Below are 144,179 nucleotides of genomic sequence, written 5' to 3' on the forward strand. Positions count from 1 at the left end.
GTCAAGTCCATTTTTACTAGCTTTACATTTTCATTTTTTCAGCCTCACCCTAATCTTAAGTATTCGTAACTGTTCATTAAATTTGATTTGTGTGGATTGTGAAATAAATTGGTTCTATGGTTTTGTTTTCTATTCACCTTAAGAGTAAAAAATCTACAATATATTCTTGTGTAAATGTATACTTACAATAAAAAACTTCAGCTTCACCTCTGCTATCCTAAAATCAGCATATTTAAATACACAAGGCCCTTAATCTTCTTCCAAAAAGACTCAAACATTTAGTCAGCAAAACCCAACAGAGAACTACCTTCACTCAAACTAAAGATTGAAGTTATAAAAAGAAGAATCAGACAGCTGTTACTTCTTACACCATGAAATTGTACTCTATATAGTGCCAGACGAAAAGAAATTTGCCTGGACAGCAAAATCGAGGCAGCAAACTGTCATGTGTAATTTCTGATAACCCCATCTATGAAGATTTAAGAGGAAGAGAAAGTGTAAAAGTACTAAGTAGGCAACATGTGTTGAGCATCTTCATCTGTCCCCAAAACCTTGATTTATTCATCTATTAGTTTTATGAACAGGGACAAACTCTTCCACTTTTCAATTGATACCTATAATTTATCTTACCCTATTTTTCTTTTCCTGTTCCAGGAAACAACACGTTGCACATGTACCATTCTCAAATGACACTACAGAACAATTTCATTTCAGAAACAACCTCAATCATACACCTCAATTATACCTCAATCAAATATCACTTTCTCCCATTAGTATCTCAGTCCACTTGAATCACAATGTGCATTCTTGTGTTTCAGCCACTGGGACTGATTTCCAGCTGCAATTCCAAAAGAGCTTTAAATTAACACTGTCTGTGGCAAGCTGTAATGGACTGGTGCTTCATTCAGGGTGTATTCCTGCCTCGTATCCGGTGTTCCCGGAATAGGCTCTGGATTCACCATGACCCTGACCAGGATACAGCGATTACTGTAGATGAATGAATGAATATCTGTAGCAGGGACACAAAATGCTTTTGATCCTGTGCAAAATGTCAGGCGAACACCTGCTCCTCCAATCACTTGTAAACTCTTTTTTTCCTCCCTCCTACACATTTTCATTGATTTAAGGGGGAGAAAAGGGAAATCCGGTGAGACTGATTAAAATAAATGCCAGTGTTAAAAATGATCACAGAAAGGATGTCACTGTACTATCTTAGCAATTTGTTACTGGACCCCACTGCACTGATGGGTAAAAAAAAAAAAAGAAAAGAAAGAAAAAAGGGAGAGAGGTGCTGATAGAATTTAGAGAGAATGAAAAGACAGGGAGAAAAAAAAAGCATCCTGTGTCTCTTGCTCTTCTGTGTTTCTTTTTTTCCCTTTGGAGATTTAGTCGATGTTCTTGTGAAACCTCCAGCACTCTGTGTCCATGATGAAAGAGAGAACGGTAAGGCTTTTAGCATAGGCTGTGTGTGTATGTGTGTGTGTGTCTGTGTGTGCAAGTAAGTCCGATACTTCATGCCCATCGTTTCTCTTTCTCTCTGTGCCTGCACCCCCCTCGCACACATACAGTGTTAATCTAGGCTTTGAGGCTTCAGTGAGAAGATAAGTAGAGGCTCAGTGCCTGCTGTGATGCAGTAACCTCTCTCTCTCTCTGTCTGTCTTGCTCTCTCTCTCTGTCTCTCTTGCTCTCTCTCTCTCTCTCTCTCTCTCTGCATTTCCCTCTCCATTCTGTTTCTCTCTCTCCCCACTCCTATGCAGCAGGACAGTGACATAAACATGGCTCAGTGCTGATTAATGAGAAAAAGCTCCACAACCCAGAGAAGGAAAAACTGCAGCCCAGACTCACATTCACCATGAGGCTTAAAATATCTCCACAGCACCACTGATAATATAGTCTTTCCCACTGACATAACATACATTTTACATTCTACTCATTTCCTGACATCATACAGTAGTACTATATATGAGCCACAGTACAGAAGCACATCTTCCATGCAAAAAATGTGCATTCTGATTTACTTAGGATCTATGGAGTCTGAAATAGGATCTGTTGTCCTTTCTGAAAGTTTCTCTGAATGAATACGCAATCTGGGGGTCTTTGTGCATAAATCCACCGTGGTGGTTATGCAAATAGATTCATTTTGCAGCCACATTGTGAAAGTGACTCTGAGAACAATAATTACATGTGCAAATGAATACACCATTTGAAGACAAAAATAAAACAACTGTTTTAAGAACAGATTCTCAGTTATATTCTCAGTTATGTCAGAGTATCCAAAAACAATGTGAAGTTTTCATGAAAACTTAAATGATCTAATATTATTAAATTAAATTAGCTATTATTAAAATTAGTAAATTTGGTCTCATATTATATAGTATATTTGCTGTACAATGCCAATAGCAATGCTACATGGGAATTTGTTGCAATATAATAGCATTAAAAAAAATGTACCTCCTGTACACTTACACATGCCTGTAATCTTTTATTTAGCACTTACTGTATATTGTATTTGCATTTATATAGGTTTTTTTCTTCAATGTGTTACAGGTATCATATGTGTGGCAGGTTTCAGCGTTACTCTTTAACATCCAAACTGCAAATTCACACATGCAAATTCCTGATTTAAAGTATCATTCCATCCCCTTATTCTGCATGTGATGTCCATTCATCTATCCTGCCATCTTCTATACCACTTATGCTACACAGGGTCGCAGGGGAGCTTGAAGCCTATCCCAGGGGACTCGGGGGACAAGGCGGGGGACACCATGGAAACACACACACACACACACACACACACACACACACACACACACACACACACACACACACACACTATGGACAATTTGGAAATGGCAATCAGCCTACAACGCATGTCTTTGGATTGGGGAGGAAACTTGAATATGCATATGATGTCTTTTACCCAATTATTCCCACAGCATGCCCACTAATTGTATGTCAGTTTGCACATGGAAATTAGCCTAAACATAACAATTTGGTCTCATTTTCCCAAAAACATATCTGGTAGCAATCGGGATTCAGCAGCACAACAATCAATACTAATAACAACAGCAGCATTACAGGTTATAGCATTATGGATCTGGCTTTTTCAAAAGAGATCATGTAAATGTAACACAAGTAACTGAGCAACTCTGTGCAACAGTTAATATTGTATGTTCACAATATTGTGATGCAGTGAGGAAAAAACAGGCATTTACAATGTTGATGAAAAACCGAGTAAAAAGTAAAAGTAAAGACTGCTGTATCAACACTTCCTAACTGGGTCTTTAAATAAACCTTTCCGTCAAACCCTGCAATAATATGCACCTGAAACTGCATACAACTGGTTTGTGTATTATCATAAAAATATTCCAATTTAAACAGAATATGTATTTCACTGAGTAGCTTCTTTACTTTTTCTATAAATAAAAAAGTAATATGGAGCCATTATAATGTGGAGAAAGATTGTGTATTTTATGAGGGTGCATACAGTTGCAATCAAAATTATTCAACCCCCATTGCAAATCAGGTTTATTGTCAAAATGTACAGACTTTCAGTTGTTTGCAGTAAACAAATCAAACAAAAGCAATTGAAATAGTTCAACACAACGAACGCTTCAAGTGGTTTCCCAAAATTCAACTGAAAATGCATCTTATGACTACTCCAGTTTAAAAATTAAAGCAAGAATATTACTGAACTGGAGACCATGCTTCAAAGGTTTCCTCCAGGTACTCCGGTTTCCTTCACTATTCCAAATACATGTGTTGTAGGCAGACTGGCATTTCCAAATTGTCCATAGTGTGTAATTTTTGTGATGGGCTGGCACCCCTTCCAGGGTGTCCTCCTCCCTGTGCCCCAAGTTCCCTGGTATAGGCTCCATGCAACCCTGCGTAAGATAAGTGTTATGGAAAACGGATGGATGGATATTTATATAAGTATCTAATCATTTATTTATTGCCTGCTTCATGTTCTCTGTGCCCAGGTGATTTTGTAATTTCTGTGCTTACTTGGCAAAGGATTGTTTACCCCTTTTTTGGTCACAGTATTTCTAACCAATAAATTGAAGGACTACACACCCCTCAGCCAAAGTGTTTTTGCTTTTGGGTTCATTTCATTACAGTTGCATCTCAAAAAACTTGAATATTGTGGAGACATTAATTTTTTTCTGTAATTTAAATAAAAAGTGGAACTTTCATATTCTACATTCATTACACAAAGTTGTCATGAACTTACTTAATGGAGTTAAGGACGGATGCAAATGCAGATAAGAGTTTTTATTAAAAGGAGATATGGGCAGACAAATCCAAAACAGTAATCCAAAGCGTGGTCTAATAACATGCAAAAGGTCAGGTGATCTACAAACAGGAATAAATAGGACGAGGAAACGAGAAACAAGGTCAGAGCCGAGAGCCGAGAGCTTGTTAATGAGGTAAACTCAATGCTGCACAAAGTGTACAGAGACACGAGGGGTTTAAATGACCAACATAATCATGGGTAAACACGGACAGCTGAAAACAATATTGACACACCGCCGGAAAACAACCAATGACTAAACGGGGCGGAGACAGAACATAATCATAACAACAGCACATGTCCAAAGTACACAAAGTCACTGTCATTGAAAACCGAAAATCATGCGTTCGCTAAGCGCTCACGCATCTGGCTCGTGCATGCGCATGCGCTTCGGTTTTCTGTGCACACTGCAATGTTGCAGCGCTGGCTCAAGGGGAAATCATGACAAAAGTGAAATATTTTGGTTGTCAAAAGTGAAGAATTTTTTGGTTTTAATCTTGATGATTACAGCACATGGAAATAAAAAAAATCCAGTATCTCAAAATATTATAATAAAGAATTTATAATACAGAAATGTCAACTTTATAAAAAAATATGTTAATTTATGCACTCAATACTTGGTCAGGGCTTTAATCCTTTTGCATGATTTACTGCATCAATGCGGCGAGGCATGGAGGCAATCAGCCTGTGACACTGCTGAGGTGTTATGGAAGCCCAGGTTGCTTTGATAGCGGCCTTCAGCTCATCTGTATTGTTGGTTCTGGTGTCTCTCATAGATTCTCTATGGGGTTCAGGTCTGGCAAGTTGGCTGGCCAATGAAACACAGTAATACCATTGTCAGCAAACCAGTTACTAGTAGTTTTGGCACTGTGGGCAGGTGCCAAGTCCTGCTGGAAATCAGCATCATCATAAAGCTTGTCAGCAGGTGGAAGCATGAATTGCTCTAAAATCTCCTGGTAGATGCTGCATTGACTCTCGACTTGAGAAAACACAGTGGACCAATACCAGCAGATGACATGGCACACCAAAACATCACTGACTGTGGAAATGTCACACTGGACTTCAAACAACTTGGATTCTGTGCCTCTCCACTCTTCTTCCAGACTCTGGGACCTTGATTTCCAAATGAAACACAAAATTTACTTTCATCTTCCCCATGATTGTGGTTGTGTGTACTGAACCAGACTGAGAGATAGAAGGCTAAGGAAACTTTTGCAGGTGTTTTGATTTAATTAGCCGATTAGAGCTCTTCTCGGGTCGACATTTTTGTATTATAAATATTGTGAGATACTGGATTTTTGATTTCCATGAGCTGTAAGCTGTAATCATCAAAATGACAACAAAAAAGGCTTGAAATAATTCACTTTATGTGTAATGAATCTAGAACATACGAAAGTTCCACTTTTGAATTAAATTATGGGAAACAAATGAAATTTTCCACGATATTCAAATTTTTTGAGATGCAGCTGCATGTGCAATGTGAAACCAAACCAAAACAAACAGCCAATGAAGAAAAGTATACATTTCACTTGAATTCAAACTTGGTAAATTTGACTAAAGGTGTGAAGGTGCCCCTGGATTCAGGAGAACGGTGATGGTTTTGTTTGTTCAGTCTTGTGCAGAAGCAAGTAGAAAAAGTCTCATAGAACACAGTGACCATGAACTCCAGAAAAAGGTGTGATTGGGAGTAATACATGCCAGTTCGTCATGTCTGTCTGGTTATTGGAAGACAGTGACAGACTTCCTCCTGTTTTGGGGGCGCACATTCAGCATTGAATTTATTTGTGATGTCACACTCCACAGTAGTGGTTAATGGCTCATGTGAAAGTAGACACTTGAGGCTTTAAGTATTTGCAGTTTTTCAAGCATTTATTTTTTACCTAGCCTACTAGGTTTAAATTTTATAATTTAGTTGTGGCAGTTGTATACAGTATTTAACTCGAAAAAAGCTATAGTTGTGCTGTCCATTTGATCTCTGTAACAATGTTATTGTGGAGAGGTATGAATTGTTTACCTAGCAGGGGGCTCACACTTCTCCCCTTTGCTACCACCCTGCTCCCCAGCAGCTAAACACAGAGTCATGATACTCTACACACTGAAACCCAAGAGTGCCCTGACTAATATTATAACAGACTTGTAGCGATAAAATAATTCATTTGTTTATACTGATTGAAAATGTCGGATAAGTTGATTTCCATTCTGCTGGTGGAATGTAACATCAGTGTACTGCCTGAAAGGGTTAAAACATGTTTTACTTTCCACCAACCAGGTACAATGATGTCCATATGGCAGTTTGTGTCACAATCTGAAAACTGGCCTTAGTCCTATTTCTGACTAAAACAAAGATACATAATGTATTACAGCTCATTCTGTATACTGCTCCTTCATAATAATTGACTTGACAGACATGTATGAATGGTGTGGATAGTGTTAGGACATTGTAGAATGTTATTCAGCTGTCCAAGCTTGCTGAAGAGAGGTGCTGTTCTTTCCAGGGCATCTGCAGAGAAAAGGGCTTTAAAACATAAAAATACACTACATCAACGGTTGTGCAATTTCAGCACTACAAGAAACACTGACATCAAATGTGTTAATATTTTGTGGAAAATATTGTAGTTTATGGCCTTAGTCCTGACTTGAAAGAAAAAAGAAAAACATAATAAGAATGAGATTTACGACATGACTCACCAAGACATCAGGTTGTAAGCAATTTATATTTCCTCTGCATTCAGATGTTAACCAGCAAGCACACACACACAGCTTTTGCTTCCTGTTGGATAACAACTAATTTCAGCTTCTACTCAAGTGCTATCTTTTAAAATAACAAATCAAAACAACAACAAAAAATGCTTTCATTGTGATGCTTAATGACTATGGAAGCTAGTAAGCAATCAAGTAATTAAGCAAGTAAATAAGTAAATAAAAATCCCCACAAAATTGGTTATCCAAATATCAATTTTCACTCTTTTATTACTTAGCAAGAAAGAAATGCTCTGTCAATTATCCTGTTAACCTACTTTCAAGGGGATTTTTAATGGGAAATGCCCACTGACAATAGACCTCACTTCAATTGTTCAGACTTTCAGTGCACAGATTAACCATTCATTTTTAAACTGTAAATGTTCATATTTAAACTTTAAACAACAAACTTTAATATTTTTTTGTTCAGCTTTTCCAAATATTCAGATTTTAAATTTCTTATACGATCAAATTTGTTCAGTTAAAATTCCTAATTTCTTACATAATAAGTTTTCTTCCCTAGTACAAAGACATGCGTTGTACAGTAGGCTGACTGGCATCTCTAAATTGTCCACAGTGTGTGAATGTGTGTGTGATTGTGCCCTGTGAAGAGTTGGCACCCCGTCCAGCGTGTCCCCTGCCTTGTGCCCAGAGTCCTCTGAGATAGGTTCCAGGCTCCCCACAACCCTGTGTAGCATAAGTGTTACAGAAAATCGATGGATGGATGGATGATTATTGCTACCACTGAACTATATTGTTTTGTCAGCTTGACCATTAGCTATTGACTGAACTATACATAGCTATATATATATATTTGAGATGCACACATGTATCGGCTGATAATCGGTATCAGCCGATAAAGGCAATTTTTCCCGCTATTGGCCATGAGGCAATAATATAAAAAAATCAGATGCAGGGCCAATTATATCCTGTCAATAAAAAGAAGGTGGGAAAACATATCAATTTCGTACTGTGTGTAAAGATGATGTCTCTTGTGTGGAATGATGCAAAAACTGCAGTGTGTAAATTCTGAAAGCTCTGCACTGCTAAAATTTTACACCGAACGCTGCAGTAGTGAAGCGGGAGTTTTGCCGTCGAGTCTAATTTTCTTTTTTTTTTCCCTGCGCTGCCCGCTTGCCCTTGCGCTGAATTAAAGGGCCAGTACACCGTTGAAAGATTTAAATGAAGATGAGTTGACACAAAGTAGTATATATTGCACAGAAAAATATATTTGTAGAGTAGTGTATTTCATATCCAGTTAATGTTAATATATAAAAAAGTTTATATTATATATTACCAGTTTGATGTCAATAATGAAGTAGAAATGTGTTTGTTTGTGGTGAGTGAATATGAGACTAACAGGAGGTTTTTTTTTAGAATTCAGTCAATGTTAATACGAATTAATAACATTCAATGTTAAAGTTAAGAAATCTTACTTTAATCTTCAGAATTTAGTTCATGTGTTAATTTTAATTTGAGTAATGTGTTTTCTGTTTATGAGACCAGTTACTGTGAAACAACTTGTTGAAATGGAGAGAATAAAGTTTTTATTTGCATTTCTTTCAGAACTGTGGAATTAATTATTATTAATTTAAAAGAAGTCATAAAAGGCAGGGCTATTGGTATCGGTTATCGGTATCGGCCGATATCACTCTGAATAATCGGCTATCGGTATTGGCTGAGAAATTTAGTATGGGTGCATCTCTAATATATATATATATATATATATATATATATATATATATATATATATATATATATATATATATATAATTAATGAGGCTGTAAGTAAAATTTCATTGTCAGGTATATGTGAACAAATTCAACTAATCATTCATGAACAAAAGAAAATAATTCACAACTGATCAGTCTCACATTAATATCATTATCTTGAATTTGAGTTGATTTTCTGTTCATGTATGTTGTTTTAAATAGGGTCCCACGGGTCCTTTCGTGAGAAGTGCAAAGAGTAAAACCTTATTCACTGTACACTGGCACTGTGGTGTTAACATTGATCAATACAGAACATGAATCATTGCAGTCTCTGAATGTGAGAGGCCATGGGATTGTTGTGCAATGAAAAGCAGGTCGTCCATTTTGCCTTTCAAAGCAGTTACTAATTTTGTTCTCAGAGCATTTAAAGGTTAAATGAAGGATTAGAACATTGTGAACACATGTAGTTCAGCAGATAAAAAAGCAGAACAGTAGTCAATGTGCTTTTGCAATATAATATCTTTATGAAGCAATTTGACCCATTCAGACCCCTCCATTAGTCATGTTGTCATAATTAAACACTCTGAATGACACATTAAGTCTGGACTGTACAGTACAAAGGATTTGGATCTCACATACCTTGTAACAGTATCGCAGAAAATCAGTCATAAAAAATAATTTTAAAAGAGTGAGAAAACTATACAAACCCAAATGCTGTTGAAACAACATTGTATATAAAAAAACAAAAACAAACAACAACCACAAAAAGACCCATGTTTAAGTGGACATTCCAATTGCTAATTGCTACACTTGGTCAACATTTCAATGATTAGTATAAATTTATGAGAACTGTGTAAGACACTGTAAGTGTGATTCTGTGGCCTCTTTAGCTTAATTTTATTTCTAGAAGAAAATGTCTCTGAAGTCCCTGTATCATTACACTAGACTATAATATCTTTGATTTCCTGGTCAAAGGTCAATCCCATGCAGTGAGAGGTTTAGTAAGAAGGATAGGTAAGAAGATCACTGTTAACAAATTAACAAGCACACAATCAGATTAATATGAGATTCTGCCGAAACAGCAAACATAGTGACACTGCACAAAGTGGTAGATTCAAATGGAAGACATCATGTTCTGAGGGCAGATGAAGCCAATTGTGCCGTATTACTCATGCTCTGCTTATCACTTATTCATTAGTAGTACTCAAAAGAAAAAGAAAAATGAATAAAGTGTGTACCATTCACTTCATTTACAGGGATGACACACAGCTATGACTACACCACTCATCTGCACCAACCTCAGTGACTGTATGGGAGTGCTTGGGTGACACACTGTGCAGAAAGCTAGGCTAAGTAAAGCCTGCAACAGGGGCTGACCTGCTTTCCTGCATAAAGACTGCCATCAGATTAGCTCAGTTCTACAGGAGACAACCAGACACTTGGATGTCAGTGATGCTGTCTTTCAAGTCAGACCTTTCAGAGTGCCTGAAGTTAGGTTGCGAGAGCGAGAGAGAGACAGAGAGAGAGACAGAAAGAGAGAGACAGCGAGAGAGAGAGAGAGAGAGAGAGAGAGATCATACCCACGTCAGTGTGTGTGCATACAAGTTCTTGCTTTAATGCTGGGATTCTTAGCCAACAGTCCAGTGACATCTATTTGTACTTAGTAATGTATGTGAAGTATATCAGAAAAAGAGATGAAGAAGAAAGAGAGAGAGAGAATGAGAGCGAGAGATGGTGATGGTATCAATGTGTAAATCTAATATCTCTCTCTCTCACTTTCTCTCTCCATATATATATATATATATATATATATATATATATATATATATATATATATATATATATATATATATATACACGTGTGTGTGTGTGTGTGTGTGTGTGTGTGTGTGTGTGTGTGTGTCAGGAAGTAGATAAAATCTGCCCCCCAGCAACAGGCATACTGCCACTGCCAAAGGCATACTGAATACTCACTCATGAAAATTCATGCACATATGCACACACACACACACACACACACACACACACACACACACACATACACACACAATCTACATGTATGAAATAATTCAAATCACCAAAACTTGCTCAAGGTCATAGCTGAAAATAAGTAAAAACTGTGCAAGAGCTTCATTCTCACTGAGGCTGAGTCTCAGCATGCTGCACACAAGACAACTCAGCCCTGATCACTGAGCTCAGCATGAGGTGAATGATAGTAAACTCGGCTACACACAGCAGAGAGGTGCACACACACACACACACACACTCACACACACACACACTCAAATATGTGGCGTTCTGTGATATGTCCATAAACAGGACTCTGTATTACAAATAATACAGTGTTTGTTGGTTTCATCAATGTACACAGACCCACATAAACAACACCATACTTATCCTGACAAGGTTCACATGATATTCCCAGGTAAATATTGACCACCATGATCATTTCTACATATTGACCTTTCTACACATCGGTAGTTATTTACTAAAGATAAGGTAAGTGTAAATATGTGCAAACTTGACGACAACATACAAACTGATCTACTAGGGTTTATGTAGAACCCTAGATAATAATCAGTAATCATTCCAGCAAACCCAGGGGAAATACTGCATCAGCAGCTGTCAGCAATCCTAGTGCAATGGCAAGTGCAATAATGTTCACCACATGTTGGGGTACACAGAGTAGTTAGCAGTCTCAATGATGTTCAAAAAGGATCTATGTTCAGGAATATGGAAATAGGCACTGCTCAAACCACCAATGTGAACCAGTCATATGGTTGCATGGCATGAATAATATGGCAGTACAGTCCCCTCCGAAATTATTGGAACAGCAAGGCCAATTCATTTCTTTTTGCTGAAGAAATTTGGGTTCGAGATCAAAGGATGAATATGAGAAGAGTGTTTAAAATTTCAGCTTTTATTTCCGGGTGTTTATGTGTAGATGTGTTAAACAACATCAATCATAGCAAATTTTGTATCAGACCACCTAATTTGTAGGCAAGCAAAAATATTGGAACATGTGACTGACAGGTGTTTTGACAACTGTTAGGTTGATTGTTTAAACAATAAATAGCTCTGAACATCTACTCTTGGTTTTAGTCTGTAGTTTCACATGTGTAGACTGCATTTGTTGTTAAAAAGGATAAGCCAACATGGAGATCAGAGAGCTGTCTATGGGAGAAAAGCAAGCTATTTTGAAGGTGGGAAAAGAGGGAAATCAATCCGCATTGCACAAACATTGGGCATAGCCAATACAACAATTTGGAATGTCCTGAGAAAGAAAGAATCCACTGGTGTACTGAGCAACAGACGGGTCGGCCAAGGAAAACAACAACAGCTGATGACAGAAACATGGTGAGAGATATGAAAAAAAATGGGGGGAAAAAAAACAGCCTGTGACATCAACAACAACCTCCACAGGGCAGGGGTGAAGGTATCACAATCCAGCATTTGAAGAAGACTTAGACAGCAGAAATATAAAAGCCATACCACAAGATGCAAATGCCCATCAGCAGTACGAATCAGAAATCCAGATTGGAGTTTGCAACGAAATACAGAGATGAGCCACAAAAGTTGTGGAAAGGCCAAAATGTGGAGAAAGAAAGTATCTGCTCATGATGCAAAACATACAAGCTCATCTGTGAAACATGGTGTAGGTAGTGTAATGGCTTGGGCTTGCATGGTTGCATCTGAAACAGGCTCACTAATCTGTATTGATGTTGTAACTCATGATAGTAGCAGCAGAATTAATTCAGAAGTTAACAGGAACATTTTGTCGGCCAATTTACAGAGAAATACATCCAAATTAATCAGGAGGAACTTCATCATGGAGCAAGACAATGATCCAAAACACACTGACAACACAACAAGGGACTTTATCAGGAGGAAAAACTGGAAGGTTTCAGACTGGCCAAGTCAATCACCAGACCTTAACCCAATTCAGCAGCATTTCACCTCCTGAAGAGGAGACTGAAGGGAGAAACCCTCCAAAACAAATAACAAGTGAAACAGGCTGCAGTAAAAGCCTGGAAAAGCATCAGAAAATAAGAAACCAAAAATTTGGTCATGCCAGTGAATTCCAGGCTTGGTGCAGTTATGGGAAGCAGGGGATATGCAACCAAATATTAAGTACTATTTACTTTAATTTACTTCTAGACTTATCTGTTCTATACTTTTGCTCATATAAAAATCGGGAGGTCTGATACAAATGGTTCTATGTTTTATTCCTCATATCTATCGTTTGAGCTCAAACCCAAATGTCTTTGTTGTATAGCACAAACAAATGAATTGGCCTTGCCATTCTCATAGTCTTGGAGGGGACTGTATAGAAGGGGAGGGGTTTTAAGTCTTCCCATTTGGATGGAAACCACCATGCTTCTTATGATTGAGAAAGTATACTGAATAGAACACATTATTGTAAATATGGAGTCTACTTTTCTGATAGTGCCTCTGTGTATGGAGCAAACTTGTTAGGTCTCAGTGACTGTACATGGCTGCCCCACTAGCTCTTCATTAGCTCTGCTAGGCTATTTAGTGGCATATGAGTGCTGCCTAGGGCCAGTCTCATGGGGTGAATGGGGTATTACTCGGGAGATTGCTAGGAGCCTGAGGGCATAACTTTCCATGTTCATCCATGGGCTCATGTGATGCTGATATGGATTTTGTTGCCACTGGAACATGGAATGGACCTTGTTATGACCTAAAGGTGATGCGAGGCTGATTCATTTAGCCATGATGGTTTTGTGTATCTAAAACTTTTCCATGGCCTATGACAGCAGGAACAAAGAACATCCTTGGCACACAGTGCAGAATTTACAGGATTGATTTAAGCATGTCTGGGAAAAAATTAACTGCTCCCTTGCAGAGAGATCAACATCTGCAGATTGGAATATTTACTCAATGCTAGCAATAAATGATCTAACACACTTCTGAAGCAAAATTCTAAGTTCTCACCAGGATATGCATCTGAATTCAGTGCTCAGGCTTAGCACATCTGGGAATAGAGCTTTATCTGGTAAAATCTCCAGTGATGCAATACTGGTGAATTAATGGTAGGCATGTCGCCAAGGCTGACCTGCTCATGTTCATACTAGCTACTTAAATTAACTTAAATTTCTATTGAAGCTCTCAATAAAATCCTTGCACTGTGGCTAGTGAATTCCATAACGACTGATGTTGTGTGAGAAAGTGCAGTCAGTGCCACGAATTGCATGTCACTATACAATCCCAATCCGGACTCACCCATCAAAAAGATGAGGGGAGATCAGAGGGAATCCAACTCCAGCCCCAGTATGCCAACATTGTAGTCTCAGGGAATGTACCCAGTATAGCAAGGGAGCCCCTCTTAAACTGTGGCATGTATGCAAAGGTCCCATTTGGTTACTGGATGGAGGGTGATGTGAATGCTTGGAGGAGTTGGTGCCAAGGTTCTGAAGGCACTACTAAGCGACAACACAGAGTAGTAATAGCTAACTCGCAAACAACATAGTGAGTGAAACTAACAAGACTAGCAATGCTAAAGAGGTAAACCAAATCAGCACTGGGGGTGATTTAGCATCTAGCAAAGGGAGCTAGAATGTAAGAAAAAATGCATTCACCACTGCAGAGGAGATGATAGTTTATCTCCATCTTTGAAAATAGGATATATGCAGCTCCAACTATAATTAAGTAGTTATGTAGATAGCTCCATATGGTGTATATGCGGTCTGATGTGTATGAGGTGAGAAGAAGAAAGGGATAGATGGCTGTATGGTAGCAGTATTTATTGCAAAAACTGTGTCATATGTCACTTCAGGACTTTGTTGGAAGGTCTCAGCATATGTGCACAAGAAGGTATCTAGATAATTCCCACCACCCCTACCTTTCACATGAGGAAAATTGCATGTGTTGTCCATTTTGCATTTTTGCTTATTGAATGTGTAATTTGAGGTGTTTCTAATTAAATGTGCAAAATACAGGGTGGTGGCAATGCAATTCAGTTCATTTTGCACCCACAATGTGATTTACCAAGCCTGAAAGTCACTTTGGAAATAGCAGTAGCATGCACAAATTATTATGTCCAGAGACCACTTATTAAATTTGCAGAAGCTTGTTGTTTGAAGACAGAATTACACCATTTACCATATACCATTTAGTCTGAATAATGGGAAAGTTTATCTAAATTATTCATACTGTATTTTGAACAGTTTTTCATTTTTTGTCAGCATTATAGTAAAGTTTCAAGTTTCACTTTACTCTCTGAGATCCGAAATAGCTATGGCTACCGGGAACCTTTAGCACACACAAAAATCTCATTTATATATTGCTTCCTCTCACTTTTTTGCATGTGATTAATTCACTCAATTATTCTTTGTAAATCACCCGCAACATGTCCACTATTTGCATGCATGATTTATTCCCATGTACAGGCAAATTATTAACGTTATTTTGGATCATAGTAAATCATATAATAATGACATACATAAATCTAATAGCAATGTTTTAAATGCATGACCTAGTGGTTCTCAACTCCAGTCCTAGAAAACCACTGTTCTGAAGGGTTTCAAGTTTTTTCCACACCTAACACATCTGGTCTAACTCACAGGCTAATTATCAAGCTTTTCCTAAATGAGATCAGGATAATTGGGAGCAGAAAAAGACCTTAAAACTGTGCGTTGCAGTGGGTCCTAAATCATATAGGGCACTTGGGAAGGGCATTTCCCATTGTGAGCAATAGGAATAATTACTGCTTGTTCATTTTACTATGTTACATACATTACTATCATGCAACTGTTCAGTACAGCAACAGTACACTGAGTAAAGTACAGCCCAGACTCTTGCTTCATGGTCCTCACTTGCACTCCTTCAATCACACTGTTAATTCATTAATACATTACATTTTGATTAGAATCAAATTGATCATCACCTTTAATAATCAGTCAACAGGAGCAAGAACACAGTAGCTACTGGTCTCTGTTTTTTGCTAAGTGAGAGAACTGACAGGTATAAGCAGTGTGATAAACCATTAATTGAAAAAGTGAAATACATGTAAATGTAGTAAATGTACTAGTATTAGAACTAAAATAAAATTTTAATTGTAAATGTAAAAGAAAATCCCAAACATTTAGAGTGAAGTGTTAAAGGAATCAGATGGAGAAAAAAAAAAAGTTTTCAAATACCCACAGATGGATGGCTGGATCGATGGATGAGAGTTTGGATGTATTGTCATGAAAGAAAACTGAAAAGAAAATAATAGGAAATAGTTACTTCAGGCAGTATTACAAAAGCATATTAAAGCAGTATTAAATAAAACAAAAATGCTCACAAATACCAAGGGATCAATGTAAGATATAGCTGGATGGATGAATGGATGGATGAATGTATAGAAAGATGAGGATATTAGACTTGGTTCTTGTCTTTTCTTAGTTCACAGGCACTAATGTTTTCACAGTCATATAGGAGGAATAAAATTCAAAAATGTTTCCAGTATCTAGAATTGCTACAAAGCTAAAACATTTAAAACTATTTCTCTAACACTTCCTCCAAGAATACCAAATATAATTATATATATATATATATATATATATATATATATATATATATATATATATATATATATATATATATATATATATATATATATCAGTATATGTATGTATATATTTATGTATATATTTATTTGTACATATATATCATATATATAAATGATAGGATTCAAATAAGACCTCCAATGAGAAATGAGAAAAGTTCATTCACAGCATTACATTATACATTCTGATTTAAAATGAAAACAAACAAACAAACAAACAAACAAAAACCAGTATATATATATTGATATATTTTTCTCAGCAAAATTAAGCTACATGGAAAAATTCAGTTCTGTACATGCAGTCAAAGAGTACTGTGTTAGTGCCTTTCAAGGGTCAGTGAAAGATCAAGTGAACATACACCCAACTGGACCCATTCAACTGTCCCTCAGCCCTTGTCCCACTCCCCAATGTAACCAAACTTTCCACTAACATTCCAGACTTTCCCAAACATCATCAGAATGCTGACTAAGTTGGGCTGAGCAGCTGTTTTAACAATTCAGTTACACAAATCACACTTGATTACCTGAGCATATTCATCCCCAAACTTATGTGATTGTGTGTACCCTTTCATAAATGGGCAAAGTAATCAATCATATTGCAAATATTAGCAAATTTGTTGCCAAAAAAAAAAGTCCTCATTAAATCAATATGTTGTACAGAAAGTCATCACAGATCCTATTAAAAAAGGCGGAATCTCAGGTAAAGGGTGTTTTAATCTAGAACATGTGCAAGTACTTCACATCCTGATGAGTTTGATTTTTGAAGATATCTGCATCCAAAATGCTACAAGTCTAAAGGTATCTCTATATTTTGCTACATTATGTTAAAGCTACATTCAACTACAAAAAGGGCAAATGAGTTGTGCCTGATGTCAAATAAATTTTAATAACATTTTCATGTTGTAGGCTAATCTAGAAGAGCTAAAGCCCTGATATGTGCTCAGTTTGTATGTGTTGGCACCTGTGTTCATTCTTATGAATAATGATGGTATTATTGATTTGCCCTTGATGTATTAAATGATGCATTTACTGGCATGAGCCAAAGCTTTTGTGCTTTCTAAAATTATTTCTCTTTGCTCTGGTAATAGTGTCTGCCAAATAATTATCAAAATGTGGTGGAGAGAGCTGGAAACACACTCAATACCTTATATCTGCAAAATTAGTTAACTATTGAACAAATAATGAAATTACAATTAAGTTTAAAAGACATGATTCACTATTAAGTAATATTAACTAATTTTAATATTATGTAGCCATCTAGTGCCAATTATAAATATTGCAACCCTCATTTTGGTTAAGACAGTTACGTATTGCTTGTGTTAAATACTCTAAGCCAACAAGAGAGATCAAATATCATGGGTCCACTCTAATAATCTGAATTCTCTGTGTTATTTGGCATCCAACACTAAAGTTCTACTATTTAACTTCAGACACAGCTAGCTTACACTACTTTTACTAACACAGTGAGCGCAATAGATAGAATAAAAAAGGAGTAGTGGGAACCTGGAGTAAGAAAAGATATTCATACAGAAAAACTGCTACATGTGTTCTGTTTTTGTCCTTAGTTGTTTTTCTGTTAAAATACATCGCAGACTATAGTAACATCCCTGTTTGACACCACAGCATCAGAGTTCTGACAATCGCCAATTTCTGCTAATGGGATCTGATTGGCTGATGCTTTTGCATTAAAACAAAGGAAATGTAAGCACTAGAGATTCTTGACTCTTAACAAATTAGGACAAAGTTCAGACATCACTGTCCAATGTGGCCTTGAGGGTTGGACACAAACAGAAATATTGTCACTGCATCACTGTGTCAAAACCCAGCAAAAAAGAGGCAAAGTCATTTGTCAGCAAGTGAACTGATGTTGGCCACAACCAGCGTGCAGAAAAAGCAAACTAAAAATCTAAAAAGCAACCTTAGTTTAATGGATTCCATAGTCCATAGAATTCCCATTGAAGCAAAAAAAAAAAAAAGTCTTCCTTGAATGACTGTGTGTGTGTGTGTGTGTGTGTGTGTGTGTGTGTGTGTAAACATGACATCATTACTCACAGATTCTGGATCCATTGTTCTCATTGGAGGACAGGACTACAGACGACATTGTAATGCTCAGTTCCGAGCGGAAGTGGAGCACAGCTGGGGTTTCCGTAGTTAGGGAGACAGCCTCTGTAGACTCATCTCCTGTTGTGATATCACCACCACTGTCCCAGCCTCTGGCACCATCATGGCAGTCGTGGTCACTACCTCGATCCTGGTGCAGCGCGTGTATGTGCGTCACAGTCCATTTGTATTTCACCATAGAGCTCACACACACGTGCAGCAACGAAGCCCCGTGTCATACTTCGCTTTCAAGGCTGGAAAAGTGGGCTGAGCCACGCCGTGAGCACAGGCTTTTCGCTTTAAGTGGCAGGTGGGGTGAGTAAAAGCGCCGGGGCTGGGGCACAGAGCGCAGTCTCTGATACTGAAGTTTAGCACTAGCACTAGCCCCTTTGGTGGTACCAGGTGATAATACCGGTGGTGGAGACATGGATGCAGAAGAAGGCGGTTGTGGGATGGGCACAGGGAGGGAGGAGGGTGCAGAGCTTGCAGGGAGTGAGGGCAGTAAAGATTGGGTAGGGGAGGATGTTGGCTCTGAATGTTGGGCTTGCTGGGTGCTGAGGTTGGACTGACTGCCAGATTTGACACCATCGGGTTTTGGGGGAAGTTTGGGTCGTGGGCCTGTGTTTAGACTGTGACAGTGGGGCAGCAGCTCCTCCTGACTGTGGGAGGTAGCACTGCCCCGTTTGGACCGATATGGCACTCTGCTGTGGCTAATCTGTGTGTATGAGCATGATCCCATATCCTGCCCCCTCTCTCGAGCCCTCTTTGCTTTGCTCTTTGACCTATTGTGACCACGTTTCTCACTCTTCATGGGCAGCTTATCAACTGACCAGTATCGTCGAGGGGGTGGTAGTGATGCTGGAGGAGGTGGCCATTGTGAGCCAAGACCCCCACTTCCACCCCCAGAGCCCCAGCCAACTCCTGAACCTGAGCCCCAAAAATCTCCACTCCACCCTTCAGTTCGACCTAATATTGAATCATCTCTGCTGTTGATGCTTCCCCCTTTCTCTCGGGCAGGGTAGGTGCCAAAAAACCAACCCCCACCTCCAATCCCACTCACTCCTTCTGCCCCATTGCCCTCCCAGTACCTTTCAAACTGGCCAAACTCCCCTGAGGAGCCATCATCCGAATAACTCTCATCTGCTCTAATTTGATCCCTCTCAGACTCAGACACAGCCCCTCTCCCCCCTGCCCTTCTCACCCTTCCATCCACTCTTACCCTCTCTTGTGCCCTTTCCTGTTCCTCTACTTCATCATCATCATCTTCATCCTCAGAGTCCCACTCATGAAAGGACAGGCCTTCTCTCGTGTGTGCCCGGCCCCTCTCATAGTGTAGGAGCAATGGTCGACGCTCACCTCCCCTTCCTGCCACCTCTCGATCTGCTCCACTGCTCCTCCTTCGCTTGGTTGATGGAAGAAGAGTATGTAATGAGGAGGGAGGTGAGCCTACTGATGCTTCTGTAGCCCCTCCACTGACCCAAAATTTGACGGAAGCAGGAAGTTTGTTGAGATTTGGGTATCTCTTGCTGGATGGTCTGTGGCGTGCATGGCTACTCTTTGGCCGTCTTTCTCTACTCTGGCCTCCTCCACTCTCCTCATCTTGTTCGTCTCCCACATCCTCCCCCCCATCTCTCCTCTCTCGCTCTCTCTCTCCTTCCCAACCTAGGAGACTTCCCTTTTCTCCAAATGTGCTCTGGTACTGGTTGGAGAAGGAGGCATACTCTCCCTCTCTCTCTCCATCACCCTCTCCCTCTCTCTCTACCTCTACATCACCTTCATCTGGCTCTGAATGCTTGCCAGTGGATACCTTCCTCTTCTTCTTTGCCTTCATCACCTTTTTCTTTTTCTTCTTCACCTTCCGCCGCTTGCGCTCCCTTTCCCTTTCACGTTCCTCTCTCTTTTTCCTCTTCTTGTTTTTTTTCTTTTTCTTTTTCTCTTTCTCCCTCTCTTTCCTGTGTCTTTTCTCTCTTTTCCGTTCAGTGTCACCAGATCCTCCCCCGTTCCGCTCTCTCTCTCTTTCCCCCCATCCTGCCCACCACTCCTGGAGCTGAGCGAGCTGGCTGCCACCTCTCTCTCTCAATCTATTGCCCTCTCTTTCTCGTTCACGCTCTCCAAATGAACCACGGGGCTTGCGTGGGGGAACAGGGGGTGGTGGTGGAACATGTGTAAGGGATCTGGGGGACAGGATGGATCGCTCCCTGTTGTTGTGACGGTTGTGTCCCTGAAGAAGACTGGACTCCTCTGTCAGCTCATCCAAGTCTTCTTCTTCCTCTTCCTCCCTATCCCTGGTGCTGTGTGAGGTAGTGCTGGAGGTGGTTGAGGGAGAGGTGGATCGAGAAGAAGAGGCAGAGGATGTGGTAGAGGAACTAGTGCTAGAGGTGGAGGATGAGGTGGAGGTGTAAGGCAGAGAGAGAGAGGGCGATGGTGGTGTGTAAGTTGGGGACAGTGGTACAGGTACTGGAATGGGAAGAGGGGGAGATGGTCTAGGCCTGCGACCCATATCCCTTCCACCTCCTCGCCGGCCTAGCGGAAGAATGTTCTCATACAGTGGGCCACCTGGCTCTTTTGATTTTTTGGGCCTCCGCTTCCTCCAAAGGGATGAGGGAAGAGGAGGAGAGGGGTGCTGCAGTGGGGGGTTAGGTGGCAGTGGGGCTGGAGTCTGACTTTTGGGTGGCAGCCTAGGAGTGCCCAAAGACTTCACCCCCTTCCCCTGACCCCCTCCACCAGTACACACTCCCACCTTCTTCCCCACCCCATGGTCCATGCCTTTCTCCTGGTAGAAAGCCAGGCTAGCTGGTGGGGGTTGTTGATGGTTCCTAGGAGCTGATTTTGGAGTCTGAGTGCCTGCTTGTTGGTCCATACATGGCCCCAAGCCTTCAGGGTCAATTGGGCCATAGTATCGCTTATATCCATCCAAAGTGCTTCCAGCAGGTCCACTGCCTGCCCATGTAGGAACTATCTTTTGTGGGAATGTCCCAATGTCAGATAGGCCCCCTCTGAGATTCATGGGTGTGGTGGCACTGGCAGATTTGGGCAGTCTCCAGCGGTCAACTACAGCCAGTCTGCGGTCAGGTCGGGGCAAAAACGTGGAGCATGGGAGAGGGGCACCCAGAAGTGGTGTGGTAGAGGGCCCCAAAGATCCCCCAGAATGTACCACAGCAGGAGGGGACCCAGGACGTGGGGTTTTGTAGGACTGTGGAGGCTGAGATGGGTGCTGTTGTTGCTGCTGCTGTTGCTGTGGCAACATGGCAATGGCTTGGTTGGTGACACCTGCAGTGACAACATGGGATGAGGGAGGGGCTGACACCACAGAGGGATGATGGTGGGGTGGAATGGTGACTTTGGGTCCACCTTGGGCAGTTTCATCCTCAAAACTGCAACAGCTATACATTCCCTGAGAGAGAAAGAGAGAGCAAAATAAAATAGGATTTTGGCAACAGAGGTGTAATTTTGTTAGACGTCCCAGAAATAAGATTGCTATGTTCTGATATGATTTTCTAGCAGGCTCAGCTATTCTGGATGTATTTGGGGATTTGATTTAGTTAAGAGACTAAGCCTGAAGTTAAAGTATTACACCCCACCCTTATAGGTTACAGCATCACTCCTATTCTAGCATGCAATATCTCATATACTGTACAGCAAAAGACACCATATGTGCCATAGTGAGTCATTCTCCATCCACTTTTCTCTGATATTTTGTCCAATATAATCTTTTCCATTCTGCCTTTTCTGTTTGCTTGCATTTGTCTGCCCCTCTTACCCTGCTGAAGGCAAGTAGAAAGTCTAGTTTGCCTGCTTGGCCCATTCCACTCATACAATGGCGGAGCCTCCAATAGACAAGGTGCTCCCAGGCAAACACCAGTAGACTCAGGCCCATGGCCACCAGCAACATGTAAAAGACCCCAGCCATATTGTCAATGTCCAGCTTGGAGCTCATCACTTCAATCTTATCATTGTGGCAAATCCCTGAAAGCCAGAGACGCTCCAGCATCTCAATTTCATCTGAGAAGAGAAGAGAAGGATTACTCACTGTTTCTACACTATAATGATATATATAGGATGTACATTTGAAAAAAAAAAAAATTAATTAATAAGACAAGAATATAGTTCAGTTCTTCACTTGCTAAACTGCATACTAAAATCTAATTATAGCATTCATTATGTACACTTTCATGTGTACTATCTCAGTATCTGAGCAAGAGTTTTATTCATCTCAGAGTGTCCCTGAGAGTGAATAGTCTGGTTAAGGTCGTCACAGAGCAGAGGTCAGTGATTATTACAGGAGAAAAGAGAAAATGGGGGACAGTGAGAGAGGGAGAGAGAGAGACAGAGAGTGAGTGAGTGAGAGACAGAGAGAGAGAGAGAGAGAGAGGGGGGGGGGGGGGGGGGCAGGCAGGCAAGGTCAGGGTCTACACCATAACCCCTTGGGTGCCTTTCTCTATTGCAAGGTAAATGTGAAGGTGGGGAGGAAAATAAGAATGAGGGATAATTTGTTTGATTGAATACTTCATTGTGTTAGAGGAAATGGGTAGAAGAAGAAAGGATGAAATGGAAAAAGAGATAAAGTAGTTGATAGGATTGTGACATAATGACAAACAGCAGGAGCACATTTTCAGTTCAGAGAGGAGTACACAAAAAAGTGATGAGGATACAACAAGGGAGGGAGAGCGTGAAAACAACAGAAACATACAAATATATGTGGTTGACAGTGTGAAATAGTAAAAACCTACTGGAATGAAATGAGTCAGAAAATCAACGAATGGGGTAAAACAGATAGGGAAGAGGAACTGAATGGTGAGATCATAATCATTTAATTGTGGTAGATGTTGGTCATTCTGATTGTCTAGAGGACTAGAAACACCAGAGAATTTCAGAACTTTTAGCTTCTATATAAAGCCACTCAGAGAAAAATTGTACTTCTACAATTATTCGAAAGAAAAATATCCTTTTTTCTTATACTGTGAATGTATGGGTAATGCTTCAGAGGCACCTCAAACTGTTAAAAGAAGAGAATGGTGGCATCACTGTGACAGAAAACATGTGCACCCACATTTATGATTGGAAAGATGTAGGTTTATTGCAAGTGATTCATAATGCAGAGCTCAAAAAGATCAGAAAGTAAGCTTTTTAATCACAGATTTAACTGAATTGAATTCTCCAGTGACATTTTAAGAAAGATTGCAATGTCCGACTGAGGGCCCAAAAATAATAAGTAATTGACTATTCTCTTCTTAGTAATAACGTAATATTTTTGCTGGTTAAAATGTTTAAAAAATATATAACTCAATATATATAAACTCTGAAAGCTCATCTCTCCCAGGTTAATGGTGTGATATTCTTGCACTACTTCAATAATGTACAGGAATAGCTATTTTAAACTGTACATGTCAAACTCGATGCCAACTGCACTGACGGGGATGGCTCCACCACCAAGTCTACTCATTCTTATTATTAATTTGTATGCCAGAACTACCCTTAAAAATATTAACTTGATCCTATTTGGATCAATTCCAAAATCTAATCAGTTTGTCTGATGGTTACAATGATAATTCCATATAAATCCTACAAACATTCAACCACTCCTTCTTGAGACAGCACGCTCCAGTGGGAATTTCGGACAGACAGACAGACAACCCAAAAACAACCTCCCCAATTCAGTGGCAGAGGGATAACTGGATAGATCTGATAGTGGTTTTTAGATGAATTTAATATTACTTAAATTTTGGTATTAATATTGCATTTGTGGCTAGAAAAAGCGTTCCTATCATTCGGAGATCACAAGTTCAATTACTGCAAGCAATAGATATGCAACCAAATAAATATTAAGTTTTAATTGCTCACCTAAACATTTTGGTCACCTAAAAATGGGGTGGTCTTCCACCAAAAGTGTCATGTTCTAAGTTGTTTAACACATCTAGATGGAAATATCAGGAAATGAAAGCTGAAATTCTGTAACTCACAACAACCTATCATTTCAAACTCAAATGTCTTCACGATATAGCAAAAACAAAAGAATTGGCCTTGCCATTATAATACCTCCGAGGGACTGTAAATATGGACAGTATGGCACAAGTTTTTTTTTTAGCCATAAAGCAGAATAGGATCACTTTGATTTCATAAAATACAAATCAAGTGGACCACAAAATGAATCACAAACAAACTATACTCAGACCTCTAGATCTCCAGAGGTAATCTGCTGGACATTTACGTGTGCCTTGGCATTACACAGGTTGTTTGGCAGCATGGGCAAAGGCTGGCAAGAGACAGGAATGGTTAAGTGGGCATATTTTTACAGACACACTTTAACACCCTGTAACCTGGGCCAACAGCCAGACATGGCACCATCTGTGTGACCTACAGCCCAATCCCACTCTTAACCACCATCAGTCTAAAGCCAGCCACAAACCTGGGTCAGACCTAAGAGAATTTCACCAAAAATATCCACCAGTTTATTACTACAATAAACACAAAGCATTTTCTTTTATTTTAATAGGACTTGGCTATATTAGAATTGTTATATGAAAACATCACCCTGGTATTTAATAATATGTAATACTGGTAATGTTTCATCGAGTGGCTTTAGATGAAATGTACTTCTAAAACAAATATAATTGAGAGTTATAAATACAAATATATAAATTTTGGTAGCCTCATGCCGTTAAGTAAGTGTGTGTGTGTGTGTGTGTGTGTGTGTGTGTGTGTGTGTGTGTGTGTGTGTGTGTTTGTGAGTGTGTGTGTGTGTGTGTGTGTGTGTGTGTGTGTGTGTGTGTGTGTGTGTGTGTGTGTGCGTGTGTGGAAAAAAAATATACTGTACAAACATTGAATGAAACTATTTGAACACTTGTTTTTTTCCTATCAAATAAAACAGCACAACAAATAAAAACTGCAAATGAAGAAGTATAGTACTGATGGCAGTAAGCCCTCTGTGATGAAACTCTAACAGGAGGTAACGAGTGAGACATTACTGTCAGAGAGGTACTTGTAGAAGGAAGGAGTGAATGATTAGAGGCACAAGTAGAGAAGAGAGGGATTATAGTCAGCAGGTTAGGGAGGGTAGATAGAATTGAAGAGAAATACATAGAAGCACCACCTGTGAAATGCTCTTAAAATGCAGCAAAAATAAAAATCCTAATCAGCCTACAAAGCAAGTCATTAGTGTCAACAACCAATAAACCTACCATGCTCTTTAATGTTTCAAAAGTGAAGTGGTTACAGATTTACAGAAAATAATACCAGAGAAAACAAACACATCCATTTACCAAGAAAAATACAAATGGCACAATTCATTTTGCATATAGAACTGTCATGCCAGGGTTAGCTGTTTAATTGTGGCATTAGCTGATGGGACCTGGCATAATGCTCTCACAGCAGGGACTTGGCAAACACACACACACACGTGCACTGAATACTTGTGAGGATTAAAAATAGTAATCAAATAAACCATCAACCTATGAGCATGAGTAGACATATGTATGACAATGTATTATTGTTTGGACAAGTGTGTGTGAATTTATGCAATGAACTAATCCTTTAGAGTGTAAATGAGTAGACTTTGGGTATCAGGCACACAAAATGGAGTCACAGGACTACCTCAATTATTAAAAAAGTAAAAGAAAAAGAAGTGTTTCAGGGCTATACTGGACAGCGGGATGCCATGGCAATGTTCACGTTTCTTTACATTTTTTATGTTTGTATTTGTTGGGTTTATGTTTATAAACTGCTTGCTATAGCCTTGCTATTTTTTGTGTTTTTCTGTGAGGGGCTCTGTTGTGTCTAACACAGAAAATAAAGTATTTTTTATAACAGAAATTAAAAGCTGATTTAATGTTAATTTAGGCATGTAAAAATAACTGGGGATAATGATTGTTTTTTGTTGTATAAAATCTTATTGGGTCACCTCTGTCCCCTTTATTGATTGGTGGGATGTGCCCTAGTTAAATAGTAATGTCTGTCATGATTTCCTGGGTTCTTCTAAAATGGATGCTTTACAGTTTTGACTGCACTCATTTGGTATAAGTCTTTTTCATGTGGTTATTCGGGTAGAAATAAAGAAGGTATTAAAAGAACTGTTCATTGTATTTTGTCTGATTGACTGGATACATGAAGGTCTCTTTACCTAAAAAAATCCACACCAATACACCAATTTCAAAGTCCTTCATTTTATATGCACACATACTCACACAAATACACACATATATTCCTTTATTACTGTAATGCTTCATTTCCAAGCATTCCTATGTAAAAAACAATCCGTCATCAAATCCAACATACATCCAGCACTTTAACCATTAGACCGCTTTAACCCCCTTTAATCATTTTAACCTGGGTGCAACCACAAGGTCAGGTTCTTACCATCGCCCACCAGCTGTAGCAGTGCCAGGTCCAGTGGTCGTTTCCAGCGAGAGTTCTTAATGAGGGCAATGCCATAGCCCGTGGTGGCAAACACTTTACCAGAGCCTATAGTCATCACTTTACAGCCCTCGTCCTTACGAGCCATGTAGTTCAGCACTGCGGCATCATAGATAAATGCATCCAGCTTACTGCAGGGGGAAGGGGAGGAGAGGGAGATATAGACAGAGAGAAAAAGAGAAATGCTGAGAAGGCAGGATGAGAATGTCTAGTGGCAAATACAAAAATTGTAAAGAAAAGACTGACATTGGAAAAACCACACTGCATGATTAACAATTCACAATACTTAAACTATTTATATTAAACTATGACAAAATTCCACAAATGTGTAGAGCAGGGTCTGAAATAGGAACTTTAAATACATAATTGAGTGGAATGTGCAAATATTTTTTCGCAAAAATAAATACCTATATACCTTTGGAATACCATTAGTGGATTTTCAAAAGATGAACTGTAATCTTAAATCTACGGTGATACACTCCAACACAGTTTTTGGCTGTTGCACTAAGGTGGAAAACACATGGATAAGATCACACAGCACTGAACAAATGGAGCAAGTAAGCTAAATAACCAGTTTTGTTTAGTTTTTTTGCGTTAGCCATTTGATCATTGACTGTATTCACTTGTCGGTCGTATTATTTATGGCGTTACTCTCAGGATTCTTTTAGCCAAATTCTTGGCACTAAATCATACAAAGACGTCCACTTCATGCACCTAAGTAGTTTAGAAGGTTCCTTAATTATTCAGCACTGGTCACCTTCTAAAATCTTCAGCATGATTAATGGAGTAGATTTCATAATGTGCTTGGATGTGGTTTGTTCTCTCTCACTTCTTCTGCAGTGACAAAATATAAGTTTGAACATTTATGTGCTTTTTGTTCATGATAAGTCAAAGAGGTAAAGTCAAATGTCCAATATACAGTAATTCAACTACAGTCTTAGGTGACAGGGATTTATCATCAATATTGTGTCTATGTCATCTATTTCTCTTTTCTGTGTCCTTTGAGGGGTCTTTTCGGCGTGTTTTTAAGAAGTTTTTAATAGTAATATGAAAAACATGAGTCAGGATTTTAGGCCACTGTTTTGCAAACTGACATCACACACCATATGGCCAACATGGTCAGTTGTCAACAATTATCCAACAGGTAATTCATTGCTGCCTCAAAGCTCCAGGAAACACATCCAGATCTGATGTGGTGCAATATCCTCCTACAATCAATATCATTATTTAACATTAAAAAACAACATAGCCTTGTCTGAATCAGAGTACATGTATTGATCAGTGGTGGTTTTAGTTCCTAGAAATAGGCCTGCCTAGAGCACATACACACACAAAGATACACTGCATGCACCCTCGACAACAGCTAAACTATATCATGGGTGGTGGTTCAGAGCAACTGGCGGTTACAAGCATTCATGGTCTACATTCAGTAAAAGGAATAAATCTACTGACACAATGACTCAGTGTAACTAGAAGCAATCTAGAGGGCAGTGTATGTCTTAATAACCTCCATGGTGACTTAATCACAAAAAGGGCACAGTGATCTTTACTACTGCACTGATCTTCAGCAGTTTGTATATGATATTCTCTGCTTTTTTCTTTTAAATTATCCACTTTTGTGCTTGTATTGTACCTTTTTTACTTTAACTGAAAGAGTGGTAGGTACACTGACATTCAACCATCCATCCATACTCTTATCCTTTTCAGGGTCACGGGGAACCTGGAGCCTATCCCAGGGAGCATCGGGCACAAGGCTGGGTACGCCCTGGACAGGGTGCCAATCCATCGCAGGGCACAATCACATACACACATACACACTCACGCACCCATTCATACACTATGGACACTTTAGACATGCCAATCAGACTACCATGCATGTCTTTGGACTGGGGGAGGAAACCGGAGCACCCGGAGGAAACCCCCGCAGCACGAACTCCGCACACACAGGGCCATGGTGGGAATTGAACCCCCAACCCTGGATGTGTGAGGCGAACGTGCTAAGCACACTAAGCCACCATGTGCCCCGGTACATTGACGTACATGTACATATTCCACAAATCCTTATCCTCAATTCTAGAGGTTAACCAAGTGTCTAATAATCATGCCAATAAGTGCAATATGTGTTATTTTAATCAAATTACTTGGTGGAAATAACATCACATTTAGATATCAAAACCTATAGCCTTATGATGAACAACTAACTAATTGCCAAAGGTTTATCATTATATCACCAAGCTTACTATTTAAATTTGAATACATGTTGAAGTACTTCTGTGTACTTTTTATTTTAATGGTAAATGGTCTGCACTTATATAGCACTTTTATCTAAAGCGCTTTACACTGTGTCTCATTCACCTATTCTCACACACACTCACACACCAACGGTAGCAGAGCTGCCATGCGAGGCGCTAACTTGCGATTGGAAGCAACTTGAGGTTCAGTGTCTTGCCCAAGGACACTTCGGCATGTAGAGTCACGTGGGCCGACCCTATGATTAGTGGACAACCCGCTCTACCACCAGAACCACAGCCGCCAAGAATACATTAAGAATACTTTAATGCCAAAAACATACAATCAAAGATAGCGGCAATCATATCAAAATAAATAATATCAACAAGAGAAGCTGGAATAAGGTGCATCTAGGTGCAAATTATCTTTACATCCTCGTGTTGCTTCCACCAAATTATGTTCCTGCCTGACTATAATTTCAAATGTAATGAATAATGATTTGAAATATTACATTTTTAAATTAGTTTTGAATATGTGTATGTAACATTGCCATTCTTTCATTTGTCTTTTGGTGTCATGATTATTTACTCCAAATGTAAATTAAGTAAGAAACTCTCCATTAATCATCTCAGAACGTGTATAGTGAGTGCTTGTAAAGATGTTACTCTTCCTCTAATGTGTTGGAGTGTATCAAAGCAGTCTCACTTAGAATTGGCTAACAAAATTAGCTTCCCAGCCATTTTAACAGTGATTTAAAATTACAATTCTTTTGTCAGAAACCAAGGACATGAAAACAAAAAATCACATTTCCAGTTGCTCATTGATGGTGATTTATAGATTATCATTTACAGATTATGTCATTAAATATAGTGAAGAAAGAGAAACAGTGTTTTTGCATTATATTTGTGAGGAAATGAGAGAGAGAAAGAGTGAGAGAGCAGGAGAAAAACAGAGAAAAAAGGTATAGAATGCATATGTGAAGAAAGTGAGATAGAAAATGCCAGCAAGTAAGAAAAAGTGCAAGCACATCAAAAAAATGGATATCCTTAAACTGCAGAGCACTCCGGGTCGAGAGGTGAAATGGACTCGGATGGTTGGCTAAGAGATGAAATGGAAAAAAAGATATGACGAGAGTCAGCAAGACAGCACAAACCCTGTCTTTAGGTTGGTGATGGCTTCTTCCACTCCTTTCTGGTTGTATTTGATCATGTACTGGTGCATGTCAGGGTAATTACTACGAATGTTCTTCTCTGTGCTGCCATTCGGGACCGTTCCAAACTTCAGGGGTGGGTATTGTTCAGTGGGGTGCTGAAACTGAGGGAGGGACAGGGGGAAATAGGACATGAGGGAATATAAGAATTGATGAAACTGACTAGCAGTAATTACAGTAAGTATTACATCAAATATACACTAGGGATGATTGGACATAATTATCAACCAACTGCACACAAAAATATAAGAGAAATATGATGAGGCATAGAAAGAAGATGTTAAGTATGACAACTGATAACAGAGCTTGAATTTTTCCATTATTCATTAGTAGAGTACAGTAGAGTATCCAACCAAAATAGAGAGATTGCACTATTTACATAAAGTAAAAAATATTAAAATATAGATTGTCTAACTCCCTGACTTAAGGTGGATGTAATTAATGGAAAAAAATTTAGCTACAGTATTTGTACTAACAGACACTACCAACTTTAAATAAATAGTCTATTAATATATTGTTTAATATATGTCTCAATTATTAACAATATAAATTGTTAATAATATATAAATAACATTTATATAAATTTATCAGTATTAGAATGCCATACATTTTTGTGGAAAGAAGTACACTTTGATCAAGACATGAGGCTATTATATCATATGTAACTGTAAAAAAATTCAGTCAGCTCCAGGAAAATGGTCAGATTCCTTCGATCTGCCAGGAAGAATATAGTAACTCATAGATTCACTTTTCACAACTGTGCTGAGAAGAGAAAAGCATCTCAGCAGGTAAAAACAACGAACCTTGAGGTGGATGGGCTACAACAGCGGAAGACCACATCAGGTTCCACTCCTGTCACCAAGCATAAGTATCTGTGGCTATAATGGGCACATACTCATCCAAACTGGACAGCTGAATATTTAAAAAAAAAAATTATTATTTTTTCCAGTCTTCAACTGTCCAGTTTTGTTGAGTGTGCCCATTGTATCGCTGCATATTCTTATTCTACGTGACACGAGTGGAACCTGATGTGGTCTTCTGCTGTTGTAGCCCATCCACCTCAAGGTTTCATGTTTTGTGCATGCTGAGATGCATTTCTGCTCACCACAGTTGTAAAAAAGTGATTATATGAGTTACTATATTCTCAAGGTTTGAGGTGGATGGGCTACAGCATCACATTTTTCAGAAGATAGAGCTTTTCAGTAATAAACAAAGGTGAGCTTGGCATAAAAAGAAGGAAATTTTTATAGAAAAGAACCTGATCCATATTGTTAAGTATGGTGCAGGATGTGTGATAGGGATTTCATCTTATCCTAACAGGAATCCTGTTAGGATAAATGGCATTATGGACTCCATGAAGTACTAAAACATGCCTCCAAATCCACACAAAATTGTTTATTGGCCCCTGAATCAAGTATTTGACATGGCCATCCCAGTCCACTGACCTAAATTAATTTGAAAACCTGTAGGGTGAGCTGAAGGTCCACAAAGTATATGGAGAGATTCTATATTCAGGAGTGCTCTCAGATTTTGGTTTTGTTCAAATATATAGATCTGATACGGTTTTGCTCTAAATATATATTTACTTTAATTAAAGGTTCGATTTCAGTCATATGTTCATTGGGATTTTTTCTAGAACCATTTTACCCATATTTATCAAGGGTGCCAATAATTATGGAGTTGACTGTAGGTGTGAAAAAGTCTCTGTCTACTAAAGCATTAAAATAATTAAATTAAAATTAATTTAAGCTCCATCTTTATGTTTGCACTTCTCCCTAATAACAATATTTAACTCAAGGCTGGTTATTTATAGAATAATTGTTTAAGTTAAGCCAAAAATATTAGAAGCTCAAAGCCAGAAATGATGGCATAGCATGTGACCCAGCATCATTATTATTCTGACATCTGAAATTATTGGCACCCCACAGTGGTCAAGGACCATTCAAAATGCCCATTCTTGGATGTATACAACCCTCTTACTTCTAACTGAAAGGCTGCTGTGACTGGCTGGGGCTCAGAGTTCTCGTCTACAAATCCATTCATGATGAGAATTGAATTAAATGGGCCTCTTGTTCAGTCACTTCCTCTCCTAAATCATTATCCAAGTGCTGCAGAATTAGTTCCAAGAATTGCTCATATTTGCTCATACTGCTGTTTTTGTTTTCTAATTTTGGAAGGTGCCCAGAGTCTGATGCAGAAATATTTATCTATTTGTCCTTCCTCCACTGTGCACTGTGCAATTTCTTACACTGTAGAGGTTAAAAAATGAAAGGTATGTTAAAGAGAGAAAGATCAGAAGGATTATGTTGGTGTGTTCAGACATAGGCCTTTCAGCTATTGACTCAATTCTGAAAAAATCTCTCTGTTCTCTGTTAAGAGTTACTAATGGAAAGAGACACACCTTTGCATGCCTAGGAAGCCTGCTGATGGTAGGTGAGAATACATAGTGCGGTTTAAGATAGTTAAGATTTAGTTAAGATTTTAGCATTTTATTTGACCAAAAATATCCAAACGGTCTAAAACTGTGATTTAGAAAGGATAAGCATCAAATTAAAAATACATCAATACTACACATTGGCACTAGTATCTTGAAGATACTATACTGTGATTATTCTGCATTTTGATTTCATACTTTCAAGTATGAGCACATTGACATAACAACATAGCTTGTAACATTTTCTCTTAAAATAACAGTGGGTGCCAGAACCACTACTGAAAATAATTATATGCACAATTACTCTGGAATGACAGCAACTGCTCATCATGACTGCAATAAATGCACACATTTTTTATTTAGAACTTTTTCTATTTGGAACTTTATCTATTTCAAACAGGGCGCACGGTGGTTTAGTGGCTTGCACGTTAGCCTCACACCGAAAGGGTTGGGGGTTTGATTCCCGCCACTGCCCTGTGTGTGTGGAGTTTGTATGTTCTCCCCGTGCTGCGGGGGTTTCCTCCGGGTACTCCGGTTACTTCCACAGTCCAAAGACATGCATGGTAGGCTGATTGGCATGTCCAACGTGTCCATAGTGTATGAATGAGTGTGTGATTGTGCCCTGTGATGGATTGGCACCCTGTCCAGGGTGTATTCCAGCTTGTGCGCCATGCCTCCTGGGATAGGCTACAGGTTCCCCGCGACCCTGAAGGATAAGTGGTATAGAAAATGGATGGATGGATCTATTTCAAACATATATTACATCAATTAAATGTACTGAACATGTAAAAAATGAAAAATGTTTATAAAAAAAAAAAAGGAAAAGAAAAAAGAAAACCTCACTATAATATTAATTTATTTTACAGTCAAGGCTTTTCTTTTTTCATATGGGAGAAAAAGGTATGGTAGCTATATTTTTGTGCATTTTCACAATGCGTATGCAAATACCATATATAATGCATGTTTGTATTAAACCATTAATTTCTTTGCATTACCACTATATACAATCAGGGTGCATGTATCTGCAGAGAAGCAAGTTTACACACACAACCGGTTTAAAAGCAGTGATTAACATCACAATGTACTGCAAGTACCACAGTTACAACTTCAATAAATGTTGACAATAAACGACTGTTTAGAGCAGTTTCTCAGGCTGTTAACACAAAAAGAGACAAATTGGCATGTAAAAGACTTATACTTATATACTTATTTCTATTTCTATTTGTACATAATTATTACCTTCAGTATTTTTTTCATTTATCTTTTTTTGTTGTTGAACCTAAACAATAAGCATGGGGTGAAACTAAATAGACTTTAATTGCATTGATTTAAGACATTTTGTTTAACCTTCTGTAAATCATCAGCAACATGAATGAAATATAAATACAGTATAGTGTTTTTGAACACTGTATATAAATATAAACAAGCTGAGTGCAATTTCAGTGCAAACACGAGATGTTTGATGCAGAATATTTTGCTAAATTTTAAAATTTAATACTTTGATATAAATTTGATATATTTAAGAGGGAAATTATAGAATCCTGGTCACTTAATCGATAGAAGCTAGGCTAAACAATGTTACATGCTATTAGTCACTTTAGCTGGTGACTGTCTCTGGTGTATTTTGGTTACCACAAAAAGCTTGTAATAATATTATTTACTTTTGTCACAATTACTGCCTCTTTGCATTGTGAAGGTCTCTTTTGTTTCTAGAGTTTACTCAGAATGGTGCAATAAAGAAAGGATACTGGAGTACCTGGAGAAACCCCCTGAAGCACTGGGAGAACATGCAAACTCTGTGCACACATGGCGTAGATGGGACTCAAGCCCTAACCCTGGAGGTGCGAGGCAAATTTACTCTTATGATCAGTAAAATGTGCGACATTGGCATGTGTTCACCAAGTTGCATATTGGCCTATTCATCTTTGGCATATCTTTGCAATCACACTAACTCTGAGCATCACACTCTCTCTCAGTATGTGCAGACAAAAATCCTTATTCGCTCATTAGTCTTTCAGTTGATTTATACTGTAGGCACATGGATGTCATTGAATGTTTTTAGAGGTTAGAGGTTATCACTCCTAGGTTTCATAACAATACTAAAACACACAAGAAGTGATTTTATTCATGTTGATAATAGTCTGTGTTTGACTAATTTCTTTTTTGTGTTTTGTTGATTGAACTAAGGTTCTAAAATAAATCCAAAAAACTGCAGGTGAAATTGGAAAAGAGTTACATTTTATACCATATTTTGGCCTTAAATAGTTTTAACAAACACACTTCCATAACTGTCTATACACAAGGAATAAAAGAAAAAAAAAGCAATGCAAAACATAAACCTCTAAGATCCAGCTGACATTATTTTAAGGTTTTTATTTTGTGTGCATTTTATTTACCTTTGAGTTAAAAAAAAACAAAAAAAAAACAACCAACATTTCGCATCACCTAAATATTTTCCCCTCTTGGGGTTAATTCTTTCTTTCCTTTAGTTTCTTTCCTTGGAGGACTGCCTGCTGAATAATTTCCGTTTGTTGGCTCATTATGACAGTGTCCGCATGAATTAGAGTGCGCTTCATCTAAATTTTATGTATATAAAGGTAAATTTGAGTATGTTTATATCGGCATGACGTGTACAGTGAATAAGGCACCAGCAGGCAGGAGCTTGCATACCCACAGCTAAGCTGATTTATCAGTTATGCTCAGATCACCACTCATTTTGATGTCATATAAAGTTCCAAGAATCAGAAACGTATTTATTCAAATGTCATCCAGTGCACTGAAATCTGTGCTTCTTTGCAACTTTGATGACTAAGAGTCAGTGTTTATTTATACAAAAGAGGGACCTTAAAATTTCAAAACTGTCCCATGAAACGGTCATGAAATTAAATCATCACTGTTCCAGGTTCAGTAAAACATTTAACCCTTGTGCGTCAACTAAAAAAAAAGTTACATATACTGTAGGTCCATAGACGACAAAAATGTCCATGTCCAAAAACTGTCATATTCTATATTAATTAATTTTTCCACTTTCAGTGAAGTAGTTTTTTTTTTTTTACCAGCAGAAGTTCTAATCATAATTACCAAACATTCATTCATTTTCAGAATTTTAACCCTTTAAATGTTTGTTTACATAATGTTTACAAATTTATGTAAAAAAGAAAAAATGTAAAAAATGTAATTATTTTCCATATACTAAATGCCAAACAGATTTTTTTTTCTTCTATTATTACAGTCTTTGATATGTCAGTGATTAACATCAACACCAATTTTGATGCATTCATATTTTTTATGCATTGTCAGATTAAAAAACAAAACAAAACTACTACTCAGGTCCATAAAGGACAAAAATGTCCATGTCAAAAAAACTGTCATAGAAATATTACATATGAATATTTTTCCACTTTCACTGACTTTTTCCACTGATTTTTTTTTTAACAGCATCAGTTCTGATCATAATTACCAAACCATTCAATCATTTTCAGAATTTTAATCCTTTAAATGCCAGTTTCATTACATAATGCAAAAATACATAAAGCTCAGTAACCTTCTTTAACTCTTATACATGGGGTGGGATTTGTGATTTCCAGTATAATATAATTTCTTTCAAACTGTTACACATAAAATTTTCAGTACACATACAAACCCCAACTCAGATATCCATACAAACACACTCACACAATTATAGCTGCATCATTTATTCAGTTAGTCTGCAGCGCTCTATAATACAGCAGAATCAGAAAAAAAGGAAAAGCATGTATTTTCCCCACAGACTAAACCTGAAAAAATACTGCACATTTCAGAATTTTTATTTAAAAATTCAATGTTTTGAAACTTTTTCAACAAAATAAAAGCAGATTAACACAGAATGCATCATTTTATGCTTAAACGCCACAGGGATTAAATATTGCAGTTTGAACGGGTTTCAATGGGAGCATTTTTGTCCTTAAGGTCCTGAGTGTAACTATTTTGTGTACGTAGTTTAAAACAGATTTATGAAAGCAAATGAGGCTGAAATATTAAAATTCCAGTAAAAATACACACCTTTTGCAAAATTTATGCTTTTGCATTAACACAGACAAAATGATTTTTTTTTTTTTTTAATTAAAAAGACAAAAATGTCCATAAGGACACACAAGGGTTAAAACTGGCCAGAAAGCAGGCAGAAATAAGGGAGGGAAAACTGTCATTGAAATGGAAAGATGATAAATAAATAGACCATTATTTTCCTAGAACAAAGATTTCAAAAGAAAAGCTTTAACATTCTTTAACACCTTGTGAAGTAGCCGTTCTTAGGAAAATAAGCAGTGCTTACAGTGGAAAGCAAATAAAAGTAATTTTGCTTTTGTATTTCTTTGGAGCAGAGGTAAAGTGGTCCAGAGTGTGCCAATCACAAAAACAGCTTTGTCTTCCAACAGATTTACTTTTAATCAACTTACTGACAGGACTATGGTCATGCTACAAAAAAGCACCTGGTCAAGAAAAAAATTAGCTCACTACTGAAATGGGTCCAGAATCATACTGTCACATGCACAAAGGTTTTTCATCAACAATTCTAATGTTGGTTTAGTTATGTTTTAGTTTAGTGTGTCCATTATTACCAAACACATGACGTGTGTACTAATGGACTGTTCAGAATTGAAACAGCCAAGTAGAAACAATCAACCATCATCAAGCAGTAGCAATAAAATCACTTTAATTGCTTTATTCTTAACTATATTGCTTTGCTGAAGATGTAATATGTCCTTTTTATCTGAGCACCAATAGGTGACTTAATCCATACAATTCCAAAGGTATTATCAATCTTCCATCCTGGCTGAGTGAACTCTTTCTCTTTCTGCTTAAGTCTCTATAGGCATGAACCAAATCAATTCTACACTCCACATCCATGCACTGCCCTGAATAATGAAAACAGCATGAACTCAAGCATGCACACACACACATAGTCTGCCTTAAAAGTTTTTTTTTCTTTTACGACCACACATACACACACATGTACTCAAACGTACCTTCTTATCACTGAGGCCAGACACAGTGTCAATGTATTCTTCTTGGATCATGAAGGCTGCCAGGTTGGCTGTATAGCTGGCAAGAAAGATCACAGCAAAGAAAGCCCAGACGAGCACCATGATCTTACTGGTGGTTCCTTTGGGGTTCTCCACGGGCACAGAGTTATTGAAGACCAAAGCCCACAGCAGCCAGATGGACTTTCCTATAGTGAATTTAGAACCTCCTGCTTCTAGGAGTCAGGGAGAGAGAGAGAGCGAGAGAGAGAGAGAGAGAGTCTTAGATTTAAAAATGTGCTTGGGTTTCCCTGCCATAAACACCAGAATGGATGATAAAACAAGAGCTGCACATTGCCAAAAGAGAAATAAGTGAGTGAGTAGAGGAGAAGTAGGATGCATACAGAGCTTCTGTACTCGTCTATTATACATGAGGGTTGAGGAAGAGCAAAAAGTCAGCAGTGGCTACTGCAGAGCAATCAAACACTGATCTAAAACGAGATAAGGCTAGGTGAGTTTACTTATTAGTCTTTCTCGGAATTCCCCTGTTGCACAGAATAAGTGTGTTCATTCATCTCTATAGACAGCATGCTAGTCATGTAAAATATGGACATTATTAAAAAGCAATAGTGATGTCTGAGAGCTGGCACAGTGAGCTGGAAAACAACATGGCCGCCAGCAAGCCAGGAGTTTGACTCACTCTTGCCGTTCTGCAGACTGCGGTTATATCCAACTGGACTGAAGAATTCAAAGATAAAGACAGTCACTGCTACCACAGTCAGGCACATAACGAACATCATCACCCAAACTGCAGGGCTGTATGGCTCTGAGAGGAGAGAGAAAGATAAACAAAAGAGAGAGAGACAGACAAAAAAGGAGAGAAATAGTTCCAAACAACACTTTATCCCTTCTACACAATTGCATTCGTATTGATCATTAGGTTACAAAGAGCATCTTATAATGTAAAAGCAGATACAGATCCATTAATAACAAAACAAATTGTAGCATTTGGTAAGGGAATGTTTATGTACTGCATTTCTTTGAAGTAAAATAAATAGTTTGTTAGGATAGGGAACATTAAGTCTGATTGATTTGTACAATATGCGCCATCCGTGCACTCATTCATCACAGCGTTAAAAATGGTTTAAACCTTCAGTTTGAAAACTGTTTGTCATCATGAGACATGTACTCACCAAGGAAGGCGGAGGGTGAGACTGTGCCATTACTACGGGAGACCATGACGCTGATTCCTGTCTCCACAAAGGGCACTGAGAAGTCAATGACTTCTGACCTCTCTTCATTGATGGTGAGGGAGCCAATGGCCATGTCTGCACGTTTATCCACCACCTAAAGCACAGGAGGAATAACTGAGCACCTACAGGGTAGCACGGGGGGCAGCTGCCACTCTACATGTACAGCCACAGAATTATTATTCTAATATTATTTAACACTGCCCACATAGCTAAGACAGACAAGAGAATTGTGAAATAAAAATGCATTATTCATGTGTGAATTCAGAGAGACAGCCCACCAGTCACAAGTAATCCAAACTCAGCTATGCTTATGCTTTATTTTCTTTCGAGCTTAGAACCCACACAAATCTATGTGTGACTCCAAGATGTGTTGGCAAGATTCATTTAAGGAAAGAGCAGCCTTTAGCAGGTTAGCAAGCTAGCAGGCTATTTGCACAGCTTTATAACAGGTCACAAGAGTATACTAATCCAGTCTACATGTGTTTTGTGGATTTGAAGAAGACTTATGATACTTATCTAGACATTGGTTTTGGGAGGTCCTGCAGGGATATGGGGTATCTGGGTCACTATACTGTGCGTTCCAGTCTCGGTATGAGCGCAATTAGAGCAGTGTCTGTATTTTTTTCTGGTAAGGAGCCTACGGGAGGTCATGGAGGACCTAGCTTCTAGGAGAGGTGCAGCTGTAACTCAACCCTTACCCAACACTAAGCAAACCAAGAAGCATGTCCTTACCAAACTAATAATAGATGACAAGTCCTTTTTACATACCATTTAGGCAATCCCTGCGAGAGAGCTCTGGGATAATAGCAAATGATGTAGCATTGCAGCCTCCTTCCTAATAAGTCAAGCCTAGCTAGCCCATTCCACCATTGACAATGACGAAATAAAGGTGGCGATCCTTGTAAGGGCTGACCCTTACTGGCCCCAGCTGCTGCTGCTGCTGAATACAACTGGGCCTACCAACCTGGATAGCCCACTAGACAGCAGACAGTACAGCTCCTCTAAGTTTCAAAGGTCCTAATAAAGGAGCAGGTTACCATGGACCAATTCCTTTGGACTCTAAACCTAGAACTAAAAAAGGCTGTTGGTTTTAAGAACCCTACTTATGGACATTATTAAAGCCCCTGAACATGTTCATACCAGTGAGAAAGGAAGTTCTGATCATCCTACCAAAAAGAAATGTACCCTGGCACCAGAGCGAATCTGAATATCCCAAAGGGTGTTATAGCACTGCCTACCGAAGGCAAGTCTGACAGGTTGCAGCACCCATCAGCCCTCCTCCAAAGACATGCCAGGTGCTGTCTAATCCTGAATGACCAACTGATACAAGCCATCATGGACTAGTACTTGCATACACAGATGTCTAATGTGATGTAGCTGCTCTGTTTGGGGGACAAAAGGGGTGAATGGACATTCACTGTTGGCATAATGTCTGACCTAACGATGCCTTTGCTCATAGGACAAGACTTCCCTGCCTGGGTTTGACCAAACCACTCTTCGCATTATAGAGGCCCACTCAGAAAGTGGGAAGGAGCTCCCAAACCCAAAGGACCAATCACCAAGTGCTGCTGGTGGTGGGGAGAAAGACAGTACTGTCTCAGAAGCTGAAGGTGAGCCCCCACTGAATAATTCTTTTGCCTCCATGCTTCACCATATACTAGAGGATAGCTTCCTTAGAGAGCAGAACAAGGGTTATCACCTCAAGAATCCCTGGAGACATGTCCTGGTGGTAGAGGGTGTAGCATCTTGCAGCAGGCAAAACACAGACACCAAAAGCAGCTATACTATACAGTTCAACAATCCCCAGCAGGGCCTTTTATTTTTAAAGTGCTGGAAGAGGGCAAGGAGGGAAAAAGCTGAAAAGAGAGATGATGGCAGCCTTTGGTTGAAGAGAACCATTGAGGCCATCCTTGGACTTGGCTGCACTGTGGTTGGGTGAGGGGTCAGTGGAGAGACACTGGCATAAGATTGAAGAGTGGTGGAAAATTATGTGCTTTTAGAAGTGAAGCACATGGCTTGATTCTCATCTGGAAACAACAGCAGAGGGAGACCATTGTGGTCTTCTGATTCTGCATGAGAAACATAGAAGGGCAGCAGCATTAGTGTGATGGCAGCAACTACTTCTCTCTGTACGCACCATTCTTTTATCAATGTGAGTTGAGTCAGAGAGGGTGAGCAGCTGTGTGTTAGCCAGCCATGCTTCATTACTGTACTCCTCCTCATAGCCATGTGCTTTGTGGTGGTCCACCACAACAGTGCTGAAATGACACTGTCTGTTCAGCACCACCAGAGCAATTATGCGAGGAGTGACCATTTTTTAACCATGTAGTGCAGAGGCCTGATATCACAAGGGAGAACTGGTCCAGGGCCCCCTTACCCAGTGAGTACTTCATGCTGCAGGAAATCCTCCTGTATCACATAGTTTCCAAAGTGCAGAACTAATAGAACTGTTAGTCCACTGCTATAAAACAGATTGAACCCCTCCCCTAACACCATATGCAGAACACACTAAACCCAAACCACAGTCCCTGCTACAGTTTAACAGGAACCTGTCAAAGAACTGATGGGGCAGTACTCTTAAGGTGAGGAATACCCAATAATATCTGTTAAATCTCATTGCAGCTAAACAAAAGTATACCACTGTATAGAGGGAATCTTCAGCCATTAAATGGGTCATTGGGAAACACCCTTGTTTGCCCCACACTGATGAGGCCAGCCAGAGAGCAGGGCTAGATAATCACACATGGCTGGCTAGCACTGATGAGGACACTCAGAAGAGGGATAAAAATTCCTCATGTTCCCAAACAAGGGAGAAGAATGAGAGTGATTGCAACTGTTTTTCTGTCTCTGTATTTTTTATTTATTTATAGAGGATTCAAGCAAGGGTGAGACACCACTGGACCTTGTTAGGCATTTTTTTCCTCTTTTCTTTACATTCTCTCTCTTTTCTTCCTCACATAATTATTGAAAAAGTTTAACTTTCATTTAAATTTCCAGTTTCTGGTCTTTTGAGTGGTAGTGTTCAGTGAGGTTTCAGTCCCACAATTAAATTTGTTTAAAGTAGGTGTTGGACACTATCAAGAGGGTGCCCTATTCGCACTCGTCTTTGTTGTTTGCATGGGCTATCAAGAGGCAGGTGTCCAGTGTAGAGGGTTAGAAATAACATGCCTGTTATTTGCAGAGGATGTTGGGATTGTTCTGCATGTGAGGATATACAGCCCCTGACAAAAACATAACACACAAGACTAAATGATCACTGCACACTCCACCTCCTGTGCACAGAATGCACCACCCTACCAAACCTTCTTACCACCCCTTTACCACCACATGTAATTAAAAATATCTATCATTTAAATTTAGCTCAAATTACAAATATTACATAAAACTGCTATATCCTCATACTTCATTGACAAAGAGAATCATCCATCCATCCATCAATTTTCCATACTGCTCATCCTACACAGGGTTCTGGGGGAACCTCGAGCCTTTACCAGGGAATTTGGGGCACAACGTGGGGGACGCCCTGAGCCGGGTGCCAACACATTCACACATTCACACACCCATTTACACACTATGGACAATTTGGAAATGCCTACAGCACATGTTACAAAGTGATTAATAAATTTACTTGAATATATTTGTCAGCAATCGATCTTTGTGTCTTAGTGCATTTGTGTCTTTAGAACCCTATTTTGAAATAACTGACTCCTCAGTAGGGGTTTGTTCTAGTCTTAATCTAACACATATGGCAATACCCATTAGATGCTGACCCTTGAGTGTCTACAAACAGCTGCTGCAAAATTTACACACTGAATTTCCTGCATATTACAAAACATGGCACTGAATGCATGGAAAAAGCCTTCCACAGATGTTAAGAAACCCTCTGTCTCAATTCTCAGTGTATTCTTTTCTTTAATCATTCTCTGATCATTACAGCTCGAAGGAATGGAATGTAAGGAGATGAAATAGAAGTAAGCAGTAATCTTAAATCACCTATGTTAGTAGTAGTTCTAGCAAAGTCTTTGTAGCCAGATACACAGATACATCGGAGTTCTGGATGTATCTGTGTGGCTAGATGACTGTGTCAGAGCATCTCTAAAATGGCAGGTCTTATGGGGTGTTCCCAGTATGCAGTGGTTAATACCTAGCAAAAGTGGTCCAAGGAAGGACAACCGGTGAACCAGAAACACAGTCAAGGGTGCCCAAGGCTCATTGATGCGTGTGTTGAGTGAAGGCTAACCTGTCTGGTCCGATCCCACAGAAGAGCTACTGTAGTACAAACTGCTGAAAAAGTTAATGCTCGCAATGATAGACAGGTGTCAGAACTCACAGTGCATCTCATCTTGCTGCAGAGGGCTGTTAAAAGTGCCCAAGTGCCCAAATTCCCCAGATCTCAAGCCAATCGAGAATCTGTGGGATGTGCTGAGACAAATAATTCTGATCCATGGAGGCCTCTCATCACAATAAGAAACTTAAAGAAGACTTAAAGACTTAAAGAAACTGCTGCTAACATGAATCCTGTACTCAAGGACTGTTATGAGAGTACATATAGTTGTTACTTCCCACCACTGCTACTGTATAGAAGCATGCTTGTTTTTTGTTGGCAAGCTCCATGATATCAATTTGAGCTAACTGTACAAAGTAAGCTAACTGGTTATTTACACATATGACAGAATGCATTATAATTACTTTAGTTATTACAACAAAAAAGCAATAAACTATGCCAAGCCAAGTCAAGTGGGTTTTTAGTGTCATCCCTCTATATAGCTTGTATACATTGGAATGAAATTATGTTTCTTCAGGACCATGAGGCAACACAGAACAGTACACAAGACTACATAAAGTGCAAATACACAACAGTGTGAAATGAGTGCAAAACAATAAATACACAGAACAAACCAATAAATACACAGGACATGGACTGTAAACTGCAAACATGGACTGTAACTGTAAGCTACTGTGAAATGTAGCACTACAAGTATAGCAGCAATACTGTCAGAAAAAATGAGTCCCATAGTGACTGATGCAGTTATGTAAAGTGCAATGTACAGTAGTACTGAGTCTTACTGCATTACTGCATGTGCAGTGTTATGAGTTTTACTGATTTAGGTGTTTGATTAGCCCAGGTGCGTGTTGGGAGGCACCGGGGTGTTGAGTATTCTGACTGCCTCAGAAGAAACTGCTGTGGAGTCTGCTGGTGGTGGTGGCATGGATGCTGTACTTTCTGCCAGATGGCAGGAGGGTGACTAGATAATGAGAGGGGTGAGAGGAGTCATCCACAATACAATGCAGCAGTTGTTGAAGAAGTTGTCGATGGTGGGTAGAGAGACCCAGATGATCTTTTCAACTGTCCTCACAATTCACCGTAGGGTCTTGCAGTCAGAGGCTGTGCAGTTCCTGTACCACACAGTTGTCCCTCTGTAGAAGGGGGTGAGGATGGGAGGGGGGAGTTTGGCTCTCTTCAGTATAAGCAGGTAGTGGAGGCACTGCTGGGCCTTCTTGACAAGGCAGGTGATGTTGAGTGTCCAGGAGAGGTCCTCAGTCATGTGCATACCAATAAACTTGGAGCTTTGACACTCTCCACAGTTGTTCTGTTGATGTGCAGTGGTGAGTAGTCTATTTGGGTCCTTTTGAAGTCGACAATAGTGTCTTTAGTCTTATCAACATTAAGAGATAGATAGTTGTCTCTACACCATTCTGCGAGCTGGTTCCCCCCTCCCTGTATGCTGACTCATAATTGTTGCTGATGAGGCCCACGACTGTAGTGTCATCAGCAAATTTGATAATGTGATTAGAACTGAACTTCGCAGCACAGTCATGAGTTAGCAGGCCGTTTGCAACAGGCCGGTAGTCATTCAAGCAGGAGACAGATGATTTCAATGATGGTGGTCATCTTGAAGCACACAGGGACAACTGCTTGGCTCAAGCAAATGTTGACAATGTCTGAAATGTCTGCTAGCTGAACAGCACATTCCCTAAGCATCCAGCCAGGTATGTTGTCAGGACCTGCATCTTACGGTGAGTTGACTCTGGACAGAGTTTTCCTGACTTCTACTGCAGACAGACAATACTTGAAAGTTGGGGTGGTCTTCTTCGCTGGTATGTTCTGTGCTTCGAACCATGCGTAAAAATTGTTCTGGGCATCTGGGAGCGAGGCGTCATCATCGCAGATGGATGATGTAGCTTTGTAGTCTGTGATGGCCTGAATGCCATGCCACATACGCCTTGTGTCCTTGGTGTTTATGAATTAACTCTGGATTCTTTCTGCATAGTTGCACTTTGCCTTTCTGATGGCCTGGGACAGATTGACCCTTGTTCTGCAGAGGGCTGCCTTATCATCAGACCTGAAGGCAGAGTATCAGGTTTTCAACAGCAAGTGCATTTCATCAGTCATCCACGGTGTCTGGTTTGCATCTGTGGTGATGGTTTTGAAGGAAGTTACATCATCTATGTACTTGCTGATGTAGCCAGTCAATGATGCTGTGTATTGTTGTGGGATGTAGCAGTGTCTCTGAACATAATCCAGTATGTGTGCATAAAACAGTCCTGAAGGCTCCCTCAAACCAGGTTCTCACCTGTTTCAGAACCAGTTTGGCCCGTTTCAGAAGTAGTCTGTATGCTGGGATTAGCAGAACAGAGATGTGTCCACCCCAGCATGCATCACTTCTGGGACAAACCTTTTTCCCATAGAGATCCTGTTAAAGGTTTCTCTAGGTTAAAGGCCCCCTCCCCCCCGAATCAGACCCCTTGGTAAGGGAAAAAGAGGAGGAGGATGAAGATGATGAGATGATTGCTTGTCTTTTGGAGGAGGATGTGGAGAAAGATGAAGAGGATTTTTATTCCAGACCCAACAGTGTGATGAGTGAGTCTCCCCTCCCTCCTAGGCATTTACCCAGCACACAGAAAATTCCTCAGGTTTGCCTATCAGGGCACAGCCTACAAATTTTTGATGGTTCCTTTCAGGCTCTCGTTAGCCCCAAGATTGTTCAGCAAATCTGTCGACGTGGCTCTAACATCAATGAGAATAGCGGGTGTCAGAGAATCATCTTATTTGGACGTTCTGCTCCTCTGCGCTCCATCACGCCAGCAAGCGGAAATAGATACAGAAGTGCTTGTGTCTCATTTAGAGAGCTTAGGCTTCAAAATAAATGGGAAAACAGTTGCTTGAAGCCCACGCAAGAGATACTCTATGTAGGTTTCAAGCATTTCTGTCACAGGAGCACATCCGGTCAATTTATGGCTGTTTATCCCATTTTTGGAAAGGGAGAAAGGTCCCTTTCAGCATGTAATTACACCTTCTGGGGCTGATGGTCTCAATGGTCTCTGTCACTCCATTGGGACTGTTGCGAATGAGAGAGTTTCAGTCCTGGACAGCAGTGCAGCGCTTGTCTCCTCAACAGAAAAGTGATAGTATCATCACTCTGCATGTGCGCTCTCCATTACTGGAGAGACCACTCATTTCTTGAATCAGGGACTCTGCTGGGGCAAGTTTCTCTGAGAAAAGTGGTGACAACAGATGCGTTTCTCACAGGGTGGGGCACAGTGTACGAGTGCAGAATAGTGAAAAGGAAATGGCCCATCTTGCCACAGAACGTGCACATAAACTTCCTAGAACTGTTAATGTTGTTTCTAGCATTGAAACATTTTGTGCAGTTTAAATGGAACCACCACCTTCTGATCAGATCAGACAACACAATGGCGGTGGCCTAAGAAGAGTAAAAGAATACGGTCACTCAGTAATACTGATCGCCCTGAACTGGCCCAGGAAATTGTGGCTGGTGGAGTTAGTCCAGCTGCTGTACGATCAGCCCTGGCCTCTCCTGTTGTGCAGGCACATCCTCCTATAAACATGCGGGGAGTTCTTTCACCCAGCCCCGGACAAAGTGGCTCTCTGGGCCTGGCCCATGAGAGGTTAAACTTAAGCATTATTGGTTTGCTTCTAAGGGTGATTGAGACTATTCAGAACGTACTCTGTGTATGATTGGAAATGGAATGTGTTAAGCTATGGTGCACACACAGACACATTGTTCCCTATCTCTGTTCGGTTGCAGATGTGCTTTCTTTTCTGCAGGGACTTTTAGGTAAGGGCAGAACCTTCTCTGTCAAGGTATATCTCACTGCAATTTCTGCGTGCCATGTGGGGATTGACAAAAATACTATAGGTCAAAACCCGCTCGTAGGCAGGTTTATGTGATGTGTGCGGCATCTGAACAGGGTTTCAAAACTGCTGATTCTGCTGTGGGATCTGTCTGGTCTTGAATGCACTCTTAGCTCCTGTTTGATTCTATAGAGAGCATTGACTTAAAGCTCCTTTCCCTAAAGGCAGCTTTATTAAGCAGGTTAGTGAACGTCATGCTTTGCCAGTTCATAAGTCTTGTATGCCGTTCTCTATGGATTGCTTGAGAGTGACTCTCAAAACTAATCCAGCATTTGTGCCCAAGGTACGTGAGTCAGCTCTCGCCTATAAACCAGTGGATTTACTGGCTTTTCATCCTCCGCCTTTTTCCTCATTGGAAGGAGAGCGGCTTCATTGTTTGTGCCCTGTCCATGCGTTGCGTCACTATGTGAACAGAACAAATGCACTGAGGAAGAGTAATCAGTTTTTTGTCTCTTGAGTTAATTCTCATAAGGGTAAACCTATTTCATGTCAGCATCTGTCCCATTGGGTAGTGGAAGCTATTATATTAAATTATAATAGCAGGTGACTAAAGGCGTTTCAGTTCAGGCCATATGTGCAGCGGTGAGTTGAGCTTCACTTCACACTTTTGTCCGATTCTGTAGATTGGATGTTACAGAGTCATCATTGGCTCATTCCGTCCTGAATGCATAAAAAAAAAAACACACACAGCTCTCACAAACAAGGTGTTTTTTTGTTCCAGCTTTATTCATGGAATAGTTGAGGGTTTTGTGTTTGAGTTATATACATCACTAAGTTGGTTGGCATGCCTGCTTCAGACAGCATATCTGCAGTATGGGAGTTGTCTATATCCCATAGTGAGACACCGAACAAATGTTTGAGAGAACTTTAGGTTACTTGCGTAACCCCCGGTTCTCTGATAACAGGAGTGAGATATCTCACCAAATGCAGAAGAGATATGCTGAGAATGAGGTAGGGACCGTTGGCAGTGATATATATTAGGGTGGAAGGACTTCCATATCACTGTCGTGATTGGTCTGTCAACTGACAGACATGGTGTTATTGGTGTTTCTGAAGTGCGATACCTCACTCCTGTTAACAGAGAACCGGGGTTATGCAAGTAACCTAAAGTTGTGTGTATCTACGGTGCAGTGTGTCAACCGGCCTTCAGGGAAATGCCGATTGGTTATTAGTGAGGTATGCTCAGTAACAGTATGTGCCTGGAAACATGAACAGATGTTGTGACCTTTCTTCTGTGAGTTTTAACAAGGTTTTCAGAACACATCTTAAATAAACAGTGATTTTTTAAAACAGTTTAAACAATAAAATTTTCCCTTACTGCATGTCTTCTATAAGCTGAGGACATGTTCCCCCAGTCCCTTGTTTAAAGTATAGTCAAGTAAAAGTAGTCTAGTGCCAAATTATTGCTCCCTTGTTTAAAGTGCAGTCTAGAACTAGTAGCCTAGTTCCAAGTTGTTATGCACATGGCATTTTTGTTAGTACAATTAAAGATTTTTTTTAATCCTCAACAATTAGATTACAATGTGGATGTTATTACAAGTGAAAGAAATGATAACAGCTTTACTGATATTTTGAAAAGAACACAAAATACATGGTTCAAAATAATTATGCAGAATGCAGTTTAAAAATATTCAATGGGTCATAATGAACTCAAAACAGAAATATGTCATATGTGCTTCACGGACAGATAATTAAAAAAACAAAACAATTTAAAACAAAAATATTTACAGTTCTTGTTACATATTGATATATGAGCCCTTCTTTAAGATGAGTTTAATAACTCTCTCATCTATTGAACTTGTACGTCTATGTATAGTTTCTGCCTGTATTTCATTCAAGGATGCCAGTATTGCCTCCCAGAGCTGCTGCCGTCCATGCTCATAGATCTTACTTTTAAGGATGTTTCACAGGTTCTCAATAGAACTAATCAAGGGCCTTAGCTGGACTGTTAATCATCTGGGGCTGAAACCCAGATTCTTCTCGATCAATAAATGTACTTATAAATAGACTGTTTCCATGCATTTTTTTCTTGCATGTGAGGGCTAAATTGCTTAAAAAATGTTAATAAAAAAACAAACAACAACCAAAAAAAACCTTAGAACTCATGTAGACATTTACACACCTTGTTCCCATTCAAAGGGAACTCAACGTTTCAAGAGCTTCATGCTGTGGTAAGTGTCTTCATGCATGACCAGTATCTGAAGTCTGTGTAAAATCACATCTATTTATAGGCCTGCTATGGTCAGGTGTTGTGGCATGTTGCTCGCTGCATGACTATAAAACGGCACATGTAAACCACGTCATCAGACTTATTATCTTTAGCGAAATACCGCATGTCGGACTGTTTGTGTGAATACTCCTAAAAACTCTTCACTTCCCCTCTATTTTTAACATATACCATTTATATATATATATATATATATATATATATATATATATATATATATATATATATATATAAATATATATATATATATATATATATATATATATATATATATATATATATATATATATATATATATATATATACTTTTCTGTCTTTTAGAAAATGAGTCAGAGAGAGTTCAGGAAGTGTTACTCCTTTCTCCCATTTATTACAGGGGAGGGCGGGGACACTTTCTGTGTGAAGTGTATGTTCTGCTCTGGTTCTCTCGCTTCTCAGCTGAAGCGAGATGGGCTCAGATCCTTGGGGTCCCATATGGATCTGGAGGGGGAATCGGAGATCTCTCTCTTTCCTCCGGATCCGACGCCTTTGCTTCCTAGTTTAAAGAAAGAAAAAAAGGAAAGTGGAGCTCGTGTCAACCCAGTCTCTCTGATTCCGGGGAGCCAGTGCATCATTTTTATAGGACTGGAGCATGCTGTCGGGGAGCCAGTGAGAAGGACAGTGCTCCCTCACACCACAGAAACCTCTCCCTTTCCCAGAAGTGCACCATGAAGTGTCACCCTTCTGGGGAAAGACATTCGGCCATTGGGGGGGATAAAAAGTACAGCTATTTTGCTATGCCAAAGGAGGAGGAGGCGCTTGTGAGTCACCTCTCTCCAGTGACAGCAGCAAAATCAGGGGGTCCAGCTTTGCCATCCAGATTGTGTAAGACCACCTCAGCATTGATTGTCGAAACTTATGCTGCAGCGGGTCTTGCTTGTGGGTCTCACATAAAATGGCAGTGTGGCAGGCCTACCACTGCTGAACTGTGAGGGAGGCACAGAAGAAGAGTGTGATGGCCCGCCTCCCCCCACAGAAAGCCAGGGGGACCGGGCAGCCAGCTATGCAGTCTACTAGTAGGCCTGATGGAAAATTATAATCAGTGCCAAAAAGGCAAAATGAAGCAGTCTTGAGGGATTGCGGAAGGAGGTATCACAGGATGAGAGGTTGTTAGGGAAGTTAGCCCCCAGTATTACTGTAATTCTCACTTAGTCAATGTCGTCCCAAGTTTTCAGTTTCTCTGGTCAGCGAGCTGTCACAGGGTGACGAAAATGTGATGCTTTCCCTCCAACAAAATGTGGAAAGTTTAAGTCACTAAAGACCATCTGGTAGTATGGAAACTACTGCCAAATGTGTCTCCATAGGTTCTGTCCTCCATAGAAAAGGGTACCAGGTCCAGTTCATATCTCGACTCCCAGTTTCAGATGCATGCTCACCACAGTAGTCAGCACAATGCAGAGCCTGACGTAAGTCTAGGAAGTAGACCTCTCTTAGACAAAGGGGCAATAGAACATGTACCTCTTATCTGAGGGAGAGAAGTTTTACAGCCATTATTTCCTGGTCCACAGAAAAGATGGGGTATGCGTTCAATTTTAGATTTGCGTCATCTGAACCATACTCTGGACATACAAGTTCAGGATGTTGACTCTCAAGCATATCCTTCACAACACAGACTCAGTTTTAGGATTGGTTTGTGATGATAGATCAAAAAAAGATGCATATTCCATTGCACAGTAACAGAAAGTTCCTGAGGTCATTTGCAGGCAACGTGTATCAATATAGGTTCTTCCTTTCGGTCTAGCTTTATCCCCTTGCACCATCACAAAGTGCACGGATGCCGCTCTGGCTTATTTGCGACTCCAGGGCATCCATGCGCTAAACTACCTGGACGACTGGATAATTCTAGCGCGGTCCAGGAAGTTGGCAATTCAACATTGAGATGTCGTTCTTGGCCATGTGAGGAGCTTGGAGCTCAGGTTGAACCTTAGGGACTTTCTAGGGGTTATATGGGATTTGAAAATGATGAGGGCATGTCTATCCCCAACAGGCGTAGGGCAATCATATTAACATTGAGCAAGATAAGATTAGGTCTGGGCATCCCCTCCAGTCTCTATGGAGTCTGTTGGGGCTTATGGCAGCAGCAGCCAATGCCATACCTTTGGGCCCATTGCACATGAGATCATTCAATGGTGGCTGAAAATCAGGGATTTCATCCGAGCATGAAATCCCTGAGAGTAATCAATGTCATGCAGCGATGCCTACGTGCTCTGAGAACTTGGAGGTGTCCCTGGTTTCTAGCCTTGGGTGACACTCTAGGGGCATCTCTTATAACAAGATGGTAGTGTCAGATGCCTCCCTCACGGTATCTGGAGCGGCCCGCATCTACTGTGGCATATAAATTGCCTAGAAGTGTGGGCCATACTCCTAGCACTGAATTCCTTCTCCTCAGTTGAGAGGTCACCATGTGTTAGACAATACAGCAGTGGTCTCATACCTCAACCACCAGAGAGGATTATGTTCATGCCTCCTGTTCAGGCAGGCTCAACTAATTCTTCTCTGGCAGAGGGGAAGTTTTTTCAATTGAACTGAGTGCAAGGTACATTCCAAGCAACTGGAATTAGGGGTTAGACATCCTGTCAAGGCAGAGGGTGAGGCCTGGGGATTGGAGGATCCATCCTAAAGTGGGTGAGTCCATATAGCGGAGGTTAGGTTGAGCGAAAGTGGACATCTTTGCCTTCGAGGAGACAACACAATGCCCGCTGTGGTTTGCCCTCGCTCCTCCCGCACCAAAAAAACAAACAAAGGTCAGGGGTGGATACCATGGTACAAACGTGGCCGAGGTCACATCTGTATGCTTTCTCCCCCACAGGCTCTAGCAAGAGTTCGACAGGTAGCTACATCTGCTGCTAATAGTACTGGATTGGCCAGCTCGAATTTGGTTCTCAGAGATAACATCTCTGCTGGACGGCACTCTCTGGGAGATACCCGTTCGCAGGGATCTATTGTCTCAAGCCAAAGGGTTGATTTATCACTCTCGGAAGGAACTATAGAACCTGTGAGTCTGGCCCCTGAGGGGCACCTTAAACATGTTAATCAGGGGCATGTTAAATGCTAAAGCACCATCCATGAGAAAATTGTATGCATTCAAGTAGTAAGTTTCTTATCGTGGTGTGAGGAACACCAGAGAAACCCAGTAACTGCACAATAGCTACAGTCCTGGAGTTCTTACAGGAACGTTTCTCAGTAGGGTTGGCTCCTTCTCCAATTAGGGTCTACGTGGCCGCCATTTTGGTCAGCCAAGCCTTTATTGATGGAGCCTCTGTTAGGCAACATCTTCTATCTTTGAGTTGTATGCATGGTGTCAGATGGCTGAGGCCTATCTGCAGACCAAGCATATATTCCTGGGTCCTTCTGTGGTCCAGGAAAATCTGTCAGGCACCCCATTTAATCCCTTAGAGTCAGCTTCAGAGAAGCTTCTGACTCTTCTGACCCTTGCGGGCCCTGACATCTCTTTTGCCCCTTCCTGCCAGATTATTCCTAAGCACCTATGTCTGCTGCCCAACCAGTATTGTTGCAGGCTTACTCCCCTCCTCCCTTACTTGCACCAGAACTAGGAAGATTGCACTTATTGTGTCCAGTGAGGGCTCTGTTTACTTACGCCCACTGCTCCGGCCAGGGCGAAAGTTGGAGCAGTTGCTGGTTTGTTTGGCAATAACAGTAAAGGCGATGCTGCATCAAAGCAGCCCATCTCTATTTGGATAGTGGAAGCAATCTCTATTGCTTATGAGGCACATGGTCTCACTATGCCTCTGGGCATAAGGACTCATTCCACTAGGGGATCACCTCCTCAAAGGCTTTATCTAAGGGATACCCTTAAGGATATGCTGATGTGTGTGCTACAATGAGGTGGTGTATGACGTACACATTCATCCGGTATTACCTTTTGGCCTTATGGGCCAGCTCATACGTGATTCTCTGAGATAATATCTGGATGGCACTCCATGGGAGATTCCCGTTCACAGGGATCTATTGTCTCAAGCCAGAGGGTTGATTTTATCACCGTCAGCCATAACCATGGAAACTGTGAGTCTGGCCCCTGAGGGGCACCAGCTTATGATTGCCGGTCTCTCAACCGAGGTTGTAGAGACCATGTTAAACGCTAGGAACATCAGTGAGACCCAGTAAACTGCACAATGGCTACATTGCTACGTTCTGGCACAAACGTTTCTCAGCAAGGTTGGCACCTTCTACAATTAAGGTCTACGTGGCCACCATTTCGGCCAGCCACACCCATATTGATGGAGCCTCTGTGACAGGCTATACCCTCAGTATGATGGAGTGCGTATACTGGTTCCCACAGCCTGAAGCTCATGCAATGTTGCGTTCCTTTTGAAAGGAAATGACTGGGTTACGCAGGTAACCCTTTTCACATGTACAGGTAATGCATGTAAACATTGCATAGCTTTGTCATACTGTGTCATGCCTGTGAATTGCGTCTTCGCTTCAGATAATAGACACTGATGACGTGGTTTACAGGCAAGCTTTTATAGTCACGTGATGCGCGAAATGCCATGTCACCTGACCACAGTAGGACTATAAATAGGTGTGATTTTACACAGACTTCAGATGTTGGTTATGCGTGAGGGCATTTTCCACAGAGTGAAGCTTACGCAATTTCTAGTTCCCTTCTCAAGGAACAGGGTTACATGCATAACCCAGATGTTTTCCAGGTTTTCCAGACATTTTTCAGGATCAGAGGGTCTTAGTGTTTCAGTTTCAACTCAGAAAAAAATGCAAAAAAGGCACATTTTCCCCTCACACTAACTGACTGTGTGAGTTAGTGTTTCACAAAATTGAGACCTGTCAGCCAATAACACACAAGAATTTCCATGTATTTTCCTGTAAACACTTCCTGATTGGTCTTGCCTCCATTCACTGAAGATAAAATACAACACTCCATTCAGTGAAGATAAAAATTACAACAATGCCATCTTCTTTTACTGACATTCAGTTACATAGTGACAAACTGCTCCAAGTGAAGAATTATTTGGGCTAAGTGTCAGGGGATTATGGTTTCCACACCATAATGTTTTTCTCCTTTTATGCCCATATTGTAGCAACCAAGGAGTCAATGGTGTTTTTTGCAGCATGGGATGGTGTGCTGCTCTGCATGAAATTATTTTATTTCAGAAGGCAAAATTCTTCGTTTTATACCAAGGCAGAAAATTTAGGAGCTCCACATATCTTGCAGAGGTCATTTTGACACATTCAGGGACATTAAAGGGACCCACAATCTCACTTCCCAATATTCCAACTCCAATCATCACTCTGCCACCTCCTTGCTGATGTCACACTCTTTGTGGAACAGGGTGGTCATTCACCAAACATCCAGAACTCGAAATGCAGCTTTACGTACAACTGCCAGCCTCTGGAAGATCCTGCATCAAGATCCTGCATTTAATTAAGATCACCTGACAAACTCATTTACAAACCCGCCTGAGACTGATGCCAATTAAATAAAGGGATATGAGAAATAAAACAAATAAATACTTAATAAAGAATAAAGAGTCAACATGATGCCTTCCACCATTTTTGAATCTGACAGATCTTCGGTGCCAGCCCTGTTGCCTTATGGGATAGCACAGTGTCCACTGGTTCCATATTGCAGAATGTTGGCAGAAGCAGTAGGTCAGCTGGGTATCATCCTTTGCTTGCCTCAAAGAGAGCTTTTTTGCTAAACGTTTTATGTAAATTCTGGTTTGGTTCATGTGACACTGCCCCTAGCATACACTCTCAGATTACATGCAAAAATGAAGGTGGACCTCTATGAGGACTTGACTTGCTCACAGATACGCAGATACAAAAGTATACATCAGCCTTCAGGCCCAGAGGAAGAGCTCTCCAGGTCGATAAAGCATGCCTATGCACACATGTGCATACATATACGCTGTGTAGAGAAAATAACCTTTAACCCAGCGCAAAGAAGAACTGATATGCTGATGACTAGCTCAAATAAAAAAAGACTAAACAGAGGCAGAAAGAGTGATGAAGCAATGGTGTGACTGCTATTAAAAGCCAGAGGGAAATTAAGGAAGATAAACAGCAGTCAAATTGGATGGAATAACAAAGGTGTGAGAAGAATGTGAGTAAGGGAGACAGACCGAGAGGGAGAGAGAAAGAAAAAAAATAGAAGAATAGATAAAGTGACAGAGGAAATGGAAAACAAGGCTCTGATTCCTTAGCAACCAACTTGTGCAGGCCTCCCTTGGGGGTGTGAGCACCGCAGCAGGGTTTCTCTCTCAAAACAACAGCCGTCTACATCTTCTTCACAAGCACGCAACAAGTGTAGGCATAGTCAAGATAGAGTCCCGAAATCATGCAAAAATGAGGTGTGTGTGTATATGTGTGACTATGTGTGTTTGCCATCGTTCACACTTCTGCGTGGTGTGTTAAAAGGGGGACACAGTGTTTCAGTGGCAGTTTTGGAGTGACAGGCTGAGACGCTAGGCATTAAACTCTTCATAGCTCCCTACGTTACACACAACAAGTCAGAGCATCACCCACCCACACCCGTAAACACACATTTGCAAATGCACACATCAACTTGATCAGACAGTGTGAGGGTTTCATTCTCATGGTCTTACTTTTACACAGTGCATAAGCTTTGCACTGACCATCCACAGAAACCAGTGAGAGACACAGTACTGGGCTTTGTATATAATATATAAAATAAAAATATAAAATATAATAAATCATATTTAGTGCATACAATCACTAAATAGTTTAATTTATATTTTAATATAATTGCACTGACTCATTTATATCATCTTCAAATGAGATGCCAAAAATGTGAACAACTGTGACTCCTAGAATAACACAGCTAGTAAATACACAAGTTGGTTTCTTTATTGCATTAATTTCTAATGCAGTATCACTTAAAAATTTAAATGTAACAAAAACTATAAAAAGGTAGAAATAAATTTAGTCTTTTTACAAAATGTATAGTACCTCACTGCTTTTTGTCTGCAGAATAAAGAAAAATATAACACCCTAAAGCTTATTATTCAGTTATACATATTAAAGCATATTATACATGACAACCTGTGTTATATTTCTTTTTTGTTATATTAACTTAAGAGAGAGAGAGAGAGAGAGTGTGTGTGTGTGTGTGTGTGTGTGTGTGTGTGTGTGTGTGTGTGTGTGTGTGTGTGTGTGAGAGAGAGAGAGAGAGAGAGAGAGAGAGAGAGAGAGAGAGAGAGAGAGAGAGAGTCTTTTCAGGCAACAGCAGTTTATAGCTGTTATAAATGATAACAGGATCTAACTTGTTTTTCAGATGTTCCACAACATTAAACATAACTATAAATAGATAAAAAGTTAAATGTGTTGTTCATTAATGAATAAACTGTAACTGTTGGAAACCCACTGCAGTTTGTTGAAACAAAACACTTCAGGGTGTTCTGTTATCAGAAAATAATCAACTTAGAGGTGGGAACAGTAACTCTGCTTCATGTCAGGCCACATCACACCACCCTGTTGTGTCCACAAGTGTTTAATTCAAATTACTTGGTAGTTCAAGAGGTCGCTGACTGGTTAATAACTCTACCTTGTAGGGTTTTCTGTTTAGAATATTTTTTTAGAAAACTCTGTTGTAGGGTTTTATTCATTAAAATGTTTTTTTTAAACACATATACTTTATGCCATTGGGCTTCCAAGGAATGAACACCATGTACTCACATATTCTGGATTATAAATTTAGGATTATATGGGTTAATACCAAAGGAAATTGAAGCCATGGTTGTAAGCACTTTGTCTTCTAGGTTATTATCTTTTTTTTTCACGTATATGGCCAAAAAGATCATGGTATGATAACTGTACGACCCAATACCATGGTTTTCAGCAAATTATGGTATAACACATGATATTAACCATGAGTTTTTCTCTTTTTGCCTGATATTATTTACAAATTAGGCTATTCAAATTTCCACAGCCAATTTCAAGAGAGGTACCACACTCTTAAAAATAAAGGGTCCTCAATGGTTCTTCACAGCACCACAGGTTCTGCAAAGAACCTTCTTCTTGTTAAAAAAAGATTTTTCATTGTATAGCGTTCTTGAGTTAAGCTGTATGGTTCTTTGGAGATTAAAGAAGTTATTTATGTTTCATTATAGGTTCTTCAGAGCAGTGTATTGGTTATTTAAGGTATTATCCCTTAACAGGTTAAAGTGAACCCAGTAAGGTTTTTTGCTGGACTGGAAAAGGTTCTCCTGGCATCACTCTTAAGAACCTTACTTTGGTTCCTTAGATAACATGGTTCCTTGTGACACTGTTGTGAAGAACCATTTCTAGGTTCTTTAAATCACCAGTAAATAGATGGTTCTCTAAAGAACTTGAGAGTAAAATGTTCTTTGTGTAAAAGGGTTCTCCTATGGCATCAGTCTGAAAAACCCTTTTTGGTTCTAATTAGTGCAGGGCATGAGATTTTTTTGTGACATTGCCACTTCATATGTACAGTGATAGGTACTGTAGTTATTTTAGATTTCCTCTATAGTATACCCATAGTATACCATCACTACACTCTTACAGAGTGTTATAAAGTCTCCCATTACAAACTCTTTCATCAGCAGAGTGAAAAAGAACATCAGTCAGGGTAAATGCAACAAAACAACATCCTTACCTCCCCCACCATGCCGTTCCATACACCGTCAATCTTCTTCCCATGTTTTCCATTGGTGACCAGATAGAGATCATAAGTGAAGCCCACAATCTTGGCCAAACGCTTGAGGATGTCGATGCAGAAGCCCTTGCAGCACTGTTTCACAGGAGCCACCCCTTCCTGGTGAGCCCTGTAATCACAGGGGGAAAAACAACAGAGGGAGAAAGATGAAATGTGAAAAAAGAAGGGAGGAAGTATGTATTACATAACTGTACTGAAGGAGTCCACAAACATATCAGTAATAATTATTTCTGTGCAAAGATCCAAGAAGCGGAAAGAGAAAAATGAAAGATGAAAATGTGAGAGAAAAAAATGAGAGAGAGAGAGAGAGAGAGAGAGAAGGTTAAAAGTTTAAGTCTGATGGAGTGAGAGGTGAGGAAAAGATGAAGATAATGTGATGAAGAAGCAATAAGCAGTGAGTAGCAGAAAGCATGCATAAGCAAACCTGGTTCACTCACTCACAAGGACACACACCCTCACACACCCTCACACACCCACACACACATATGCGCACACACATGCGTGTGCACACACACACACACACACACACACACACACACACACACACACACATGCGTGTGCACACACACACACACACACACACACACACACACACACGCACACACCCTAGGTCAGTGTGTCTGCAATAAGGCAGTATCCACATGAGACACATTAATACCTCAAGCACTCAAGCAGATTGACGGGCTACATGATGAGCGAGGGTGTGTGGAGATAGCCATAAGGCAAACATACAAAAAACGACGGAGAGAACAAGAGTGACAGATCGATGGGAAAACAGTAGCAGTGAATGTAGCCTCTGGACTTGTGCAGCCCTGCCTGGGTCTTACCTGCCAAAGACAGTGAGGAACAGATAGAATGAGAGAGAAATGAAAGAATGGTGACAAATGGTGTAACAATGAGATCTTATTCTAACTCTGATGGTGGAGAAGTGGCAAAAAAAAAATGTCGCATCATTATCCATTTTTGAGGGTTTTTTTTAAACTTGTCACTGTAGGAAAGCTTGCTGGTGTTATTTAGAAGCTGGTAAAAGAGTTTCTACAATAATCATCAAGGGATGAATCTCATTTACGATAAATGTCTCTCTGACCTCTAAGCACCACAGTTCAGCTTTTCATCAAAATTAAGAGGTTGCAGAAATCAGTCCCACAATGACTAAATAAAATTGAAAGGAATATTAGTCTCTGGCATTTAATGACTTATTTTTTACCATGGAACTTTTGTGACATGCATTTATGGCTAGCCAGTTTCTATTTACATCTATTCATTTGGCAGCCACTTATATCTGAAGTCAATTACAAGTAAGGTGGAATGTATTGCAAGAATATAGCAGTCACGGCTCGGCGGTAGTGACAGGATTTGAACCATCCAGTTTTCAGAACAGAAGCTTAACCACTCTGCTACCACTCTCAGCTATTTTCTTTGATTTGTTATTTAAGATTGATCTGACACATTCCTGTAGCAACCATGAAACATGAAATTCTCAAGAAAATCCTATCTGGGCTGCATTCAAATGCATTTACAAACCTTATAAGCCCATTCAGAATGCTGTAATATCAGTTCTACATGTTCCTTTGCCTATCATTCATTCATGTTTTGTCCATGGCTAAAGCCAACCCTAATCTCCAGCTACAAGATGAGTTCCTGATGGATAGGAATAGCGAATAATAATGTGGATGCATTCAGGAGCCCACAAGCCCATTAAGAAGCCTTTAAAGCACTGCTTAGAGTGAGCCGAGATATCCGGGGCTCTTAGTGAGGCAGAGATTTACAGATACAACAACCACAGCAAAATAGCCCCCACCCCCACCCACCCAATCAAAAATAGTCCTTATTTACTGTAAACAATAGTCCGAATAATGAATAATGACAATAATGAATAATGAATGACTATTAACAGTATGAATAATAGGATTTGAGTGTTGCAAGAACACTGTTTTAGGTGCTGATATTTACAACTGGGGCATTTTTGTTGCATATTTTCAGTTCAGAATAAAATGAGATCTATATATAAATGATATAAAATATGATACAAAATATGAAACAAAATACACACATACATCACATGGTACATGTTTAGTCGATTATTAATTTTTTTCTACACATTTCTCAGAGAGATTCATGCAAATCAATCCATGAATATCTTATTTTTTTCACTGGGTCTGCATCAGCCAACTGTCGACCAGGTTGATAAACTGTTGAGCTCATTTAGATTTAGCCGTCAATGTCAGCTATCAAGCCATTCAACATGCTTCCTCCCTGACATCATGTTCAAAAGGAAATATGTCAACATACAGAATCAAATCACCATTTCATAAACAATGTAGTACTAACAATACTAAAACTTAAAAAATAAAACTAAAAATAAAAATTTTACCTAACTAGGTCTTTCAGCATTAAGGTCCTAAGATAGTCCCACATTATTATACACATGGTTATAAATACTTTTAGTGTAATTAAATGGCCTTACTTCATTTCTATTGATACAGTGCCCTCCACTAATATTGGCACCCTTGGTAAATATGAGCAAAGAAGGCTGTGAAAAATTGTCTTTGTTTAACCTTTTGATTTTTTGCTAAAAAAAAATCACAAAAATACTCTGTTCTCATGGATATCAAACAATTGCAAACAAAACACAGGTTTATCAAAAGAAAATCTTTGTTAAATATGGGTGTGCAACAATTATTGGCACCCCTATGAATTCATATGAGAAAAATATGAAGTATATTCCCATTGATATTAAAAAAAAAAATTGTACACCTGGGTGACTGGAACAAAAAATTGTTCAACCATGACTTCCTGTTTCACATGGGTATAAACATGATGTAACAAATAGGCCAAATTCCCTTACTCATTCATATCACTGGGTAAGACCAAGGAATATAGCTGTGATATGCAGCAAAAGGTTGTTGAGCTTCACAAAATGGGAAGTGGCTTTAAGAAAATAGCACAAGCATTGACCATGCCCATCAGGGCAATAATTAAGACATTCCAATCAACTGGAAATGAACGCGTGTCTATATTGTCTCAACGAACTGTAAAGAGGATGGTTTGAGTGGCCAAAAAACTCAAGCCAAAAAACTTCAGTTTGCCTGACACTATTGGAACATCAAATGGGATCGGGTTCCATGGTCAGATAAAACCAAAATAGAGTTTTTTGGCAATAAACACCAGAGGTGGTTTTGGCGCACACAAAGAGATAGCCATATGGAAAAGTACCTCATGCCCACGGTTAAACATGCTGGTGGCTCTTTAATGTTTTGGGGCTGTTTTTCTGCCAGAGGACCTGGACATGTTGGTAGGATACATGGCATCATTGACTCAATCAAATATTAACAGATATTAAATGAAAACCTGACTGCCTCTGCCAGAAAGCTGAAAATGGGCCATGGTTGGGTCTTCCAGTAGGACTATGATCCAAAACATACATCAATATCAACACAAAAATGGATTACTGACCACAAAATCAAGGTCCTGCCATGGTCATCCCTTGTCCCTTGACAAGTCCCTTGACTTGTCCCAGTCCCCATTACATAGAAAACCTATAGAGTGAACTGAAGAAGAGAGTCCATATGCGTGGACCTCAAAATTTGAAGGATCTGGAGAGATTCTGTATGGAGTAATGGTCTCAGATCCCTTGCCATGTATCCTCCAACCTCATCAGGCATTATAGGAGAAGACTTAGAGCTGTTATCTTGGCAAAGGGAGGTAGCACAATATATATATATATATATATATATATATATATATATATATATATATATATATATATATATATATATATATATATGTATATATATATATATATATATATATATACATATATATATATATATATATATATATATATATATATATATATATATATATATATATATATATAATTTTATTTTTTTGATAAACCTGTTTTAACATGAGACCAGAGTATTTTTGTGGATTTTTGTGAGCAAAAGACCAAAAAGTTACAATAAAGACAATTTTTCACAACCATCTTTGCTCATATTTACCAAGGGTGCCAATGTTAGTGGAGGGCACTGTAGCAATAGAAATGAAGTAAGGCCATGTAATTACACTAAAAAATATTTATAAATAAATTCAGTACATCTCAATCATAACCACAGTGCATTCGTATACCTTGAACCTTTTGTATTTTTAAATCAGCTTTCTTATTTAAACTAGCAGAATATTCCATCCATCCATCCATCCATCCATCAGTCTATTTTCTATACCACTTCTTAGTGTTGTGTTCAAGTCAACCTTTGTCAAGTTTGAGTTGAGACCAACTCCTTAACCAATTGATTCCATGTCCGAGTGAAAAAATAAATTAAATTGAAAAAAGATTTGAAATTGTAATTGTAAACTCAACACTGAGCTGTTACATTAATATTTTAACTTTCAGACCAATGGCAACATAAATGTAACAAAAAAATACCACTATTACATCTTGCCATTTAATATTTTTTATTTCCTGTCATCAACATCTCAACTAGTTTCCTATATAAAAAAAAAGGTTTCAAAGAAAAAAAGGGATATAGAGGTATATGTAGAACTTTCAGTATATTACAAGTGTATGAAAATACAAATTAACCTATTTTGTTATTGTATCACACTATATTGTCCTCCAGTTTGAGTTTAAATTTCGATTATTTGATGCCTCTCCCTCACAGTTATATAGGCTGACAGAGAGAGTACAGAGTAGAGCAGCATGTCAACAACAAGCTTCATGCTTTATTATTGCTGTTAATCTGTCTATGAATGACAACAAACTCATTTCTGAACACAGCTCTGTTCTTGTAACCTTTTTCATGTTAATTACTAAAATGAAAAAGAAATCCCTATCAGCAGGGTTTATGGTATTTACTACATTAAGAATCTCTGATTTTTTTCACCAACTTTTTACATTCATTTAAGAAATAACTGACTGTGTTTGCATGAATACTCAGCCAGACCTGCATTTTACCTGTATTTATTTGACTGTCCAAGCATTATAAGCCGCTAAAGAGAACTCAATTCGGTACTCGCATGATGAGGTGGTACACACATTTGCGTTTCAAGTGCGGTAGTGAGACATTCATTAATTTCTTATTATCTTAATTTTATGCTGACATCTAACCGTGCAAAAACTCATTTCAGGGAGGTAGTTCCCTGCAACCCCATCTCACCCATACACCCACACACATACATACACTCATTTTTAAGTATTTTGTTGGCAGCCTCAATGCTAATAGCTTAATGCTAAATGTGACATTAAAATATGTACTTAATGTGTGCTATTATATTATATTCAACTCATTTGGTAATTTTTTTTTTCTTCTATTACAACTTTAAGCAAGTCTACAGGGAATTTGGCCACTAGCCAGCTACTATAACATTAGCTATGCTAATGAACAAATAACACCTGTTAAACTCATCTCAACATGTCTTTTACAATCATTTAACCCACCATGGGCAATCGAAAAATCGCTGTTGAAAACTTGCAAAACTGTTGTTATTTTTGACCCCTATGAAGCAGGGGTACACTTTAGTGTAGTCTGGGGTGAAGTGCAATTTGTATTTTCTTTTTTTTTTGGACACTCTGCCATGATGCACATAAACACTACAGTGATCCTGAACTACAGCGATACACTGAACTGATGGATGAACTGGAGAAAGAGAGAGGTTGACTTTAAAGCCTGCCCACAGAGAAAACTGATAGGTCTAGCCAACAGAAAGAGAGAATAATAAGAATACGCTCTCTGTCACTCTCTCGCTCTTGTCACTCGGGCAGCCTCGCTGTCTGCTCCTACTGGTCTCTTGCTTGCCCTCAAAAAAATCAATTTCCAGGATATTGTATATGATTTGAGGCCGTCAGGGAACCGCTATTGGGAGACTCCTGGAACTTCCAGGAGAGGTGTTTGAAAATGTTGTTATTTATTTTTTTTAATCTTTATTTTCATGTAAATATGACGCACACTCGACTGTACTCTGAAAAATTACAGAGTCCAAAAGGTCCAAGTCTGTGTCAGGTTCGAGTACAAATTTACCTGAGTGTATGACAAGTCTGAGTTCATTCATAATTGGCCTCGAGTCCAGACTCGAGTCCAAGTCTGAGATCGAGTACCCCAACTCTACTGCTTATCCTACACAGGGTTCTGGGGGAGCCTGGAGCCTAGTGACTTGGGACACAAGGTGGGGGACACTCTAGACAGGGTGCCAACCCATCACAGGCACAGTCACACACACCTTAACACACTACAGACAATTTGGAAAAGCTAATCAGCCTACAATGCATGTCTTTGGACTGGGTGAGGAAACCAAAGTACCAGGAGGAAAGCACTGGGAGAACATGCAAACTCCACGCACACAGGGTGGAGGCAGGAATTGAACCCCCAAACCTGGAGGTCCGAAGCAAACATACTAACCATGAAGCCACTAGCAGAATATTAATATAATTAATGTAAAGTACACCAAACATCTCCAACCTGCCACCACCCAAAAAAGGAGGTCCAGCCGGGCTTTCAAAGGTTGAACACATTTTTGGCTATGATTGGTCAGAGTTAAATAGACACAAACTTATGGCTGATGCAGACCCAGTGAGAATAAACACACATTCATAGACTGATTTATACAAGACTGTGCATAAAAAAGGCATCCAGAAGGTTAAAACACGTGCCATGTGATGAATAAAGCCACAAATAAACAGCAGATTCTACAAATAGATGATAGGCAGGCATGTTTGTGCACTACATATTACTGATCCAATTTTTTAATTTGTGAAACAAAAAAATATTTGTGCATCTTATTTTATTTATTATTGAATGAATCTCATTTAATTTTTGTACAATTTACTATGTTAATTATTTGCAAATTATACAATAATAATATATCCATATCACAGCAGTTTAAAAAGGTTATGCAAACTGGATAATATTACACATTTCAACTCCATGCAAGGATTCTTAAATTGATCAATGATGAAATGATGAAACAATTCTTGGCTGAACTAAGACTTTAGGCAGAGAGCAATGGCGTAACGTGGGGTATTATACTTGGCATTATACTGACGTGGCATTGAGAGGTCGTCGGCAGGGCACTGAATCCCTGATGCAGGTTCCAGAAGCGGGGTCGGCCAGCTCCACAATGACGAAGGGCCTCTCCTCCAGGGTCACAACCCTCAGGTGCTGTGCATCATCGGGAGGCTGCAGGAAGGGGCCGTACCGAGACCAGGCCGGGTATCGCAAACGCAGCACGCCGTTCTCCCACCATCCTACCTGAGACCACACACACAGAACACAAGGTGAGGTCAAGGACCAGGTGGTAATGGGTAATGAGTAAAAAAGATGGTCCTTGGTTAGTGCCTTGACCCTTGGGTCAAGTACCAACTGCTATAAGGTAGCAAAACTGTAGATTTTTCTTTGTCCGAGAACAAAGTGCCTTTTTTTTGTCTCTGAATGAAGTAAAAAAAATACCTGGTCTAGACTAAAACATTGTCTTTATTCACTATGAATTTCCTTCATATGAACGTCAGAGGTCAACCTCAGCCCATTAAACCTCACTTTAAACTGCCTTGTTTTGGCGTGTCATTGAGGTAGGTTGATGGAGGAGAATGACTCTGCTCTGTGTTGGGAAGCCCGCAGAGCGTGTGGAGGAAGTGAAAAATGACTCTCTGCCTCCTCCATACTTCTCTCATTGAGAGGCTTGGACCTTTAGTGCTGAAGCAGCATGGGACTTTTCTCTGAGCAGCAAGAAGGAGCCTTTAGCTAAGAGCTGGCCGACAGAGGAAAAGGTCAGCGAGACACTTGAGGGGTTTATTTACTAAGTGTGCTATTAAGGACTTCTTATTTGCTTGCGAAAACAAAATAAAGCGATACAGCACTTTAGATATATCTATCATGTGACTGCAATCTGATAACAATTACTGAAGATAACTACACTGGTAAGAGTACCCTCATTTCTACAAACTAATGAAACTCTCTATATTACGTTAGCTTTATTAATTCCCATTATGAACGGCTTATTGGTCAATGCAAACAACTCTCTCTCTCACACACTCACACACACACACACACACACACACACAGTTCTGTGGATGGAAAACAGACACAAGCCAACAAAGTGTCTTTATGGATTGGTCTGTCTGTCCCATGGGACATCTATTAAGGCTTAGATATATTTTACCCATTCGGTGCAATTGGTTTTTAATTAGATAATAATTAGCTTTTTGTATTTGCATAGCAAACAAATGTCACCTCTCTATACAATGTGATTGGCCTACAGATCTCCCTGCAGAACTAATTAGCTTTATAAAGGCCTTTGAATGGTTGCCCCCATAAAGCTAGACATCTTAATGAAAACCCAAAAGCAAATTTGCGTTTAAAAAAATCTCAATCTTTTAAAACAACCAGAACAGACCACTGAATCAGTGTGTATATGTTCTAGATAGTAAAAAGCCTTAGACAAACAATTTTCTGTAAACACTGTAAAAGCCAAATGAATGCAGAAAATGTGTAATAATGAAATATCATTAGGCTATGAAATAAACATTTTATGAAATGAAAGTCTCACAAAAAGGTTGCCGTAAAATGTCAACTTGCCCAATTACACACAAAAATCATTACAAAGGTAATGAGTGGGCTAACACAATGCAACAATGCCAGAAGGAACTGTGTGGGCATGCAGACTCTTCAAACTGTCAGGCTGTGAATGCTGCACGCTTCACGCTCTCCTCATTACTTCAGGCCTCACGCTCCAGCCTCTGCACCTCCACCAGCGCAGCCGTCATATTGCTCAGATCTGCCGATGACACTGCAGTGCTGGGTCTTATCAGTGACGATGATGTGCAGAAGGGGCACAACACCTTGCATCAGTGAGTGCAAGCCTTCAATAAATCACACTCCCAGAAAAAGATGGGTCAAATATGCTGTTGACAGCAAGTCAGACTGAACAGTAAAGAGTTCTAACAACTCCACTTTTGTTCCACTTAATCTGAACAAACTCACAGATGTCTCATTACATTCTCCTTGTAATACACTCTGTCCATTTCAGCATCTTGTAATTAGCACATTGTGTGCATTTATGTTAGTGGACGCAATATGAGCAACTCAGAAGGCTGACTCTGGCCTCTGGGTTTATCCTTGTCACTTACACACACAATGACAGCTATCAGTAATTCTGCAGCTTCCCACGTAATCCTCATAGAGCTATTCACCTGCCCCAGACACTGAAATTGCACTTCTGCAATATATCCATCACAGCTCAGACTGTGTGCACACAACACAGGTGGTTGTGTGTAATTTGTACACGAGAACCTGGCGGCCAGTCGCTGCTAGGGTTTCAGTACAAGACGGTGTGGGCTTGGAGCCGAGACAGCTAATTGAAAGGGAAATGGTAGCAACCGGCATGTACGCGTGGGTGTCACTGGCCCGTTCACTTATAGCAATTCTGTAGACTTAGTACTGGCTTGCGACTTCATAGTTAAATGCCTCAGACATACACGTGCATATTACAGTACAGAAAGTCCATGCTTCCCAGAAACTGGTTTTATGACTGTTTACCTGACACCCTGCTTGTCACCTTCACACCTCCATTGCTCCCTTCTGTCATCAACCTGTCTCTGTAGGTCAGTCTGACCATCCATTCCAGTTTGTCTGTCTGTCCGCTGGTCTGCTCGACGCATTCAATTGTTTAACACAAACTCAGTTTACTCTACAAAAAAAGCCAAATCTCGAACAGCAGAAAGCCAGAAAGTCTGCGAATGTGACAACAAGAGACATCTCCAAAATATGGTCTAGGAAGAGATCAAAACAAATGTCCAATGAGTTGATATCAGCTAACACTGGGTAGGAAAAGGTAGAAATGTATGTATGAGGCATTTTACATTTCAAAAACTGCTGCTAGAGGTGGATATGTATGATACTACTGTAAGTGGCATGTCTTTGTGGACCTCTTTAATAATTTCTACTGGGATCTGCTTCTTCTTCTTCTTTCTCTAGTTCAATTCTAATACAATCTGGACCAGAAGCAATGAGATGTTGTAACTTTTCTGTCACATTTCAGCAAAGTGGTGGCTCTGCAGAAATCTCACTCTGCGTCGAGGTGGAGGGAGAGCTGTAAAAGACAGGCTCTGGTCAAACAGTCTCTCCCCAGGGAACAGCTAATGCTTTCACAGGGTGAAACACACACACACATACACACAATGCCATAACACGCCCATCCATCTGAACAGCCCCTCTGAGAGCCAGCAACGGCGGGGATAAAACAGGACATGCCTAACCCACAACGTTCCTTACAGAACAAGACAACAACATTTAAACAAGCTAAATACAACCACAGCAGATTTGATCTACCATAATGTGCTTTGGAGCTGGAGAAGGACAAATCCATGTACAACTACACATTTTATCCTTTAATTTGATGAATGGATTTGGTTTAAGAATACGCTGCATGTGACAGGCTGAACACTACTTTAGTGAATATATTTAACAAGAAGAGAGTTAATGCTCTATGTTAAGGACATAAAAATGTTCTATTTGTGTCAGGGCTACCACTGGCTATGCAAATTATCAACACTACATTTTACAGAATTAATTTAGGAACAGTTGCAGGCCTTTTGACTTTTATCAGAGCACTGAAAACAATTGTAAAGGAAAAAAAACATCTATACTCAGCACACCCTCGTAAACTGGCATTACAGCACTTCTCTAAATATTTGATGAGAATTAGAAATAGAAAGACTGATTGTTGGAGATAGAAAACCTCCGAGCCAGAGTTCCCACTAAAGTGTCTAATCTGAAGCTCTTGAGCTCTGCAGATTTTACCTTAAAATAAATCTCAGGCATAATACACAACTCTCTGTACAGACATGACATGTAACCCTCACCCAACTGTTGCATCAGTTTGTTAATGTCTTAATATATTCAGTTTGTCTTTGGCAAGACTGCAAAAACCTAGAAGCTGAAGGGTCAATTTGCTCTTTTGTCCAGCTAGTCGGAACAAAGACCTCAAATCAGAGCCAGCCATGATTTTGGATGTCGGAAGAGAAAGGGGGGGGGGGGGGGGGGGGGTGAGATTTTCTGGGTGGATTGTAATAGGGCAAAGGCTAATGGCTGGTATCAATGCTGAGTTCCACAGCTGGAGACATGGGAATCTAAACTAAGCTGACAGGAGTACATGAACATCAGTGAGAGATCAATATGTGACCTCTTGGCATGCCCGAGGCCAGTACGAGCCACCACGTTCCTTCGCTCCTTAGCTTAGGGGCTTGCCACTGGAGCCCACCCAGTGCTTATCACTGTTCTCCAGTCAGCCAGAGTGTTCCCCCCTACTGATGGACTGGACAGGCATTTCTTACTTAACTTAGAGATACAGAACATATGTGCAGGGGCTTTCTTTCACCCTGGTTCCGTCTACATAAGCCCAGACTCTGCAGCAGAAATCTACATATAATGTAAAAGGAGTAACCAAGGTGCCTCAAAAGACACACAAAGATATTAGCAGATTTAAGTACTATTCAGACAGGATTTACTTTCATGTTCACATACACTCCCTGATTACTATATTAGGAACTCCTGTACACCTGCTCATTCATGCAATCAGCCAATCGTGGCAGCAGGGCAATGCATAAATACATGCAAATACAGGTCAAGAGTTTCAGTTAATGTTCACATCAAACATAAGAATGGGGAAAATGTGATCTTAGTGACTTTGATTTTAGCATGGATGTTGGTGCCATATCTGCTGGTTTGAGTATTTCAGAAAATGCTGATCTCCTGGGATTTTACTGCACGACAGTCTCTAGAGTTTACACAGACTGGACAAAGATGTTTGTGGACACAGCCATTATACCCCTTGCAGATATAACAGTCTCCACTCTTCTGGGAAGGCTTTCCACTACACTTTGGAACATGGCTGTAGGAATTTCTGCTCATTCAGCCACAAGAGCATTAGTGAGATTAGGCATTGATCTTGTGCAAGAATGTTGGTGCACAGTCGCCATTCCAATTCATCCCAAAAGTGTTCAGTGGGATTGAGGTCAGGGCTCTGTGCAGGTCACTTGAGTTTTTTCCACTCCAACTTTGGCAAACTATGTCCTTATGGACTTTGCTTTGTGCACAGGGGCATTGCCATTCTGGAACAGGATTGTGCTAGGCTCCTACTACTTGGAAGCCTTCCTTCTCTTAAGGTTTGTGCCTGCTTGTCCCTTAACTGTCATCTGTACCTGGGATTGAGAACGGTGCCATCTTACATCTGCTTGTTTTAAAGAGCTGCTCTCATGCTCTGTTTGTTCCTCCACCGTAATATTGCAACATTTCACATCTGTAAACATGGACCGTGTGCAAATTAGGCATAGCTTTTCTATCAACAAGAGACAAGCTTTCTGTCTCTGATCTTATAAAAAAGATCTAAATGAATTTATGTCTCATAATCAAATGTAAATTTCTGATGCCACCAGGAGATATTCAACATGAATAAATTATTTTTTTTGTTTTCTTTTTCTGCATTTTTCTGTGTTATTTCTACTTGTGTTTTCAGGTGTGGAAATCAACTGCAGCATTGTTTACCACAGTACTGAGCAGTAAAAATGTTGCCAGAATTTCATGCTCATTTTCCATGTCTCTGTTTATCTGTATGGCAACCACTCTATAACTTTATCAGTCTGTTTTATCTTGTTGCACTGAGTGACACTGCATTGTTTGTGACATTTTTCCAGCTATATTTGTTATCACTGCCTTTGCCTCCCATGAGTAGTGCTCTGCAGGTAGCACCTGACATATTACACATGACTGCTATATTCAGCTCACTGAGGCTTAAGGCTAAAAATGCCATAGGTTTTCATCAAGCATTAAATAATTGAACCACATTTAGTCATTCTGAGTGTAGGTTTTTCCTTCACCTTTTATTCATAATTTTACCTGTCTCTTAAACCTGAAGGCTTTTTTGAATGAATTTCGAATGAGATATGTATGTTCTCTATTTTAGCATTTTTTGGTAAACACTTTAGAGTACTAGTATTCCAAGGGACCATTACATTGGATGATCCCATGTAGGTCAAAAAACCTTAAGATCAAATATTTCCATTCAGGTAAAATACAGTATAAACTGTACTGTAAAAATGAATGAATGATTAGGGGTATTTTAATATCAGACTAACTGTTTGTGGCACCAAACGACATGCTGAAATCGCTGTCTGGCTTTTCTTTATACTCTACATCCAGAAGAAGCCAGTGGAAAAAATATTCAAAAATATGATTGCCAGGTCTGGCAATATTTTGATGCAAAAAGCAGGAATGTTGTGGTGTGCAAGTTCAAGAGGCATCAAGCCTAAAAAAAAGTTTATTTTTACTCTCATGCAGAACTGGGACTGGGTGGTCAGATTTGAAGATCATTCTGTTCCAAAATGTTGAGTATTTCATTAAAACTTCATTAAAAGTTTGAATCTATAATGGACATGAATCATGTACATTGGTTTGCAGATTACAGCCCATTTTACACAGGAAATGACACTGCATGTGTGACAAATTGTTCCGCAACACTTTTCATTTTACAATGGGAACTGCTCTTAGGAGCATTCATTTGTACACTATATGGCCAACAGTATGTTGACACTTGACCATTAACCCTTATGTTGGTTTTCCCCAAACTGTTTCCACAGTGTTGAAAGCACACAATTGTATGGGATTCCTTTGTTTGCTATTGCTTTAAGATTTCCCTTCACTCGAACTAAGAGGCCCAAACATGTTCCAGCATAGTTTGCCAAGGTTAGAGTGGAAGAATTTGAATGGCCTGCATAGAACCCTGCCCTCAACTCCACTGAACACTTTGGGATGAATTGCACTGCTGACTGTGCTTCAGGCCTTCTTGCCCTACATCAGTGCTTGACCTCACTTATGTTCATGTGACTGAGTGGGTAGAAATTCCCATAAAGGTCTAGTGGAAAGCTTTCCCAGGAGAGTTAAAGCAGTTACATCAACAAAAGGGAGACCAACTTTGGAATGAGATGTTCAACAAGCACATATGGAATGATATCCATATGCTCACAGTTTACATCCGGTGATCCGGTGTGTCATCTTATTATGTCATGTTAGCACTACCTGTAATACATGCTCTAATGTTTAATGCCATAACAATGTACTCTTTCTAACATGTTTAATGACAGAGTTTATTATATATTAAACAAAAAAGATATGTGATAAGATATGTGATGTTTTATATCATGGTCACAGAATTCCCCACCCCTCTATTGGCTGCTCTGGTTTCAGGGTCACAGCGGATCACCCATCCACATATTTTAATTCTGGCACGAGTTTTACCCTGGATGCCCATCCTGATGCAACCTTCCCCATTTTCTGGACTGGCACTGCAACCCACCAGTGTCTGAGGCTGGTTCCCTGTGGCAATGAGAGCACCAAATGCTAGCCACTAGTCCCTAATTTCTAACTGTTTGGTAATTGTCTTTTATTCTACTGAGCCACCTCAAATTCAGTAAAAAACGTCATTATTGCTTATTGTACTATGTAACCCTGTTTAAATACAAGCATGATCAAAAACAAATACAGTATACCTGCCAAATGAAGAAAATAGCCATGTATTTAAGTAGAAAATAATCATTTATAAGCTCTGTAAAAGTTTCAAATAAATGCAACCAATATATACCATAACATCTACAACCCCAATTCCTAAAAAATTGGAACAGTGTGGAAATACAAAAAACTCGAAATTGGGGCAGTGGTGGTTTAGCGGTTATGGCTCTGGGTTACTGATCTGAAGGTCGGGCATTCAAGACCCAGCACTTCCAAGCTGCCACTGTTGGGCCCTTGAGCAAGGCCCCTAACCCTCTCTGCTACAGGGGCACTGTATCATGCTGACCCCAGCTTCCTGACATGCTGGGGTATGCAAAGAAAAGAATTTCACTGTGCATATGTATATGTGACCAATAAAGACTCATTATCATTACTATATTGAAAACACATTACTAACACATTATTTGATGTTTTACTTTGTGAATTTAATTTATTTTTGAAAATATACACTCATTTCAAATCTGTGCAACGCACTCAAAAAAAGTTGGGACAGTCGACTGTTTACCACTGTGTAACATCACCTTTTCTTTTAATAACACTTATTTAGTGTTTGGGCGCTGAAGACACCGGTTGGTTAAGTTCAGCAAGTGGAATTTTCCCCCATTCATCCATTTTGCATTTCTTCAGCTGCACAACTGTACAGGGCCTTCGTTGCCTTATTTTGCACTTCATAATACATCACACATTCTCAATCGGAGACAGGTCAGCACTGCAGACAGGCCATGCTAGCCCTCGCACTCTGCTTACGCAACCATGCGCTTGTAATCCGGGCAGAATGTGGTTTGGCGTTGTCCTGCTCTGGATGGCAGCATATGTTGCTCCAAAATGTGTACATATCTTTCTGCATTAAACGATGCCCTCACAGATGTGCAAATTACCCATGCCAGGGGCATTGACACACCCCCATACCATGACAGATGCTGGCTTTTGGACCTGATGCTGATAACAGCTTGGATGGTCCTTTTCCTCTTTAGTCCGGAGAACACGACGGCTGTTTTGTCCAAAAACTATCTGAAATGTTGACTCGTCGGACCCCAAAACACGATTCCACTGTGCTACTGTCCATCTCAGATGAGACCGAGCCCAGAGAAGTCAACTTGTATCTGTGGATGAAGCAGCAAATGGTATTGACTGACAAAGGTTTACCAAAGTATTCCCGAGCCCATGTCCGGATATCCATTACAGACTCATGATGTTTTTTAATACAGTGGTTTTTGGCCTTGCCCTTTACGCACCGAGATTTGACCGGATTCCTTGAACCTTTTAATTATATTGTGCACTGTAGAAGGTGACATGCCCAAAATACTACCGATTTGTCTTTGGGGAATGTTGTTCTCAAAGTGTTGGATTATTCGCTGACTTATCTGTTGGCAGATTGGCGAGCCTCGACCCATTCTTGCTCTTCAAGGACTAGACCTTTTTTGGAGGCTCCTTATATACTATTATTAGATGATTGTGTCACCTGTTTCACATCACCTTCTTATTTCAACTTGTCACATTGTTATTAGTCCAAAATTGCCTCTGTCCCAACTTTTTTGGAAGTGTTGCATGCATCGATTTCAAAACAAACATTTATCTTTAAAAACTATGTAGTTGATTAGGTAAAACATCAAATACCTTGTCTTTATATGTTTTTTGTTTAAATACAATCAAAGTACATTTACAAATCACTCCTCTTTGTTTTTATTAACATATTCCCTACTCCCTCAACGTTTTCGGAATTGGGGTTGTAGATTTGTGATAATATTTTCTCTTAGAAAACATGACACTGTGGTGTAAGCTGTCATGGCAATGAATATTATGTCAGCTATCATCACAATGGTAACATGACACAGCTCGACAGCTGGACATAAAGTGTCGTTACACATCCCGACAGTGTGTGACATCTGCTATGCTACATCATTTATGACAAGATTTAAGTAAGATACTGTCAAACAACAGTGATAATCTCCTTAAGTATGTGCAGCATATAAGCCATGGCATCCAAACGTCTGAGACCACTAGAGAAAATGCTTCTATTGTGCATTATTTTCCAAATGTACAAATTACATTATTGACAATAACTTGAGTGAAAAGAAAAATCTTTTAAATATTTACATGAATTTCAGAGTTTCCATCCACCCATCCATCTTCTACCGCTTACTCCTTTTCAGGGTCATGGGGAACCTGGAGCCTATCCCAGGCAGCATCGGGCACAATGCGGGGTACACCCTGGACAGGGTGCCAGTCCATCGCAGGGAGCAATCACATTCACACTCACACACCCATTCATACACTACAGACACTTTGGAAACGCCAATCAGCCTACCATGCATGTCTTTGGACTGGGGGAGGAAACCGGAGTACCCGGAGGAAACCCCCACAGCACGGGGAGAACATGCAAACTCCGTACACACATGGCCCCTGCGGGACTCGAACCCCTGGAGGTGTGAGGCGAACGTGCTAACCACTAAGCCACCATGTGCCCATTTCAGAGTTTCTAAGTATTTTAAAAAAAAATTGCTATGTTGTTGCTTTAATGACAGTGTGTGCTCGAGCTGGTGTGGACTCCACAAGTTTGTACAAAACCTTATGATCCATTTAAACTCAAATCCATTGGAGTGTCGTCTGAACACGTGCTTCAATAGAGATTAAGCCTGACGAAAATCTGACCTTTTTGTACAAAGCTGTTAACACTGTCACAAATTTACATACATTTAAATAGAGACCTGGAAATAGTGCAGAATCCTGAATATTAAATATTTTAAATATGTTTTAAATACTTCAAAATTCTAAAACCTTCTGTTTATTTCCAATTTTAAATGAAAAAAAAAACAAAAAAACAAAGAGCTTTTCAGCGTGGTCTCAGACTTTTGCACGCCACAGTAAAGTTTATTTATTACTGTATTTCATATGGTCCTCGCTAAGTTTATTTCAGACCTGTACCCTTGTTACATGCCTGACTATATCAAAACAAAATATCATAATTTATACATAATATTAATAATACATCAAGTTCATGATTACTACAGCCACTTAAGATCAGGCCTTTTAATTTGTTAACATGCCATGTTTTTTTTTCTTCTTTCTTGTTATTTAACTGACTGCAGTAATACCACATATTGATACACACTAATGGAGAACAGACTGATACAGATCAATATATTGTTACATCTCCATTACAGCGGTACACAGTCAGCACTTGTGCTCAAAGCACACATGATGCATTGTTCCCAGTTCATTGTAATGGGTTTCTCTGCTGATGAGTGCCTGAGAGCCCTGGGAAGCCCTGTTTTTTTTGTTGCTTTTTTTTTTTTTTTTTAAGTACATTGTCTAAAACATCATTTTACACTTTCTGCAAAATAATGGCTTCACTTTAAACCAGGAAAGCATAAATCAAATACAATATTTCAAACACTACTCTTTTAAATACAATATGCTTAGACTTACATTAATATAACAAATGCTACACTATATATGTGTGGTAGTCTGGGAAAGCCTGTTGAATGTCACTGTGACTGAATTCTGGAAAACAACCAAAAATGTCACAAGAAAAAGGGTTTAACAAAAATGGTGTTTCCCTTTCAAAGGGAACTTCGACGTTGCATTTAGCATAACAGTATGGGAACGCCTTGCACGCGTGACCGGTATCTGAGGCTTGGGTAAAATCATGCCTCTACTTATAGGCCTGCCATGATCAGGTGACGTGGCAATTAAGCGCGTCGCATGATATATATGGCACCTGTGAACCACGCCGCCAGCCTTATTATCTTCAGCAAGACTACATGGCTGTTGTTTGTGTGACAAAAACGCTTCATTTCTACTTGATATTTACTCAAAATCTCTTAACTTTTCTATCCTTCTTTAGAGGAAAAGAGAGGTAAGTAATGAGCGAGAAAGAATTCAAGAAGTGTGTTACGGCTTGCTCCCGTTTCATCACGGGGAAAAGTGCACACTTTCTGGGTGAAGTGTTAGCGGTGTAGTTTGCGATGGCAGCCTCGAGAGGCTGTGCATGGTAACGCCTACATTAAGCAGCTTGGCTCGCGACTCGCGCTCTTCAAGAAAAAAAAAACAAAGGAAGCCGAAGCGAGTTGGGTTTCAGAGCCTCACGGATCTGGACCGGCTGCCGCTGAGGCAGCCAGCCGTCTCAGATTCGGGGGATCTCTTATAGATCCGGAAGAGGAGCCGGAGACGAGCGCTGCTCTATCTCTTGCTCTGTCTTCCGGGTTCGGCTCTCCGCTGGATTTTGGAGCTCGCGTTGCGACTCCTCCTTCCGCTATCGAAAGCCAAAAGGTAATAATTCCTCCGAGGAGTTAGAAGGATGTGTTAAAAACTGAGAGCAGCATATAAAGAGCTGCTTAAGGTGATTACCCAGTGAAAGTAAATCCCTCACACTGAAGAAACTCCCGTCTTCCAGAAGTGCATGACAAAATCTCAGGCTTCTGGGGGAAAACCACGCATAAGCCATATTCATAATCCCACGATGTTGGATTATTCGGCCATTGTGGGAATGAACGGCATGGCTATTTAGCAATGCTCAAGGTGGAGGAGGCGCTTGCGAGCTACCTCTCTCCACTGACGGCAGGTAATTACGGGGGCCGGCTTGCATCCAAGCCATGTAAGGCCACCGTGGCATTGGTGGGCAAGCCTATGCAGTAGTAGTCTTGCTTGTGGGTCACTGCAGACAATGACAGGGTTGCAGGCCTACCAAGCAGACCTGCTGAGTGAGCTCGACATATGGCGGCATTCAAAAAAGCCAGTTCCTTCCCTGTTGTCTTGAGCTCACCCGGGCATCCACGAGTGAAGCCTGGGCCAGCACTAGTGTGAGGGAGACCCAGAAGGCGAGTATGTCTCCCCGCCAACCCCCGCAGACAGCCAGAGGAACCGGGCGGCCACATTCGTGGTCTGCTACTAGGCTTGATCTGAGAATGGTCATAAAGGCCAAGCAGGCAAAGAAGAGTGGTCCTGAGGGGCTGTGGAGGGATGTATCTGGGGACACGAGGTTGTTAGGGTTGTTAGGTGTTCTCTGGTCAGCGAGCTGTGAAAATCTGATGCTTTCCCTCCAATAGAATGTGGAATAGTTAACGTCACTAAAAGTTTGCAGTGTGCAAACTACTGCCAAATGTGTCTCCATGGGTTCTGTTTACCGTAGAGAGGGATACGGGATCCAGTTTATAGCTCGACACCCCCCCCCCCCCTCACAGGTGTGCTTACCACAGCAGTCAGCACAGACCAGAGCCCGACGTTAGCGCAGGAAGTAAGTTCCCTTTTGGACAATGGGGCCATAGAACATGTACCCCGTTCCCGAAGGGAGGGAGGTTTACAGCCATTATTTCCTGTTCCGCAAAAAAGTGGGAGTATGCGGCCAATTTTAGATCTGCATCATCTGAACCATACTCTTCAGACATACAGGTTCAGAGGCTGACGCTCAAACTTATCGTGCCACAGATTCAGTTCGAGAACTGGTTTGTGGTGATAGATCTAAAAGGTGCATATTTCCACATAGGAATATCGCTAGCTTTATCCTCTCGCACCTTCACAAAGTGCATGGATGTCACTCTGGCTCCATTGGGACTCCAGGGCATTTGTGTACCAAACTACATGGACGACTGGTTAATTCTAGCACGATCCAGGGAACTGGCGGTTCAACATTGAGATGTTGTTCTCACCCACATGAAGAGCTTGGGGCTCAGGTTGAATCTCAGAAAAGTATGCTTTCCCCGGTGGAGTGGACAACTTTTCTAGGGGTTATAAGATTCTACTATGATGAGGGCGTTTCTATCTCCAACATGCGTAGTGTCAATCCTATCAACACTGAGCAAGATAAAGCTGGATCTTGGGAGACTTTTGTGGTGGAGTCCACACATGTGGCCGAGGTTACATCTGTATGCTGCTCCCCCCGTCGCTCTGCTCCCACAAGCTCTAGCGAGAGTTCATCAAGACAGTCTGCTAGTAGCACCTTTTTGGCCAGCTCGAACATGGTTCTGAGAGATAATATCCCTGCGAGATGGCACTCCGTGGGAGATTCCCGTCTGCAGGGATCCACTGTAGACCCAGTAAACTGCGCAATAGCTACAGTCCTGGAGCTCCTACAAGAACATTCCTCAGCGGGGTGGGCTCTTTCTACAATTAGGGTCACGCGGCCGCCATTTCGGCCAGCCACGCACCTGTTGATGGAGCCTCTGCGGGGCAACATCCTCTAACGTCGAGGTTCACACGTGGTGTCAGACATCTGAGGCCCATCTGCAGGCCATGCATACCTTACTGGGACCTTGCTGTGGTCTTGGAAGGTCTGTCAGAGGCCCCATTTGAGCCCTTAGAGTCAGCCTCTGAGGAGCTTCTGACTCTAAAGTTAGCTCTTTTACTGGCCCTGACATCTCTCAAGCGAGTGGGAGGTCTACAAGCTCTCTCTGTTGCCCCTTCCTGCCTTAACTTTACCCCTGGATTAGCCAAGGCCTTCCTGTATCCTAGGACAGATTATATTCCTAAAGTGCCTACATCGGCTGCCCACCCTGTGGTGTTGCAGGCTTTCTGCCCTCCTCTATTCCTCACGCCTGAACAAGAGAGGATGCACCTGCTGTGTCCAGTAAGGGCTCTCTATACTTACGTCCACTGCTCCGGCCAGTGGCGTAAGTCGGAGCAGCTACTGGTTTGCTTTGGCAGCGACAGGAAAAGTGATTCTGTGTCAAAGCAGCGCATCTCTACTTGGATAGTGGAAGCAATCTCTAGGGCTTACGACACGCGGTCTCGCCACGCCTCTGGGCATAAGAGTTCATTCCACTAGGGCGGTCGCCTCCTCAAAGGCTTTGTCCAAAGGGGTGTCCTTGCAGGATGTGTGTGCGGCTGCAGGGTGGTCTACGCCACACACATTCATTCATTATTACAGCCTGGATATTCATTCCACCCTGGGCTCGAGTGTCTTGCAGTGACCCTCGGGCTTGGGTATTTTTGAACAGACCGTACCCTCGGTATGACGGAATGGATATTCCCGTTCCCATACTGTTATGCTAAATGCAACATCAAAGTTCCCTTTGAAAGGGAACATCGGGGTTACGCATGTAACCCTGTTCTCTGAGAAGGGAACGGGACGTTGCATAGCACTGTCATACCAGGGCAGGCCTGTGAATTGCATCTTCGCTTCAGATAATAGAGGCTGGCGGCATGGTTCATAGGTATATATATATATATAGGTATATATATATATATCATGCGACGCGCTTAATTGCCACGTCATCTGATCATGGCAGGCCTATAAGTAGAGGCATGATTTTACACAAGCTTCAGATACCAGTCGCGCGCGTAAGGCGTTCCTATACTGTTATGCTAAATGCAACATCTCGTTCCCTTCTCAGAGAACAGGGTTACATGCGTAACCCCGACGTTTTCTGCAAATAATATAATTTGACATCTCTACTAAGAAAACAAATTTAAAAAATTAAACAAAACAGTGAAGAATTTTTTTATAACATAATTTTACGCTGTGGTAAAAAAAAAAAAAAAAAAAGAGCAGTCTGCCTAAAAATGTCTTTAGTTTGCTTTTCTCACACAATGAATGGCATGGTTTGATCATGTACTTGGAAAGCTACATACCATAGCATGTAATTTATTTGTAATCAGATACCGGCTGTCAAAATGTCTGCGATGCACCTGCACCATCACATCGTCAAAACAGAGAAGAGCGCTTACACAGATCACTACAGACAACATTTTACAATGTTTAAATGACTACATAAAAAGGCATTAAAATCAAGAAATTCAGCCAACAAAACAGAATTGATTGAATATATAAGCAATTATTTTTCATGTTTAAATGCCACAAGTGACCAATTGGTCCTGCCAATTCCTACCCTCTAGCAACTCTCCCTTATCACACCTCATCTACCAACCTGGGAGAATGAGGCTAGCACGTGCTTCCTCCAAGACATGTGAAGCCAACTTTGCCATTAGCGATGGCGAAATGAGATCATTTTACTGACTTGGATCTTTGAATCTCGTTCAGCAAAATGAACGAATCTTTATCGGTCATTTTGTTCATTTGAGCAGAATTAATTAAAATGTTACATTCCCCCAACACGTCCACTTACGCAGACATTGATCATAATCCGAATAAGGAAAACAATAATAATGCAGCCAAGGACAAATTATTAGAAACAGAAATTATTAATTCACCACTCAACTGGGTCTTCTGGTCCAAGTCGTTCATTCTTTTGTCACGTGACAGCCGCATAGGCTGAGGCTCTTGTGGCCTCTTTTCTCATAACTTTTGTTTTATATAATATTTTCTGAAGAGAAGATTAAAAGTAAATCCACTGTAAACAAGTATGTTGCTTTATCCATGTGATTTTCCCCATCATACAGATAAAGATTAAAGCATTAACTAACTCTTTATTTCCAGATTCAGTGTTGTGGAAAAGAACCATCATGACAGAAATTCATGACTTTATAAATTGTAAGAAATAATAAAGCTATAATTTGAGACCAGAAATGTGTTGTGTAACTGTAAGAGTAAAAATTAAACCTAACTACCCACTTGTTTGTAAGGAAGATTGGGAATTATGAATTCATTTCTGTATCCAATACAGACTATGTACGGCTGTCACGTTACATGATAAATGAATAAAAGACTCGGACTGGAAAAGGGACTCAGGAGGTGAACTAATCATTTCTATTTCCTGTGCAGAGCCTATGCCGTTTTCACATAACAAATGAAGGAAAGCATGTTGCACATGCGTGGTCAACACAAAATGAACGAATCACTCTGAGACAGCTCGTTATTCCTGAGTCATATAAAAGATTCATTCGAAATGAACGAATCATTCATAAACAAGCCATCACTACTTGCCATCTTTTTAACAACTGCAGCATCACACACTTGGAGACAAGCACTCTGCATGCATGCATGAGCTATTCTGCATTGCATGAGCTCACATTGCCCGCAATTGATTAGTGTTGTTGTGAGTGACAGGAGAGAGAGAGAGAGAGAGAGAGAGAGAAAAAGAGAGAGAGAGAGTGAGAATGCCATCCCTCCCACCCTGAGAGCATGGTGAATTTTGGTCTCTTGACTCTTGGCCACAGATGGCTGTGGCATTGTCAGGATTGCAACTTGTAATTTCTGGACAATAAGGCGAATCCTTTGTTGTTGTGCCACTAAAACTGCATAATTCTAAAAATATTACTAAACAGATATTTAAAATTTTGGTTTTAAAGAATGATATTGTACGATATTTATCCAAGAGGTTTTATCCATTATTTAATGCCTTTGCACCACTGGTGGCAAATTCCTTAACATCCTGAAACTTGTTAAAATCATTAGGATCTTTTTGCCTTGACAGCACAGAATTACTAGCTAAACCCACTGACCCAGTAACAGCTCAACTCTTCAGTATGAGAACAAAGAAGTACTGTAGGTAGAGAACATCTCTTTATACCATCATATGCAGAATTTATATTTTCCTTTTTTGATTCAAAACACAAATAAGATTCAGAGTCTCAAAAATCTTTTCGGTGTATACTGCATCACATGACCAATTAGCCACAGCTCAAAATCACCCAAAACCACAGTGTTCTCACACAGACCTGAACTGGTTATATAAAAACAGAATCCTTGTTATTTCTTACGTCTTCCCAGCCACTCCCTGCTGTGTAGGAGATGACATCAAGAAAGGGGTTGGCCAGATAGCCCTCATTATTGAAAGAGTAATCCTTCCCACCCATGGTGATGTTACTGAAATATCTGCAAATAAGAAATGGAGAGAAAAAGAGAGAAGGACATGAGAAACCGAGAGGTACTATAGTGGAGATTTGCATTCGCATTGTCTTCAGCACTAAAATGGGATTCATGGAGGCTATAATGGCCTCAAATTAATCTGTTTTATACAAATCCAACATTTTTCAGAGTCTACCTTCCAGCATAAGTCTGTACACTTTCCTGAAATTCTACTGTACACTCCAATGTATCTGTATTATATGCAATAGCAAGTCCAATTCCATCATCAAATTGCAACCACTGTAAAAAGAAATTTGCAGCATTTTTACTGTTTTATCATTCTAGAATTGTACTGTAAACAATTGGGAAATTAGAGCAGTGCATCGGTTTACAGCTAAAATAAAATAAAACAAAGGAATTAATTAAAAAACCAGAAAACACAACGCATAGTGGAATATATAATGTGTTAGGCAAGATTGAGAATAGTGAATATTTTCTCTGTGTCAACATCTCCCAATTATTGGATTGGATCATTTTTTGCCCTTTTTGATGATTTAGGCAAACACAAGCCCTGTTTGATGTACGTTTGTGTGTTTATATGAAGTTTATCTTTCAGTGTGAGTTAATTTGGTGGTAGGGGTCATTGAATTAGTGCAAGCTGATAGAGGAAAGTGGTGGTTCAGTGTTTAATGCATTGAACTACAACTCAGAAGGTTGTGAGTTTGAATCCCAACAACACTTAGCTTCCATGATTGGGTCCTTGAGCAAGACCCTTAACCTTTAACTTCTCAGTTGTGTCCTGTCTCAATTGTCAATTGCTTTGGAAGTGTCGGCCAAATGTAGTGTGCTATGTTTTAGTTTATATACTTTAGATATCTGCTGTTACAGTATATTACTGGAACATCTCATTATTTAAATTTTTACTGTAAATTTACAGTGCCGTACTGGCAAATCTGCTGTTAGGAAATAACTGTAAATTTTACAGTATTTCTTTTTTTTTAAGTGAGGTGGATTTATCCTGGATTTTATGCCTTGCAGCCTTTATAAAAAAAAAAAAAAAAAGTAAAGATTGATTTAACATTATTACATACTTATGAAGGCTTAAAACCAAAACATTTGTGTCCTTCTTACCATTGAATAAATGAATGTTTATTGTGCAGACTTGATGTTTTAAATTACACTATATGGCCAAAGGCTCCCTGGGATAGGCTCCACATTCCTCGTGACTCTGAAAAGGAGTAAGCGGTAGAAGATGGATGGATGGATATGGCCACAAGTATATGTACAACTGACCATCACACCCATATGTTCTTTTTGATCATCCCATTAAATATTTAGTCCCCTCTTTTATAAGAATCTCCTAATAACCTCCACTCTTTTGGGAAGTCTTTCGACAAGCCACAAGTGTATTAGTGAGGTCAGGCACTAATGTCTGGTGAGGAGGCCTGGGGTGCACTCTGTGTTCTAGTTCATCCCCAAGGGTTCAGTGGGGTTGAGGTCAGGGCTCTGTGCAGGCCACTAGAGGTCTTCCACTCCAACCTTGGCAAACCATGTCTTCAGGGCATTGTCATGCTGGAACACGTTTGACCATCTTAGTTCCAGTGAAAGGACATTGTAATGGTACAGCATACAATGGGATTCTATACAATTGTGTGCATCCAATTTTGCAGCAGCAGTTTGGGGAGGAACCATGTATCACGTCAAGTCAAGTCAAGTCAAGTAGACCTTTATTGTAATCACATTCCTATACAATGTGCAGTGAGTTGAAATAACTTATAGGTGGGATGGTCAGGTGTCCACAAATCTTTGGCCATATAGTGCATTTAACCTGGATTCACCATGTTGTTTAATCATAAGCTTTACTTTAACACCTGTCCCATGTTATTTTCTCATCAATGAGCAATTTCCCTTAGTTTCTCATCTTCCATTTCTGTGACCTGCTTGAAAGTCAGAACAGACTGCTTTCTTGCCCCTGGTCTCTCTTACGAAAAAGGAAGAAAGGATGTAATGTGGCCCAAGGATCTCCTATGTTGACTCTAATTACAAGATATGCCATACAAGCTCTTTTTATAACTGCAACAAAACATGTAAAACTGAATACTAAAACAGAACCTTGAGCTAAACAAGATGATATTTAAAAGCAGTGCCTAGGGATATTATAGGCAAAGGAAGTAATTTGTCTACTAAAGGAAAGCTCTGACAATGCAGAATTTTACAGACAATCTGTAGTGAGAGAGATGTGACCAGATTGGTTTGGATTACAGGGATAATTCAACCACAAATAGCATCCCAGCCAGCAATGTATGGCACAAATTCCAGAAATCAGAGTAGATTCCATTCTTTCTTAGGCATATGTTGGTTGAAGTTTAACTTACAACATACACCTTACTGCTCCAGACTCACTATTTAGTTCAAATCATCAATAATAACTCTTCCTTACTTCATTCTTCCGCGAATCTTCTGTGTCCTGTTGCCATCTGTCTGGCAGTTTGTGACAAAGTGAGGCCCACTAGTAGCGCCGTAGTCCTGGCGCAGGGCCATGGCTCCATGAATAAGGACGGAAACGCCCCGGGCGATCCGTTTACGTGCTTCATCTCTCCAGCCCTGAGGCCTCACAGCAAAAAGACGGCTGGGCAGGCCATTCACACCCAACTCAGACAGCGCTGGACCCACAGCAAACCACATATGAGATGCTCCAGCCTGCCCAGCAGCCCATGCTGCGTGAAACACCTGCTCAGCCTCCTCCTGGGAGCAGTACAGCAGACGAACCTGTGAGAAGGGGAAAAGAGAGAGAGAGTAAGTGAATGAGAAAGAGTTAGGGCAGAAAGGTCAATACAGAGAGACACAGTTTGAATACAGACACAACGTGAAGTGAGCAAGAGATCATTTGTGGTGGAAAGACAGAAGATCAGAAATAGGTTAGAGATTTCGGAAAAAGAAAGGACCCAAAAAGCAGACAGAACATGACAGAAGAGGAGCATAGCTAGGTGAAGATCTTTGCATGCATGTCTCAGAGCTCCGGATGAGACAAATAATTCTGATCATAAAAGGGTGTGGCATGTCCCTGGGGAGAAAGATGGTGAGAATCAAAATAGGCCCAGTGGGGAATAAGAGAAATATGTCATTACTTTAGTGCCATATTTTAAAAACATAACAGTTTAATCCAAAAGAAAGATTCTGTAGCTCTTACAGAGATACTTACAGAGATTTCATTAAAAAAAAAAATACATGTGCCTTCAGACATATCCTGGTCAATCACAGCAGTTCTTAGGCCAAACACTAAATTATATACGGACACTCAATATTACAATGTTCTCATGAGTCACAGGTTTCAGAAATGAAATAGTCATCACTCCCCTGTATCACTCTTTGACAAAATAAAGAAACAAGCCCCTCCCACTCATAAACCATACTGTAGTGGTGGGTATTCCAGCTCTTTTCAGTGAGTCACATCATTCGGCTCAGCTCACCAATAACAGCCAACACTTTCAGCTCCCTAATGCCTCATTGCCATTTTAATCATGCTCTAAAAATGCTCTTCTTTGCATAATTATGGCTGAAATTGGTCCATGAAATCTTACTCTGCCTTCTAATTAATAAAATAACAATACTTTGTATTGCATTTTATAAAATTGATTTAAATAATTGCTAAATCAGAAAGCAATTATTTCTGTCTATACATGTACCCTAAGAAAATACAATATGCATCCCTGCATTAATGCTATCATGCCTGCTGTATCTTCATTAAGATGATTACTTTCCATTTATCCTAAAACATACTTTTCTGTATGAAGTACTGTACATCTTCCACAAACAGTAGTGCAGCTCCTCCTGCTGCCTCATACACGCTGTCAAAAAGATGTTTCCATGAAACCAATTCGACTGAATTACATTGCAAGAGTGACGCCACTGCTAGCTAATATATGCAAGTCGTCTCTTTACTTAAAAGAGCCACTTTACTTAAAAGAGCCAACTTATATAGCTGACTCATTCACAAATGACATTGATTATAGAAGGCCAAACCCATATTAGTCTGATTGACATGTCAAGAGGATTTGCATATATTTGTTTGGGCTTTTGTTTTTTTTGCAGACACTAGTGATTTATGTACCAAATGTAAGCACTACATAAACATTTTTGTTTTGTTAGAATAGAAACTTTTTACACTAATGAATCTGCAGCTCTACATAAGATAGAAAGCATCTCGATAACACAGCAACATCCAGGTGTTGATTATGGCATTCCAACAGAGATCTGATTATATGAGATGTTAACTCTAATAGTCTTACTAATGCTCAATCTTACACAAACTTGAATAACGTATTGCACCAGTTCCTTGAAATAATCTGAAGATCAACAAAATGTTGTGGATCCTTTCTAGCTAGCTAACTAATAGATTTGCCAGACCTTATCACTGAGATAATGTGAGAGTCAAAACACTTGAAATATATTTTCCTATGTCAGATATTTTCCCTATAATTCCCTATGTCATGGAGCATGTCATCATTTCAGAGTTATTTAATAAAGTATTTTGAGTGAAGACTCACAAAGTACTGAATAATTCTTCAAACCATATTAGAAGATACTATCAAAATATCTTGAGAGCCTAGTAGCAAGGTTTTCACCCAATGTGTCAATTTTGGTTTGGTAAGTGACTCCGGCTTGTATAAGTAATGACCATGGCATTATAAAACATGAGCATAGCATTATAATACACTGTCTGGTCACAAAAAAGCTCCCTTTTTGGATTTAAATACGAAAATACTTAAGAGCCTATGATTGGATCATTACTGCAGTGATTAATATGTTTCAGCTGGCAACAATTATTTTAAATCTAAATGATGCAGCGTGTAGCTTCTCATTTCTTAAACAACCATGTTGGATGACGTATCCCATGGTCATGGAAAAGATGTTATTGTGTTTCAGAAGGGCAAATTATTGGCCTGCATCAAGCAAAGAAAACAATTAAGGAGATTGCTGAAATCCCAGGAATTGGTTAAGAACCATCCCACACACTATTAAACACAGAAGGAGAGTGGTGAACTTTGAGGAACAAACATGGTCGGAAAAATTAATGTTCAAAATCTTTAATGATCACGATCAGAGTTCTTTACAATGCTGGTTGAAGTCACCTTATTAAAAAATCAACAGTAGAACTCATGGCTACGTTTAATCGTGAAAGTAAGAGCATTTCTACATGCACAATGTGATGAGAATTTACAGGATCTGTGTGGCCTAATCAGACAAAAACAACTTCAATTTGCTAGGGAGCATAAAGATTGGACTGTGGAGCAGTGGAAAAAGGTCATGTGGTCTGATGAGTCCAGATTTACCCTATTCCAAAGTGATGGGTGCATCAGGGTAAGAAGGAAAGTACATGAAGCAATGCGCCCATCAGGCATAGTGCCTACTGGAGCCTCTGGAGGCAGGGTTATGATCTGGGAGTGCTTCAATTGGTCAGGTCCAGGCTCAGAAACATTATGCAAAAGTAAAATGGAGTCAGTCGAGTACCTGAATGTACTGAATGACCAGGTTATCCCATCAATTGATTTCTTTCTTTCCTGATGGCACAGGCATATTCCAGGATTACAATGCCAAGATTCCTTGGGCTCAAATTGTGAAAGAGTGGCTCAGGGAGCATGAGGAATCATTTTCACACATGAATTGGCCACCACAGAGTCCTGACCTTAACCCCATTGAAAGTCTTTGGGATATGCTGGAGAAGACTTTGACTCTCCCGTCCTCTATCTCAGCCAAAAATGCATGCAACTCTGGAAGGAAATAAATGTTGTCACATTGCACAAGGTTGTAGAAACAATGCCACGATGAATGCATGCTGTAATCAAAGCTAAAGGTGGTGCAACGAAATTTTAGAGTGTCTGACTTTTTTTTTGGCCAGGCAGTGTACATTTTTTAAATAAAAGGAAAAAATTAAGAAATTGGGACAATAAAATAACTGTTATTTTGTTTCATTATCTTTGTTGTCCTACATATTGTACTAAGAATCATTAATACATAATTTTGATCCTATCAGCAAACATGACTAATTGTACATTAGTTACACATAATTCTAATGTGCTAAAAATGCCAGAAAGGTTGTTTAAATGTAGAACGGTGAAAAAAACTTAACGAGGACAGTCAGAACTAAAATAAAAATAGAATCATTATTAGGGACAAAAATGGCAAATAGAAGTTTTATTCATTGAAATGTGTTCACACAGTAAAAAAAATCATGGATGGATTAGTAATTAAAATGTGACAATGAGACAAAAATGAGGAAACAGCTAGAGGAAAAGGCTAGAGCTAAAAGAGTGGTCACTGAAAGACAGGTTGAACTTTAGGAAAATTAACTTCACAATATGTCGCAGGCACTAATGGACACAGAATATAAAGACAAAGGAGGCCACTTCATGTTAATGAAGAGATTCATGTATTCATCATTCCCAGGCCATGAGATAGCTTAAAAGATCCTTAATAGGAAAATGGTGATTTTTGCAATGATTTTGTCTTGTTTATACTATATACCTTCATGCTTTTACACTGAAGCTAGCTATACCATTGGTATCAAACATTAGTGTTTCTTCTATATTCGTATTTCCCAATTACAAAAAGCAGTTTTCTCCTGACTTTACTCATCTGAACAGTGTATTCTTCTTCCCATGCCAAAAATACCAATTAGTGGGTTCCATTTAAAAATACCATAAATTATGCAGCAAATAATCCTACGTAAAACCATCTTTTACGATTGCTTACTCATTGGTTTCCTCAACAAATAAGAATGTAGGTGAGTAATAACTCCCTATTTATTGGTAAATACCCATAACACATTCTGATTGGTTGGAGTCTTTTGGCAGTGTAATTAAACTGAAAATTCTTAAGTGTGGAGGAAAGAAATACATAGCATGTAAAACAAAAACAAAAAATCCAAAAAGGCTTGCAAAGAAGTAGAACGAATTCAAACATACATGCACTCATTCCAAATGGCAGCAAGACACACTGACATGAGAGCAATACGAGTTTGAGTGTGTGCAATTCTCTGTGTGAACAAAGTAAATCACTATGTGAGGGAAAAGAGTTTCATGTGGACATGCATGCAAAAGACGCATGGTCTGTGTGAAAGCAGAAGGAAATCTGATATTATATTAAGCACCGGTGAGCACAATTTCTGGCAGTAAGTAAATGTCATGGAGAAAGATTAGGAGTGAAAGAGAGGAGCAGAAAGACTATGGAGAGAAAAGGGAAAACATGAGGAGAGATTGAGAAAGGGACTTTCTCAGAATCAAAAAGATTCTGAACTGTTAATCTTTTATTGGGTTTGGAGTTATAAGGACTAAGTGAAATAGCCAGGCACAGAACACCATGTAAACACATAGAAAGGGAAGAAAGTCTACTTTGTAGACTTGTTATGTTGGGGATGTGCATTTGAAACGGTGTGTCTATTATAATCCTTAACACTCTAGTTTGCCTTTCAATGTCTGTACAGGTGCATACTGGGTATGTGTGTGCGTGTGTGTGTGTATGTGTGTGCGTGTGTGTGTGTGTGTGTGTGTGTGTGTGTGTGTGTGTATGCACGCAATTGTGAGTTCAGGACACACATGGCTGTAATTGAGCAAGACCACTGGCTGCTCCTGTCTGCCAAAGGAATCGGCAGGTCTGGCTGAGGCTAATGCACAAGGCACTGGGCTGCAGAGCCACTAGCACAGAGCTATATTAACACTGACACTGGTGTACCAGTACCCACACAATACAATAACAACCCTGTGAACATACCTCCCCTACCACACGCACGCATGCACACACACTCACACACACAGGGAGACAGACACAGAATAACAACCCATGGCCACAATTGAAAGAAAAAAAAAAAGGAAATGAGAGAGAATGTGCACTCAGGAAGGACAGAGAGAGGTCATAGAGGGAAAGGGCAAAACTAGGAAGCGTGGCTGATGGAAACAAATAGTGATGAAGGATGAAAAAGAAAAGGAATTAGAGAGACTAGGATTCATAGAGTGGGAGAAGGGCAGCAGAGACACTGGGTCAAAAGGAGACACAATGGGAGATGGGGCTATGTAAAAAGAGAAATAGCCAGAGACTAAGAAAAGAAATGACCCAGAGTAGAAAAGAGATGGAGGAATAGACAGACAGATAGATAGACTGTCATAGAATGACAGAAAAAGTTATAAAGAGGGGGTTAGCTGCTGTGTGAGGAGTGAGAGAGTGAGTGAATGAGTAAATAAGTAATGAAAGGAAACATGTCTCTCATTCATCCTTACCTGCGACTCATTCTCCTTCAGCAGTCTGCGTGTGCGAGCTCCGCCTGGGTCATCTGACACATTCAGCATCACCACGCTCCTCTTCTCCCAGCCAATAAAGGAGCCATCTGTCAAACCCTCAACCATAGACAGGAAGTCCTGGTAGCCATGGTGACGCGTGGACACCACGGAAAAGGCTGTCCAATCATACTCCTCAAGCACCTCGAAGATCACTTCCAATTGGAGAGCTGTGGAGGTGCTAAACTGCAGGAAGATAGAGCCGCTCTCCTGCACAATGATGAAAGGAGAAAATAACTAGGTTTTCCATGTCTCCACTCTAATCTTTCACTCTATACGGCATCACAGGGACTGAATTTCTTATCTAATGTTTCTTACGTAATACTAACTACAATTAACTCCAGGGTGATAGAGCCTCTGGCAGAGTAATTAAGGGGGGAGGGGGACTACATTTCCCATGACTATGGTCTCTTCATTTTCAGTTTGCATCATCATGGAAATTGAATTTCTCATCAAGTGTTTCAGAAATATGAGTCCAATGCAGCTAGTAGATGTAGCAACAAGGGGAATGTAACTGTGAATGGGTTTCAAATAGCTGCTGGCACAAACCACCCACAGATTTAAATATCATTTGAGGAAACATGCAGGGCCTGTGGTAGGAAAACCTTGTGCAAGTGTGAAAGCGACTGTAATCTCTCCAAAGTTTTAAAATATATATTTTGTAAGAGAAAATGTTTCTGTCTTAATTTTGTTTTTGTTTTTGATTTATTCCCCCAGTGTAAGTTAAACCATGTTCCATTATAAGTCTTTAGATATTTTCTGACCTAAAATGAGCGAGACCACATGTCACACCTTGTATTTTCTGTGGCTCTATGCTATTATCTTAAAGCTGCATTATCTAACTTTTTTGGTTAAAAATGAACAGTAAGCTTATAATAATGATTTATAATTTGAGCTGTCGGGTCGGATTTTGCGGGAAATCTCAGTTAGACGTCATTCGTCTTTGCAAAGTTACATCAGGTCCCTATATTGCAGGTGTGGGTGCTGCGGATGGTGGAGTGTTTGTACGGGTATCTTGCTATTACAACAGTTGCGTAGAATTTAAACTTGTCATCTAGATGACTGCTTTAATCTGGATAGTTCTAAATGCAATCATCGTTGACATCTGAGGATCAAAACCAAGAAGCTTCGAACTGCGGAGAGCCTGCAGTCAAAAAGGGAAGGGACAGAGCCCGTGCTAAAACAAGAATAAATATCGCCATGGCTTTTGAGAGGTGGCGAAAACTACGAGATCTGAAGGGATTGAAGACATGATGAGATGGCATTTTTCTGCTGGACAGGTAAGACATTTCAGTGGCTCAATCCGTAGCTATTAGATCCTAACATTAGCGCACTTGCCCGCTTGATTCAGCTAGGTATTGTGTTTCTTATGTTGTTTTTTTTGTTTGTTTGTTTTGCTATGGTCAGTGTGGTAAATTGCACTTATTTTCTGCTAGCTATGAGAGTGAGCAACTCACCTCTACTCCAAGAAAACCGTATCCACCACCTCCGTTGTCAAGAATTGGAGCTAATATGCAACTCATATGAATACCTCAAACCATCAGATTCATCCATGCAGAGGAGCAGTGCCAAAGCACAACCCACACAAAACATAACTCTCCAAGTAACTTGCAATTCTATGTTTCAAACACAGATGGCGATAGAGAGTTCAATACTGCAGCTTTAAAAGATGATTCTAGTTCCACGTGTCTATTCACACCCAAGTATAACTTTTTTTCCTGTCTAGCACATGGAATATGACAACAGCCATCAAATATTATCAACTGTTAGCTTTTGAGCAATGCTGACACTTGCCTGAACTGAAATTTTTATTTAAATATTTTATTACCTCAGAAACTTTTTTTGACTGCTTCCATATTCAGTGATGGGCACAATGCCAAGTAGACCCACATCAGCCATTTAAATGTTATAGCAAGTAAGGTTCAGCTAGTCAGTCAACCTATTGGAGGTTGTAGTCAATTTGCCAGATGACTTCAATTTACAAAGGCTTCATTCAAGTCAATGGGTTATGAGAAGTTGATTTTTCATTTCAAAATCTAAATAGCCTCAAGTGAACAGACCCCATCATTTCATTCTGCTGTGAGCACATTCTTAGCCATTAGAGTAATAACCCTCGTCATACCTGTGGCACTCTGCCCAGTCCCGCTCCCCCTCCCACAGCCACAATAGGAAGGCCAGTCTGGGCCGAGACGAATTCCAGCATGGGGGCCAGTGGGCCTGAGGCCAGTGGAAGGGGTCTCTCATCCTCATACACCAGCCCCTGCACAGGTCTGGATGCCAACAGGTCACACAGTTGGGAGAGCAAGCTCCTGGGACTGCTGTCATTCACCTGCAAACAGTTTCAGATCAGTGTTTACAGTTAAATTCACCTCATATGTACTTCTGTGTATACACTATAATCTGAATCTTTATCCAATACACCATATTAAAATCCCACTGTCACTCTCAGCTTCAGCTTTTTTTTTCCAATTTCACATCAGTAAAGAAAACTGTTTAACTACTTGGTTGAATCAGGCTCAGATAAAACTGATCGTAACATATTTCTTCAGTTCTAGCCCACCTGAAGCCAGATGACATTAACATAGCCCCACTTGGTGACAACGCTCTCTCCAAAGCTGCTGTGCACTCGGCCGAAGCCTGGATACAGGACCCTGCCTCCGGCCGCTGTCACTCCCGCCTCATCCTGAGCCACGGAGCCTGCGTGGATCACCGCAATGTTAAAGTGCATCGGTGCCACCTGATCTCGCTCACGCTCTCGGGGGCGGAGCAAGAGGTGAGGGGAGGAGACGACCGGCCCCACCCATTCCACCAGGACCAACAGGAGAGGGAGAGCAGGTACTGTGACCATGGCAACAGAAAAAGAGGGCAGGAGAAGCGGAGCAGCAGGGGGCGCAAATAAAGAACGCCTAAGAAAGAGAAAATAAGAGAAATAGAGCAAAATGGAGAGAGAAAAAAAACAATGATTACGGTCAAATCTAGCCAACAAGGAGTTGGTCAAGAGCCAGAAAGACTGGGTATGAAAAGAAGCAAAAGTCAGGTGACATAAAATTGCACAAGGGAAAGAAAAAAAAAATTAATAAACTTTATTTAGGCCACTAAATGAAATAGAGCAATACTGGGGAGAAAATAGAAACAGAAAGAGACAGAAACTGATAGACAGATATAGCTGTTCTGGAAGGAGACGTATGTGTGTGCATGTGTGTGTTTGTGTGCTTGTGTGCATGTTCTTACAAGCAGCAGATAGATGAAGATTATTAACCATGGTTATTATAGCAAATAAATAATATTAATTAAAATCCTCTGCCCACTGCCTCGTATGTGTACATTGATGCGCACACACACACACACACACACACACACAAAACATTCTGATTTATAAGGAGAACTGGCGTTAATACTGTAGACTCACATTCTCACAAACATACACTAAATTGCACAAACATACACACACACACACACACATATACACTCTTTTACAGATCATTTACAATTTACATACTGTGCACAAATTAGAACCCCTCCTCCCCATCCACTCTCAGTTTCATCCTCCTCTTCACACCCTTCCTCTTCTGCTGACTGTTTCTCATTAATTTTGGTTTATACGCAATCACATCGGGTCATCCAGCTTGACAAAATAATATTCCCATATGTTCTCTGTATTTGTCAATGCTCTCTTTGCTTGTCCCCTTTTTTTACTCTTGTTGGGTTTTTGCTCCATCCATAAGTTTAAAACTACTGAATGATTTTAGGGGAAGCACTAGTGAGTGAGAGAGAGAGAAAGAGAGAGAGAGAGAGAAAGAGAGAGAGAGAGAGAGAGAGAGAGAGAGAGAGAGAGAGAGAGAGAGATGGACAACAAAAGAGAAATTAAAATGTTGTTTGTTAGTAAGAGTTAAGTATAGTACTAATGATTAAGAAGAGTGAAAAGAAAAGAGGAGGAGCAAAAAAGAAGGGGGAGCGGAAGAATTAAATATTGAGAGAGAAAGAACAGGAGAAAAGCTGATTACCAGGATGTGTGAACGTGTGAGGCTTACACAAACAAACTAGCAATCGTATGGTATTTGTCTGAGAGTGTGTGACTGGCAGTATAACACAGGGACAGGCTGAAGAGACACACTAAGCAGTCGATAAAGGCTCCTTTAAATAAACTGTAGATACACCATTTCATTTTAAAATTGCAGCGATGTATTGTACAGTAAACAGAAGTGATGATCTGAAATGCAACGAAATTTCGGCCCTTGCAAATCTTCAAAAATGAAAATTCTGGCCTAAAAACAGGCCTAAGGAATCAGATCTAACATTTTACAAATCATTTTAATGGTAATGAAATATAGAAAGTGAATAAAAATGCTGACTGTTTCCTTTTCTTTACATTTTGAAGGAATCATTTTAGAAAGTTGATTTCATTTTAACAGGTTATTTACTCTCTACTCAGTTTAGTCTAGAACTAACTTTTATCAATAATAAAAATAATGAAAGGTATTTTTTCCTAAATTACCTTGCAGGGTTTAATAATTAAAAAAAAAAAAAATCTTTACTGACACAGTGTGTCCTGAATTTTGGGTTTGGACAGAAATTTACCTTTTGTTATATCACTAGTACAATTAAACATACATAAATGCAAAATAGGGATAAACATGTGGCATTCACTCTTCACTATGCTAACAAATTTGTAAATTTCTTGACTACTAATGAAAATAAATATATTGTGTAATAAAATGGAATGGCACAGGAAAAAAGTATTGAACATGCTTCTCCAAAGCAAGGTAAGGCAAGGAACCAGCTGAAATCCGTAAGTAGTTAGAAAGTAATTATACCTCCTATCTATGCAAATTAATATCAGCTGGGTTAGCAAATTGATGGTCTATAAAAAGGCGTTTTGTTACCAAGGTTTCACACAAGAAACATCTCATGATGGGTAAAAGCAAAGAGCTCTCCCAAGACTTTCGCAACCTTATTGTTACGAAACATATTGATGGAATCGGATATAGAGGTATTTCAAAACTTCAGAATCCTCCAGTAAGCACCATTGGGGCCATTATCCACAAGTGGAAGCAACATCACTCCATCATCAAACGGCCAAGCACAGGAGCTCCTCGCAAGATTTCTGACCAGGGAGTCAGAAGAGTAACCCAAGAGCCAAGGACCACTCGGAAAGAGCTCCAGAAACACTTGGATTCAGCAGGTACCATCGTTACAAAGAAAACAACAGGCAATGCACTCCACTGCTCACGCTCACCCCGTAAGACTCCATTACTAAAGAAAAGGCATGTCGTAGCTCGTTTAAAGTTTGCTACAACTCATTTGGAAAAGCCTATGAAATACTGGGAGAGTGTAGTCTGGTCAGACGAGAGCAAAATGTAATTTTTTGACTGTCATACTATACACCATGTTTGAAGAAGAAATGGCATTGCACATCACCCTAAAAATACTATACCAACAGTGAAGTTTGGAGGTGGAAGCATCATGGTGTGGGGCTGTTTTTCATCGCATGGTACTGGCAGACTTCATATAATTGAAATAACAATGAATGGAGCCCTTTACCGGGAGATTCTTGAGAAGAATCTGCTGCCATCCACCAGGATGATGAAGATGAGATGCGGGTGGATGTTCCAGCAGGACAATGATCCAAAGCATACAGCAAAGGAAACTCTCAATTGGTTTCAGAGAAAAAAATCAAGGTGTTAGAATGGCCCAGTCAATCACCTGACTTAAAGATTTAAAGACAATATTTTTAGAAGAATGAGCCAAAATCACACCTGAATACTGCGGCCCATTCATTTCTTCATACAGGAAATGTCTTGAAGCTGTTATTACAAACAAAGGCTTCTCCACTAAGTACTAAATGAATTTCAGTTAGTCTGTTCAATACTTTTTTCCTGTGTCATTACTCTTTATTACACATAACTTTATTTATGGACTTTAATGTTTGGATTTCTTTATATATGCGGATTTCTTGAGTTAATACTGATGTCTGGTGAAACTTTCATGTGAATAGCCTCATTTGAAAATATATTTCCGGAACAAAATGTTGACACGTTCAATACTTATTTCCCCCACTGTATGAGTTTCACCTGAAACATGCAACAACAACAAATAAATAAAAAAATAAATAAATAAATAAATAAATAAATAAATAAATAAATAAATAAAACGGAGTGACAGCTCTACTGGAAATGCCTTGTTGATGAGAGAGGTCAAAGGAGAATAGCCAGACTGGTTTATGCTGGCAGGGGATATAGAGTAACTTTTTACAACTATGATTATGCCTGAACCTTAAGGTGGAAGAGCTACAACAGCAGACAACTGCAAAGTGTTCCACTCCTGTCAGCCAAGAACAGGAATCTGAGGCTATCATGAGCACAGACTCACTGAAATTGGACAGGTGAACACTGGAAAAAACATTTTCCAATCTACAACTGTGCAGTTTCTGTGAGTCTATGCCCACTGTAGCCTCAGATACCTGTTTTTGGCTGACAGGAGTGGAATTTGTTGTGGTTTTCTGCTGTTGTAGCCCATCCGCCTCAAGGTTCAATGTTTTGTGCATTCTGAGATGCTTTTCTGCTCACCATAGTTGTAAAGAGTGGTTACTTGATTTACCATCACCTTCCTCTCAGCTCAAACCAGTCTGGCCATTCTCCTCTCACTTCTATCATCAACAGTGCATTTCTGTCTGCAAAACTGCTGCTCACTACATGTTTTTTTGTTTTGTTTATTTTTTATTTTATTTTATTTTTTTACCATTCTGTAAAAAACTCTAGAATCTGTTGTACGTTGAAAATCCCAGGATATCAGCAGCTTCTGAAATACTCAAACTAGCCCATCTACCATGCAGTGATCATAGTAGCGGTCAATGTCACGAGAACCGATACTTCGGTACCAAGTCAGTACCAACATTCTTAAAAGGTGACGGTACTTGTTTTTCTGCAGTAGCATAGGTTCCATTGGTAATGAAGGTACAGAGGTTGCAATTCTTACGGAACTGATGGGGGCAGCAAATATGCGCAAGTGTTTTAGTCAAACCACAAGTGGTAAAGAAGAAGAATGCCTACAAGTACACAGGAAAAACTGCAGAAGATGGTGACAAGTTTATCTCCACCGCGACTCGTTGAGAGGAAAGGTAAGAGTCAAATATGGAAATACTTTGCAGTCAAGGTGGATGACAACAAACATATAATTGATGCTCTGAAGCCGGTGTGCAACAAATGCTAGTGTTCATTTCAAACAAAGTGAGGAAACACCTGGAATTTGGTGAAGTACCTGAAAGACGGGCCCTAAATTATGTTTGTTTGAGGCAGCTGGCATTGTGGCCATGAAACCAGCTAACGTTATGCTCCATGTAATGTTTGTGATAGCCTGTTATTTGTTAACGACGCGAACACATTGCAGTGTTATAAACTACCTCCTAATGGGCCACCATGCAGCCCGTGTCCTGTCAGCTAAATGTAGCCTAATGTCACTAATAATTATTCAAATGTTCATGCTTTTAATAAATCTTTTTGGCCTGCCACCATATCAGTGAATTTAAACTAATGTTTGCATTCTTAGTATAAGAGGTGTGTGTGTGTGTGTGCGCACGTGTGTGTGTGCGTGTATGTGTGTGTGTGTGTGTGTGTGCATGCGTTTAGGAGTGCACCTTAACACTTGTAGCCTTCACTGTTTTATTAGTCATTGTCAGACAGTGTTTGATCGATAAAATATCCCCCTCTCTCTTTTTGCCAGTATCAGCCAGAGGAGTATGTCCTCCAAGAGAGTTTTTTTTATTTTTAATTTTTTTATACCACACTGTGGTATCGATTTTGGTATTGAGTATCATGTACTTTTGGTGGTATCGGTACCGACTACTAGATTTTTGGTATCGTGACATGCCTAGGTCATAGTCAATGAGATCACATTTTTTCTCCATTCTGATGTTTGACGTAAACATTACCTGAAGCAAATGACCTGTATCTGCATGATTTTATGCACTGTGCTGCTTCCACATGATTAGTTGATAATTGCATGAATGAGCAATAGGGTTACTATTAAAGTGACTTAAATAGAACATATGTAAGTAAATTGAATTAAATATTTAAATATTTATAAGTGATTGTATGTTGCGTGTTAAACAGTGATGTTCCCCTGAGCTAGCCGTACTGTACATCACGAAAAGTTGAACTGGTAAAACTGAAAAAAAATTCAAACCACAATCAACCTTGCAGAAATAATGAAAGTTCAAACGGTTCATTTGGTAGTCCGTTGGCAAATATGCAAGGATGTCTCATTTATCCAACACATTGTTTCAAACAAAACTTGACGAATAATGAAAAATATTTTTCTTTTTATGTCAGGACATCATTTTTAATTCAGTGACTATATCTTGCTTCACTGATTCAGAGTATTGTTTTCCTGTTGAACATATGAATAGCCAGTCAAATTGCCACCTACATGCTTCTGATGCTTGTGGCCAGAATAAAAAAGTATCAGGTGTACTTCAGGCCTGTATGTAGAGTATCTGAGTTTGAGAACTCCAGAACACTAACATATACAGACATTTCACATATACAGACTCATCCTTTGGTGATGAACAAATATCTAGGTGAAATTACAGCATATAGTATTATTTCTATGGTTACGAAGCCTAGGTAGACCTAACAGTTTTATGATCGTATTCTGCATTACTTCATTATTTTCCATGTGATGAGAAGACCTCTCTGTATTTCAGGACAATAGGGCATATAGGAACTTAAATAAATTGTGTTCATTTGTCCTGTGTCATTTCCACTATTGGTGAATGACCAACATAATATCAATTCTAATCATGTATTGTGGCCTGTGACACTTACCAATGTCATTCTACATCATTGTCATTCAGGACCCATTCGTGGCATTTATGATACAATTATCTAACAGTTTCCAAGCTGCATCCTATTAAAGCCAGATCCCTAACAAAGATTAAGGCAATACCTGGATAAAAACGTTTTTGTTAAATGGCAAAACTCAACTGAAATCTGAAGCACTCCCTTCATATGCAAGATACTCCCAGCAATAAAGATTATAAAGTCCACATCATGATTTTGTACATCAATAATTAATAATACATGCATTCATATTGCTGTATGAGGCTAGAAGCCACCCACATCCAGCCAGAACAGTAATATCACACCCTGATTTCTGATTCACTTTCTATGGCTAGTTTGAAGCTAATTGGTTCTTACTTTGATCATATTCAGTATTCAGTGAGATGTGCATAGCCTAGATGGATCACACAGTGATTTTTGAAGTGGTGTGTGTGTGTCACAGTCCAGTGTAGAAATATCTCACACACACACACACACACACACACAGATACACTTGCACAAACACATTATGCATGCATGAGTTTACACAGACGCACAGGCACTCATGCATGCACACACACACACACACACACACACACACACACTCATAATCTCATGCATACTGTACAGGCTCAAGCTGATGTGCATTATGCAAATGTAAAACACCTGAAAGCGCACACACACACACACACACACACACACAGTCAAACACACTCAGGCCGTCTGGATCTTGATTCGCGCGGTGCTCGTTACGGCTGGCAGCACGACTGGATCTCCAGCAGCGCACAACTGCCAGGGTGCAGCGGCACTGGCGTCTTTCTCCGCTGTGCGGGTGTAAACACCTGTCATAAAGCATCGCGCCCACACCCTGATGACCGCCGCTATCTCAACTACTTCATCTGACAAACGACCATGCCATCAATTATGTGCTCAGACAGCAATAACAAAAACCAACATTGTTCTAGCCCACTGTACATGACAGTTAATGCACTATTTATACACTGTACCACTGTTCAATCTATTAAAGGAATACAGGACTGGCCTAATGCAGAACTACAGTGAACTTCAATTACAGCACAGCATACAAAGCAGTAGGGCAAGAGCTATATTAAATGTAATCTTACCAGCAAAGCCAAAGCTATGCACACCCCCCCCCCCTTTTTCCCTTCTTTTCACAATATAAAATTGCCTAGCCACTGATGTCTGTCATCATACTATCTGAGAGACCACTTGTGATGTGTGGTTTCAGTTTCAGAGCCTGAGAATTCGCTATGTAATACACTTCAAAAGCATTCATTCATACATTATTTAATAATAATCACTGTCCAGCTTAGTGCATATGTGCTTCTGAGTGTATTTTAAAGCTTTGCAGTCAGTATACTGTAAGCACATCAGACATTTAAATATTAAAGCAAATAAGTCTCAGCAAGTCAGCCAGTATACTATATACACAGCTCGCAGTTGTAATCTTATCACCTCCAGTGAATTACATAATTGCAGTGGTGTAACAGGGCTCAATATACTATCTTCCTCCTTTGTCTGTAGCGCTCTTACCCAGGCACTCACTCCACTCACTAGCACAGTGAAATGGTACTGGAAAGTAACTAATAAATGCCTCTTGTGTTAGTACTGCTCTGTTCCTCTGAAAGATTACTGAATCACTCAATAGCCATTGGTTAAAGTAATGAAATTCATACATTTGACATCAGTACATTTCAGTGCAATTACAGAGCTGTAACCTATTATCGTGACACTTAAAAGATTCTTCTAAGGGATTTAGATGCAATGCACTGAATAGTATGAAATTAACAGATGTGACAGAAATTGATATGAGGAAGTAAATTAGATCAGAAATCCTTTCATTTCTGTTTGACCTTATTCCACCATAGTTATTAGGCTGATATTTGTTTGTTTCTTTGAAAACTAGGTTTCCACGCTGTTGTCAATTAATCTGCAATTTTAAAGCATATGTGAGGTGACTTGAAACAAAAGTACACCGAGGGGTTATGTGACTTCACTTCAACATAAATTATAAGCCTCTTCAACAAAAATTCCATCCCATTAAATGGTTCTAAATCAAAGTCAAATTAATCATGTGCTGTCCAGTGGGATCACTGAAAGTGACAAAGATTGAATGGATTTCTATCAGAGACTCTGGTTTTGATCAATTTTCCTGAAAATGCACAAAAATTGTCTTTCACAGCGATGTTTGTTGGTAAATAAGACCTTTTAGTTGTACTCATGTTCGATGCACATGAACCCAAGAGGGCTTTGGCTGGATACACATAGTGATGACATCACATGAAGCATCTTGGCTCAAATTTGCGGTAATTTAGAAAAAATAGCAAGCTACTCTGAATATTTGCTTGATTTTGCATTCATTTCTGCGATCGCAAAATCCTGAAGGGACTGTTTATTCATGAGATCACACAGTAGGGTAAAGACTTTTCTTTTTTTTGCTAGAAACTAGCAATGGTTAACTATTATAAGAATCATAGCTGCTTTGTTTTATGGCCTGATAAAAATTTCATCAAATCATTTTCTTCAGTTTATATTCACTAGCAGAGTTGAGGACTCCTCATGTGCAACCCATTTACAAGCAGTCTTTTTGCTGTTTTTTTCCTCTTTTGTCTCTATATATATTGCTCTGAAAGCTACTTGAGTGAAGAAACAGCACATCCCTGTAAAGCCCAGTATCTGAGCATGCTGTGCCTCTCTCCTTGTCTCACAGAATCCATCTAATCCAACTGTTTGCTTTGACCCATTCACAAAAACATATTTATAAAAAAAAATCCTCATTCAGAAAAGCACCAAACCTTCATTTAAAAAAAAGCCTCAATTCCCTCAAAAAGTTTCCCTCATTTCACTCACATTAAAAAAAGGAAAAAATTATTTGCAAACCTCCATTAAAAACAACTTTTCTACTCTCTCCTAATTCTCCTAACCCTCCATTCACTCTATTTAATTTAACCAAGCACTTTTATACTCTATTCTGTACTGAACATTAGTCTGTTTCTTCTAAAGGTATAGGGTCCTTTCATTTGACCTCCAATTACAGCACAACTCCTAAATTTCACTGTAGCATATTTCACTAATGGCAGCTGCATATCCACCTCTGCTTAGCCTCATTCACAAACATCCATGGCTGTGTCCCATTTTCTGCTCCCTTCTTACAAAGCTGGCTGCTTTTCAGAAGCATTGCGATGATGAATAGCTTCCCGAACACCTCTATTAGCAGGTAGTTGGCTCTGTAGAAGCTTCGGCAGGGTGGATCAGCACTATGCAGCTATTTGGCAGTAGGTGCTGGGTGCTAGACTATGTGCTGAGCTTGTGGGCAAAAACTAACACAGCTGGTCTAGCTGCCAGGTTCACAAGTCTGTACTGCATGCTGTACGAGTGGGTGGTTTGTAGCTTAAACACATTTTAACCCACTGAACTCTCAGAATTGATCGGCATCTCCAGACTTACATCTCTCTATATACCTTTCCTATTAGTTTCACGCTATAATTTATAACAATTAGTGACTAATATGCTTTTATGAATAACTGAATATTATAAAACAGCACAGTTGAATTCCTGACTCTGAAGATGTTGATTCATTTTCCATAACATCACACCTCGGACAGTAGTTCCGACTGCAAAGCAAACAACAGGTTTATATCATTGCGCTCGTTCTAGAACGTTATTGTACTTGTATGGTGGACACTCCAAATGAAGTGACTGAAAATGTTTAATAATTTTTGACATGGTGAGGTTTTTTGTGAAGAAATATTTATTTAGCATTTTTGGTCGCTGTTTCCAGCTGTATTGTAGCTGTACCTTAAAGTTCTCAGACATAAGAATGTCTTCAACAAGGAGGGCTTTGTGGTTTCTTGGTAACATAACAAGCTGCATTTTTATTGTCTTATTAACTTCAAGAGAGAGGAAAAAAGAGGTTGATGCAGAAACAAATGTTTATAGCTGTAATAACATAGGTGATAAGAAAGAACTTCTTCCTACTTGCGGAAATTCTAAAATATTTGGCATAGCTATAAACAGATAAGAAGTATGGTACAATGTTCTTTTATGTTAGCATTGGCAAGCTGCTGTAGTAGGAAAAAAAAACACATACGTGCTGTTATAGAAAAGTAATCCTAAACAGTTCAACGAGTACCCCTTAAGTTCTCTTGATCCAATTTAAAATCACATTTTCAAAAAAATATATATATGAGTAAGAAGAGTGCTTAAAAGTGGATTCTATCCAAGGGGAAATTTAAACAACATGCTCCAAGCCATCTTGTAGCTAGAAAACATGTTAGAAATGAATTTGCAGCCATTTGACTCAGTGGTATTCTAACCTTGAGGGAATAGAGAGCGCAGAAAATGTGAAAACATGCTAGCTCCAATATTCTCACAATTCCACAATATAGTTTATCTCAAACCCTGATTAAATCTTATCATTTTATAAAAAGTATTCCTTTGTTTGGAAGCCCTTTGTTGTTGGTTATTTACAGAACATCTAGGCTCATAACACCAAAATACTTCCTACAGCAACAAGCTTATTACTATCTAAGAGATGGTTAGAAATTTTCACAAAATATTGTCATATGTCCTATAGCCAAGATCCTTATGAAACCATTCCACTATCAAAATTATTTTAATGCATTCATTATGTATAGGATAAAACATTTTAGAGTGTGCTGTATAGAAAAATAATTAACGTAGACATGAGGTGATACCACACTGAAGTTAGTAATTTTCCTATAATAGCACCTCCTGAATTGTTTTTATTTTGCTTATACCACAGCAATTTGCCAACAATGTACAATTTTTTCATTTATTTTTAACTTTAAATGTCACAGATCATCAATGAGACAAGTTAGTTCCTGTTATCACTTCCATTATATAAACAATTGTTTCCTCACCAGCCTCTCTCTTTTTTCTTTCTATTCAAGTTTATAAAGCAAAAAAATACAGCTTGTTATGTTACCGAGAAACCAGACAGTGCAAAGTCCTCTGTCCTGAATACTCTCGCACAGTGGAAAACATAATGATGGTTACAAAGTGCAGACTCCTTCCATAAATGATAAATATACACAACGCTTCACCAATGATTAAGACCTTTTTCCTTTGTTAAATAACAACTAATTTACTTTTATCCTTAGATTACATAGATTGGCCAGCATTTGAAATCATTTGAATTAGAGTTGGCACTACTCTCAGAAACTTAATAAACACAATCTAACCAATCAGATTCGAGAATTTGACAGTGCTGTGGTGTAATATGTATTAGAAAACATAAATGTTTGTTAATTACCATTTTCCACAGCATGCTTAAATTCTCGAATTTGACTGCACAGAAAAACTGCATGGCTCAGAGAGGTTCATATTAATGCACTCGTTCTAACATGTTTGTATAGTAACATCTCATACATAAGGACTTGTGTTGCGGACACGCCACATAATCTGACTAATAGTAAACAAGCAATAACAAAAAATAGTAGATAAGTAAAACGTATAGTCATTAATGCAGTACCTTTTTTTGTTAGGAGACATTTATTCAACATTTATGGATGGAGGCTCAGTTTTGCAACAATCGCAATGCTTTGTAAAGTTTTCCAGCCCAAGAAAGTGAGAAAACCATGAGATAGATGAGGGATCTTAAATAAGACTATATTTAAAATGTTGATAATGCACTGACAATGGTCAACCAAAAATGTTTTGCCTTTTTTTGTCATATCATGTAGAGGTCGACCGATTAACCAATTGCTGCAGCAATAACCGACTGCTGGAACTATCAGTTATGGTCAAAAATCCACACAGATAGTTTTTCCCAGTTGCCTCCGTTGCAGGAGCGGCTCAGAAGTGTCCGCTGTCATTATACAGTACGAGACCGGCCTCTAGAGGCGAAATAAAAACTATCACTGACAAATTTCGTTGTGTTATTTGAAATCTTCTTTGATTCATTTTGGATGTCGTTTATTTTTGTTATTTGGAGTGTTTGGTTCAGTTTGGATGTATATCTTTTATTTTATTTAATATTTATTCATAGTTAATATATTAATATTTATATATGTACTTATATATATACTTTTTCAGTCAGTACCAATTTTAAAAACTATCGGTTGATTAATCGGTTAACATCAGGTACTGCCCAACTTATTTATCGTTATCGGTAAAAATCCATTACCGGTCGACCTCTAATATCATGTCCTATTAAATGAAGCATTTCTATTCTACTTGGCCATTTTGAATTTATTACTGAATTCAAGATGTTGATAATGATAATCACATCAAAATATATATTTTCATTAAATACCATTTAAAGTATCTATCTAATTTTGAACAATTTTGCGCAACATAGATTTAGAAGAATGTTAGTTAGAATGTTGTATATCCTATCCACAGTTTCTCCTAACATTCTTCTAAGGCTATGTTATGCAAAATTTTTCTAAATCAAATAAAGTGAACATAAACACACACACATTTTCACATTGTGTAAAAATGATCATACAGACCCTCTCTGTACTTTGTATTCTGCACACCCACACACACTTCACAAAGAACCAGGACATGGGGGAAATCCCTCACATAAACCAGATCTATTTGCACACTTTGAACACTATCAGTGTTGACCACTGACATAATGTGTCTACTCACAATTCAGACATGCATCCATACACACTCATGCTTTCACACAACATCTGCCATATCCTTACACACACCGGGTGCCAAGAAAGAGACCGGATTCACACTGTGCACATCAACACACACTTCATAGCCACTAACACACACACACACACACATAAACATACAGCTGTCAGCTTTCCCTGTACCTTCCATGGCATGCACACACAAATACCAATACACCTGCACAGATGGAGGCTCCCATCGGCATGTAATGTATGATTTAGATGTAGATGTATACAAACAGATGCATATGTATACACACAGACAAACACACACATACATATTTATACATTATACATTTTAAACACTACCCAGCAGATAAATTTACACATATGTTAAGTGACAAACATAATGATATGTCATAGATACAGACACATGCTTGCGGAGTCGCACACATGCCCATACACACACTCACACTTGGTTTGTGATATATATCCTAGTTTGTGTTAGGGTGGTGCTCCAAAGACATACAACACTTTGTTGGACACGGTCATTATTAAAGGTCAATGGCCATACGCTGGTGTCATTATCATAACAAGGAAACGGTCACAGGAACCTTTGATCCGACACGCGCGTTTCTGACAACCACGATTAACATTCTGACACACAGGAGACTGAATACTCTGCACTGCAACCTCACTATGTTATTCATTCTTCCAAGCAATCTGGCTCACAGGCTTTTTTACATGTACACTCGATCTGCATATTTGCAAAGAAGTGACATTGTTAAAGGCATGCCATAACTGCCAGATCAAAGAGAATGTTGTAAGAAAGCGACAAGTCCTGCATATGTACACAAAGGAGAGTAGCTATTAATATCAATGGGCAAAAACAGAACAGAATATAGGAGATACATGAAACATATTAGATGTTCAGTTTTCCAGTAAGACATTTTCTCACTCAGGTCCATTTATGAGTTAGATCATGTAATTAGCTACAAAAGCAAAATATCCATTATTTATTATTATCATGATTGTTAGTAGTAGTATTAAGTTACAGTTAAGAATTTCATAACAACGATTTGATAGTCTTGTCACTAACTCATCTAAACCTGGAGCCTATCCCAGGGAACTTGGGGCCTAAGGTGGGGGACACCTTGTATAGGTTGTCAACCCATTACAAGGCACAATCGCACGCACACACTTACGCACACATTCACACACTACAGACTATTTGGAAATGTTAATCAGCCTACAACGCATGTCTTTGGACTGGGAGAGAATACTGGAGTACCTGGTGGAAACCCCCAAGGTAAGGGGAGAACATGCAAACTCCACGGACCCAGGGCAGAGGCTGGATTCAAACCCCCAATCCCTGAGGTGAGAGGCAAAATAAGCTAAGCACCCAGCCCAGGACTTTGTTTAAATGCTTAAACTTTGTTGGTTCTGTTTGTACTGTTTGCAAATAATGGAACACACTATTTGCAGGAAGCAAGTAGCGAGAAATATATAGTTAGAACGTGATCATTGGAAATCAATAGCAGTATGACAATTTTGATTTTAAAAAATGTAACAAAATTGCAAATCCCTGCTTGTAGCCTCAATCCCACAATTCAGCTTCTATCTGAGTACAAGACAGTGTTTCTATCATGCTCTTCAGAAAACCAGACAACCTTGTAGCCTGATCAATGCATGGACGCCTATGCTTTATCCACATATTCAACAATAAATCTTCAATCTTCAAAATGCAATCTTCAATCGTCCAGTTAAAGTGAGCCTGTGCTCTCTGTAGCTTCGGTGGATTCGAAACTGATGTCATCATCTGTTGTAGTCCATTGAGATTCTAGTCCATGTTGATATGATTACATCATGCAATTCCTGCAGATTTTTCAGTTGCACTTTCATGCTGTGACTCTCCCGTTCTACCACATCCCAAATATGTCTTACTGGATGCAGATCCGGTGACTGTGAAGACCACTGAAGAACACTGAACTCATTGTTATGTTCATGAAACCAGTTTGAGGTGACTTTTGCTTTGTGACACGGTACATTATCATGCTGGAAATAGCCATTAGAAGATGTAAGAATTGTGACCATGAAGGGATGCACATGATCAGCAACAATACTCAAATAAGTTGTGGCATTCAAGTGATGATTAGTTGGTATTAACGAGCCCAAAGTGTGCCAAGAAAACATTCCCCACACCATTACACCACCTCCACCAGCCTGGACTGTTGACACAAGGCAGGTTGGGTCCATGGATTCATGCTGTTATTACCAAATTCTGACCCTTTAATCAGAAATCATGTGCCTCACCAGAAATGGAGATTCATCAGACCAGAATATATTTTTCCAGTCGTCAACTGTCCAGACTTGGTGAGATGCTTTTCTGCTCACAACAATTGCACAGAGTGGTTATCTGAGTTACTGTAGCCTTTCTGTCAGCTCAAACCAGTCTGGCCATTCTCCCATAAACTGCCTCACCAACAAGGCATTTCGGTCTACAGAACTGCTGCTCACTGGATCACTGGGTTTTTTCTTTATTGCACCATTCTGAATAAACTCTAGAGACTGCTGTGCATGAAAATCCCAGGAGATCAGCAGTTATAGAAATATTCAAAGCATCCCATTTGGCACCGACAATCATACCAGTCAAAATCACATTTTTCCCCCATTCTGATGGTTGATGTGAACATTACCCAACATTGCCACATCCGTGTGATTTTATGCACTGCACTGCTGCCACATGATTGGCTGATTAGATAATTGCATAAATGTGTAGGTGTACAGGTGTTCCTAATAAAGTGCACTGTACGTGTAGATCAGGACAGATCGCACATTCATCTGAGTGTGTTACACAGCCCTGTGACACAGTATGAGCAGCTGTTTGATAAGACATGGCTTTGTGTGTCTCAAAGGAAGCACATGTTTGCCCCACACTCCATGGTTGGTAGCTGTCATATGATAGAGGAAAGTTTAGTGGGGGGGATGTGCAAACTAAATTGGGGAGAAAATGAATGATTTTTTTTTTAAACAATAGAAAGGATGAAAGGAATGGAAATAAAACAAATAAGCCAGCACAGTCAGCATGGTCTCTGAATTCTGGGTGTGACCATTCGTCAACTTCAGGTACATCAATCGCTTTCATAATTGGTCTCAAATAGGGATATGCACACAAATATTTTCAATCCTCCTTGTGCACACAGTATTTCTATTTGCATTTGCCTGCAATATTTTCTAACAAATTTAATTGGTTTTATTTTCCATAATATAAACAAAGTAGTAGCCTAGTTTAAACCACCACAACCCTGAACAGGTACTAACTAATGAATGAATGAAAGCAGTGTACATGACCTGCTAATTTGTTAAATAGAATTTGTAAAGTCTGTATTAATTGTTCATGTATTTTATTTCTTTCATTGAATTGTTTTGTAAAACTTTGACATAGGTTTAATGTATACTAGTATGCTTATATAAAGTGCTTCCCATTTCCGTTGTGTGTGTGTGCACGCTTTGTGAAGAACATGGACTGCAATCATGTGATGGTTTTCCTTTTTCACCATATATTGTGCATCTCACTGAAAGGGTTATAAGGTAAATGAGTTGATGTTTTTCACCTAGTAACTGTGTGGTGTGAATTGCTTTATTGTCATATTGATAATTGCATTGGTTTTATTGTTTGATAACGGCCTCTAACGGTGATAACGGTGTGTGTTTCTCTGTAGCTCTTACAGTGTTTCATTAAAGTGTCAATCTATTAAACATTTTTGAAAACATCAGTCAAGGAGTATTCACCATCAATTCAGTGGGATAGCTATAAACAGTATGTCCATAGTAATGAATGTTGCTCTTTTTGTTTTGTTGTATTCTGCAGGATCCCAGTACACCTCTATTCTCAACCATATCCCCTGTTAACCTTTCTGACGAAAAATTGTGTGCCTCCAATTCATATCTGTATTTGTTTTTGTTTAGAATACATTATATGTTCATTCCGAAAGTGGTTACATCTCTAATATATTGCTTGCAGGCTAAATAGTATTTTTTTAATAAAGTACCCTGTTGTTGAAAAATGCATGCAACCGAAAGATTTTCATTTTTTTTTAGCCCAATGTCTTTTTTTTTTCAATCTTCTGATACACCGGATAAAGCAGGGCCTGTCATTTTCATGTCTTGCCATTAAAACTGTCAGTAGAATCAAATCCATAAATACAAAATTAAAAATGTCCCTTCAGGCAGCTCTGAAATGTTCATCAAATACATAAAAACACAAATCTGCACTCATGACATCTAATCTAATTAGACAGAGGTGTACTCATACAATTTAAATCACACTGCGGTTACTGGCGTGTGTAAAGGGCCTGCAGCTGTAGGTTTCAATGGACTGTAAGGAAATGGTGGCTCATTTTTAATGAAACTGCCTCTGATTCAATCGCATACAGTAAGGTGTGTTTAGAAGTGATGGGACTCTAAAAGGGTTTTCCCTGGTAACTGTACATGACCGCAGTTGTAAGTGGACAGAAATATCCGTGGTTACGGTAACCGTGGAGATGGGTGAGAGACAGCTTCCTGTAGAAACTCATAGCTGAGAAGAGCAGGATGCCGTCAAGTGTCGTTCTCTCCCAAAGCAAACATTTGCAGCTCATTTTTAAATGAACACTTTATGTTTCCATTTTCAGAATCCATTCATCATCAAGAGACACCATACATTTCCTTTTTTCCTCAGTGCCTTTCTTTCTAAGAATTCTACACACTGCCAAAAACAGTGTCACTGTGCAAATGTTCTTAAGGTTATGTGCGTGCATGCGTGTGTGTGTGTTCCATGTTCATTGCTGCATCTGACCTGAGCTGTGTCCCTGAGCTAATGTGAATTAGCACCGTGTTTATCACTGCAGGCCCGACCAAACCCACACAGGAGCCGGCAGAGAAGGGAGCACTGTAATCTCCTTCAAACACTGGTCTCTGATCTCGTTAAAGACTAATTGATGTACAGTGTTAACGAGCTTTACCTTAATTAGTCACATTTAAGTGAACAGGGGATGTAGAAGGAGGGAAACAAGGAAGCCAACGCAGACTGGGGTGGGCTGGAAATATTAGAAATGTTATTCAATCAAAGTGTTCACAGACATGAGCAGACAAACAAACAGACTGATAGATAGACAAAACAGCTGGATTGATCGATGAATGGATACTAGGAATTGAAAGAGACAGGCGGTGAGGTGCTGTAAGAACAGCTGAAGAGAGAATAAAGGAGATAGATGTAAGGGAGGATGACTATAAGCATTACTGAGAAAAAAGATAGACAGCAGAAGCAATGTTTTTAAAAAAAAAAATAGAGGAGAAAATAAGGCAGGAAAGCAAAGACAAACGGAAACAGTGACTCCAGTTTCTCTCATTGCACAGTTTGAGCCCCCCAACCATGTTTGGCCTCAGTCACTCAATTCCAGCTGTCCCTTCTCCACCCCCCCACCCCTCACTTCCCATTTTCCCTCATATTCCTCTCGCTTACTCCTCTTTCCATTCTTTCTGTTCTCTACTGTTGATTTTTTTTGTACTGTTCTCCCTCCTGCCATTTACTCCATCTCACTCTTCTCCCTTTCGCCAGCTATAACCTTCCATCCAAACCTCACTACGCTACTGCCACATCTCCCTCATTATATTCAATTTTTACATCTTCCCATTCTACACTATCACTACATCACTCTCGTTGTCTCATTTTTTTTCTTCCCCATACAGTCTCCTTTTAAATGTATAAATATGGATTTATTCCAGTGTATTTATTATTTATTGGTTGAGATGTAACAGAAGTGATTTGTTCCGTCACAGAATAGCATTTAGATTTCCTTGACAAATGAGATTTCAGATAATTGAATCAAAGCAAATCAATATAAGGCCATATAGGCTAATTATACTGCCATGCTTTGAGACATTATAAGCAGCATACAAATTTTATAAGCTGTGTACAGACAAGAAATTCACTGACGGCTGACCAGGCCTCATCCTGAATATCTGCCTACCTGTAGAGTTCCGCTCCAACCTACAGTAGATTGTGGTAAGATAAAACTCTGCAGTAATACTGATCTCCTAAAAGGCCACTGCAAGGGATCCATGGTACAAGTGGTTGAATACAGTACAGACCTGTTGTGTGTTAAGCCTGCAATGGGTGAGTGAGCGGGTGAGCATTCCTTTTCTTTAGAGTAAAATGTTTTTAATATATATATATATATATATATATATATATATATATATATATATATATATATATATATATATATATATATATATATATATATATATATATATTCTTCTTGTAAGACCCAAGCTGGGTGTGGAGAGATGCAAAGTTAGTGGGGATGACAGGATGATGAAGGCCACACTCCAATGATTATAGTTAATCCACTTGCTGAGATCCACTCAGATCACGTGCCAAGAAAAAACCGCTTAGGCCTATCAACTAATCAGCATCGACATATAGCCTAATGACCCTGGCTCTATGTTCTGCTATTCAAATCCAAAATCATGCAGCGCATGGGCAGAATAATCACGTTTTTATGCACTTGAACAGCCTGAATTTCTATTATTTATGGTTAAGTGTAAGTATATAAAATTCTTCTTGATGGTGTTAGAGAGCCTGCCGTGCGCAGAGCACAGTAAGAGCTTTATCGACAGCTGCGCTCCGTGAAATTGATAAAGCCGCAGTTTACGCGACTGGAGAGAAGCGGGCTGACAGCGCACTACGGCCAAAGACTGCTGCTGTTGCTGCTGCTGCTGCTGCTGTTGCTCTTGCTGCTTCTTTTCAAGCGGAATTTTAAACACACTTCAATATTCCATGGCCATTGATACACAGATGCTGTTTTCTTTAATGAATTCATTAACTGAGCTGACAGAATGATCGTGTCCTGCAAACATGCTGCAATCATGTGGCAGTGTGGCAGTGCGTGTGTGCGTGTGTGTGTTGAGAGAGAGATATAGTATGTGCAAGAAAAGTCATAGTTCTTATGGCCAATGAGCGAGCGCACGGCAATGACAGAAGGGTCAAAGCCCCACGCGCGCCGGCTGGTTTCCACCGCTCCATCCCGCACCAGTCAATCTCTCTCATCTCTATCAGACATACGTGTTCCCGCACCCGCACGCGCATCCTCATCAAATACCGCAACAGTGTTCCTTCTCCGTGCGCCCGTTTCCAGCCCGCGCAGAAAGAGGGGGGAAATCACCCCAGCCCGCATCGCGATGTTATGTTTATTAGAGATGTAAGGCTACTTACTGCGGTTTTCACGCGCCTGTCCCCCCTCTCTCTCTCTCCTCTCGGCCCTCCGCTCTCTTCACATCATCTTCCTCGGGCTATATCCCTTTTTGGCGTGTTCTCCCCCGGCAAATGCACCTACATAGAGATTCTACATGGATTCAATTTTCGCGAGCTCACTTACTCTCTCCCTCTCTTTCGCTCCCCCTATCCTCTCCTCTCTCCCCTTCTTCTCTCTCTCTCTCTCTCTCTCTCTCTCTCTTTCCCAGCTCTTTTGTTAAAATTCAGTATATGCACCCGGTCACCTAGCAACCGTCAACCTCTCTCTCTCTCTCTCTCTCTCACGCACACACACACGCGACACGTGTTGAATGCTAAACTTAGCGGCGCGCAATAATAATACTAACCGGTTGGCTCGCGTTCTCTCTCTCGTTGCTTCACCTCCACCGTTCGCCTTTGCGTATCATAACGCAATATAAAAATTTACTAGAAACGCTCAGCCTTTCCTCATACCCCCCCCCCCCCCCCCCCACACACACACACACACACACACTTCCTCAAAGCCCCCCCATTCGTCCCCTCCACGCATTGAGTTTCCAGCAGGGTTGCCAGATTGGATTGACCAACCTTGTGAATCAAAACATTTAAATGTTTCAGAAGCACATATACACTCGCCGTCCACTTTAACAGGAAAACCTGTACACCTGCTTAATTAATCAGTTATCCGATCAGTCAATCATGTGACAGCAACACAGTGCATAAAATCATGCAAATACAGGTCAAGAGCTTCAGGTAATGTTCACATCAAACATCAGAATGGACAGAACGTGCAATCTCTGTGACTTTAACCGTGGCATGGTTGTTGATGCCAGATGGGCTGGTTTGAGTATTTCAGAAACTGCTGATCTCCTGAGATTTTCACACACAACAGTCTCTAGAGTTTATACAGAATGGTGGAAATAAATAAATAAATAAATAAAAACCCTAAAAGAAAACACTGAGTGAGTGACAGTTCTGTGGGTGGAAATGTCTTGTTCATGAGAGCGGTCAGAGGAAAACAATCAGATTGGTTTGCGCTGCCAGGAAGGATATAGTAACTCATATAATCACTCTTTACAACCGTGGTGAGCAGAAAAGCATCTCAGCATGCACAAAACATCGAACCTTGAGGTGGATGGGCTACAACAACAGCAGACCACATCAGGTTCCACTCCTGTCAGCCACAAACAGGAATCTGAGGCTATCATGGGCGCAGACTCACACAACAGCTGGACAGTTGAAGGCTAGAAAAAAAAAAATCATCCGGTCTTTTTCCAGTCTTCAGCTGTCCAGCTTGGTTGAGTCTGTGCCCAGGATCGCATCAGATTCTTGTATTTGGCTGACAAGAGTGGAACCTGATGTGGTCTGCTGCTGTTGTAGCTAATATACCTAAAGGCTTTGTGCATTGTGCATGCTGAGATGCTTTTCTGCTCACCACGGTTGTAAAAAAGTGACTATATGAGCTACTATATCCTTCCTGGCAGCGCAAACCAATCTGGTCATTCTCCTCTGCTCTCTCTCTCAAACAAGGTGTTTCAGCCTGCAGACTCTCTGCTCACAGGATGTTTTTGTTTTTCGCACCATTTTGTGTAAACTCTAGAGACTGTTGTGTGTGAAAATCCCAGGAGATCAGCAGTTTCTGAAATACTCAAACCAGCCCATCTGGTACCAAGAACCATGCCATTGTGAAAGTCCCAGATATCATACTTTCCCCCCATTCTGATGTTTGATATGAACATTAACTGAAGCTCGACCTGTATCCACATGATTTTATGCACTGTGCTGCTGCCACATGATTGGCTGATTGGATAACATGCATAAATGAACAGGTGTACAGGTAATCCTAATAAAGTGGACACTGAGTGTAAATGTCTGTAATTACACCATTTGGTTTCAAAAATTGTTACAGTCTATACAAACCATATCGCCTCTTTAGACTATAATGATATTACAACATTTGCCTGTGTGTAGTGTTTTCATTTGAGATAATTAATAAATTCAAACTAGTACATGGGGAACACTACACTTTCCGAAATAGAAGTACCAAACTGTTCTTTCCCTTGTGGCTGGGGCGATACCATCAAGGGGACATGTTTTGTTCTTTAGTATGTATCTTCTACATGAGAAGGTGCATGTGGTGTGCCTTTAATTAGTTTTTAGAGTACAGTTTTAAAAGTGCATCAGTGGTCATGACGTTACGATTTTGTATCATGAAATATTCTTTAAAAGGTACACTATACACACATTTCCAGGGGAAATATACATACTAAATATACAAAATATGCACCCCTGATGGTACACCACAGTGACAAGGAAAAGTACAGTTTGGTCCCTTTATTTCTGCATTCCAGATTTTTGCTCTCACAACAGCTCAGAACACTCATGCACTTAACCAACCAAGAACAAATTCTGGGCTACCTGCCAGGTTGATGCACTTTCCACTCACCTCATCTCAGTTGAATATATATTTGTATTTGAGTTGACTTTTACATGTGCTCTCGGTATCTGTGTGGATTTCCTCTGGGTTCTCTGGTTTCCTCCTATCTCCCAAAAACATGGCAGTAAGGGGATTGGCTACTCTAAATTGAAACCAGGTGTGAATGAGTGTTCCAATGTGTGTGCAGTTTGTGTTCCAACCTCTCTTCCAGTGTTCCCAGCATATGCTTTGTATCAACCAAGACCTTGACCAGGATAAAATGGTTACTGCAAATAAATTAATGAATTTTCCCCACCTTTTTCTCCTGTACAGCGCCCCTCCCTTCTACAGGCATGTAAGGACATGGGAGTGTGCAAAAGAGACAGAGAGAGAAAGAGAAGCCAGAACAGTACAAAGCTAGGCTGGGCCTTGGACAAAGTCCCTGCAAGACTAACAGATTACAGTAGCAGTGGAGGCTTGGAGGACTGAAGTGCCACAGGCCAGTCGAACAGGCTTGTGAACACAGCACACCCATAGATCAGTCCAGTACTCCAGGTGGTGAATTGGAAGTGAACTCTGGGACAGACAGTACAGAGGATTCAGAAATTGAACTAAAAATACAGCCAGATAATATAGCAGTGAGCTGTCAGACTATGTGCCAGTAATGTGATGAAGCAGAGTTTTATGAAATACTTTGGGTGGCATGGCAAGCAACCAAAAGGAGCCAGGGAAAGAAAACAGTCATTATTTTTTGTATACATTAAAGCACAGTGAAATTCCTTTCTTCACATATCACAGCTTGTTAGGAAGAGCACAGGGTCAGCCATGATACAGCACCTCTGGAGCAGAGTGGGTTAAGGGCCTTGCTCAAAGGCCAACAGTGGCAGCTTGGCAGTGCTGGGACTTGAACCCTCAATCTTCTGATCAGTAACCCCGAGCCTTAACCATTGAACCACCACTGGACCTAAAAAAAACATAGTGTTTCCACTCAGATTTGAACCAAGAACCATTCGTGTGTGAGGTGAACGTGATAACCACTACACTACAGAACCCTTAGAATATGAGTATAAGTAACTCCAGACCAGAATTAATCATCAAACATAATTTTGAATGCTATTATCTCTGCAGATGAGAAGTAGGACCATATGATGGGCCAGGGCTATTTTGGGATCAGTAGAATGCACTTTATGGATAGAAAATGGTAGTGAGCATTAGCAGTCCTACAACAAGAACAGAGTGTAGTGTTGGGACTTAGGGATTGGAACAGTGGAGGCAGTGGAGAACCAGGTACTGGTGCACAGATAAGAGAATTTTAGGACAACAGTATTAGGAACCAACTGGAAAAATTTTCATAAATGCAATATAGGTAAAATATTGGACTTGTTCAGAAGTCCAATTTCAGAGATGTGTAGATGATACTGTGCAGGAGGTGTTAGAGTGGGCACATTTCCGTTTCCATTTTTTCCCATCTCACTAGAAAATATACTATGGCTGGAAATGGACAATCATCCATAGCAGTTACTATTCTTTTTTCTTTTTTTTATGATAAATGCCTTATGTAGTCATCAAACTGCAATTTACCTGTTCTTGTTATTAACAAAAAACGTTTTCCACCTCAAGTGAGCATTTTATTTCAGAAAAGTGGTGAAATGTTATTCATTATGTTCCATTTCCATCATTTTTTTGCCACCGAGATATTATTTGATTTGTTTCTAGCCCCGTTCAAAACTTTAAAACTAGCAAATTAACTATATACCAAATTAATTCTAACCCATAAAGCTACAGAAATCATGAGCAGTCAACCAAATAACAGGCTATCTACCGGCTCAATGCGATTAATAAAAGAGTCCTCATTGTTAAGGAAACCACCCAATATGGCAGCATTGCACTCTGGTCCCATATCATTTCTGTCTCTCCAAAAAAAAAAGGGGGGGAAAGGAGAATTTTACAGACCAGGATGTAGTGTTTCTGTGCATGAGGCATGTGTTGTGTGTCATGGGGAAAATACAGAACTATAACCTCCACAGCAAAAAACAAACAAACAAAATTTTTGTTAGAAATGAATGAACACCAAGCATGGCTACACTGTTGAATTCCTGCAAATGCTTATTTACAATTGGAAACATTGTGCATGTCAATAGAGCACAGATTTATTTTTTCATTTTATTTTTAATAGGCCTACATAAAATGTCCTCCTTTTTAATGTAATGTTCATATGATTTTCATTTTCTCCTGTTTTTATAGGCAAAATGTCGAAACCACACATCACTAATTAAGCAACAACAAATTTGGAGCCTCTGACACTGTATTCCAGATCACAGATTCCTATCAACATGGACAATCGATGTTTTTCAGAAGGTCTTCTGTTACTGAGGTATTTCACATGCTTTGTGATGCAGCCCAGCTGACGAAATTCCGCCAAGCATTATCTGTCGCATAATGGACTTTTACATTTTCCCTGTCTCTTTCACTGAACAAATCCATTAGACATCACTAGTGTGTGTGGGGGAGAGAGAGAGAAAGAGAGAGGAAGAAAGAGAGAATGGAACGATGAGCAATCAACAGCCACGGTAGCGTTTAATTGTTGTGTTCACCTTCCTTTCACCCAAAATTTGCTTTCCTACAGTCCCCAGTCTACCTCTGACAGGTGGGCAGCATGATATGAGAAGACACTTCTGATCCATTATCATTAGTGGATATAGTGATACTCATATAAACTTGGCTGATATTTAGTTACTCAGTTAGAAAATCCTTTGCTCAGTGGGTTGGTAAAACATTGTTCTTTTAAAGGTTCTTAACACTGGTTTTCATTCATGAATTCATCACACTACACCCCCCAATTTCCGCCATATATCCCCCACTCACTCGCATCACACTGAGACTGATGCCAGGTCCACGGACCTCAAGAATATCACAGTGCAGATTTTGATAGTGCATGGCTTTTATTAGGCAAAGCACATGTTAATACGCATATCAATGGTGCTGTGTGTTGCCAGTGTGTGTGTGTGTGTGTTTGTGTGTATGTGTGTGTGTGTGTGTGTGTGTGTCCTGCTGTTTGAGGAACTGCTCAAAGCACAACAGATGAGTCAATACTGATAGTGAAAGATCCGTTTTGCTTTGGGAGTGTATTCAGATACACAGTAAGGCCTACATAATCCATAAAAGAGAGCAAGAAACAAAGAAAAAGTGAATTAATCTCATGAAATTAAATGTACCCTATTTAATACAGAATGGCTGAACTGAGACACAATTGGTGATTATTGGAACACAGCCACTTTCAAATTCATCCTAAGGTTACACTGCACGCAGTATGAAGCTCTATCTCTGCACCCCTACAGTGTATATGCAAACAAACCTGTCAATTATGAAATCATGTCATAAAAAAATGAATACACTTCATAGCCAAGTACTCACTGAAACTTCGTAAACATGGCTTCCTGAATTTTAAATCCTCTACTTATAAATCATTCTATAAATATCCTACACTATAGGTTATATATATATATATATATATATATATATATATATATATATATATATATATATATATATATATATATTAAGACTTGTAAGCATGCAGAAATATGGGGTATTTTCCATTAAGCACAAATATTAACAGAGGGATGTCTGTGGATGTGGCAACAAGTTGTTTTTTCTATGTCAATAAAAGATTAATTAAAAATATTCCCACTATGCCTAAATCCCATAAATACCCCGTTTTAATTTAACCAGCAGTATCCATATCTTTATCTGTTAAGCGCTCCAAATATCCATATCTGTAGCTGTATAAACCAGAAGTGTTTTGTTTGTTTGTTTGTTTTTATTAAATATTACTCTAAATATGCCACCAGAAACTCTGAGCAAAAAACTCAGTGAGGAGGTAGAAATGCCAGCACAATCAGTATAGTCTGTGACTTCTGTTACTCAACCTGCTCAAGTCATTATGTTACTCATCATTCAAGTTCATAAAAACTAGACATGACATTTTTTAATCCCACATGCGTAGTTATTATTTTTGTTTGTACCTGCCCATAATATTTTCTAACGAATTTAAAGTTTTTCCAAATGTAATCTTGACCAGGTAGCTACTAACGATTCTGCAAATGCATCACATACTGTAGATGATGTAGTATCATCTAAAAGACCGAATAAAAATTAGCAGGATGTTAGCAGGAACAACTGTGGGCAAGGCATGGTGTTTTTTCTAAGCTTCATTTGTCCAGTTTCAAGTGAGCCCGTGCCCACTGTAGCCTCAGATTACTGTTCTTGGCTGTCAGGAGTGGACCCCAATGTGGTTTTCTGCTGTTATAGCCCATATGTCTCAAGGTTTGACATGTCATACGTTGTGAATTTTCTGTTCACCACAGTTGTAAGGAATGGTTATTAGAGTTATTTGAGCCATTTTCCTCTGACCTCTCTCATTAACAAGGCATTTCCCCTTGCAGAACTGGATGTTTGCGGTTTTTCGCATTGTTCTCTGTAAACTCTTGAGACTTTTGGGTGTGAAAATCCTATAGGAGAACAAGCTCGTCTGACACCAACAACCATGCCCCAGAGTTACTGAAATCACATTTTTCCCCATTCTGATGTTGGATGTGAACATTAACTGAAGCTTTTGACATGTGCTGCTGCTACATGATTGGATAATTGCATGAATGAGCAGGGCTACAGGCCACTATGAAAGTGGCCAGTGAGTGTATGACAGCTGATGTAACTTCCATACCTTCGAGTGAGCTAACTTGATATTCTGCCAAGAGCAAGTGTATCATCTGCCTGCCCATTTCCCCTAGTGCTGCAAGTGTGACATATGTAAGACTCAATTTGAAGGAGACGTAAGCTGATGCCATGTCCCTTTATTTCCCGTTGTAACAGTGCAACTTTACAGTTGGATCCACTGGATGTAGGTTACACACTTCCAAATTGTTAAGGGGATTATATGATACTTTTTTGTCCCACAATCCCTTGCCATAATCAAGGGGGGGGGGGGGGGGGGGGTTTCAAACTGGATTTTCTTTCAATGTACACATTCTTAAAAGCACAGGCCTTCAGATGATTTGCTATGTGGACCAGGATATAGCACCTGAAATTAGTCTTGGATAAAAACGACAGGATATTGGTTACCACAGAGAGATGCTAATAAGGAAGTAAGAGAGGGACAAGAGGGAGATGGAGAGAGAGTCAGCCCAATTCAGTAGGCTGCCACCACATAGGCTCCCATCTTACACATAGATGCCATGTCAGTGGAATTATTTCCATTGCAGTTATAGAAAGAAATAACGGAGGCCTCAGCTCAGAATTTAGCTAATCTATTATGATGCCCTTCCCATATATCTTCATATCTTCAAAATTCCTATATTTCATGTCTTGAATAATTCAACTTTTCCAACCCCTTTTCCCTCACACTGGATCTGAGCTCTGTGTCCCTTAGACAGCTGATGATGAACCTTTTCTCTTCAACACCCAGACTTACTGTTTTTATGGAATGTACAAGAAATGCTAAAAGCAAGCCTCATTTGGATCCTTTACAGGCATAAAAAGAAGCTGGCATAATCCCTGATGATTCACAAACGAGCAACAAAAGTGCATCACCATGGCAAAATTACATTTATAATTTAGCTCTTAAGTAAGACAATATAATGAATGCATATATCATGCTAATAATTATACATATTCATGAAACTAGGATAACTGCATATATTATTATTTTTAAAGACAAGAGGGAATACTGTCTCACTGGACATGATATAAGGAAAGTAAATAAGAGAATAGTTGATTTCACAGAGATTTTGGGAGAGGCTGCCTTTGCTCCTTCAAGACATTACTCTGATTGTTTTAGCATTCCTGAATAAGTGATCTCTTGAAGCAAAGTTCAAGAACAATATAATGCATTTATGTGTGGGTGTATATATATATATATATATATATATATATATATATATTCATATAGTATACACCCACACCCACACTTATAAGAATTATATTGTTCTTGAACTTTGCTTCAAGAGATCAGAAATGGAGTAATGATTACCTGAATAAAGAATAAAGGAGGGGTCAATGTCAAAAGTACCAGTCAGTATCTGGTGTGACCACCTGCTGCTTTAAGTACTACAGTGCATCTCATCCTCCTGGACTGCACCAGATTTGTCAGTTCTTGCTGTGAGATGTTACTCCAGTCTTCCACCAAGGCAATTGCAAGTTCTCGATCATGTCTGGGGGGACATATGATTACAGGCAATTTTCCACTGCAAGGATGATTATCTGTCCTTCCTGTAGCACTGTCTTAGGTGTCTTACATTACAGACATTGCAGTTTATTGCTCTGGCCACATATGCAGTCCTCATGCATCCCTGAAGTAGGCCTATGGGATGTTCATGCAGGTGAGCAGGAACCCTAGGCATCTTTTATGTGGTGTTTTTCAGAGTCAGTAGAAAGGTCTCTTTAGTGTCCTAAGTTACTGTAATTGTGACTTTAATTGCCTACCGCCTGTAAACTGTTCCACAGGTGCATGTGCAATAATTGTGCATGGTTCAGTGAACAAGCATGAAAAACATTGGTTAAACCCTTTCCAATAAAGATCTGTAAAGCTTATTTGAATTTTACAAAATTATGTTTAAAACACAGTCTCCTGAAAAAGGGACATTACTTTTTTGCTGAGTATATATACATATACATATATATATATATACATATACATATATACATATATATATATATACACATATACATATACATATATATATATATACACACACACACACAGAGAGAGAGAGAGAGAGAGAGATACAATGCATATATTTTAGATTTGGACATTCTATTAACTAATGTTCATAATCACCCATCCTAAATTAGTTCCTAAAAGTTCCTAGATTTGTTGTGTTAAGGTATATTTTGAACAAGTCTTGATTCTTATTTAATCCCATAATGCATTTTGTCATGAAAACATTACTATTATCTATTATTGTCTATTAGACTTATATGTATAATGAATGTATAATGATATATGTATAATGAATTTGAGTCTATTCCATAAGAGCATTCGTGAGGTCAAGCATAGATGTAGGGCAATTAAGTCTGGCTTGCAAACACATTTAATTTATTCATTCAGCCATTCATTTATTCAGCCTTCAGTCATTTATTAATAGTCAGTAACTGCTTTATCCTGGTCAGCATCCCATTCGTGGCAACACTGTGTACCCTGGTAGGCCAGTCTATCTCAGGAACACAAATTTAGCTGAAGGTATTGCTTAGGATTGAAGACTAGGCTCTATATAAGCCATTCAAGTTCTTCGACTCCTCCATTAACAAAGCATTTGTATAAAGCCATTGCTTCATTCAAAGAAAGTATGCCATTCTCAAGCAAGTTCCATTCAATTACATTCCATTTTAATTGTCTTGGAATCCAGGTCTACATCTATATCCCTAATGAGCAAGCCAGAGGCAACAGTGGCAAGAAAAAACTCCCTGAAATAGCAGAAGGAAGAAACCTTGAGAAGAACCAGACTCAAAAGGGAACACATCCTCTTTCGAGGTGACACTAAAGCAAGTGTTTTCCCCCAAAGTTGCCATAAAATAGGAAAACATAATTCTCCAGAATGTGATGCAGTGTGCACTGCTGCATTAAATTATTTCTTATTCATGACATTTTAGTGTAATATTACCTATCTGGAGAAATAATGTCCTCCAGACATCCACCAAATCTTGTCCAACAAAATGGTTTAGAGTCCAGTGGTGGTGAGCTTTACATTAATCTAGCCATGGTTTGGATGGAGATATAAGGCTCGAATTTCAGCTGCTTCTGGAAAGCCCATGAAATTCTTGTGCTAACATTGTCTCCAGAGGCAGTCTGCAACATGATAGCAATAAGTCCACCTGAAGCCAGATTATTTTTACACACTATGTACTTGGAGCAGTATACTACAGAGGAGCTATAGCAAGGTAGAACCTTGAAAAACTTTTTGGAAAGGCAGTACCATGTTGATGCCACAAAAAAAAGGTCACAGAGCCCTCTAACAGATCCTACTATACTGCTAATGTTTTCTCTAGTGACACACCCTGGTATGTACACCAACAATGGGGGTTCCTTAAATGTCAAACTGACTAGACAGGACATCTAAAACTTGTGTAGATCTATGTCAGCATTAAAAAAATATTTTCCAGAGGGACAGAAATATACTACATTTGAGGAAAAACAAGCAATTATATTCAACATTTTCAGTTATTATTTTAAGTAGCAAAACGCAAAGTCAGTAAAAATGCATGTACTGTGAGGATGGATATATGCACTACGTAGATTATTTAGTGCTGGCATGTTATAGGCTATGTTGTGAGCTTCTACAGTCAATAGGTAGGCATTTGTAATTCACTATAACTTTGTTGATGTGGGCTTAAATCAAATAAAAACTTATTCTGGGATAAAGCTTTACTTGAATCCTGATTAAATTGCAAAATTCAGTAAAATTAATAGCATATTGTTAAGTAATTCAAATTAGAAAGGAATGATCTTTTTAGCATGCTAAGCTACGTTCACACATACAGCGACAAAGCAATCGGAGACCACTGATTTTCAATGAAAGCTGGTGACTTCCGGCGGCATGAGCGACAGCGACCATTGGGCCCTAGATGTGGGCGTGTCCAGCGATGTCACAAAGTTGAGAAAAGTTTAACTTTATGCAAATTTGGAGCGACTACCAATGGGAGTGAAGACAGTAGAGTGCACGTGATCCGTGCTCTCTAGCAGAAGCAGCGCCATTGCAGCAATCGGCAATTAGCTTAGCTGGGCTTATGGTGTTAGCATGGTTAAATCAAAATAATAATAATCATAATAATAATAACAATAATGAAACACACTGCCTTCTTTTGAGCAACATTCGAGTCGAGCAAAATCCCGGTGTAGCTCCTATCTTACCTTCCCAGGAAACATGGAGGCAGAGCAACTGCGGGCCGATTCCCAGTCATCATCAAACAGCTACTGAATGACACCCTGATGATGACGCTCACTTACACACATAGAAGCTACACCGGGAACAAAAAATTAGTGTTTCATTATTATTATTGTTATTTTGCTTAAACGCGCTTTTGCCGCAGACAAATGGCCGCAATGGCAAAGAGCACACACTGCTCCTCCTTCATCTTATATGATATGATGCATATATACTGTACACTGGTGAATTTTATACACAAACACTCTCCCTACAGAATGTTTCATTTTCGCATCAAGAAAACTGGTTTGCTGTCAAATGTGGAATACTAGTTGTGCCACCTGTGTTACTACGGCAACCAGTAGCAGGAACACCTACTGGCGACTTCATTGTACAGCGAATGCCAACTTGCAGCAATAAAATGGATGTATGTGTGAGCGGACCTTTAGTGTTTCTGTCTCTTTAAAACATTCACACTCACAAAAGTAGAACGACTCACAGGAAAAGAGATCATTTGGATATTATGTATATGGTTGCCAAACTATACTCATGAACTATGTTGCTTTAAAATGCATGTTTTATATGTTTGGCTAAAAAGGTTTTTATGCTGTTTATGGTGATTTACTTATTTTGAGGTTTAATCATAGTGTGTGCTGTTTTTGTTAGGAATTTACAATAACAACATTATTTCAACAATATTACTTAGTCTTTAATTCTGATACTGTTAATAATAATGACAATAATATATATATATATATATATATATATATATATATATATATATATATATATATATATATATATATATATATATATATATTTATTTTATTTTTTTTATTTTTTTTTTTTTTTTAAACAATAATTTGGATTTTTGGAGTATAACAATATCTAGTAAATGTGACTGGAGACTGTCACATTTAGATTTTTCTTAAATTAGGATTTTACAAAACAGATTTTTGACATTACTCGAATTTGACATTAATCCAGAATCATTACATTCAGTAAAATTCCACTGAAGGTCTTCTATAATTTTGGTAGGTATCTCAAAAAGCCATCTTAACAGTCTTATTTTTGTGATGTCCCAGCAAAGGCAACACACTGTCAGCATGAATCTGGCATATGTACAAAAAGCGTGTCAACACACATCAGTTAAAAAAGATGAGTAAATCGGTTTAGATGATTTATTTGATTGTGTTTTGTTAAATAAGACTACCTAAGGCCAGCACAGCACACCGGCAGGTAGCATTGCCACCTCACAGCTCCACTGTCCCTGATTTGATCCTGAGCTCAGGTTGCTGTCTGTGTTTTGCATGTTTTCCCTGTATCCCTTCTGGTTTCTTCCCACCTCCCAAAAACATGCCAGCAGTTGGATTGTCTGCTGTAAATTGAAACTAGACATGAATCTGGGAGTGCTGTGGATGGATACAAACATAAATAACTGCAGGAGCAGGACCACATGACCATCACACCCATATGTGCTTTCTGAACATCCCATTCCGGATTTAGTCCCCCTTTGTAGTTACAATAACCTCCACTTTTCTGGTAAGGTTTCCACTAGATTTTGGAGCATGGCTGAGGGAATTTGTGCTCATTCAGTCAGAAGAGCATTAGTGAGGTCGGGCACTGATGTCAGGTGAGGAGGTTTCGAGCCAGTCAGCATTTCAATTCATCCCAAAGGTGTTCAGCGGGGTTGAGGTCATGGCTCTGTGCAAGTCACGTGAGTTCTTCCTCATCAACCTTGTCAAACCATGCCTTCATGTACGCCACTTTGTGTATAGGGGCATTGTCATGCTGGAATGGGTTTGGGCCCCTTAGATCCAGGAAAGAGAAATTGTAATACTACAGCATACAAAGACATCTTATACAATTGTGTGCTTCCAACTTTGTGGCACCAATTTAGAGAAGGCCCACATATGGGTGTGATGGACAAGTGTCCACAAATTTTCAGCCATATAGGGTACATGTGTACTTGAACATATTTGTTTCTAGAGGACTACAGGTACTTAATCAATTACCAAGTATTAAAAAAGGAACATTTGTTAAAGTTTCAGCAAGCAAATTGTCCTTTTTATTCAAGAAAAATCCTGGGGCTTATGTAGAGAGAATTGTTGGTACATGTATCATGGTTTTAACTATTAAGAAATTGTAACCCTAGGGCAACAACAGAAAAACAGGTGCAAAACTAGATAGAACACTTTATCAACAAATATAAAGACATGACACAACTATGTGAATACACTTAGAGATACGGAAAATGATGGAACAATACAATATGTCCACCAATTGGAGAAAACCTGAAGAACATGACAATTACAGGCAACATACAAAATCTAGATAGTCAAAGAAAATTGGGTATGGATGTAAAAGCAGCAATTGCAGAGGAAATTGTTCACCACTCATAGGCTGGATATAGAAGATGAGGAAACTACCCTACTGCATGCCACACACTGGATGCTATGGAAGACTAAAGAACCTGGAAAAAAGAAGCGTGATGTCCGCACACAGTGTGCAGACATCATGCTTCTTTTTTTCCCATATTGTTACCTTTGTTGTCCTGCACCTGAGCCCAATTAGGATGCACTGGATGTGCACACCTTTTGTTGTACTTTAAAGAATAAAGAACCTGTCATTTTTGTCCATTCAATCCAGATTGTAGATAGGGATAAGTCTTTGAGGCCAAAAGCAATACCCTTCAGATCAACATGCTGTGCTGTAGGTTTGATAAAAGCTCAACAGCACTATCTGACAAAAAAAAAAAAAAAAAAAAAAGGAGAGTCTGTAGCTTTTTCTTGGGAAATCTGGTGATGTTCTCACCTTTTCTGTGACCATTACATGAGGGACTGGGTCAGCAAAGGTCATAGTTGAAATGCTAAATGCTCAAGAGACCAGAGTAAGAGCATCATCAATAAGGTTCAACATTATAGTGAAGCCTGGAATTAATTGATCAGATCAAAATCAAAAGAAAGAAAAGAGAGCCAAAACACAACTCTGAACCATCATTTGCCAGGCACAGTCTAGACAGGATCACTATTGAAAATTGTATCAGAAACAATTACAACTAGAGGGCCTGATGGGGCTATTACCAAAGCTGTACAGAGATGCAGGTGCTTAAAATTAAGCCACTGATCCACCAGCCCTACTAAGCCATTGGCCCAGCTGATCAGACCTGTAGCATGTTAGATTGCACTAACATTGTGAAGTCTTGCCACTGCAATCTCATGTGATTCTGTAAAAGTTTGCGTTTATGTTACTGAATCCTTATGTTTGCCGTTGTTTGACACATTGTAATTGTGGATTTTTAATAAACACGCTTTACCAATATTGTCACGATTCAAAGTACAGATGGAAGCAAGTGCAGATTCTTAAACATTTATTAACAAACAAACATACAAAACACTCTACAACAAGGAAACAAAACACTGTGGCAAAGACAAAATACGGCAGCATAGACAAAGGTATAGTGAGACGATAACGTGAGACAAAAAGTGTATTGCAAAGTGTGACTATATACAAAAGTGCTACTTACCAGGAACGTGAATCAGGTGCAGGTGGTTATGTGACAATGAAGCAGTGGCTGTTGGGAACTATAGTTCACAGTTCCCATATTGATTTCATGACAGAACCCCCCCAAGGGCACTTCTCCCAGAGCACCCAAATTGCACTCCCTCCCTCTGGTGGTCCTGGCCCCCTGGGCAAAATGTCCCCAGCTGAACCAGGAGACTGAGCGGCGTCCTTGGCAGAGTAAGAAAGCAATGCAGCGTCCTCAGTGGAACAGATGAGCGGAGTGGCGTCCTCAGCAGGGCTGGAGCTCAGAGCGACATCCTCTGCGGGGCAGGACAGCGGGACAACTTCCTCAGCAGGACAGGAGAGGGGAGCGAGGTTCTGTGCGAGGCCCGAAGGAAGCTCCAAGATTTTCACGAGGCCATAGAGAGGAGCGTGGTTCTCCGTGAGGCCAGAGAGGGGAGTGAGGTTTTCCGCGAGGCCAAAGGGAGGAACGATGCTCTCCGCGAAGCACGAAGGGGAAACGATGCCCTCGGTGGAGCAGGAAGGGGGAGTGACATACGGCACGCAGCAAAGCGGAACGATGTCCTCAGCCGAGCAGGAAGGCGGAGCGACGTCCTCAGCCGAGCAGGAAGGCGGAGCGACGTCCTCAGCCGAGCAGAAAGGCGGAGCGATCTCCTCAGCCGAGCAGGAAGGTGGAGCGACGTCCTCAGTCGAACAACATCCTCAGCCGAGCAGGAAGGCGGAGCGAAGTCCTCAGCCAAGCAGGAAGGCGGAGCGACGTCCTCAACCAAGCAAGAAGGCAGATCGCCATCCTCAGCCGAGCAGGAAGGCTGAGTGGCATCCTCAGCTGAACAGAAAGCCTGAGTGGCATCCTCAGTCGGGCAGAAAAGCGGAGTGCCTTCCTCAGCGGAGCGGTAAAGCCGAGCGATGCCCTCAGCGGTGCAGAAAAGAAGGGCGAGTTCCTCAGCAGAGCAGGCAAGCACAGCGGCGTTGTGCGTGAGGTTGGCGAACAGAGGGGAGCACTTGGGTATGTTGGGACACGGAGCAATGTTTTCAGCCAACCAGAGTGACTGAGTGACGTCCTCAGCTGATCCAAAAGGCTGAGCGGCATCCTCAGACGTGCAGGGAGGTTAACTCACATTCTCCACTGACTCCGTCCACTGGACCAGATCCACAATAGGGGAGGGAGGGTGGGAGATGGTACCAGCCCAGTCCACAGGCTCCCACTTGTACCTGGACTCCTCCATGTCCTCCTGCTGCTTACGTAGCGTAGCTTGGTGCTCCTACTCCTGCTGGCGTAGCGGAGCGTAGTTCTCCGTGAACATAGGTGGTAGAGTGAAGCCCAGGTATTTCATGATTATCTGCTGCTTCCAAGTTATAGGTCTCACGTTCTGTCATGATTCAAAGTAGAGACAGAAGCAAGAGCAGATTCTTAAACATTTAATAACAAACAAACATACGAAACACTCTACAACAAGGAAACAAAACACTGTGGCAAAGACAAAATACGGCAGCATAGACAAAGGTATAGTGAGACGATAACGTGAAACAAAGAGTGCGTTGCATACTGTGACTATATACGAGAGTGCTAATTACCAGGAACGTGAATCAGGTGCAGGTGGTCATGTGACAATGAAGCAGTGGCTGTTGGAAACTGTAGTTCCCTTACTTTCGTCCCTTCATAACAAATATATCCTAGCAACTCATGAACGGGACAGTTTTAAAGCTGTAGGATGTAAGAATTGGTGGTTAGTATTTTTAAGTCATAGCATGATTTTTTTTTGTAGTTTCCGTCTCCTTTATACAAATGAATTAGATTGATGTTTATGATAAGGCACAAAGAAATCAAGACTGCATCAGAAACTGCACTCTATAATCAACTTCACAGTGGTCCTGAAGTGTTTTACTCCTCTTATACCACAGCAATGTGCCAAAACTGACAATAACAGCATTCCCCATCATGTTTTATTCCCTACTTATCACATTTCTTGGCACTTCTGTTCTTTGTTGTTTGATTTGTTGTTGTTTTTTACTTGTTTATTGTTGTTATTGTTTTGCCATCTAAACTGTTTTAAGTGATTTAACATATTGTAAATTGAACAAAATTGTATGCCATCTGGCTGATTGAGAGTTGTTAACAGCACATGTTTGACCTGAGTGGCTTTTTAAAGTTTAAACACATTTTGTGGATTAAGTAGATATTTCCATCTGGCACTTGTGAAGTTAGGAGTAATGGCTAAGGCAAGTCTTGGTCGATGGATAATGTGAGGGAACGAATAATTAATCTCTCTGTGGTTGTCATGCACTAAAAGTCAGTAAGCTCAAAGAAACTTAATTAAGTGCCTGTAACCTACAGAATATTTAGCTGCAAACAACATTTCCTTGTCTCTCAGATAAACTGTATATCAGTCACAGTAGAAGTGTGCCTCATTCTGAGGCCTGATGGAGTAGGACTTGCATTGGAAAAATGGAGACTAGAAGTAGCCCTTAATCAAGAATGGGACAAGGGGAGGATGGAGAACTGCAGAGAGATAAATTACATGGAATAATCAGATCAGCTGTGAGGTGCCACAAAATTACGTTCCACATACAGCAGCATTGCCTCTAGCTGCCACTTTAACAATTGCATTAAAGGTTGCTCAACTGTGTTAAACATTGGATCATACAATAAACGCTTGCTGGAGCCTTGTTATGTCAATAACGTAACCGTTTTTAAAATGATAACAGGATTGATTTGATCAGTGTGAAATATGCTTGATAGGAACAGAAAGCTGTTATCATCATGGGAACTGGCTGTGTTGTGCAAATGGATTGAAATACAGCTAGAATTTATTAATATTGTTACGCGTGTTATAAGCACTTCCGTCTCCTTTCATCTATAATTGGTAGCTTTGTTCAGGGATTTGTCATTGAACATTGAAACAAACCATTGTCATTTGTTTGTTTGAAAGTTAAAGAAGTCCAGTGGACACACCAGAGTCATGTCCTCCAAACTTTGTAAGTCTTCACTCTGTTCAACTACTGCACCTTGATTGCTGACTCTTCTTGATGACAGCTAATGATGAAATACACAGGAAACTCATTAGTGTAAAATTACCTTGGCTAATGGCACCTTAACGCTAGAGGAGTACACATAGTACTCATTAATTTAGATTAAGTTTAGATACTTTTCTGATCTTTTTGTAAGGTCAAATTAGCTTGATCATACAGTATATGACATGGATAATGTCAGTCAAGCAAAAATCAAAACAAAATCAAAAAAGCACAGGCACACTCATAGCAGATTAACCAGTCTCTACATGACCTACAGGACAGATACAAATTGTTTGCGCTTAACTTTGTACATAATGTTAGTTCGAAATATTAAAAAATATTGTCAACAAGCTGTTTCAGTGCTGCCAGTTTCACCTCAGTGGACTTCCGGCAGAGGTGTAACCGATCGTGACCCATCTACATACTGTACCTACCATTTGCATAAGCATTTGAATGTCACTTTAAGCAAAAACAAGTTCAGGTTTCAAGACTCAAGACTCTCCTTGTCTTTCCAACCAAATGAAACAAAGCAAATTGATGCAGAAAACCATACAATAAAAACCATAAAACCATGGATGAAAAATTTAGCAATCCTAAACATATTTTTCATCAGAAAGTGATGTTTACAGTCTTTTTTAAATACACCAAATTTAATCAGCTTATACTGTATAGGCTTCATATGAATGTTATTACAGGACCTCCAGTTACATAGCTAAACCCATAACAATATTTGAGTAATTGCAACAAAAAATATGTTCAGTGTTTTCAATATCGCTCTCACAAAATCGAAAAAGTGTCTTCATCAATATTAAATCTTAACCTAAGGAATTGTTCTGAGAGATAAAACTAATTTGTTACTTTTAAATGAGGTTCTTTCATTTTTGGAAATTTAATATAATAATAATAACGCATGTAACTCATCCAGCTCAAAGATTTGGTAATGTCTGAGCTGACTTGGATAAAGAGTATCACTGAAAATATTTGTACTTGTACTTGTACTTGACACATTTTTGCTATTTAATGCACAAGTTTCCTATATATAAATGTAGCCCATTTAAAATGACCATGCTCTGATAAATGAGTAAATTAAATTCAGTAACTGCTGATGGCCTTTACCTCTTTTTTTTTGAGAAGACATGGTCTGATCGCGTGCCAAAATAATTCTTTGAAAATGTTCTTTCATGAAACATTATAAACAATAAAAAAAACTTATTTGTTCAAAAATAATGAAAGGAAATTTTTATTTAACTTTTGTTCAGAATTTTAAATACGTTCAAAAATGTATTTTATTATATCAAGTGATTGCATATCACTATGTTTGCACAATTTATAGACGCGTTTTTTTGCAGATTGGTGAACCTTTACACAATTTTACTTCTGAGAGACTCTGACCCTCTAAGATATTCTTTTTATACCCAATCATGTTACTGACCTGTTGCCAATTCATTTGCAACCTAATTAGTTGCAAAATGTCCCTCCAGCTGTTTCTTCTAAGTAACACATATTTTCCAGCCTTTTGTTGCCCTATCCCAACTTTTTTGAGACGTGTTGCTGCCATCAAATTCAAAATTACTTTTTGTTTTTCATAAAATGGTACATTTACTCAGTTTAAATATTTGATATCTTTTATATGTTCGATTGTGAATAAAATATGGGTTTATGAGATTTGCAAATCATTGCATTCCGTTTATATTTACATTTTACATAGTGTCGAACTTTTTTGGAATTGGTGTTGCAATTAAAATCCATTTTAATGAGGTGGAATTTTATAGCTGATTATTTAAACAGATTTACAGAGCAGCACCTTTACTGCTGTTGCTATGAGTCATTTACACCACCATTTATTTTCTAGGATAAAGAACCAGACCATTTATGAAACATTTTTTAACATTTTTTGAAAGAGAAAAGAAGAATCGTGTTACTCTAGGTGTATGTGTGTGTGTGTGTGTGTGTGTGTGTGTGTGTGTGTGTTTGTGTGTGAGTTTGCGTGTGTGTGTGTGTGTGTGTGTGTGTGTGTGTGTGTGTGTGTGTGTGTGTGTGTGCTTTACAGGTACAGTACAGATATTAGATATTTTTACATAACAATAATTGTCAAACCTTTCATCTTAGTATATAATGTTATTGCAAAACTGTATTACCATTGCACTATTCTAGATCATATTATTCCATTTAAAAGTATTGTCTCTCCACATGTGCTTTGTTTAGTAGGAAGCTCCCTAGGTAGTGGGTAACAAGACCCATTCTATAAGACATTAAAAGGACGGCTGTGACTCACGCTGTGACTGGACCCCCTGTGTGTTTTTGTGCTTTGGGGTTGGTTGGCCAGCAGTTCCCCATATTCTGCTCTGTCTGGGCTTGCGTTCCTCTCTGCTCTTAGACAGAGCTACATACACCATCCTCCTGCCCAGCATCTTGCCATTCATTCTTTTAACGGCCTCCATGGCTTCCGTAGTTGACAAATAACTAACGTAGCCAAATCCTTTTGAGCAGCCGTTCTCCATCACCACCTGTAGGGGACAGTGAGGAGATACACATAGCAAAGAATGAGTATTACATGCACACTAAAATCTAAGCAGAACAGCTATGTTATGTTAGTATCAGGGTACTGGTATTGCACCTCCCCTAGTTCATATGTTAAAGATAATTTCAGGCAGCAGCTATACAAAATACAGTATATGAAATAAACATTGGGAAAAGGAAGAAAATGTAGGGATTAATAGTTGACCTTTGCACTGATGATGGCTCCAAATGGGAGGAACTCTTTGTACAGGCGCTTGTCGTCCAGGTTGTAGTCCAGATTCCTTATGAACAGTTCAACTCTCTACAGAACAGAGCATAAAGTCAACATCCAGTGTGTTAATTAAGCCAAAAAAGCTAAAAATGTGAGACAGCATAACACAGCTGTGCAAGACTGGTCCAAAAGCATAAACATAAAAGTTATAAGAGAAAAAAAATAATTAGTCAGGGGCAATGGTAGCTCAGTGGTTAAGACATTGGACTTCTGAGTTCAAATTCCAGCACCGCCAAGCTGCCACTGCTGGGCCCTTGAGCGTGGCCCTTAACCCTCACCTGCTCATTTGTATAAATGAGATATATGTAAGTCACGCTGGATAAGGGCTTCTGCTAAATGCAATAAATGTAATCATTTTTCTGAACATACACACAGTTCTATATTTTGATGTTTTCAACTTCCAAAGTCCCTAAAAGACTAAAAGACAAGCCAACATTTCCATCCACATATAAACTCAGAGACACACCCCATGTCCAATTATGGACACAAAGGCATGTCCTCTCAGGCCTGTGATCTGCAGTCTTTACTGCTGTACCTTGGTGTTCTTCCTGTGGCAAGACTCCATGGGGAACTTCTTAGTCTTATCTGGCAGCTGCTGGTTGACTTTAGCCTGCATCTTCTGCTCCCTGAACTCCTTGATTTTCTCGTTCTTCTCCTCAAACCTCCTCATTCTGTTTCTTATTCTATTTCACAATCTCAGCCCTTGTGAGAGATGTAGGAGTTGGGGGTGTGGAAATCTCTGCCTCCTCTGCCTCCATAATCTCAGCCCCTGTGAGTGGTCTCTCACCCAATGTAAGAGGTGTAGGAGTTGGGGCTGTGGATGGCTCTGCCTTTTCTTCCTTCATAATCTCACCCCATGTCAGAGGTGTAGGAGTGGGGACTGTGGATGGATCGGCCTCCTCTGCTTCCATAATCTCAGCGTCTGTGAGTGGTATAGGAGTGGGGCAGTGGATGGCTCAGACTCCTCTGCCTCCATAAACTCACCCCATGTGAGAGGTGTAGGAGCTGGGGCTGTGGATGGCTTAGCCTCCTCTTCCTCTATAATCTCAGCCCATGTGAGAGGTGAAGGACTTGGGGCTGTGGCTGTCTCTGCCTCCACTGCTTCCATAATCTCACCCCATGTGAGAGGTGTAGGAGCTGGGGCTGTGAATGGCTCAGCTTCCTCTTCCTCCATAATCTCAGCCAATATGAGAGGTGTAGGAGTTGGGGCGGTGGCTGTCTCTGCCTCCTCTGTCTCCATAATCTCACCCCCTGTGAGAGGTGTAGGAGTTGGGGGTGTGGTTGGAGATGCATCAGAAACGGCATCGCTGTTTTGGTCAGGAGGCAGATCGGAGGTGGGTTGAGGCTCCGACACAGGCGGTGAAGCGGACACAGGTGCCACTTGTTCATCTGTGTCCTGCAGAGGCTGGGGAGTATACCTTGGTGGTGTTTTCTGACAGGCAGTCTAAGTGTAATCTTGTGTTTTATTAGAAATGGACTACCTGATGAGGTCAGCTTCACTGCTTGTCCTGTCTAAAATGAACAAAAATTACAGAAAGACAAATCAGTTATTTGTCAAAGACAAGAAACAATGTAAATAATTGGCCATATCTTTTTTTGAGTACATGAAAACTGTTGTCTCACTTTGGCTATTTTCTAGTATAGTATTTTTGCACACTTCCATAAATGAGGAAGATTGTAACCATTTAAGCCTTTAAAGGCTGATTGCCTCAGTTTATTTCCTTTGATGAGACTAAAACTGTACAACTGACTGCATATTAACAGAAAATTTCATGTCCTTCTTTCCACAGGAACACCTGTACACCTACTCATTCGTTTCATTCGTCTTTAACAGTGGGATCTAATGTTTTCCAAATATCAACCAGGCCTAACTGCCTGCACATATTACTGAATGTCTGAGATGATTTAGTATTGGTCACAGAGATAGTAAAGGATTTAACCATGCCAGTGGCTAAAACACAATTAAAATCCCCCTTGCAGTATGTACAGTATCTCACAAAAGTGAGTACACCCCTCACATTTTTGTAAATATTTGATTATATCTTTTCATATGACAACACTGAAGAAATGACACTTTGCTACAATGTAAAGTAGTGAGTGTACAGCTTGTGTAACAGTGTAAACAGTTTGCTGTCACCTCAAAATAACTCAACACACAGCCATTAATGCCTAAACCGCTGGCAATAAAAACGAGTACACCCCTAAGTGAAAATGTCCAAATTCAGCCCAAAGTGTCAATATTTTGTGTGGCCACCATTATTTTCCAGCACTGCCTTAACCCTCTTGGGCATGGAGTTCACCAAAGCTTCACAGGTTGCCACTGGAGTCCTCCTCCACTTCTCCATGACGACATCACGGAGCTGGTGGATGTTAGAGACCTTGTGCTCCTCCACCTTCCATTTGAGGATGCCCCACAGATGCTCAATAGGGTTTAGGTCTGGAGACATGCTTGGCTAGTCCATCACCTTCACCCTCAGCTTCTTTAGCAAGGCAGTGGTCATCTTGGAGGTGTGTTTGGGGTCATTATCATTCTGGAATACTGCATACTGTTTATGCTCTGCTTCAGTATGTCACAGTACATGTTGGCATTCATGGTTCCCTCAATGAACTGTAGCTCCCCAGTGCCGGCAGCACTCATGCAGCCCCAGACCATGACACTCCCACAACCATGCTTGACTGTAGGCAAGACAAACTTGTCTTTGTACTCCTCACCTGGTTGCCACCACACACTCTTGGCACCATCTGAACCAAATAAATTTATCTTGGTCTCATCAGACCACAGGACATGGTTCCAGTAATCCTTGTCCTTAGTCTGCTTGTCTTCAGCAAACTGTTGGCGGGCTTTCTTGTGCATCATCATTAGAAGATGCTTCCTTCTGGGACGAATGCCATGCAGACTAATTTGATGCAGTGTGCGGCATATGGTCTGAGCACTGACAGGCTGACCCCACACCCCTTCAACCTCTGCAGCAATGCTGGCAGCATTCATACATCTTTTTCCCAAACACAACCTCTGGATATGTCGCTGAGCACGTGCACTCAACTTCTTTGGTCGACCATGGCGAGGCCTGTTCTGAGTGGAACCTGTCCTGTTAAACCACTGTATGGTCTTGGCCACCATGCTGCAGTTCAGTGTCAGGATCTTGGCAATCTTCTTATAGCCTAGGCCATCTTTATGAAGAGCAACAATTCTTTTTTTCAGATCCTCAGAGAGTTCTTTGCCATGAGGTGCCATGATGAACTTCCAGTGACCAGTATGAGGGAGTGTGAGAGCGATGACACCAAATTTAACACACCTGCTCCCCGTAAACACCTGAGAACTTGTAACACTAACAAGTCACATGATACCAGGGAGGGAAAATGGTTAATTGGGCCCAATTTGGACATTTTCACTTAGGGGTTTACTCACTTTTGTTGCCAGCAGTTTAGACATGAATAGCTGTGTGTTGAGTTATTTTGAGGGGACAGCAAATTTACACTTGTTATACAAGCTGTACACTCACTACTTTACATTGTAGCAAAGTGTCATTTCTTCAGTGTTGTCACATGAAAAGATATAACCAAATATTTACAAAAATGTGAGGGGTGTACTCACTTTTGTGAGATATTGTATAAAAAAAATAACAGTACATGAGGAATAAAGTGTGCGTTATCTAAATTTATTGTGTATATGTTTAAAATTGTAACATGTTGTCCAATTATTGTACCAGTGACCATGATGTATCTACCCTCAAGGTCCTGTTCCTGGTATTCCAGAACAAATGGGATATTTTTTTGTATTGGTATAGCGGTGCCTCTCCTATTTGAACTGTATGAGGATGATCAACAGTTTTAGTCTCGTTTAAGTTGAAAGTGTTCATTAGTTTACTCTAATAGTGCTATTAGTAACATTATGTTTGTTTGTTTTAGAAATGCAAGAATCTTTACTTTTTTTGGGGGGGGGTTAAAACAAAATTTGCAATGTTCTTCACATTCCAAGTTACAAATTTAAGTAAGCTACCCATTTAGAAATATTAGGTTAAGCGAATGCTGTAAACTGCAGTCTATTAGAATAACGGTGAACCCAGCATACCATCCAAATCATTTAGCAGTTCTGCTAGTGTAATAGCATTCTTACTTGAAGTTAGGAGTAGAGATGCTCTTAACTTACCAAAATCATTTTTAAAGTGTTAAAATGATGGAGGGGTTTTCATTAATCTACACTTATGTAAACCTCTCTGGATAAGATAAGGCCATCTGCCAAATGTTGTAAATGTAAAAGGATTTCCAGTGAAGGATGAATTATTCCTTAAACCATGCCAAGGATTGCACTATCAAATGAATATTTCACATGAACCTTATTTGTTTTAGAAACTATCTGCAGGTTAATATGCAATTGCTAATTTCATCATGGTTAGACTACTTAAATTATTGTACATTGGTCGCATCAAACTGCGTTAAACTGCGTTATCATGCGTTTCAACTAGTTAAAAATGCACCAGCTAGGCTTTTAACAGGGTCTAGAAAGAGAGCTCATGTTACCCCAGTAGCGTTTCTGCATTGACTTCTTATGAAATTCAGGGTGTATTTTAAAATTCTGCCTATGTCTATAAGACACTCTCTGGTTTCGCATCCAAATATATATGGGGTTGATTGATTTGTAAAGCAATTTGGGTCAACTTATGTTTTAAGTGTGCTCTATAAATAAAGGTTGACTTGACTTGACTTGGCAATTGCAAATTTTTGCTATTTTTCCAACATCTTTGATCTGTTGTCCTAAAAATAGTTTCTCTAAAGTTTGATGATGACGGAGTATCAATGTCCAAGCTGAAAAATTATAGTCTCTTCTGGCTGTCTCTCAGAAATGAGCTAACACTTTGAACAGGTTGAAACAAAGTATAGTATCAACTGCAGAGGGTCTAAATATTGATGGCAAAATTTCCAATGAAATCAAACATTGCTCAAATCAGTTTCCCTCAGAGGCTTATGCTGTTTTTTCATCTGCATTGCGACTACACAGTGTGTGTGCATCCGTGTGTGCATGTGCGTGCGTGTGTGTGGTGTGTGTGTGTGTGTGTGTGTGTGTGTGTGTGTGTGTGTGTGTGTGTGTGGTTGTGTATATACGTGTGTTGTAACTTGGCTCCCTAAACTGCTACCCTTGAGGAGAGCATGCTGTGCCCCAATGGAAGTTTCTTAGAATAGGTTTAATACTGACAGCAAAGCAATGTCCCATGTGACGTTCTTTGTCACTATTCATTTCCCTTTCTCTGGAAGATTCTATTGAAACACTATGAAAACAAGTGCATATCAAGAAAGAAGAAGGAGTTGAGCTGGCAAGTGTGGCACACTGATATTGTTTTTATGACATATCCTGTAAATAATATTTAGGTATAATTGCAATGCAAAACTGAATCCTGCGCTCCAGGGCTAACAATTACTTTTGAAGCATTTAGAAATGCTATCAGTGATTAAAATGAAATTAGGAAACCAGCTCAATAATGTACAGTAGTTTTAATAATGTTATAACTTTTATCATATAGGGCAATTAGGCAGTAGGTACAGGATTTTGCTGGGTTTTTTTGTGATTGCCACGGCCAAAAAATGCTTGAATTTTCTGCAGCTTTTTGCAAAATTTGAGCTGCAACATGCAGAGTTTTTGTGCTTTTTTGTGTAAAACTACCTGAATTGGTAAAATTGCAATTACATGAAATTGTTTTGCACAGTGATGTTTGTTGATAATTGAGACCTTTCAGCTATACTCATGTTCGACACACATGAATCGAAGATTGCTTTGGCTGAATGCATGTTGTGATGATGTCATACGATGCGTTCTGGTGCAAATCTGCGGAAAATCCTCTGAATATTGCAGAGTTTGGTTGCGTTTGCGTTACTTTCTGTGATCGCAAAATCACGAAATCCTGCAGGGCCTGATTAGGTATTCAATCAATACCAGTACTGAAGATTATAAACTCAGATGACATTTTACATTACATTTACATTACATTTATTCACTTATCAGACGCTTTTATCCAAGGCGACTTACAAATGAGAAAAATACAAGCAAAGCAATATATCAAGAAGAGAACAATACAAGTAGTGCTACCCAACAAGATACATTAATTGAGTTCCAGGAGAAGCAAAGTGCACAGAGTAGAGCTGTAACTGTTTTTTTGTTTTTATGAGTTGGTTAGGTGTTCATGGAAGGTCTTTAGCTGTTTTTTGAAGATGGTGAGAGATTGAGATTGGAAGTTCAAGATGACCTGGACATGCTGGTTGAAGTTAGTGATGAAAAGCATACAAAAGAAACTCACTTGAGTTAAAGTAAACAGAATCACTAAGAAATTTGTTCAATTAAGTGAAAATAGGTTCTCTGCTGGAAAAAAAAAGCTACTTGAGTAATTACTTTACAAATTACATTTTTTACATGATTACATTTGACACAACTAATCTGTAAATGTTCTATATGCGAGAAATACATGGAACTAACCAAGCTATTAGCTATGTTGAAATGGGCACTACTGTGTATATATAAAAAAGTAACATCAGCTGCCTAGCTAACGTAGCCAAATACTGTTGGGTTTCAGTATCTTGCTAGGTTCATTAGCTAGCTAGCTCATGTTAATTTATACATGTTTCTAGCTACAGAGTTAGCATCCTAGCAAAGATTCACTTACACATTATCCCGAGCATTACCTCTAACCTGAGCAGCACTTAGATATCTTGAACACAACAGAAAATAGCTACCAAAAATCAAAGTAACATCTGAAGTTTAACTAAGAGTTTTCATACTGTAAAACATCAAAAAAAAAGCTAATGTTTTACATGTCTATGTTTCCACAGATTGGATTTTGAACTGTGAAATGCTGATATTTCCATTGCAGATTGATATCACTCTGTTTCACTCATATAAAAGTAAAAGAACTATTAAAACTAGTAAAAGAACTATAACTATAATTATACTAAAAAGCTATTGTTAATGTGAAGCATGTACTCAAGTACCGTAAGAAGACTACTTGTAGTTACTTTCCACATCTGATTGGAGTTGCCATGTATTTTTCTTTGTTTGTTTGTTTCTTTCTTTCTTTCTTTGTTGTTTTTAAAATAGTCCATAGATTGTTTTGCCTTTTTTGAAGGTTAAAACTATGGTGCAGCACTATTAAACACTCTGGATTACTGATGAAAAAGTGCATTTTTACATAACCATCTCAGCAGATCTGTATGCACCAACTGTTTTGTCCATGTGACATTAAAAAACAACTCTGATACATCCCCAGCAACTTGGTATAAATCTCAAACATAGATGGAATTAAATTAGCGATAATAATATCCCAAATTGTAAGGTGTTGTAGTTTTACAAGGGGGTTACTAGCATCAACCCAGAGGACTGAACATTTCTAAAAGCCCCATTTGAGTGTCAGTGCACCCAAAGCAGGGGTTCACTGTGGAATAGCAGGATCTTCTGCATTATGCAGCAGACACTTTCTTCCCTTTTTTTGCACCTGATATAATCGTTAATCTCTCTAGAGCCCTGGACTTCAGCACCTAGTAACATTTTGCTGCTGCTGGGCAAGTTCATTCACACACGTGCTGGTAAGGAGTAGACCTCAGTCAACTCTATTCATTTGGTAAGTGCAGCAGAGAAACTTAGCTTTAGAGACCAGAATTAATTTTTACTTTTTTTTTTTAAGTCTTTTTGAGTCAGTTAGTAATAAAAATCTGGGCTGACGAAGAGAGATTAAATACCAGAGAGAGCAAGAGAGAGAGAGAGAGAGAGAGAGAGAGAGAGAGATGAAAAAGCTGTTCCTCAGGTGAAATAGTAAGGACCTGTTCACACCGTTTTTCGCCGCGTTTTTTGTGTTCACACCCACTCGTTAAACCATGTATGTATCAATGCAGCCCGGAGACCTCCAAGTGGGAGGTACTTATGCCATACGTAGGTGGGATTTCAGAAATGGGTGGAATTTAGGCAAAAATCCAGAAGTGATGGCAAGTATGCGGAAATCCCCAATCTCGCCTAGTGCAAAGGTGCGCAATGATAAATGATGACAAAACACTGATTTAAAACTACATATCAACACTTTTTCTTGTAGTTTTAATTTAATTTCTTACAGCTTTGTCGTTGATGGCAAGTATGCGAAAATCCCCAATCGCGCCGAGGTGTGCGATGATAAATGATGACCGGAAGTAGCAACACTAGTGAAAAACACAGATTTAAAAGTTAATATTAACACTTTTTCTTGTAGTTTTAATTTCTTACAGCTTTATCGTTATTGTATGCATGTCCAATGCCATTCTATTTGAAGATTGACGTTTATATAATAATTGTCTTATAGATGGAAACAAACTTAAAGCGAGACATAACTGCACTCAGTCAGGTGAATGTGTAACACGTTCACGAATGTGTGTGTACACGAATGTGTAACAATTATTAAATTGTTATAAGCAACAATTTTTTATTGCTCAGTGATTTTGTTTTTAGGTGAACCATTCCTTCACAGCAGAATCTACTACAAAATATGTAAGTTACTCATAAATAAAAACAAAATTTTACATATATTTACAGTCCATAGTGATAAAAGGTGCCATGCGTTTTCTCTGCATATACAATGACATTATTCATTAGCACAGCTGGACTGCATGCATGAGAAACTGCACAATCCTGGGTAAAATGCTTCAGAGTAAATGCCCTGTTACTCGCCTCATCTTCCCTTACCAGTGTAACTTAGTGCATACACAGCAAGCACATTATAAAATGGATTTTATTTAACAAATAAAATACACTTCATTTTGTTGATTCTACATAATCTGGGAATTCAGTATGTCAATATTTAACATTTAAAAACCTGCAAGTTTAACCTTTTAACTCCATGAAGCCACCATATTGCCTCTGAAAAAAAAACCCGACAGCTTAATTTACGTGATAGACACTACAGTAACCAATCAAAGTCCTCTAGAGTTTTGTACAGCCCACTTGGAGCTAAAGTCGCACCCATTTGGAGCTGACTCTGACCTCTGTTTACACCTATGGGCACATTCACACAGCCTTAAACTGTCCGTTTTTTGCAGCGTTTTTTTTTTGTGTGTGTGTTCACACCCAGGTGTTAAACACTGGCGACGCGCTGAATGAAAGTGCAGATTCACTCCCTGACAGTAGATGGCACTTTGCAAAAAGCCATCAAGAGGTTAACAATACTTATATGCATATATATGCCAGGTGCAAAATAAATACAATGGACTATCAATCAACAGATTATCATTTGCAGGGAAGAGAAAAAAAAAACAATGCTATTTAGTATAGAAAATTACGCTGAAAGTATTAAATGTATCATTTAGAATATATGCTTGCATTTCAGTGTCATCAATAAAATAGCCACAACATAATAAATACACTTTCAAAGGACACCTTGTTTATGTGTGTAGGCAGAAGGATTTGTTAGCAGTGAGCATTTTATTTTGGATATGTCACTTATGCACTCTCACTAAAATGGTGGGTGCTTGCATCTTCTTCGGTAAGACAGCTGTGTACTTGAGCACCATCAAGTTGTACTTTTATGCAACTTCAATGGCTGCAGGCACGTGAACAAAAGCACAAATCTCTTTGATCGGCCAACAAAAAACGACCCCTCAACGTTTAAAAAATTGACACTTTGACACAACGCGTTTTTTGTCTGGGTGTGAACACTCTCATTGGCAGCCATTGGGGTGTTGAACGGACTGGTGTGAACAGGGCTTAAGGTAAAAGAGGAGGTTTAGGAAAGTGGGAAGCATGTTAAGGTAGAGGAAGGGGAGGCTCAGAAGTAGAATAAATAAAGGGAAAGGAATTCTGAGTGGAGCCAATGGGTGGAGCTACGAACAGAGCAAGGTTGTAAATCAGATCACAATCCTGCAGGTAGATGTGGCAGAAGATTGAAACTAAAAGAGAGGATGTAAAAAAGGAGAGCAGGGAAGATAAGGATAAGGTGAAAGGGGTTATGTTACAGTCATATGACGTTAAAGCAGTGTCTGCTGAAAGAGAAGCACAGAAGAAGGAAGTACAAAACAGTGAGGGAGTGGGAGGATTAATGTGAAAACCTGGATAAAGTGACAAAGTGAAACAGAGGAAGAGAGAGCTGAGTTGAACAGAAAGCTATAGTACATAGTGAGGTTGTTTGAGATGAAACTGCAAACAAAAGTTTGCCGGTAGAACAAACTACGGAGACACAGCACAGTACAAGACCGG

The 144,179-nt window shown here is 39.7% G+C and overlaps 2 protein-coding genes across 2 annotated transcripts in view; one reads left to right on the forward strand and one right to left on the reverse strand.

Moving 5' to 3' along the window:
• Positions 1-5,766: 5,766 nt before the first annotated feature.
• Positions 5,767-113,533, reverse strand: LOC108276343 (glutamate receptor ionotropic, NMDA 2D). The gene is made up of 19 exons (XM_053680975.1): positions 113,302-113,533; positions 93,177-93,522; positions 92,739-92,945; positions 90,560-90,826; positions 84,727-85,055; positions 82,199-82,313; positions 65,088-65,293; positions 57,987-58,155; positions 38,889-39,042; positions 38,396-38,521; positions 37,702-37,931; positions 30,205-30,365; positions 26,766-26,953; positions 22,174-22,415; positions 18,366-21,807; positions 15,908-15,962; positions 7,533-7,717; positions 6,980-7,061; positions 5,767-6,791 (listed from the first exon to the last, which is right to left on the reverse strand). The coding sequence occupies exons 2-15, from the start codon at positions 93,462-93,464 to the stop codon at positions 18,649-18,651; spliced, it is 5,841 nt and encodes a 1,946-aa protein (XP_053536950.1). The 5' UTR covers positions 93,465-93,522; positions 113,302-113,533; the 3' UTR covers positions 5,767-6,791; positions 6,980-7,061; positions 7,533-7,717; positions 15,908-15,962; positions 18,366-18,648.
• A 30,169-nt stretch (positions 113,534-143,702) lies between these two features.
• Positions 143,703-144,179, forward strand: part of pitpnc1b (phosphatidylinositol transfer protein cytoplasmic 1b) — a 13,549-nt gene continuing 13,072 nt past the window's right edge. Inside the window, exon 1 of the mRNA XM_017474517.3 lies at positions 143,703-144,179. This exon is cut by the window's right edge and continues 82 nt beyond it. The gene's annotated coding sequence lies outside the window, so the exon portion shown is untranslated.

Source organism: Ictalurus punctatus, chromosome 1, assembly GCF_001660625.3.
Source record: "Ictalurus punctatus breed USDA103 chromosome 1, Coco_2.0, whole genome shotgun sequence".
Taxonomy (NCBI): domain Eukaryota; kingdom Metazoa; phylum Chordata; class Actinopteri; order Siluriformes; family Ictaluridae; genus Ictalurus; species Ictalurus punctatus.

What these genes read in the sequence shown, in the direction of transcription:
- LOC108276343 (XM_053680975.1), bottom strand. Translation starts at nt 93,464, where the DNA reads ATGGTCACAGTACCTGCTCTCCCTCTCCTGTTGGTCCTGGTGGAATGG. An exon ending in TTAATGTCATCTGGCTTCAG is followed by an intron (nt 92,946 to 93,176) that starts GTGGGCTAGAAC and finishes AACTGTTTGCAG; the next exon opens with GTGAATGACAGCAGTCCCAG. An exon ending in AAGATTCGCGGAAGAATGAA is followed by an intron (nt 82,314 to 84,726) that starts GTAAGGAAGAGT and finishes TCTTATTTGCAG; the next exon opens with ATATTTCAGTAACATCACCA.